Source organism: Miscanthus floridulus, chromosome 4, assembly GCF_019320115.1.
Source record: "Miscanthus floridulus cultivar M001 chromosome 4, ASM1932011v1, whole genome shotgun sequence".
Classification (NCBI taxonomy): domain Eukaryota; kingdom Viridiplantae; phylum Streptophyta; class Magnoliopsida; order Poales; family Poaceae; genus Miscanthus; species Miscanthus floridulus.
This window is the reverse complement of record NC_089583.1, coordinates 115,045,848-115,164,954: the sequence shown is the minus strand read 5'-3', so window position 1 is coordinate 115,164,954 and position 119,107 is coordinate 115,045,848. Positions and strand designations below refer to the sequence as shown.

The 119,107-nt window shown below is 47.7% G+C and overlaps 8 protein-coding genes, 1 long non-coding RNA gene and 1 pseudogene across 15 annotated transcripts; 8 read left to right on the top strand and 2 right to left on the bottom strand.

The window, feature by feature from the left end:
- Positions 1–6,807: 6,807 nt before the first annotated feature.
- On the top strand, positions 6,808–9,732 carry LOC136552744 (uncharacterized). The gene is made up of 4 exons (XM_066544310.1): positions 6,808–7,135; positions 7,250–8,204; positions 8,297–8,392; positions 9,031–9,732. Exons 1-4 carry the CDS (start codon positions 6,936–6,938, stop codon positions 9,370–9,372), a joined length of 1,593 nt encoding a protein of 530 aa, XP_066400407.1. The 5' UTR covers positions 6,808–6,935; the 3' UTR covers positions 9,373–9,732.
- A 1,989-nt stretch (positions 9,733–11,721) lies between these two features.
- Positions 11,722–29,146, top strand: LOC136552743 (pentatricopeptide repeat-containing protein At1g63070, mitochondrial-like). Of its 3 annotated transcripts, XM_066544308.1 has the most exons (5): positions 11,722–14,614; positions 15,424–15,627; positions 27,319–27,568; positions 27,981–28,133; positions 28,669–29,146. In XM_066544308.1, exon 1 carries the CDS (start codon positions 12,234–12,236, stop codon positions 14,415–14,417), a length of 2,184 nt encoding a protein of 727 aa, XP_066400405.1. In that variant the 5' UTR covers positions 11,722–12,233; the 3' UTR covers positions 14,418–14,614; positions 15,424–15,627; positions 27,319–27,568; positions 27,981–28,133; positions 28,669–29,146. The 3 variants fall into 3 exon arrangements, with proteins under 3 accessions (XP_066400405.1, XP_066400406.1, XP_066400404.1); XM_066544309.1 differs by lacking the exon at positions 15,424–15,627 and having other exon boundaries at positions 27,319–27,436; XM_066544307.1 differs by lacking the exon at positions 15,424–15,627.
- A 7,253-nt stretch (positions 29,147–36,399) lies between these two features.
- On the top strand, positions 36,400–38,800 carry LOC136552741 (protein TIFY 10b-like). The gene is made up of 5 exons (XM_066544305.1): positions 36,400–36,771; positions 37,009–37,150; positions 37,733–37,992; positions 38,102–38,159; positions 38,250–38,800. The coding sequence occupies exons 1-5, from the start codon at positions 36,651–36,653 to the stop codon at positions 38,374–38,376; spliced, it is 708 nt and encodes a 235-aa protein (XP_066400402.1). The 5' UTR covers positions 36,400–36,650; the 3' UTR covers positions 38,377–38,800.
- Positions 38,801–39,781: 981 nt separating this feature from the next.
- On the top strand, positions 39,782–40,379 carry LOC136552742 (uncharacterized). Its single transcript, XR_010782876.1, has 2 exons — positions 39,782–40,248; positions 40,333–40,379. It is a non-coding gene; the product is annotated as an uncharacterized lncRNA (long non-coding RNA).
- Positions 40,380–45,993: 5,614 nt separating this feature from the next.
- Positions 45,994–51,224, bottom strand: LOC136550427 (DNA-directed RNA polymerases II, IV and V subunit 9A-like). 3 transcript variants are annotated; one of them, XM_066541997.1, is made up of 4 exons: positions 51,090–51,224; positions 50,905–50,980; positions 49,624–49,782; positions 45,994–46,486 (listed from the first exon to the last, which is right to left on the bottom strand). In XM_066541997.1, exons 1-4 carry the CDS (start codon positions 51,116–51,118, stop codon positions 46,412–46,414), a joined length of 339 nt encoding a protein of 112 aa, XP_066398094.1. In that variant the 5' UTR covers positions 51,119–51,224; the 3' UTR covers positions 45,994–46,411. The 3 variants fall into 3 exon arrangements, with proteins under 3 accessions (XP_066398094.1, XP_066398093.1, XP_066398095.1); XM_066541996.1 differs by lacking the exon at positions 45,994–46,486 and adding an exon at positions 49,291–49,455; XM_066541998.1 differs by lacking the exon at positions 45,994–46,486 and adding an exon at positions 49,441–49,470.
- Positions 51,225–51,330: 106 nt separating this feature from the next.
- Positions 51,331–55,632, top strand: LOC136550426 (protein FAR1-RELATED SEQUENCE 5-like). 2 transcript variants are annotated; one of them, XM_066541995.1, is made up of 6 exons: positions 51,331–51,501; positions 51,598–51,737; positions 51,983–52,085; positions 52,843–54,696; positions 54,778–54,833; positions 55,306–55,632. In XM_066541995.1, exons 2-5 carry the CDS (start codon positions 51,610–51,612, stop codon positions 54,802–54,804), a joined length of 2,112 nt encoding a protein of 703 aa, XP_066398092.1. In that variant the 5' UTR covers positions 51,331–51,501; positions 51,598–51,609; the 3' UTR covers positions 54,805–54,833; positions 55,306–55,632. The 2 variants fall into 2 exon arrangements, with proteins under 2 accessions (XP_066398092.1, XP_066398090.1); XM_066541993.1 differs by lacking the exon at positions 51,331–51,501 and having other exon boundaries at positions 51,577–51,737.
- An 11,059-nt stretch (positions 55,633–66,691) lies between these two features.
- LOC136550425 (COP1-interacting protein 7-like) lies at positions 66,692–75,005 on the top strand. The gene is made up of 10 exons (XM_066541992.1): positions 66,692–67,083; positions 67,171–67,350; positions 67,443–67,545; positions 67,639–67,669; positions 68,152–68,206; positions 68,433–68,585; positions 69,638–71,642; positions 71,954–73,262; positions 74,274–74,357; positions 74,527–75,005. Exons 1-10 carry the CDS (start codon positions 67,025–67,027, stop codon positions 74,589–74,591), a joined length of 4,044 nt encoding a protein of 1,347 aa, XP_066398089.1. The 5' UTR covers positions 66,692–67,024; the 3' UTR covers positions 74,592–75,005.
- A 3,200-nt stretch (positions 75,006–78,205) lies between these two features.
- Positions 78,206–80,551, top strand: LOC136549144 (uncharacterized; annotated as a pseudogene).
- A 5,871-nt stretch (positions 80,552–86,422) lies between these two features.
- Positions 86,423–91,061, bottom strand: LOC136550424 (3-oxoacyl-[acyl-carrier-protein] synthase II, chloroplastic-like). Of its 2 annotated transcripts, XR_010782277.1 has the most exons (14): positions 90,502–91,061; positions 89,710–89,915; positions 89,393–89,596; positions 89,169–89,279; positions 88,989–89,084; positions 88,878–88,923; positions 88,705–88,784; positions 88,475–88,543; positions 88,268–88,352; positions 88,012–88,166; positions 87,838–87,918; positions 87,085–87,144; positions 86,748–86,953; positions 86,423–86,708 (listed from the first exon to the last, which is right to left on the bottom strand). XR_010782277.1 is itself a non-coding variant. In XM_066541991.1 (13 exons), the coding sequence occupies exons 1-13, from the start codon at positions 90,680–90,682 to the stop codon at positions 86,837–86,839; spliced, it is 1,491 nt and encodes a 496-aa protein (XP_066398088.1). In that variant the 5' UTR covers positions 90,683–91,061; the 3' UTR covers positions 86,423–86,836. The 2 variants fall into 2 exon arrangements, 1 of the variants encoding a protein (XP_066398088.1); XM_066541991.1 differs by having other exon boundaries at positions 86,423–86,953.
- Positions 91,062–105,711: 14,650 nt separating this feature from the next.
- Positions 105,712–106,335, top strand: LOC136549143 (uncharacterized mitochondrial protein AtMg00810-like). Its single transcript, XM_066540428.1, has one exon. It carries the CDS (start codon positions 105,712–105,714, stop codon positions 106,333–106,335), a length of 624 nt encoding a protein of 207 aa, XP_066396525.1.
- Positions 106,336–119,107: the final 12,772 nt, after the last annotated feature.

Genomic DNA, 119,107 nt, shown 5'->3' with positions numbered 1-119,107 from the left:
CCGGCCGTTTTGGTGCCTCGCCGTCTTAGCCTAGGACAGGCATTCAATTGGGCTTGTTTGACCGATAATGTGTTGGAGTGTATGTGTACGTCGCCTTGGATAAAAACGAGATTATCCATCTCATTATATCCACTGGCCTATTATTTGTTTATAAGCATGTATATCAACTATTGTTTGGTGCTGGTCTTGTTTTGGTTGTAATTTTTTTTCTGCATCTACCATTACTCTTATTGTCGGTCTGTCATTTGTTGCGTCACATCGTCGATTTTTGCAACATCAAGAGTAAGTCACCTTTGAGCGAATAGCAAACTTGTATCATTTTACTAAAATGTCCTTGTAATCAAGAACAAAATAAGTGTGTGGGCAGCTTTAAGTTTTAACGAGATGTTTGGTTAAGCATGTATATTGTTTGGTGCAGGTCGGTTAAGGCATATCTTTGCATTTCTATAGGCGTCGTCAGTGAGTCAGCTATTGCATTATCGATTCTTGTATTGTCGAGAAAACCGTGAGCAAAACACACACTTTTATTGTTTACCACAAGGTCTTTCTTTGTAACTAATCAAGCGCAACGTCAGGTCTTCCATGAGATGCTTTAAGGCACAGAGGTAGGTGCTTATTTATTTTGGTATCTTCATATTTACTTTGCATTTTGAAAGTTGCTTGTCATTTAGCATAGTTGACTTATATCTTTGTTTTGGCAAAACAAGAAAAAATAGCCTCCAACAGTTTGGCAAAACAACTTGGCATCAATAGCAACTTGGCAAATCTTCCCTCCGCGCGCGCAAATATACGCGCGCGTATACGGCTTGGCATCCGGGGCTCTTTGTTTTTTAGCGGGACTCTTCGTTCGTTTAGCGGGCCTCTTCGTTTTGTTAACGGGGTTTTTTATTTTACCAAGTCAAAAATGCCAAACTCTTGAAGATGGATTGTTTTTTTACTCGGCATATAGTTTTGGAAGTTGGCAAATCACAAGATTTGCCAAGTAAAATTTGACAAACTCTTGGAGATGCTCTAAATAGGAGAACCCCTTTTGCTAGCTTCTCCTGCAGCCACGTCATCATCGATCACAGGACAAAAATCGTCTGCAATCAGTTGCGGTTTCTCCTTCGCCGCATGAGCATGCTTGCCGTTTCTTCTTCCCACTTGCATGCACTAAATCCCTACGCTGAAACACTCCCCACTAAATCCCCATCCATTAATTATCAACCAATTTATAAGGACCAGCGACGAGGGTGGATGCCTAGAGCCGTGCGAAGTCCATGAAGTGGGTAACACCAAGAGCACCAGCGAGCAGCACTGGTGCCATGGCTCCGAGCGCGGCTGCAGGGGAAGGCAGCGCCGCCGCAACGAGCAACAACGACATCGTGGCCCCCAGTGCGGCTGCAAGGGAAGACAGCGCCGCCGCCACGAGCAGCACCAACGCCGTGGCACCGGCGTCCTGCACTACCGGAAACGGCTTATTTGCCGACAGCCGGGAGGTTTGCCGATGGCCAGAGAATAAGCCATCGGCAGACCACAGGATTTGCCGATGGCAAAGCAGAGCCATCGGCAAAGATATTTTGCCGACGGTCCAGACATCGGCAAAGACAGGCCATCGCCAAAGCCGATCTTTGCCGACGGCAAAGCCATCGGCAAACCCGAGCCATCGGCAAATACTAATCTTTGCCGACGGCCAGGCCATCGGCAACGTCCGACCATCGGCAAAATTGGCCCAGGGCAGACGCCGGCCGACGCCGTGCCCTTTGCCGATGGCCTTGCCGTCAGGCCGTCGGCAAAAGGGAAGGCTATGCCGACGCCCGCGGCCATCGGCATAGACAGGCCATGTGGCCGCCTCAGGAGCTGCCGGGCCCACCGTCTATGCCGATGGCTGGCCATCGGCAAACCTACTTTGCCGACGGCCTTAACATGCCGTCGGCATAGTTTGAATTTTTTTTTTGTTTTTTTAGCCCATTTTTTCCTGGTGCCTTCCTACATCAAATATAACCCAACTTCAAAAGTTGGGACAATTTTGAGTTTTTTAGCTATATTTCGTTAATTATTTCTGTTTCTTTGCATTTTTCCGGCGACTCCAAATTTGAACTGCAGGTACATGAAATAATGGGATTTTTTTGATTCGAAAGATGGTATTCATGATTCTAGGAGTATGCTGAGTTTGTATCCAGGAGCTCGCATGAAATGACGACCATGTTGACGTCGTAACATGGGGAGTTACGTGCGTGGAAAGTGTTTTTAAATTATATAAAATCCATACGAAGTCCGAAAATGACGAAACTTGACGAGTTGTGTTGTTATGGCATGTGGAGGCCGTGGTAAAAATTTCAAAAAGTTTCGAGCAAGTGGTGACGTTGGATGGCCAAAACCCATACATCTCCACAACTCGTCAAGTTTCGTACTTGTGAAGATGTATGGGTTTTGGCCATCCGACGTCACCACTTGCTCGAAACTTTTTGAAATTTTTACCACGGCCTCCACATGCCATGACAACACAACTCGTCAAGTTTCGTCAATTTCGGACTTCGTATGGATTTTATATAATTTAAAAACACTTTCCACGCACGTAACTCCCCATGTTACGACGCCAACATGGTCGTCATTTCATGCGAGCTCCTGGATACAGACTCAGCATACTCCTAGAATCATGAATACCATCTTTCGAATCAAAAAATCTCATTATTTCATGTAGCTGCAGTTCAAATTTGGAGTCGCCGGAAAAATGCAAAGAAACAGAAATAATTAATGAAATATAGCTAAAAAACTCAAAATTGTCCCAACTTTTGAAGTTGGGTTATATTTGATGTAGGCAGGCACCAGGAAAAAAATGGGCTGAAAAAAACAAAAAAAAAATTCAAACTTTGCCGACGGCATGTGAAGGCCGTCGGCAAAGTTTCTTTGCCGATGGTCGGGCCCAGGTAGCCATCGGCAAGGTGGAGGCCCAGGACGGCCCCTGAGGCCGCCACGTGATGGTTCTTTGCCGATGGCCATGGCCGTGGCCGTCGGCAAACACATTTTTTTTTTAAAAAAAATTAAAAGGCAGAGGCCCAGCCAGCCCATCCCAACCCTAACCCCATCCCCATCGCGCCCGACCCTAACCCCATCCGCCACGTCTCCATTGCGCCGCCGCCACCACAGCTCCGCCACGCCGCCGCATCTCCGCCGGCCCGCCGCAGCTCCCTGCTCCCCGCCGCAGTGTCGCCAGCCCGCCGTGTCCCCGCCGCCCCGCCCGACCGGTGAGGAGCTTGGGGCTCCTCTCCCCGCCGAGCTCCCCCCTCTGTCCCCGCCGAGCTCCCTCTCCCCCCCAACCCAACCGGCCCGCCGTGTCCCCGCCGACCCGCCGCGGCCCCGCCCCCCCGCCGTGGCTCGACCGACCGGCGAGGACTGCCGCCGCCACGCCCGACCGGTGAGGAGCTCGGGGCTCCTCTCCCCGCCGAGCTCCCTCTCCCCCCCAACCCAACCGGCCACAGGAAGAAGAGGAAGAACAAGGAGGAGAAAGAAAAAGGAAGAAGGAACAAGGAGAAAGAGAAAGAGGAAGAAGGAGAAGGGAGGAAGGAGGAAGAAGGGAGGAAGAAAAAGAAGGGGAGGAGAAAAGAAGGGAAAAGGAAGAAGAAGAAGAAGGAGAAGGAAGGAAGGAAGGAGGAAGAAGAAGAGGAGGAGGAGGGAGGAGGAGGAAGAACCTCGGACCGACGACCTTCCGTACCGTTCGTCCACGCCGTCATCCTTGCGCGTCGCCGACGAAGAAGGTAAAGCCCCAGGGTTATCGGCCTTCGTGTCGATGTGTCGTTGATGGCCTTCGTGCCGGATTATGGTTGTGTGAGCCATCGTGCTCGAAATGTGGACGTCGACCATCGTGCCGGCTTTTTCTTGCAGGTTTTGGAAACCTCCCCGCACAGGTAAGTGGAGTTTCATTCGTCGTTCACTCGTTTCACGCATGATGTACCTTGCCTTCAAATACCATCAACCATTCTGGTGTAATATTGTAGGCCACGGTCCAAGAGCTGCAGGCGGCCCAGGCAGCCCAGGCGGCTATCCAGGCACAGCGGGATGCGGCCCATCAGGAGCAGCTGCTGGCACTTACGCAGCACTACCAGAGATAGTTGGCGGACCTATCCCTACACTTCCGGGCCTAGATCCCGGGAATGCAGGAGCCTCCTGCCTCGATCTTCGCTCCACCACCGGTAGTTCCACTGCCTGTTCCTGTACCTGGTCAGGTGAGTATAATGATTGTCGCTTTAGCTTGTGCGGCCAGCCTACAGGTACTAATTACATCACTTGGTCTTTGTGCAGGCACCGTCGGCGGGTTCGAACCTGACTCCAAGTGGTAGCCCTCCACTGGGTCCTTCTCCACCGCACGGCTGGGCACCTTACCAGAGCTTCCCCACGCAGCCGTACGTCTAGCCTCCTCCACAGTCGCAGGGGTACTCCTCCTGGCCACAGCAGGGGCACTACGGGCCTCTAGGCGTCTGTCCACAGTAGCTAGGGCAGTACTGGCAGTACGGTTCGGCCCCACAGTCGGGTTGGTCGCAGCGGGAGCAAGGTGGGGGCACGACTCCGAGTTGGTCTCCGTGGGAGCAAGGTGGTGGGGGCTCTGGGACCCCTAGGGACGGCGCCTCGAGCTAGGTACTACACTTGTCGCTTTTGGACCTTGTATGGATGACTATGTATGGATGACGATCGACATTTGTCGCTTGTGTATGGATGACTTGGAGGATATGTGGGTACCATGCTATGTATGTGATGTGCGGATGAAAATGGTATTTTGTTGCTATATATGTGGGTCATATGCTATATATGTGATGTATGTGTTGAAATGTCGTGGAAATGCAAGCAAAACATAAAAGGAAAGAAAAAAAATTCCTAGGTTTGCCGATGGCCAGCCGTCGGCAAACCTGAGATTACTTGTCAGCAAATCCCAGGTTTGCCGACGGCTTCCTAGGCCGTCGGCAAAATGACCATAACTTTGCCGATGGCCGGCCGTCGCAAAAATAGTTTGCCGACGACCGTGGCCGTCGCCATAGAAATTCCGAAAAAAAATAAAAAATGCTTTGCCGATGGCCGTGCCGCGTCAGCCGTCGGCAAAGCCGCCGTCAGCCTGACGGCGCGTCGGCTGACGTGGCGCCTTTGCCGATTGCTGATGTGGCCATCGGCAAAGCTTTGTCGATGGCCTGACAGTTGGCCGTCGACAAACCTCCCTTTGCCGAAGAAATGTCTGCCGATGGCTCTTTGCCGACGGCCACGTCGGATTGCCATCGGCAAAGCCTTTGCCGATGGCAATCCAGACTTCGCCGATGGCTGCGGGCCATCGGCAAACAAGCCGGATCCGGTAGTAGCGGCCTCCAGCGCGGCTGCAGGGAAGGGCAGCGCCGCCGCCGTCAGCAGCACCGGCGCCAGGGGAACGAAGCACAGCGGCGAGGCGTCGCGATACGGGAGTGGCGCCCAAGGAGAGGGAAGTGAGCAGCACATGGATAACCACGCGGAGAGATTATGTTTTTTTTTTTAAAAAAAAAAGAGACATTGTGTTGAAGAGGACGGAAAGAGAGAGGAACGGGGGCTGCGAGGCGAATGAGTCGCGAGAAACTTGCGGTCAACGAATCAGGAATTCAGCATGCACTGCTTTGGTTTGTTATTATCTTCCTGTACGCATCATTCCTATGCTTAAATCTATTGTTAGTTTCCCATACAAATGCATGGTAACTTCACAGTTCACTCTGCATATATGCACAACATTGGTTTTACTTTATTTACTATATTAAATCCTGCAGTAATAACTCTACTTTTTAACATGATATTACATGAATTTCATCAATTATTTTGGGTTATTGGCCCTATTCGCTTGTCTTATAATTCGTACTTTTTAACTTGTTTTTTCAGCTGAAACAATGTTTTTCTCTCGCAACAAATCAACTGGAACATTGTTTTGGTTTTTTTTTTCCAGCAAAGCGAACAGGACCATTAGTATATAAAATCATACGTGCTCTCGAAATGTATAGGCCATTTCATAAGTGATAGGTTAGAGTTCCTGCAGCAACGCGCGTTGTACCATCTAGTTATTCAAAACAAATATGACCAGCCGGTGGCCTCGTCATTTATTAGTTTCCTTTTGTGATTATTACGCGTGAAATGAACGGGATAGATATCTTTCTCCCATATCTCTATTGGCAATCCTATTCCTACTAGTATAAGGTATGCATATCTTAGATGTTCAATTTATTTGTGCATTTACTCTAATACTCTCTAAATAATTTCTTTGCACGATCTTGGAAGATTTATTCGTGGAACCTAATAATTTACTCCATAAACAAAACCCATAGTTAGGTTGTCTCTTGCATGAATAGTCACCATGTACTTAGTCCTAAGGCGGGGATGAGCTCATTGTAAACCAGTTGTCCCGCCTAGTGCGCCCAATCGACACATCGATGTAAAAAACAACCAATTTTTTTATCCTAATACAATGATGTGCAAATCTTTTGCGTATTTGAGAAAAAAAAAAACTCCGTAAACAAAACCCATAATGCCTAACGAAGTAGTGAAAATGAAACCAACAGTGAGGATAGATACTCTCAAGGCAAAACCTCGCATGCCGGTCAGAATGGGCTAATCTCGCTTGTCCTATTTGCTTTTGTTTTCTCATCATCAACACATTTCTGCCTGATTTTCATCGTCCTGGCGAGTAATCGTGGCACTGTTCCCTTGTTGCGTTCCTCTGTTCCCGTGGGCTGTGGCAATGGCCAATGGCAACGGCTTGGGCGTGGACCTAACAATTCGTTCCTTCTCCACGTCAAAGTCTCCGCTTCCGTTCTTCTTCCACTCGACTCCACTCCTCTTCTCCTTGGGATCCCAATCCCGCTTATCCTGCTCAACTCAACGCGGATGCTCCAGTCAAGTGCCAGTGCACCACGAGCACGCGCAGGAAGGCAGGAAGCCCGCCGCTCTCCCCTCGTATGATGCCAATGGCCTCCTCTAGCCTCGCCCGCCTCCTGGTGGCCGTGGTCTTGCTGTTCACGTCGTCCGCCCTCCTCTGCGCCGACGCGTCGGTGCACGAGTGCGCCGGTGAACGGTTCGCGGCCGACGGTAACGCCTTCGTCCTCCACGGCGGCAGCGAGGGCGTGTACGCCTCCGCTAAGGCCGCCGCGTTCATCCGGTACGTACGTATGAAACCGCGTCAGAGGATCAATTCATCGCTTCATTGCTTTCATCGAGGGGATGTGGCTGCGAAGCTGACGCGGTGTGTTTGTTTCTTGGTCGGGGCGCGCAGCTTCGAGAAGGTCGCGTTCAGAAGGACGCCCGAGTCGGCCGCTGCGGCCGAGGAGGACGGCAACCGCACGGCCACGGTCACGGCTGTCATCTTCGAGGCCGGTGACCGCGACGCCGTCGGGGGCGCGGACGTCTCCGTCTCCGGCGGTCGCGCGCTCTGCTGCACGCCGGACATGGCGAGGATCGGGGCGTGCACCGAGGGGTCGGCGACGTACCGCGCGCTGAACGGCACCGGCTGGCCCAGGGTGTTCGCGGCCTCCTTCCTCCCGGGCAGCCTCGAGGCGGCGTTCCCGGACGAGACCGTCGCCATGGCGCGCACCGGCATGTACACCCTCCTGTTCGTCCACTGCGACGCCTCGCTCGCCGGCGGGCAGGTGGCCGCGCGGGGCAAGACCATCTGGAAGAACAGCCGCGGATACCTCCCGGGGCGGATGGCGCCGCTTCTGCCCTTCTACGGCGCCATGTCGCTGGCGTTCGCGGCGCTGGCGGCGTACTGGTTCGCGCAGTGCGCGCGGTTCTGGCGGGAGGTGGTGCCGCTCCAGAGCTGCGCCACGCTGGTGATCGCGCTGGGGATGCTGGAGGCCGCCACCTGGTACTTCGACCTCGCCGAGTTCAACGAGTCCGGCGTCCGCCCCCGCGGCGCCACGTTCTGGGCGGCCACGTCCGGCGCGCTCCGCGGCGCGGCGGCGCGCGTGCTGGTGCTGGCCGTGGCCATGGGCCACGGCGTGGTGCGGCCAGCGCTGTCGTGGCTCAAGAGCGCCAGGGTGGCCGGACTCGGCGCCGCGTTCTTCGCCGCTGCGGAGGCGCTCGAGGTCAGCGAGAACGTCGGCACCGTGAGCGACCACTCGCCGTCGCCCACGAGGAGGCTGTTCCTGCTGCTCCCTGTGGCAGCCCTCAACGCGGTGTTCGTGTACTGGATATTCAGCTCACTGTCGAAGACGCTGAACAAACTTAAGGTGAGGAGCAACACTGTTCCGGCTGACCATTTCAGTTTTTTTTTCCAGAATTCTTCAACATCATAAACACAGGAACTTTTCAACATTTGCAGGCGAAACGAATGACGGCGAAGCTGGAGATGTACCGGAGGTTGAACAACGCCTTGATCATCGCGGTGGCCGTGTCACTCGGCTGGATCACATTTGAGGTAAACTCTAGTATCAAACAAAACAACCCCATCTTTTTTTTGTGTAAGCAGGAGCCTGAATTCATTCAACTACTCTTGCTGTCCAGTCTCTCGCTGCTCCAGAATTGTACCTTTCAGCATCTGAGCTTAGTGAACACGTCCCATTTTGAGTTGAGCATTGCACAGCCTTAGCCTGACCCATCCTATTGAACAATCAACATTGCTACTTTTTCTTTGGATCTTAGCCCATGTTCAGTCCAAGATCGATAGCGAAAGAATCCTCTTCTTGTGACTTTTATCGATCAACCTGTTGCGGCCAATGTGCTGGTAAATATTTTTTGGGGTGCATGATGGATAGGGAAAGAGCCATCTTTTGTGACTGATACAATCCTGATGCTTATGGTCTAGTCTAGGTTAGTGATCAGACGATACCCTGCACTCAGGGTAACAGGTTGGTCCCGTACCTCCAAAATGCCCATCTTATTCAGTACAAAAGCCCTTGAGATTTCTTAACAAGCCTGAATGTGAATGATGTGCAACTGAAAGAAAGAACTCTTGTACATTACCCTGCACTCCGTCTTTCCTGGACAGCGACAAAACTTGCGGTCACCAAACATCCTGCCTGACCATCTACAAATTGCTATGCGCTTCGCTTGCAGATCCACTTCAAGTCGACGGACGAGTACAACGAGCGGTGGCGCGCGGCGTGGGTGATCCCGGCGGTGTGGCAGCTCATCTCCTTCTCGCTGCTGTGCGCCGTCTGCCTCATGTGGGCGCCCTCGCAGAGCTCGACGAGGTACGCCTACCTGGAAGACGAGGAGGAGGAGGGCGAGGACGAGGACCGCGACGTGGAGGACACGCGGCCGCTGATCCGGCCCGGCCCGCTGTCGTACGTGGACAACTGGGCCATCTCCGTGTCCAAGGACGCCACCACCATCATTCTGAGAACCGACTCCGGCGTGTACGCGAAAGCCGCCGGCGATGGAGGCAAGCGGGTGTAGCAGTGTAGCACCAGCGACGAGAGGTTGACGATACGGGTACGAGAGCAAGAAACGCTTTGCGTCAGCAAGAAAGAAGAAAAGCCTCTCCAGAGATGTCGTAGATACAGAGAGTAGCAGCTGTCTGTACGCTCGTTTGCGGTATTGCTCGTTTCTTGGATATATAATCTCAAGGCTATTATTTGCCTAGGATATTTAGCTGATTTTGCATAGGTAGAAACATGCTGCGTTTAGAAAAGAAAGAAAAAACTTCTCGAACGAAAAAACTTCTCCCAAACTGTAACTGTAATCGTACAAATTTGGAGCTAAGCTTGGGTTTTCAAAGCTGAAGCTAAGGCTGATTTTGCATGAGTAAGTAGAAACATGCTGCGTCAGAGAAGAACGAAAAAACTTCACCCAAACTGTAACCTGTAATGATCATACAAATTTGGAGCTAAGGTTGGGCCTTCAAAGTTGGGCCAGTAATCATGCAAATTTGGAGCTAATGGCCCAGTTCGGCTTACCCCATATGCGGCATGTTCGACTTCTTTTTTCAGTTGAAACAATATTTTTCTCTCACACCAATTCAGCCAGAACAGTGTTTTTCAGCCAGTTTCAACCAAGTTTCAGACCAGCGAACGGGGCCAATGTTTTCTTTTCTTTTGGTAAATACAGCACGGTCACAGGGCCCAAAAGTATGTTTTATTTCGTTATCAATGGGACCATAGGGCCCAAATATGGTGCCCAAGACTATAAACTAAATTAGGGCCTTGCTATATTCAAAGCCCATCTAAGCTTCAAATCTATTAAGGCCACTAGAGCTAACAAAAGCTTTAATTGAGAATTGGTTAGGGTGCGCCAGGCCCGGTCTATAGTGCAACGCCCGAGCGACACGGGAGGGCCCCAGTGGCAAGCCACTGTGCTGAAGCGTCCCCACAATAAAAAAAATTATCAAAATGAGCACATGGCCCACATGTCAGATATTAATATTAGAGTGAAATACACTGGCGGCCCTTTAACTTGTCGGCCTGTGCCAGTCCGGTCCACGAACTTGCAAACGCGGAAAATGGACCCCTGAACTTGTCAAGTTGTTCACCGCAGATCCATTTCCCATCCGGCGCGGCCTTCAGGTGACGTGGCAGCGCTAGCGTGGCTGTCGAAGCACGTGAGCCGCACATTTCAATGTAGGCCCCTCACATCAGGGTCGCCCCCTACCTCCCGCTCCGCACGGGACGAACGCCGTCGCCGGCAGCGCTTGGACCACGCCTGGCCGCGCCCTTCTCTCGCGTCCCCTGCACGACCGAGCACCCTGCGCGGACCCTTTCTACGCGTCGTAGCCCCTCGCCCCAAGCCGCTCGTCCCACAGCGCCGAGTCAGAGATCCGCCATTGTCGGCATGGAGCCGAGCTCCTTGACCGGCCTTTTCTCTCCTCCCGCGGTCTCTCTTTCCCTCAAAAATGGTGCCCAGAGTGTCGCGTGAGCACTCCGCACTCACTCCACTTCTCCTCGTGCTCCCTCTCTCGCTCTATAGGCGCCGCCGCCTCATCCCGAGCTAGCAGCGCCGCCGCCGCAGCCGATCTCCTCCTCTGCCGCTTTTCCAGCAGGCGCGAGCTTGTCGATGAGCTTCGGGGCATGCTAAGGCACCCTCCAGTGCTCCCGTGCTCTTCATCTCCCTCTCTGCACGTCACTCTGGCTCGCGCGGAGCTGCGCCGCCGCCGCCGAGCCGCCTTGCCGCACGTACCGCCGCCTCCGAACGTCCTCCGCCACGGGGAATGTCCTAGGCGAGTTCGCCCCGTCGCGCTCTCCACCCTCGTGTAACCCCGCACAGGCGCTAGCGCTCCACAGCGCCACCCCGCCGAGCTCGCCGTTGCCGGCCATGGGCGCCGCCGCGTCTCGCACCTCCTGTTCCACCAAACAGTGTGGACGCAGCGCCACCCCGCCACGTTCGATATTGAAACGTGCGGCTCACGTGCTTCGTTCGCCACGCTGGCGCTGCCACGTCACCTAGAGGCCGCGCCGGATGGAAAATATACCTGCGGTGAACAACTTGACAAGTTCAGGGGCCCATTTTCTACGTTTGCAAGTTCGTAGACTGGACTGGCAAAAGCCAAAAGTAAAAGGGCCGCCAGTATATTTCACTCTTAATATTAAACTGATAAACACTCGATCTTCTCTTCTTAGCCAAAAAGCCGCCGAGTTGGGACAAAACTGAAGCACAGCGCAGCGCGTGCCCTTGCTATTTCTCTGTTTGGTCACTTGGGCCTTTTGGGCTCGCAATTTGGCAATGTTGCTCGTGGCCCGGTCCTTCCTGCTCTCGTCCGACGAACGGATCGTGCCCGCGGCAGAGACTCATCCCACTTCTCATTCTCACCGGCTCACTTCTTTTCCTAAAAAAAAAACAAGTTCCCAAGCAGGCCATAGCAGCGGAGCTATTCACCCGCGTCGCCGCCGCCGTAGTTCCACGCCGTCCTCCCCTCTAGTCCCCTTCCGTGCACATCGTGGCTGAAGGGCATCCAGAGCGGAAGTTCGCCCGCGCCAAGTCCGCCTCACCTCGCTCCGCCTCTTGCGTCTTCGCCTCCATCTCTCGCTGCCTGCCGCGGCGGGCGAGGAGCAGGGGACCGGGGCCGTGCAGCTGGCCACTGAAGCTGCCCGGGGCGCGGGGCGGCGGCCCGGAGACCACTGGGGCCACCAGCCTCCAGTTCGAGCCAAGCCTCGGCGCCGTCGATTCCTTTGCGGCTGCCGGGGTTACCGGACTTGATGTTGCCTCAGCGGTCCTTTTCGTCGACTTGTCAAGTAATATTGGTCCATGAAGTGTAGTTCGTGCACAGCTCATCCCTGCTTCTGCTGGTACTGTCAATGTAAGGAGGGGATCAGCATCCCTTGTCTATGCGTTGGGTGGTCCCATTGTTTCTGCGCCGAGCCCTTGTCATCAGGAGCTATCCCCCAGTGTCGCGCCTTTCCTCTCAGGCTTGTTGGTTGAATAGCTCTGATAACGAAGAGCCCAGTCAGAGTTCTGCTTATGGTGACTACAGAAGTCGTCGTCTGCTTCCCTTGATCACACTAGCAGTGCGGGCTTCGAACTGGGATGCTGCCAGAAATATAAGCTTCAGGGAGTGCGTGAGGTTATACGGGCCATCTCAGTCAGTTGGTTTGTTTGCTTTGATTGTGCAGGCGTTCTTGCCGCGGAGAATCAGAGAGGTCCGACGCTTGATTCAGAGCATTGTTGATTACTGTGGAAATGCTGGGTCAGAGTTGTTTGAGTTGGCTCCTATGTTGGTCAGCAATTTGGGTCAGTCAATGACGCTGTTACAAGTTTATGCTGTAGTCATCCGTATTTTTGTAGAGTCGTCGATGTTTGAGGATGCTCTTCTCACTTATGTTGAGGCCAAGAATGTTGGTGTTGACAGACGTTTGTGCAATTTCTTGCTGAAGTGTTTAGTCGAGGGGAATCAGATCATGTATGCGAGGAGTTTATTTGATGACATGAAAAGTTGTGGTCCTTCACCCAATGTCTGCTCTTATTCAATTTTGATGAGTATGTACACACATGGAGAGAGGTTATGCTTAAATGAAGCTTTTGACCTTCTTTGTGAAATGGAATCGAATGGTGTGAGACTGAACGCTACAACATATGGAACTTACCTCTATGGGCTTTGCCGTTCCAGACAGGTAACATCTGCATGGGACTTTCTTCAAACTCTTTCTCAGAGTGGAGGCCCTTGCAGCAATTATTGTTTCAATGCTGTGATTCATGGTTTCTGTAGCGAGGGTCAGGTTGACAAAGCCATAGAAGTGTTTCATGGGATGAAGAAATGTGGGTTTGTCCCAGATGTCCACAGCTACAGCATATTAGTTGATGGGTTTTGCAAACATGGGGATTTATTGAAAGGTTATGACATGCTTGATGAAATGGCAAGAAATGGAATATGTCCTAATCAAGTGAGTTACAGTTCACTTCTGCATGGCCTTTGCAAAACTGGACAGGTTGCATTGGCATTAAAGATTTTCAAGAACCTCCAAGACCATGGTTTTGAGCATGACCAGATAAATTACAGCATCATTCTTCATGGCTGTTGCCAACATTTAGATCTCAAGGCCATCTCTGACCTTTGGTTTGACATGATTCATCATGATATCGCTCCAGATGTTTACAATTATACTAGTCTGATTTACGCATTATGTAGACATAGAAACCTTCAAGATGCATTGGGAGTGTTTGAGCTCATGCTTGAAAATGGGTTGAGTCCCAACATTGTGACATGCACAATCCTAGTTGACAGCTTTAGCAAAGAAGGGCTAGTTGGTGAAGCCTTCCTATTCCTGGATAGAATACATCGGTCATTGGGAATCGTCCCAAACCTTTGCATGTACAGAGTTATTATCAATGGCCTTTGCAAGACCAACAAATATAGTGATGTGTGGAAATTTTTAGCAGACATGATAAAGAGGGGCTATGTTCCTGATGTTGTCCTTTACAGTATTATTATTGATGGCTTCGTGAAAGCTCTGAAGTTGCAGGAGGCCTTAAGGTTGTACCGTAAGATGTTGGATGAAGGCGTAAAACCTAACACATTTACATATTCTAGCCTCATAAATGAGCTGTGTAATGATGATAGACTTCCTGAAGCTATGGGATTGATTAGGGATATGATTGGGGAAGACCTGTTACTTGACAATGTTTTGTACACATCTATCATTGCTTGCTATTGTAGGCGTTTAAATATGAAGGCTGCTAATGAATGGCTCAGACAAATGGAAAGAAGTGGTGTGTTCCCAGATGCTTTTGTATATACTTGTATGATTGATGGTTATAGTAAAGTGCTTGAAATGGATGGTGCACGCTTGATGATGGAAGAAATGGAAAAAAGAAAGCTTAAACCTACTGTAGTAACCTACACAACTCTCATTATTGGATACCTTAAAACGGGGGATGAGAAGGAAGCTTGTATGATGTATGAGAGTATGCGTCATGCAGGCATTTCTCCAGATGTCAAGCTGCGTTGCATTTTGGGCATTGGCAATGACAGGGGTGATTGTGATGATTCTCAGAAAGCGAATGGTGTAACATAATTTTCACATAGAGATTTATTAACTTGATGAAGGGACTTCGCTATGATGGCTCTGAGCTCGCCTAGTGCAGGACACTGTTGGCTCCATTTGTTTCCTCCACTTCCACACTGCCATTCTATGGACAAGGAATGGAAAGCAGTAACCTGAAAAGTGTCAGTTAAATCCATGGACAACAGCTGAGGGTGTAATCGATACAGGTTAGCCCTTGCCTTATGCAAATAATAAGATAAGATATTAATCTGCATTTAAAAAATGCTCCTTTTGTTTAAAGTGTTACATTAACAGTTTTAACTTCAGGTTACTTGAGCTATACCATCACACTGAAATTTTCCCTGCTTTCCAAGTTTCATGTTTAGAAAGGTTTTCTCCATTTGTTTCTACGATACATTCAACCATGCTGTTATTTCTAGATTGTTTTCCTGTAGAATCTTTTTTACCATATGTAGCACTTGTAAAGCTATGAGTTTGACAGAACTGAAAGATCACAGCAATTCATGAAAGCAATCAAATGACTGTGTTCCACACCTGCAGTCAATGTCATGCCATTAATAAGTTGATTGGTGCTTAATGGACCACCTTCCCTGCCTTTTCATCCTCGTCAAAGAGAACAAAACCTCATTTAATCCATCTTGTATCTAAGAAATATCCTCTCCTGTGTGGCTCATAGGGAGTTTGGGTCCTTCTCTAGACTGATGTATGAGCCGCCTCGCTGTAAGACACTGCACTCTGACTGAAGCCACCACATGGCTTAAGAGGCAAGACACTCCAGGCCACCATGCCACCGCTCTGTTTTGAAATCCCTCGAACAAATTATTGTTTGGTAGAAAGCGATTAGGTTTGCTATGGTGCCCATAAATCAAATTGTATGAAAAGGCAATGATATTATTCTGCATTTGTAGAAAGTACGCTATGTCTGAAGTCTAGGAATCAAAATGTTCTTTCTGTGGAAAGTTTACTTCTTATGATATTTTCCAAATATATTTTAATATTTTTCATAACTTCACAGCTTGGGCTTTTGAGAAGCATGGTTGGTACTCTGTTCGATTGGCCTGTTGGCTCTGGCTGCAGAGCAATGGCAACAATAGCCTAGGGATGAGTTATCCCTTCCTTGACTGACCATCAACCAATGTGAAAGAAGTAGAAGCTCCCGATGGAGTTAGCCTTTAGCACCAAAGACGTGTCTTTGTTGGCATAGATCACCAGATCACAGGTAATTGAGAGGATAACTTGGCCTGTGGCCTTCTATTGAATTGCAAAATACAAGATAGTTGAATTGTACAAGTGGTCCCCCTCCCCCCCATGTGCTCTTATAGGCCAGGGGTTTATCCCAGGGAATATTCTAACTACCTAATGGTAGATGCTTTAGGAAACTTGGCTGCCAAGGTGTTTATCAACTTCACCACCAAGGCAAGCCCTACCAACCACGTTAGGACTGAAATGTAAATGCTGGAAAACATGAACACTAGGCTAACTACTGACAATTCTCCCCTTTAGCCTTGTGGTCCTTGGAAGTGATCTGCTTGAGCCCAATTCTTCCCCTCATCTCTTCAAATTTTGATCTTCCAAGAGACTTGGTTATAATGTCAGCCAGCTGATCAGTGGTGGATATGTGATCAGCCCTGATACTTCCATCTTCCAAGCAGTTTCTGATGAAGTGATACTTGATTCTGATGTGCTTACTGCGCTCATGAAAGACTGGATTCTTGGCTAGAGCAAGTGCAGACTTGCTATCAACTTTCAGTTCAACCACTTCCACATTCCTTCCAAGGAGGTCTGCCAGCAGCCTGGATAGCCAAATAGCTTGTGTTGCAGCTGTGGTAGTGGCAATGTACTCAGCTTCACAACTAGATAGAGCCACCACCTTCTGCTTCACTGACTGCCAGCACACAAGATTGCTTCCCAGAAAGAACAGGGTGCCACTAGTGCTCTTGTTGGTGTCAATGTCCCCAGCCAAGTCACTGTCGCAGTACCCAACAAACCTTGTTCTCCCTGGAGCCTTAGTGTAGTGCAGGCCAAACTCCAGAGTACCAGCCACATATCTCAGGATGCGCTTGATGGCAGCTTGGTGCTCTGCAGTCGGCCTCTCCATGAATCGACTGACAAAACCTACTGAGAAGGCTAAGTCAGGTCTTGTGTGGACCAAGTAGCGCAAGCTGCCCACCAATCTTCTGTATTGGGTAGAATCAACTTCTGCAGCCGTGCTCTGCCTGCTCAACCTCAGCCGCTCCTCCATTGGTGTATGGGCGGGGTTGCAGGCATCCATACCTCCTAGCTCAAGGATCCTCTTGGCATAATGGGTTTGCCTCAGAGTGATCCCAGCTGGATCTTGGTGTACTTCGACCCCCAGGTAGAAGGACAGGAGGCCGAGGTCGCTCATGTCGAAAACCTTCTTCATCTGAGCCTTGAAACCTTCTATGGCTTGAGCGCTGGCACCGGTGATGATCAAGTCGTCAACATAGACGCTGATCAGCAGCAGCTCCTCCCCTGTTCCTCACCTGTACATCGTGGCTTCATGGTCGCTTTGTTGGAAACCTATCTCCTTGAGGGTGGCGTCCAGCTTGGCGTTCCAAGCTCGCGGAGCCTGTCGTAGGCCATACAAAGCCTTGCGCAGACGGTACACCAACTTCTCCTTCCCGGCGACGGTGAAGCCAGGCGGCTGCTTCACGTACACCTCCTCCTTGAGGTTGCCGTTGAGGAAGGCCGATTTAACGTCCATGTGGTGGACACGCCATCCTTCTTGGGCCGCCAGCGCGAGGAGGACTCGGACGGATTCCATGCGCGCCACGGGAGCAAACGCGTCGTTGAAGTCGATCCCTTCCTGCTGGACGAAACCCCGCGCCACCAAGCGCGCCTTGTACTTGGTCACCGCGCCCTGCTCGTCCTTCTTGAGCTTGTAGACCCACTTCAGGGTGATGGGCCGGTGACCGAGAGGAAGCTCCACAAGCTCCCACGTGCGGTTCTGCTCGACCGCCTTGATTTCCTGCTCCATGGCGGCCTGCCAGGCAGGATCGCCTTCAGCCTCCGCGAAGTTGGCCGGCTCGCCGGCGTGCGTGAGGTGAAGCTCGGCGAAGAGACGTGAAGCCGGCGGCGGTGTGGGCGCGTCCCCGATGATGTTGGGCATGGTACGGTACCGCAGCTGCTCGCCGTCGTAGAAAGCGTCAAGGCGATCATCGTCGTCCTCGAGCGGTGACGCGAACTCAACTGGGTCCGCCTGCTCGGTCTCCGCTGCTGGTGAAGCAGAGGAGGCCGGTGGATCGTGCTTCCCTGGAGCTGGTGACGGCGTGCGCGGCGGAGCTCCGTCTGCGTCGACTCCCCAGAACTCGATGTCGAAGTCGCTGGAGGCGGAAGCAGACGTCCTGGCGGCCGAATTGGACCAATCCCAGCCGCGCCCTTCATCAAACACCACGTCGCGGCTCACCTTGACGCGTCCTGTCGCCGGATCGAGGAACCGGTAGGCCTTGGCGCCCTCGGCGTAGCCGATGAGGACCCCAGCCTTGCCGCGGTCGTCGAGCTTGCGCAGCTGCCCGAGCTCCCTTGTGTAGGCGACGCAGCCGAATGTACGCAGATAGCTCACCGCCGGTGCTTGTCCGTGCGAGGCCTCATAGGGGGTCTTGCCTTCCAAGCTTCTTGTCGGCGCGCGGTTGAGCAGATGCACCGCCGTCATCACCGCCTCCCCCCCAGAATTTGGCCGGCATGGACCTCTGCTTCAGGAGCGCGCGTGCGGTCGCCACGACCGTCTGATTGCGCCGCTCCACCACACCGTTCTGCTACGGTGAGTGTGGTGCAGAGTAGTGCCGCTTGACTCCTTCGGCGGCGAAGTACTGCGCCAGCTCACCGACGGTGAACTCTCCTCCATTGTCGGTCCGCAGCACCTTGAGCTCACGGCCGGTCTCCTTCTCTGCTTCGGCCTTCACCCGCTTCACGGCATCCGCAGCAGCATCCTTGGTCGGCAGAAGCACCGCCCACATGAAGCGGGTGGCGTCGTCCACCATCAGCAAGAAGTAGCGACGCCCTCCTGGCGTCGCCGGCGTCACCGGCCTGCACAAGTCGCCGTGGACGAGGTCCAGGGGCGCCTGCGCGCGGTACTGCGCCTGCTGCGGAAACGGCTTGCGGCGGAGCTTGGTGGTGACGCAGGTGTCGCAGACTTGCTCTGCATGCTTGATCACCGGCATCCCCCTCACCATCTCCTGCTTGCCGAGCTGGTGCAGCGCCTCGAAGCTGAGATGCCCGTAGCGCTCATGCCACCTCCACGACTCGTCCTCCTTCCTGGCGGCAAGACACACCGGCAGCGCGGCCTCCAAGTGCAGGATGTACAGCCGACTGGGCCCGCGATGTACCTTGGCGAGAAGACGACCACGCCGGTCCTAGATACGGAGCACTCCATGATCAATCTCCACCCTGGAGCCTCCTTCGTCGAGCTGCCCCAAACTCATAATCGAGTTCCGGAGCGCTGGGATGTAGAAGACGCCATGGAGGACGCGCTGCTCCCCGTTCTTGGCCTAGAAGACGATGGAGCCGGTCCCCTTGATCTCCACTCGAGACGAGTCGCCGAAACGCACCGTGCCGCGCGCCGTGGTGTCGAGCTCGGCGAAGAGCTCCCGGCGGCCGGTCATGTGATGCGTGGCCCCGCTGTCGAGCGCCTCCTCATTGGCGCTGGTGTTAAGACACGCGCGCGTGGCTCGTTGATGTCGAGGGAAGCCGTGGCCTTGGAGCAGACGGCTTCGGCCTTCTCGTCGAGCTCGAGGAAGCCGTGGGCGAGGAACAGAGCACCGTCATCGTCCTCCGCCTCTGCGACGTGCGCAGCACCGCCACGCCCACCACCGCGCCGTCCGCCTCGATCACCTCCAACGCGGTTGCCTCCTCCACGGTCACCACCACCGCGATCACCTCCAACGCAGTTCCTCCTCTGCCTTGGTTGCCACCGCCGCCGCCGCGGTCACCACCACCATGGCGCCCCTGGCGGCAGTCGCGCGCCCAGTGGCCTCGATCACCACAGTTGAGGCAGGTGTCGTCGTCCGCCCCGCGATCGTCGCCACCGCCTCTGTCTCCTCCGCCGCGATTGCCCTTCCCGCGCTGCTTCTTGCCGCCGTGTGGACGACATCGCGGTTCCTTGCCTGACGCGGAAGCGGCAGCCTCCTCCTTCTCCTTGGCACGCCACTGCTCCCTTGTTAGCAGCAGACCGCCGATGGCGGCCGGTTCCGCGGCCAGCGCCTCCATGTCGTCCACCGTCTTCAAACGCCCAGACACCTCCTCGATGGTGAGGTCCTGGAAGTCGAGAAGCGTCTCGATGACGATCCGGAGCTGGGCGTACTTCGGCGACACGGCGCGTAGGAGCCTCTCCACCGCGCGCTCTTCATCGATGTCGTTGTCACCGTGGAGAAGGAGCTGGGCGTACTTCAAGCGAAGAGTGAAGTCCTCGATCTGCTCACCCGGACGGAAGGCGAGCTTCTCCCAGTCGCTGCAGAGTCGCTGGAGCGTGGCGCGGCGCACCCGATCGACGCCGATCCGCGCGGCGGCGATGGAGTCCCAGGCCTCCTTGGCCGATCCCTTCTCGGACAGCGGCATCTGCATCTCCTGCGGCACGGCGGCGATGATCGCCTCCACCGTGCTCCTGTCCTCATGGTACGGCAGGTCCTGGTACTCGATCGCGTCCCAGAGTTGCCGCGCCTGGAGCTTCAGCTTCATGATCGAGGCCCACTCATGGTAATTTGACTTGGTGAGCATCGGCCAGGTGGAGCTTGAGCCAGAATCCTTGTATACGGTCTGGATCACCGGCGAGCGGCCCCTGGCCCGTCCGCGGCGGCGATCCTGATCCCGATTGGGCGACCGCGTCTGCCTGCGCTCGCGCTCCGAGCTCCTCCGCGGAAGCGGGCGGCGATCGCTCAGCGGATCCTCCTCCACCAACTCTCGACGCAGAGCCCCGTGGCGGCCGCGTTCCGAGCTGCTGCTGCTGCGGCCTCCACGGCCTGCTGCGCCTGCGTGGCTGTGGCCTCTACCGCGGCCAGACGCTGCGCACGCTGCTCGGCGGCGGTGGCGGCTGCTGCTGCTCTCTCTGCGGAGGTGGCTATGCCTCTCCCTTTCTCTCAACCCCGAGCTCTGATACCAATTGTTGGCATAGATCACCAGATCACAGGTAATTGAGAGGATAACTTGGCCTATGGCCTTCTATTGAATTGCAAAATACAAGACAGTTGAATTGTACAAGTGGTTCCCCCCCATGTGCTCTTATAGGCCAGGGGTTTATCCCAGGGAATATTCTAACTACCTAATGGTAGATGCTTTAGGAAACTTGGCTGCCAAGGTGTTTATCAACTTCACCACCAAGGCAAGCCCTACCAACCACATTAGGACTGAAATGTAAATGCTGGAAAACATGAACACTAGGCTAACTACTGACAGTCTTTACTTGAGATGGCTACATGGTTTCTAGCCAATTAAGCACACTTTACATAAGTGGCATATACAGATCCTGGGCCCTGTGGAATAAAAGGGCGTACCCAGTCTAGAGAGCTCCCGCTCTGTGCGGGGTCTGGGGAATGGTGTCAGTGGCAAGCCTTACCCTCGCCTGTGCAATGCGAGAAGACCGCGACTCGAACCCAGGACCTTCCGGTCACAGGCGGTAAGACTCTACCGCTTGCACCAGAATATAATACATAATTTAGCATTTATACCCACACCCAAGAACTCGCTTGAATTATTATTTCATTTCAGTGGCACATATTACCCTTGGAGCAATGCCAAGAATAGACAGATGCAGCGATGCACTGTCCTGAAATCAAACATGCATTTTTATCTGGAATTCGGGGTTCATGAGATGCCTTTTCTGAAGTAGTGAGTACACTGCACAACAATGTTGAACATAGGTTTGCTGGTTGTCCACTCCAATCTGTTGGTTTTTATCCACTAATTGGCCTCTTGCTAGCTGAACCTTTGCCTGGTATGCAGGTTGTCCACTCCAGCCTGTTGGTTTTTATCCAGTAATTGGCCTGTTGCTAGCTGAACGTTGCCTGGTGCTTGTTGCCATTTTGCATGGCTGTTCCTATTTTCTATATGTATGTTGCAAAAATAGTAGTTGTATGCCATCAACAATCCTGTCACTGTAACTCGGTTTATTGATTAGATTCTGGTGCTGGTTGTGTTCAGATAATCATTGTCGATTACAAGCTCTGAGAGAAGAGGTGGCTCGGGAAAACTCAGTAGATTGATGATGGAGGTACCCAATGAATACAATATATATAGGCAAGGATTGTCAAGGGTTTATAAAAACACTCAAATCAACGGTGATCCTTGCCTAAACCAAGATCATCTACCATAAAACCCCAAGGGGTGCCTACAGGCGCACTCAGCCCAAGCCCAGGGCGTTACAGCCCATATAGCAATGCTAATGACTCAAGATACAGCCCATAATATGGCAGTCTAACACGCTCTCGCAGTCTGATCCTCGCCACCGCGCACGTTCAGGCTAGACCTGAACTCTATGAAGACCGAAGATGGAAGACCTTTGGTGAAGATGTCCGTATATTGGGATGAAGTTGGCACATGCAGGGCATGAACATTACCAGTAGCAACCTTCTCCCGAACGAAATGGAGGTCAATCTCGATGTGTTTGGTGCGCTGATGCTGAACCGGGTTGGAAGACATGTAGACGGCGCTAATGTTGTCACAATAGACCAAAGTAGCGCGCCGAAGAGGGGCATGGAGCTGGAGCAAGAGCTGACGCAGCCAAGAGGCCTCAGCAACACCGTTGGCCACTGCGCGGTACTCAGCTTCAGCACTGGATCTGGAGACTGTATTCTGACGCTTGGAGGACCAGGAGACGAGATTATCACCGAGGAACACAGCGTAGCCCGAGGTGGACTTGCGCGTGTCTAGGCAACCAGCCCAATCAGCGCCAGTGTAGACCACAAGATCAGTGGCAAGAGATGGTCGCAGCAGTAGACCCAAGTGGAGAGTGCCCCGAACATAGCGAAGGATGCGCTTGAGTGCTGCCAAGTGTGGTTCCCGTGGGTCATGCATGTGAAGGCAGACTTGCTGGACAACATAGGCGATGTCAGGCCGTGTGAAGGTCAGATACTGTAATGCGCCAGCAAGACTTCGATAATCTGTTGCATCAGCCACAGGAGGACCATCAGCAGCTGCAACCTTGGGGTTTGTGTCTACTGGAGTAGAACACGGCTTACACTCAGCCATCCCAGCACGGTCCAAGATATCCAGCATGTACTGCCGCTGCGAAAGGAAGAGACCGTCACCACACTGCTGAACATGCATACCGAGAAGTTGATGCACTTTGCCAAGATCCTTCATTGAGAACTCCTGTTGGAGGGCCGAAATGATCCGCCGAATGAGACCCGGGGAGGAGGCTATGAGGACGATGTCATCCACATACAGGAGGAGATAGGCAATATCTGAGCCGCGCCTATAGATGAAGAGCGAGGTGTCTGACTTGGCTTCGACAACCCGGAGAGACAACAGAAAAGTGGCGAACCGACTCTACCAAGCGCGAGGAGCTTGCTTCAACCCATACAAGGACTTGTTGAGCTGACACACGAAGTCCAGGTGGGTGGGATCCTCAAAACCAGATGGCTGTACACAATACACTGTCTCTGACAAGGTGCCATGTAGGGAGGCATTCTTCACATCGAGCTGGTGCACGGGCCACTGGTGAGAAAGGGCTAGAGAAAGCACGGTGCGAACTGTGGCAGGCTTCACAACTGGACTGAAAGTCTCTGAAAAATCCACGCCAGGCCGCTAAGTGAAGCCGCGAAGGACCCAGCGTGCCTTGTACCGCTCAAGTGACCCGTCCGCGTTGAACTTGTGCTTGAAAATCCACTTCCCGGTGACCACATTAGCCCGAGGGGGGTGGGGGACAAGATCCCATGTGTGGTTCTGGAGAAGAGCAGCATGTTCTTCCTCCATAGCAGCACGCCAATTCGGATCGGCGAGTGCGCTGCGGAAGGTCTTGGACACTGGAGACAGCGGCGTAGCATGATAGAGAGCAGGAATCCGGAAACCGGCCTTCGCGCGTGTGGCCATGGGGTGCTGGTTGGTCACTGGGGGGACAACAACATCACCCTTAGGCAGCGGCGCAGGGGCAGCAGCTGGCCAGACAACAGCTAGGCTCTCCTGGCGCGGCGTAGGGGCAGCAGCTGGCTGGATAGCAGCTGGGCGCTCCCGGCGTGTGTAGACGTGACGGACTGCGGGCACCGGGAAGACGGGCCGGGCGGAGGTCCGCGCGGCTCGGCCAAAGCTGCAGGTGACTGCGAGGTCGAAGAAGTCGGTGCCGCACGTGGCCGTGCAGGCGATGGTGACATCGTGGCCGCACGTGGCTGTGCGGGCGAGGGTGCAGGCGCAACTGGTGGACCTGCTGGGAGCGCATCAAGCGCTGTTGAACCAGCCAGGTCATCATCGGTGTCAGCCGCAGCCGCACGTGGCTGTGCGAGTGTCAAAGTACCAGTACCTGCAGAGAGAAACTTATGTGCTGGTTCGATGGGAGCCGACAGATAGTCAGTAATGTCCAAAAAATCAAAGTCTGCCGGGGATGGAGTGGAGGCAAGCTCAGCATAGGGTAATGCTGACTCGTCAAAGACGACGTGACGAGAGATGATAACTCTATTGGAAGAGAGATCAAGGCAGCGGTATCCTTTATGATGAGCTGAATATCCCAGGAAGACACAAGGTGGATCGAGGGAAAAGTTTGTGGGGAGCTGTGGCGGACAAGTTGGGATAACAAGTGCAGCCAAAAACGCGTAGGTGATCGTAGGAGGGTGCTGTGCCGAAGAGGGCGAAGTGCGGGGTGGACGAGCTCAGCGTTTTGGTGGGCAAGATGTTAATGAGATATGTGGCTGTCTGCATAGCTTCGACCCAGAATGAGGGTGGTAGGGAAGCCTGGAACAATAGGGAGCGAATCACATTGTTAATGGAACAAATGATACGCTCGGCCTTACCGTTCTGGGCGGAAGTGTATGAGCACGACATGCGGAGGCGAACACCATGGGTAAGGAAGAACGTGCGAGAGCTGGAGTTGTCAAACTAACGACCGTTGTCGCACTGAACTGCCTTGATGGTGGTGCCGAACTGAGTGGACACAAGGGCAAAAAAGTGAGCGAGTGTCGGAAAAGCGTCAGATTTCAACTTTAGAGGAAACGTCCATAAATAATGTGAACAATCATCAAGAATGACCAAGTAATATTTATAGCCCGAGACACTAAGAACAGGTGATGTCCACAGATCACAATGTATCAGATCAAAGTTATTGGGCGCTCGAGAAGTTGACAAATGAAATGGAAGGCGCACATGACGACCTAATTGACACGCATGACAAACAGTAGTAGTATCATGACGATAAGTAGGAAGACTCGACACAAGCTTGGAGAGGGCCTCGTGTCCAGGATGACCGAGGCGGCGATGCCAAAGTGAAGACTCAGTGGCGGCGACCAAGGAGTGAGCAGCTGGCAGCCGGAGAGGGTACAATGGTTCGGAACTATTGCACCTGGCAATCACGTTTCGAGACAGAAGATCCATCACAGAACACCCAGTCGGGTCAAACTCAACAGAACAATTGTTATCGATAGTGAACTGGCAAACAGAAATTAGGTTCTTAATAAGTTGTGGGGAAACCAGCACATTATTAAGACGTAAAGACGGTGAAATAACTGTAGAGCCAGTGGATGTAACGGGGAGTAAGGATCCGTTACCGACAACAATGGACGATGGAGTAGGATACCGCGAAGAAGTAGTATGTGAAAGTGAATCGGAATGTGAGGACATGTGAGAGGTTGCACCTGAATCGAAGTATCAGTCATTGTTGTTTTGTGGTTGCTGCAGCGTCATGGTGCTGAATGTCGAGGCCAGAGATGGCTGATCCCATGTAGGAAGCCCGGCGAGCGGTTGGTAGTAGCCGGGGGGTGGTGCAGTCCAGGACCCGGTGTTCTCCATAACCAGGGCAGGCACAGCATGCTGTTGAAGAGTCTGCTGGGCCAGCAGAGCGCGCTGAGGGGTGCCGGGCAGTGGCGCAAGTGGAGGTCGCTGCCCAGGCGGTGGTCCAGGCCACATTTGGATGGCCCCGGCCCACGGGCGGTAGAAGGAGGGCCATGGCGCGCCCCCGGAGCCGGAGCTGCCAGGCTTAAACTGTCCACCAGAGGGCACGCTGGACTGGGCACTTGGCTGCGTACCAGTGGGCGCCGGGTTGACACCAGCGCCGTCGCGCCGGCCGTCGCGTTTTCCGCGGCGGTTCTTGGATGGAGCAGAGCCGCCCCCGGAGCCTGCGCTGGAGGCTGCTGGCTGCTGAACAGCAGGAGGGCGCGACGGGGTTGACGTAGTGGTGGAAGCGGCGAGCGTTGTCGATTGAGACGACGACGTGTTCTCCATCGTCAGCTCCTCCAGGAGGTCGGCCGTTCGTGTCCAGGAACGTGGGGAAGGGGCGCCCTCGCTGGAGATGCATGCCGACGGTCTTGAAGCGCTCATTCAGACCGCGAATGAGGTTGAGGACGAGGGTGCGGTCGGTGACGACTTCACCTAAGTCACCAAGCGTGTCCGCCATGCGCTTGAGCTCCTTGCAGTAATCGGTGATGGACAGATCACCTTGAACAAAGTTGCGGAGCTTGGCGTCGAGGACGAGGGCGCGTGTCTCGCGGTTGTTGAAGAACTGGGACTCCACGGTGCGCCAAGTGTCGCGGGCAGTGGAGTTGTGCGCTGAGATCGTCGCGGCGAGGTCGTCGGAGATGGTGTAGAGGATCCATGACTTGACAACGCAATCCATGCGCTGCCAGTCAGGGAAACCAGGCGCCGGTAAGTCCTGCAGGACATGATGTTGAAGAGAATACTTCCCAATGATGAGGAGGAACTGATCGCGCCACCGATTGAAGTTGCCGGCGTTGAGGTTGAGAACAACCGTGACAAGGTTGCGGATGTTCTGGACCGCTACTGCCTGGGAGTGGAGGTTGGCGATTGCAGCAGCCTCGTGCAGAAGGAGGGTTTGATGCAGATCGGTGTTGTCGTTGTGGTCGGAGGCGTGATCGGAGAGGGCGTCCTCATTGTCCCCGTCCGCGGGCTGTACGGCGCGGAGTAGTGGCGTTGAATGCCCTTATAAGCGCAGTACGACGCGAATTCAGTCGCTCAGCTTGCGGCCGCACTCCGCCTCCGCAGCACCCTGCGCGCGCCTGATGGCGTCCGCAGCCTCTCCCTTGCTGCCGAGGACCATCACCCACATGTAGCGGGAGAGGTCGTTGACGAACAGCTGGAAGTAGCGTCGTCCTCCCGGTGTGGCCGGTGTCACCGGGCCACACAAGTCCCCGTGCACAAGCTCGAGCCTCTCCTTGGCTTGAAAGCTTGCCCGCTGGGGAAAGGGGAGTCGCATCTGCTTCGTGAACACGCAGACGTCGCAGAACTGCTCCACATGATAGACCGTTCTGATCCGTTTATTGAAGCTCCTTTTGTAGTGATATATGATATATAGCATTCTGAAGGTGTCACCGAAAGCGTGTGGACTGAACATAGACAAAGAAGGAAGGTTATCTCAAGGGAGAAAGCGATTATGCACATATAAATGCTGCTGGTGGCAGCCAGGAGATAGTTTCTTGTGGCTTTCAACTCTATATAGCTCTATCAATGATCCATTGTGTTGCTCGGCACAGCTACAGCATGATCCAGACATACAACACTAGATTAATTACAATGCTGAACCTGAACACGTGAAGAGATACTCCTTTACTGACATGCAGGTTGATTGTATACCCTGCCCTATTGTTCATCGTTATATTCTTTGTACAGATACACATTATTTGTACTCTTCATCATTTCATCATTCACTTTATTTTTTGGAACAATTTATCATTATCATTCTTGGCCCAAATGTTCGTTGCTTTTTGCTGACATGTTTGTGACATCATTTTTATTTGTGCAGGTCGCCCTGTTAGTATTGGAAGATCAGAATTTGTAACCGAAGTCTCATCACTTCCATGATCTTGTATCGTACTTAACCACACCTTCCAAAACAATCATGTTCCGCTTGAGAATGAGAAGTATGTAGGACGCTTGATTCAACATTTGGTGAACAATTGTATCGAAATCAGTTTGCCTTTTTGATTGGGCTTTTCAAGATGAACCATACATGTGAGAAGTTTGTCTATGTGGCGTGATACATCGCTTAACAAGTAAATCGTGGATCCTCAATGTTTTTGAAAATACTTGTTTCCTTCAACTTGAACTACATAGTTGAATCATGTATTTTGGTGTTCTTTGTTTATGCTTGCTTAGGCAATGTATCTCAGTGTGGCAGAAATTAGCACGTCTTTGAAGTGTTTGGTGATCTTAGTGTAGAAAGAAATTAGCGATGTATCTCCGCTTAGGAATATAAGTTTCTAGGATTACAGGTATGTCCTAGCAAAAGCAAAAGTTCAAATCAAGCTGACACTTAAGGCATGTAGATTTGCAGAACATTTAGTCTGTTTCTTTGGAAAGTAGGGTGGAGCATTGCGTTAATTTTTTTTGAGAAATCACTTGGTGTAGGATTAGGATGATAACCAGTGAACCTCATACATATATTTTCATTTTGGTTATTTTCAGTGTATGATCATGCAAGGATCTGCTGACAGAAAACAGTTGGCGATGAAGCAACTGTTGTAAGAAGTCGTCAGGATCCATATGGCGTTGGATTGGCCAGCCGTCTGCCATGGCACCATCATGAGCGTGAGCGGGTACTCTTCAGACTGTTGCCAGGTGAGCATGACACTTGGACTGCAAATGCATCGCATCTTTGTGCCAATGCTGTGACCATAGTTTTAGTCCCAAGATTGATGTGCCTGGTTATCCATAGTATTAAGTAATCCTTGCATGTATCTATGCTTCCCTCTTGCCACAACCACAACTTCAGTGTTTTATTTTATATATTCCTGTGTCATGCCTTCCTTGACAGAGTTATCAGGAATTAGGCATAACTTGTTTCCATACTGGTATTGTATTGTATCATTATGGGCGCGTTTGGATCGCGTCCGCAGTTTGCCACAATGTGCCACAGTTTCCGTGCCGAAGTTTCACGGGCGTTTGGTGCATGGCCGGACTTGCGGCATGCCACACCTCTTGCCACAAGCACTCAGTTGATTTTTGATGCCGTAATCATGCGGCGGACAAATCAGCTGCCGAACTTTTGGCGTGGCCGCATGTGTGGCGTGGCAAACTGTGGACGCGATCCAAACGCGCCCAAATGTTTTGGTTCATTTCGTTCCATAAAATAATTTTCTCATACTACATGCAGCGCCAGGGATCTCTATCAGCACAAGATGTCACTGCTAGCTGCTATCTCCACAGTCCACAGTCCACACGATGGCAGGACCTCAGACAGTCCTTTGTTTGTACGCAGAGCACGGCAGCAGGCTTGGAAGAGTCAAGAGTGCCCACGATGGCGATGAACATGCGTTCTCAGTTTGTATGAGCCACGGCAGGCCGGAGGTCAGCGTCGACGAGGGCTGGGAGCAGCAGGGTCTCGTCTCGCGCAACCAACGGTTGGCCTGCACGCCACAATTGACTTGAGGGGTTTGGCCATCGTGAGCGGCGTGCTTGCGGCTCCGGGACCGGGGACGACGTATCCAAGCTCCATGTGGCCGTCTCCATCGGCAAGATATCGCCTGTCCCCCCTGGCCTCGTGCTTTCCATCTTCCCATCATGAGCTGTCACAAGTGACTGCATCAAATCACACGATGGCAACTGCAAAATCTTGAGATACTTGTAAAGTATATTTGCAGGTAGTCTGGTTTGCACTTGATCATCATCAATCATCGCTGGTATTGGCCGCGAAGCATCCATACGGCTCCAGGACGGCGATTGTCTCCTCATGCGTTAATTCGTCCTTCATTATCCATGCGTGATCTTTCTTTTTTAAACTCATAATTCAGATGTCCATCTTGGACACGGCGATATGCTAATAATTCAGATCTGGATGGAGCGAGGGCAGGTGCAACACGTTTCCTGCCGACCTACTCGCAAGTTCCTTTCTTTCTCTTCTGGTGTGTACTAAAGAACAAGATTAGCAGCGATTCGAGCAGCTTTAGCCGGCTTATCAGCCAGAATCTACAGTATTTTTTTTTCTATAACAAATTAGCTTCAGTCGACTTTAATACCAGCTAAACAGTTTGGCTGTTTCGTATACTGGCTGTTTACTTCAGCCATTACTTTTTGAAAACTGTTTCCTACCAGTAGTACTATCTACTGGAGTAGTATCTCCTGATAACACAGTCGGTGTCGCTTTGGCCTGATTTCAATATGGTGACGGCTCATGGAGACGTTCGCTTGAGTTATAAGTCGTATTTTTTTCAGTTAATGAATAATATTTTTCTCTCACAACGAATTAGTCGAAACGAACAGGCAATTGCATGATCTCACAGTGATGTGACGTAATGGAGCTACTACGTACTACTCCTGCCTACTGCACCGCTGCGTTGACCATGGACCTGTACCTCTGCTGGTTGGCAGCGAAGAAGGCGACGAGCTGGTCCCTGCCGGCAGGGACCGCCTGACGACCGCGTGGGAGGTGTACTGCTCGGCCCACCGGCGCAGAGCCGGGTACTCTCCCTCCGCCACGAGGCGCACCCCGGCCACCTCCTCCAGCACGCCGAGCCAGTGCGCCAGCGTGCAGGCGGCGAGGTCGTCGCCGCCGAAGAACCTCTTCCCATGGCCTTGGAGCTCCGCGTCCAGCACCGCCAGGCTCGCCTTCGTCTCCGCCACCAACCGCACCCGCGCCTCGCCGTCGTCCGCCTACATCGACAATTCGACAGCCACAGCGGCTTCAGGCACTTGGTGGCGACGAAGCCGGCCCAGAAGCGGACGTAGGGCTCGGCCGGCAGGATCCTCGGCGTGGCGTCGTCGCCGTGGGAGGCGAAGGCCTCGAGACTCGCAGACGGCGCGGCCGCCATGGAGGAGGACCGGGACGGAGCGGTTGATGGGCCAACAGAAATATCGGTTCCCCGGAGGCCGATAGGTACCCGTCGGTAATCCGATGGCCGACAGGTCCCCTTCAATGAGCCAGGTCGGCCCAGTATTCATATCGGCTCCCCGAAGGCCCACAAGTCCCCCGCCGACAGGCCCCACCTCATGCGCTCCCTCTGACCGCTCTCTGTCACCGTCGCCACCGCTCGCCACCCCGCGGTGTGGGCGGCCTCTCCTCGTCGGCGTCCGCCGGATTCGACAGAGGGCGCTGCGCCACCGCCCCCGCCTGGTGCTCCAGCGACGTCGGCGCTCGGCTGCTATAGGTACGTGTGTTTTTGTTAGTTTAATTTTTTTTTGTTAGTTTAATTAGATTACTTAGGTTGTGTTTTGACGTAGCACGAGTACCTGACAGACTGCACAATAGCCATTCCGTACGCTCTGTTGATTCGCACGTGTTTCATCGGCCCCTCCCGCTAGTCGCACGCTCGCCAGCGTGGGGGACTCGTACAGTCGTACCCGACACTACTACCCGTACGTACACCACCAATGGCCACATTGTTCACTGTTCGGCGCCCAGTGCACGCCACAGTTGCCGTTGCCGAGCACGAGCAGCCCGACTCCGCTCCACGGAACACGAACCAACGGGCACGGGCAGCCGATAGTGAGGACTCTCTCCCTGACCGACTGACTGACCTGACCTGACCTGACCCGCCGCTGCAGCGGAGCGGAGGGCGGCCAGCGAGATCGGGCGCCGATTTTCCACCGGCCATGGACCCACCGGCCAGCCAGCGGCGCGGGTCAGCAGGTCAGCGTGGTGCACTGGCACTGACACGGACCGTCAATTTATGGACCAACTGCTGCGACGCAGACTGGGTGGAGAGATTTTTCAGGACCTAGCAGTCGAGTCGAGTCGAGCACAGGCACAGTACTACGAGGCGCATCCGCGCGCAGGGCAGCGTCATGGGCGCGTTGGTGCCAACCAGCGCCCGGTGAACACGTACGTATTACGTCCTTCGCAGATCACAGCACAGGCCGCGGTGGATGGGCTTTGCGTCAGCAGGAGGCCGCTCTTGGCGGATAGGTCCTCCACCAGCTGCTCGTCTCAACATGCATATCGGCTCCCCGGAGGCCGATATGTACCTGTCGGCATCCGATGGCCGATACGCCCCCCTCAATGGGCCAGGCCGGCCCAGTATTCATATCGCAACCAAAGTCACCGGCCGCGCCAGCTAGTTCAGATTCATTCCCGCCGGTAACGTTCGCAGGTCAATTTCATTTACGTTTGTGTTTCCATTGGCACACCCAAACAGCTCGTTAGTGTTAGGACGACTGACCGGGTCTATGTATACATACATATATAACAGATTGCCGCCAGTTTTCAAGAACGAGTCAAGTACGTGGGTGTGCAGGTCTTTGTACCCACCAACACTCCAGGTCTCCAGCTCAACGCAACCACCCGGCCCATGCATACGCTCGGGTCACTGCCATGGAATAGCCATGCCTGCATGCACTGCTAGTCTGCTACTGGACTATTCCCTGGACTACTGGTACGACCTCTCCGTGTTTTGCATTGACAATGCACCATCATATGCGCTTGGAGTTGAATTGAACGTCGACTAGCGGTCCTAGCTAGCACCAACTCCTAAAGAAACTTAGTACTTCTAGACCCGGCAACTTTTCTGTAGTGCTCAAGAAATACATATACATCACGAACACTATAATCTCCCAAGAATTTTGTTGGAAAGCCCAGCCAGTCACCACATGAACAACAGACTCTAATGAGTAAATATAATGACCATTCATTCGATGTGGGGGAAAAAGACCACACGTCTTTGAAGTCTGCAATAATGCACCTGTATGCCTAATCACCATATATACTAGTCTGAACTCTGAACAGCAAGTTGTTGATTTGGGAACAGGTGAGAACGGTCAGACTTCAGAGCGAGAACAGTCGGATGTGAACCAGACACTTGTGCAAGACAGCAAGAGGCTAGGTAGTGAGCCGGCCGGGACAGTAATTAATCAACAAATTAGTGGTGGTTTCTTGCAGACAATGAAGACCGATGTTACCTAGAGGTCATTATCTACAATCAACTTGTTTATGACTAACGGCAAAAGATAACCATATATATATAATCATTGTGCATATAAAAAATGCATCTGCGTGGTGCACGTACTAATCAACGATTAGTAGAGAGATAGACGATAGATGAGACGCTTGGGTCCAACAAATCCATCTGTTGTTTTTACTCCTTTTAAGGAAGCAAGTGTGCTTCCTTTGGCTTATAAGATACTAATTGCATCGTCTACGTCAAAGCAGCTGTCGGCCTTCTCGCCTCACCTAAGAGGGAGAAAGATGCTGCAATTTGCCATATAAAAGTAGATATAGCTGTGATTTTGGCTTGGTTCGAGACTTCAAGTATATGCGTGCAAAACGAGCTCGTCTTTTATATACGTGGAGGCCAATGTATGTTATCGTGTGGCACTGAAAAGTTCTTCGGTGTTAGTTCCACGGCCCATTATAAATTTTGGTTTCCTGCGGTTTGCACTGCCCCGGCAGTCTGCTGGTGTGCGATGCTGATCAAGTCTTAAGTTTATTCTTTCACGCATGCATCTTATGTCATTTAGCCATTATTTCTTATCATTTTTAAATCTTGTAGTAGTACTGTACTATAGTGCAAAACTTTGTCCACGAACACCGTTCTTCTGTGGTATTGGTTGGTCTACACTCTACACCGTCAATGTTCAAATTTGCCCAACAATATTAAGGAAAGCATGTATCTTTATCATTGGACACCGCAACCACTAAAATATTTATTTCTTAGTGTGGGAGAGAGAAAGACGGATGAATACAACAAATTGCTTCTGGGCTCAGTTACATGGTGTGAGTGAATCCACTTTAATAGGACCTTAATAATATTCAAGGTGTCACTCTAGGACCTTGTCCTCTTCCTCCTTCGGGCTCCATCCATCTCCCTCCTCTCAACCTCCATTTGCCAACACCTCATTGCTTGCTTGCTCGCCGCCTCAGTTCACTCCTCTCCCTCTCTATCAGAATGGGAAATAGAGGTTGAAGGGGGGAGGAGGAGGAGGATTACCGATAGGTTTTTTTGACAACAGATTACCGAATAGGTTAGGTCCGTCTTGTTGATGTGGCTTCAGTCAGGGGCAATTTGGTTTATTCACACACTTTGCTCTCTCCCATTACTAAAGAAATGAACATTTTAATAGTTGCGATAACCAATGACAAAGGTACATGCTTTCGCTTCAGTCGGAATATGCAGTTGAGCCAGGTGTCAGGGGCAATTTGGTTTATTCACACACTTTGCTCTCTCCCATTACTAAAGAAATGAACATTTTAATAGTTACGACAACCAATGACAAAGGTACATCCTTTCATAATGGAACCAAGTGTTGGCGGTGTGTATTAGCTAATAACATACAAAAACTGTGTTTTATGAGCAAAATTCGCCTACTATTGTTATTAGGGTATTATTAAATAAATTTTCAATATATATACTATAGTTTTTTTTATCTCCCATGCATAAAGACATGTACGAGAACCTATGTGAGCCTTGGATTAAAACTTTTACAGTGATTAGCATTACAACGGCTACTTGGAAATCCTAAATCCTCGGTAATTTTTGAAACCAGGAGCACACAAACCAGAGTGGAGGCTTTGGAGCATCACTCTCGAACACTCGTACTTCGCTTTCCTTTTAGCACAATTTATATACGGAGATGACAGCTGCTTGTGGAATAGCAGTCGCGCAAAAGGAGCCAAAGAAAGCAACACAAACCAGTAACATCTACCCTCTCGTCTGCTTGTACGTAGATCAATCAACGGTCAATACAGACATGCTACATGATCCCACAAGCAGAAACCACCGGACGTTACGAAGGAATGCTTGCAAGAACTGGCTAAATAGCCTTTTCAAATCTCACAGGACGGTATTGTACGGTACATACTGCATGAGCACACTGGATGACAGATGATACAGTACATAAGCTTGGTCGACTTGCAACCTGTAAATTTTTCCTCTGCAACTGCAATCTATTTAAGCACCTTTAATAAAGAGATATAGCATTTAAAGAAGAGGAAAATCACGCTGGGACAGATGCATACGAATTTCACCAGACAGAGACAAAGATAGGGTGAAAAAGGATGGTGGCTAGGAAGAGAGCAGGAAGTTTCATGGTGGGAGCGACCTTTACCTTATTTTATTTTTGTGCCACGACCGTGGTGACCTACTAACCTAGCTATAGTGCTATACCGTCCAAAATGTTGCTTCGGCCCCGTTCACCTTCCTGCTCCTCCGGATGTGTTAGCTAGGGTTGCTTTATTTATTTTTTTCCATTTAGTAAGAATATATAAATATCTCAAGGACTTAGAGTCAAGTCCGTCCCCTTATGCCAAACTAAAGCAGACCCTCTAGGTAACACCATTTATAATTACAAAATTTTAATTTTATACACAAATTATTTTGATAGTTTATGTGGAAAAAATATGCACCTACTAATGTGATACAATGTATGGCATAAATGAAGGGAATAGATAATGCTCTCAGCAAGCACAATTTAACCTTTGCTTTGAGTCTGAGTACTGTCTCGTTGTCTAAAATTGCCAAAGTTAGGCAAAAAGTTGACTAATGACAAATTACTTGACGTATGGTTATTGTAGTAGCACCTTTAACTTTTTTTCTCAGATCTGGTAATACAAGTTGCAGTATCTAAACGTACAATCAAACACGCGCACACACATACTCGACACACATCAAACACACGCCACTATGATGTACCATCCATATATGCCAACAAGATGTTTGCGAAGACAACTTCGCTAGCGTGACGGGCGCGTCGCCTCCCCATATAGTCCATAGGCGCCTGAGCTCCCTGCACCTGCACCAAGAAAGTAAGGGGGAAACCCCGATGGAAAACCGGTGCCGAGTAAGACTTAACACTGACCGATACGAAGGCAGCCACCGGCCTCTGCCAACTGCGCTGCTAAGGTTCCCGGTCACACCTTTGACTTGATTGAAGAAGTCGAACGCACACATGTTTGAACCCCATGTAATCTGCCAATACTAGATAAAGACGTTCCATAAAAAGAATTGGTCTAAAAAAACGCACGGTTAATTTCACCTGGTCCTGTCACAGATTTTTTTTTTCAGAAGGTCCTGCCACAGTACGTCCTGTTTATCAGCACTTCAGCCGTATTTTTCCGTGGATGAGCAGTGTAGCACCCTACGTCCTGATCGTTTAGACTTATTTAGCTGATAAACTAGGACTAAAAATACTATTGACTATTTTCGTGAGGTTGAGAAATACTATTTATTAACTGATAAGTCAAATAAGGCCTAGTTTAGTTCCGAAATTTTTTGCAAAATGCAACTGTAGCGTTTTTCGTTGTTATTTAGCAATTAGTGTCCAATCATAGTCTAATTAGGCTTAAAAGATTCGTCTCGTGGATTTCGTCTAAATTGTGTAATTAGTTTTATTTTTTATTTATATTTAATGCTTCATGCATGTGTCTAAAGATTCGATGTAACAAAAAATCTTAAAAAATTTAATAAAATGAAGTAGAACTAAACAGGGCCTAAGATCAAATGAATAGGCTGCTGCTGGGCCTAACCTGTCCCATCAAACAGCAACACACGACACCCAAAGGGTCTAGTCAAAGCGAGCGAGCCCGGCCCAACCCTGACCCAGCACCAGCAGCAACTCGTGTTACCCAGCAGTCCAATCGACCCCGCTCAGTGCGGCCCACCCGCGAACACGAGGCCACCACCGCGCGCGCGCGCACGCACGAGAGGCGCGCACATGGGCGCACGGGCCCCATCCGTCCCGTCGGAAACGAGCGCTCGGCGGACGCAACGTCCCAAAAGGAAAACCTTTTTTCCTCTCCACCTCCACCCCTCTCCTGTCCTGTCCCTTCCCCACACGAAGCACGTGCGCGTTTCTCTCTCGAAGCATTAATGGCGGGCCCCATCGGCATTAAAATAAATTAAATTACTCCCCCTCCCTCCGCCAGCGAAAACGAGGATAAACAATTTCGAGCAATCGATTCCCGTGGGCTTTTAATCGCGGGATTTGGGTGGAAACCGCGGGGTCCTTTATAAGCGCGTGGGGGCGCGGCGTGCTCACACGAGGCCCGCGCTCACGAGCCAGAGAGAGAAGGGAGGCTAACCACCGCTGCAGCTGCGACCTGCGAGTGCGAGGAGCAGCGCACGACGTCCTGGGCGGAGGAGTTGGAGCCGGCGGCGCGGAGATTTGTGCTTGACCGGCTGGGGTTGGGGGTGAGAGAGACAACCGGCGATGGCGGCGTCCGCGAGACCAGGGGAGAGGGCGACCAGCTTCGCCGTCGCGTGCGGCCTCCTCAGCCGCTTCGTCCGCCAGAACGGCGCCGCGGCCGCCGAGCTAGGCCTCGGGATCAAAGGTGAGCACCGGAATCCGGCGGCGTCGGCGGGCCGGGTCTGCCCTGTTGTGAGACCTGGCTCCTCCTGTATTGTTCTGGGTGTGGGGGGAGATGTCGAAATCTGGGGGGTCCAGTTTCGATTCCTGTGGGGGGCGTGTGGTGAGATCTGGGCGGGGCCTTGGTTATCCGGTTTGGAAACCTCGTTTTCGGGCTTCGAATTTCGCACTACCTTATCCGGTTGTTTTTTTTTCTTCTCAGGCGAGGTCGAGCAGCAGAGGACGCCAGCGACAATTAACTTGCTCCCCGGAGCGGAGGGCGAGGAGGCCGAGAGGAGGAAGGAGACCATGGAGCTGTTCCCGCAGAGCGCTGGGTTCGGCGTCAAGGATGCTGCTGCCCCTAGGTGCGTACTGCTGCTTTACATCATTTATAAATCCACTTCGATTCTGGTTTGCCCAACAGTTGTTTGGTGGTAGTAGAACTTGAACCTAGCTGTCTTAGGTCTCATGGACAAAAGGCCAAGCAATTTGACTTTGGAAACATAGTAATCTGAGTTTAATGAGTGTTCATAGGTGAAACATGTTACAAGGTGGTCTGAAATCTAGTTGACCCGGATGGTAAATGACAGACCCGTGTGTATAGCATCCTTGTAGTTCGGTTTCTGTGATATTCCCTGGTCAAAACTGTATCTTTGTAGGAGTCTTCTTTTAAGTGTCTTCTGCAAGAAGCAACACGACGTTTCCTTTTATCAGGCAAATCAACCAACATGCTCAGAGTTGTTTAGATTGTACCTAATGTTTATTCATGAACTACCTTGCTGGTAACAACATAGGAGGGGTTAATCTTCTGAGATGGAACCCTGTCCATGTGAGATAAGGTCTTTTAACCAAGAAAGGAAAAGAGAGTAGACAATCGATTTGCTAAGCTGAAGTAGTGTTGTACAAGCACCGCTGTTCTCAGTGTTGTTCTTTGTAATATTTGTCAGGGAGCAAGAAAATAAAGAGAAGCCTAAGCAGCTCACCATCTTCTATGGCGGGAAGGTGCTGGTGTTTGACGATTTCCCTGCCGACAAAGCAAAGAACCTGATGCAGCTTGCCAGCAAGGGCAGCCCTGTGGTACAAAACGTTGTTTTGCCTCAACCTGCTGCACCTGCTGCTGTCACCGACAAGGCTGTGCCGGCCCCGGTCATCAGCTTGTCTGCTGCTCAGGCTGATGCTAAGAAGCCTGCTCGCACAAATGCTTCTGGTAAATGTTTTTCCCTCTGTTTCTGTTCTTACTTAGTTGAAGTTTTAAAATATGACTGGTGAACTTTGTTATGCAGATTATTGATCGAAACATGTCTTTTCTTTTGTAGATATGCCTATTATGAGGAAGGCCTCCCTTCACCGCTTCCTTGAGAAGAGAAAGGATCGGTAAGTTGTGATTGTTTTTTCAGTATGGCCATTTCTTTTTTTCAGTGTTGTATTTGGAACTAATTTGTGCCCTTTTGTTCTCTTCTTCAGTCTCAATGCAAAGACACCGTATCAAATTTCTCCTTCAGATGCAGCACCAGTCAAGAAGGAGCCCGAGAGCCAGGCATGGCTTGGATTAGGACCGAATGCCGTGAAGCCCAACCTGAGCCTGAGCTAGTACACAACAACACAGCCAAATAAGACGGCACAGCAACCTCACCAAGCCTTTTGCAGAATTATCTGAAATTTGCTTTGCCGCTAGATCGAGTACCGAAACCATAAATATTCTCTCGTTGTCGTGTTTTAGTGTTTTGTTTAGGTTGTGGTTCTACGCCTTCTTGTCACATAGTTCTGGATGTAAAGAAAAGTAGCCAGCCAGTCATGACCATCACCGGGAGTCCGAGAGAAGTTTTTGGGGGGTGTTTAACACACGCGACTCTGAATTGGCCATGCTAAGGAAAATGATAGCGCAAAGAGAGTATATGTATTTTCTAAAAGCCAGATCGTTTGGCTCTAGCCTTGATGTATGCAGAACAAGTGATTGTAATGGATCCTGAGTATCCTCATTGTATTGTTGTTTTCTGATCACATGGCTTCGCAAACCCAGGTTTGTTTGGATTCTTGTTATGTTCCTGCTGCTGCAAATCTTTGGTAGTTTATGGTAATAACTGGAGCAATCTAGGCTGTAAAACTACAACCAATTCATGAGAGTCTGTCTCTGTTTCTTGCTTGCGCCTCCAACTATACAGTTTGCTGCCAAAAAAAAGAACATATTACCCACACAATCTTGATATGACCTATGAGACAGTTTTACCATCTTGATTCACCTAATAATCATGCAGATAGATACAGCCATGGAAGGCAGCACATGAGTCAGAGAGGCGGTAGGTTGAGCGACGTTGTCCGGTTGAAGATTAGGGCCATAGCTGACTGCTGAGGAGGGTAGGGGGGAGGAAGATGCACACACGGGCATGACTTGTCCCTGATGCCGGATTCTTTAATCAAAAGGCAGGGGCACCGATGGAGATGGAGCACATGTGAGAAATAGGGAGGACGGATTCTTCCTCTTCCTCTTCCTGACAGCTAACGCAACGCGTTGGAACAATATAAGAACACTCCAAGTCTCCAATACAATACTCTACGGAAGAAGAAGAAAAGGCAGCGGCAAGTTGTTTGTAAACTGCGTGGGGGGACGAAAAAGAACCGGGGACGGACACGCGACCCCACCTCGCCGGCGCAACTTGCTGCTGCCACTGCCAGCCATCGACTTGTTCGTTCCTAGTAGCAGGACTCCAGAGTTCAGAGCCCTTTTGCTCGCTGCTGCTGTTGGTTTTTCAAACCTTTTTCTCCAGCTTTTGATTGTTTCTTGTGGAAAGTTTCTGCTCCTTTGATCATTGGTTCTTTGACTGAATGTCGTCAAAAAAAGGTTCCGCGAGTGAGCTGACATCTAAACCAGTGAATCTAAAACCATTGCATATAATAGTTCAGGGATTCAGACAAGTGCAGTAAACAACTCCTGCTGCTCGCAATCGCAAGCGTGCATGCGTTGTGTTGGGGGTTGGGTTGGCTTGTGTGTCACTCGTTTATTCGCGTGACGCGCATGACCAACCAAAACCAAACCAAGCATGCAATGCAAAGTCGTCGAGAAAGGAAGAGCCATGTGCGGGTTTGTCCATAAGCCAAACTTTTTTCTAATTTCTTTGTGGAAAAAAAACGCGTACCGTCCGCTGGTCCAGGGAACATGGTGCCCTGGTTTTCAGGATGGGATGGGAGCGTTCTTGGTCGCACTGAGCAGTAGTGGCCCCGCCCATCCAATAGCAAGCAATAGCAATCTGAGTACTCCCTCTGTCCCGCTTTGACTGACGTTTCTGCATGCCTCCACTGCATCGCTTTGCATGGACCTGGACCAGTACTGCTGCGAGTGAGCCATCCGATCCCATCTTTGGTCCCCGAAACCTACCGAACGAACTGGCACCGAACATGCACGCCTCTCATTGCCTCGTAATCAACACAAGTTGTGGCCAAGTTGTGCAGTACGTACTCCGTATAGGTAACCTCACTGTTCCATGGCAAATTCTCTGAACAGATTCAAATTCGTAGTTTCATTTTCATATGCGTTGTAAGTTTGTAACAGAGGTTCTGCTAGGCAAAAAGTCGCTCATGGACCGTGGACGAGGACGGGGACGGAAGCTTTTGACGCCGAGGGAGGCGCGCCAAATTTAAAATTTTTGACATGTCCCGTGGTCAATGGACATAGAGTCGTCGGACATTGGGTTGTAAACAACTGCTCCAGTGAAGAATTCTCGGTAGTGGTGGTGTTAGCTTGGGACTGGAGCATGGGGGCACGACGCCACGACCGCAGCGCACGATGGGTAACCAACATGCGTGCATGGGCAGCACGCAGGAATATCTCGGTTTCTTGGCACCGGCCGGCCGCCCGGCATCTTTCCAGTTCGCTGCTACTACTATATAGATATCTATCGTCCCTTTTCTTGTTCAGGTTCAGGTTCATTTCATCACATGGCGATTGTTTAAACAAACGGCCTATTCGCCCTAGTCGATTTCTGAGTTGATAAGCTCGGTTAGTGCTAATTTATTATTAGAGAAAAACACTATTGATTGGCTGATAAGCTCTGGCTAAAATCAGCTAGCGAACGGGGTGAAAGAGAGGAGTAGTACGGGTTCATGCTGCTGCCGGCGAGTGGCGACCTTCTGATACACAGCTTCAACTTTCGATGGAGTCTGGCATGCGCCAACAACAGCTCCACTACTCGATAGTCTACTTCGTATATTCTTTTACGTCAATTACGTATCAAGGACGAGACGCATCCCAGCCCATTGTAAATGTGTTCTCTATATTAATATATTATGCCAGAGCTGTGCTGCAATGCAACGTGGGGGATTGCTTGATGAGCAATATATATAACATAATACAAAATTCCTTTTAAATTATAGTTCGTTTGATTTTTTTTAATTCCAAATTTAATCACTCGTTTTATTCAAAAATTTATGCTAAATATCACTTTTTTTTGTTGTTGTTGTGGCTTATTTTATTAACAAAAGTTATTCAAGAATGACTTAAATTTGACTATATTTACATAAATTTTTTAAATAAAATGAGGTATCAAATTTGAGGAAAAAAGTCAAACGAATTAAATTCAGAAACGGAGGAAGTATTATATAGGAGTAGTACGGAGTAGCATATAGTGCAAGTTCAGTACAATGTCACTGTGTGGGCACGGGGGTGCATGCACTTGCACGCACTGTGGTCTGCCGTGTGCGGTGCAGACAGGGACAAGCTAGCGCGGCACATGGCGGGCATTCAGCTCAAGCGTCCGCGCGCCGTCGTCGTCGTCGTGGGCCGCCACCGTTCGTGACGGAACTGTGCTTCCGGACGTACTCCATCCGGAGATCGAACCGGCTCCCGGAGCGTCCAGCAAAAGATACGGAGTACTCCACGTGCTCTAGCAAGCATGCATGGAAATTTCTGGGTGAAGCAAAGAAAAAAAAATAGACTTTGACATTGTGCTTACATTTTTATTAGTAGATTTAATTTTGTTAACAAAGATGCATGTACTTTCACTGTACATGGCGTGTGGTTTCGAATCGACGACCGAGAAGGCACACATGTCTATCCATTCCAATTCCAATCCATGCTGTCGCCGTGGTCCAACCAACCGTTCCAACTTTAACGTGCGCTGGCGTCGATCGAGGGTCCCAACTCATTTCGTTCTAAATTGTAAACTATTTTGATTTTGTGTAAATACGTATTTTTTTATTACACTATATATATGCTCGTACGTTGCACGAGGTAACAAATTTGTATCAATGTGTACAATGATATACGTGTCTTATGGTTTAGATGAACATATTAACAATTTTTTATCCATGTCTACGACGATGCACATAGCTTGCGATTTAGATAAACATATTAAGAAATATACAAATTTGATTACATAGAGCATATTTTATGATCTTTATGACCTATATTGCGTGGATTTGGTTTTTAGAAACCTAATATTCATTTTTTTTAATTATTATTTGTGTGTTTTATTATTTTATATTTCAAAAAATAATAAAAAATCTAATAAATACTTTTGTATTTGGAACCCTAAACTATTTCTAAAATTTTCAGTTTTCCTTCTTCTACGTGGACGTGATAGACTAATGGGCCACATTGTTACATGCGGGCATGTAGCTAATCATCACGCAAGAGACTCGTCTATTACGTGCGGCAAGGAGGTCCGTCCGTTCGTCTCAGGGCACGTTGTTCCTTTGTTCCTGCTCTCGCAAGAGGGCAAGCGGGGTGCAGAAGGCGAACACGCGCGCATGAGGCGAGCGGGGTGCAGACGCACGGGCACACGTGCACGGGCATGTGTTGACGGGCGAGCGTTTGCAGGAGCCCGCCGCCGCTGGCACAGGCTAGAGCTAGGGCGCGCGCAGGCGAGGGAAGCGGAGCACAGGGCCAACACGTCGTAGAGCGTGGCGAGCACCGTAGCTGCCGCCAGCACGTACTGGCATCGCATGGCCCGTGTCCATGGCGAGACGCGTGCTGCCGCGCATGCGGGACTACGCACGGCAGCAGGTCGCAGTTGCGCGCCGTCGTCAGTGCAGGCTGGAGGTAGGTCGCGCGCGGATAGATTTGATTGTTTTCTTTTGCCGTATATATTTTTTTGGAAACTTTTTTTTGTCGTATTTGTTTTTTTTTTCAGAAACGGGGATGTGAAATTTTTTGTTTCTAAACGGTTTTTTTGCCACACAAGAGACTCGTCTGTTACGTGCGGCAAGGAGGTCCGTCCATTCGTCCCACGACATGTCGTTTCTTCGTTCATGCTCTCGCAAGGACGGCAAGCGGGGTGTAGACGGCGGCCACACGCGCACGAGGCTAGCGGGCGCAGACACGCGGGCACACGCACACGTGCATGCGGTGACGGGCGAGCGTTTGCAGGTGCCCGCCGCCGCCGGCACAGGCTGGAGCTAGGGCACGCGCGGGCGGGCGACGCGGAGCACACGACCAACATGTCGTAGAGCGTGGTGAGCACCGCGGCCGCCGCCAGCACGTACTGGCATCACATCGCCACGTCCATGGCGAGAGGCGCGCTGCGATGTTTGCGGGACTACGCACGACAGCAGGTCGCAGTTGCTCGCCGTCGGCGGCGCAGGCTGAATCTATGTTGCGCGCGCATAGATTTTATTGATGTTTTTTTGTTGTATATATTTGTCGGTGTTTCAGATCATCGGCTAGTAAATTTGTATCTGCACGTCTGGCCCCTGATGGTGTGCTCGGAGGATATAAGGATTTATACTGGTTCGGACGGAATGTCTCTACGTCCAGTTTGCTGCTGCTGCTCGTATTACTGGCACTAGTTTATAGTAGGAGTTACAAACAGACGAGAGAGGGAGAAGTTCCCAAGTCCTTGGTGAAGAGATCGAATGGAGTTGAGTCTAGTTGAGCTCGTCAACCGTGTGCCCGTTCGCCATTCTTGGGGTGTCCTACTTCCCCTTTTATAGGTGAAGGGGAAGGTGCAGGTTATAGAGAGAAAGAAGGAGAAAAGCAAGGAAGAAGACCTCCAGGGCCGCCGGGTCCTTCTTTTCCTTCATGCGGGTCCCGCCGACGCTACAGATGGTGACGGGGATGGCTCTGCGTCGAGCCCCTGTTCACCACTGGTGCCATGCATCGACGTCATGAGCTGGTCGTAGCGTCCCATCCCATCCCAGCGGACGGCATGGTGAACCGTCATGCCTGTCAGCGGCCGTACGGGGAGTAGGCAGCACAACGACCACGCATCCGTCTCTGTTGGCGATGTGACCCCCCAGGCGTGGCCTGAGTGGCCACGAGTCACATTGAGACGTGCCTGCTTCCCGCCTGGTGTCAGAAGTTTGACCCCGGGGTCATACCTTCTGACCCGTAGTGGTTGGAGACAGTATGGGTTCCTGTCGGGCGAGACGGATCCCGCGCCCTAGGAGTCGGGCGGGACGGAGCCCGTGCCCTCAAGGTCGGGCGAGACGGCTCTTGTACCCTTGGGTTCAGGCGACACGGGGCCCGTGCCCCGAGGGGTCGAGCGAGACGGAGCCCGTGCCCTCCGGGTCGGGCGAGATGGCTCCCGTACCCTCGGGGTCGGGCGACATGGGGCCGTGCCCTCAAGGTCAGGCGAGACAGAGACAGTCCCTTTGGGGTCGGTCGAAGCTGAAATACGTCCTTGATTATCTAGGCGAGTTTGTCGTCCACGGTCCTCAGATCCCTTCTTCGTGTATTCCTAATACCGATACCCGACAATATTTTTTTGAAAACATTTTTTTGTCGTATTTGTTTTTTTATAAATGGGGATGCAGAAGAGTTTGTTTCTGAAACAGTTTTTTTGCCGTATATGTTTTTTTTCGGAAACGGTGTTTTAATCAAGTTGTTGTTTTGTTAGAAAAAAAAAAAGAAAAAAGGGGGCCAGGCCACGGCTCGGCCTAGTCTACTGGCGCAAAAGGCTGAGACACAACGTGGGTTGAACATTTACATCAGGAATCCCCGAGTTTCTTGAATTCAATTTAGATTCTTTCACATTTTCTTTCTCTCTTGCACTTTTTCACGTGGAACCCTTCTTTCTCTTCTATTTTGCTTGGCAACAAAAATTAGGGGCTTGAGGCAGTCCTTTTTTTTTTAACGCGGGCGCCGGGTGGAGCGGAGGCGCGGGGACGCTGACGATTACTTTAGCCCTTGTTTAGTTACCCTATAATCCAAATTTTGGCACTATGCAAAAAAAAATTCCCCGTCACATCAAACTTGCGGTACATGCATGGAGTACTAAATGTTGACGAAATCAAAAACTAATTGCACAGTTTAGTTGTACTTTGCGAGACGAACGTTTTGAGCCTAATTAGTCAACGATTGGACAATTGTTACCAAATACAAACGAACACTACAGTGCACTACAGTACCTTAAATTTTTAACGGCGTCAACTTTGAGGGCAAACTAAACGCGCCCTTAGTTATTTTTTAGGTGGTAGCAGATAACTAGACATAGTATAGATTTATAACATAAACTAAAATAACCTATAGTTTAGAAGGGAGGAATTACGTTGTCGCGACTTTCCTGCACGCCCGCACTTGCATTGGCGTCCTTCAGGCTCGTACAAGATAATCGTGCGCGTGGTTTGCTGCAGCAGCCACAGGTGTCGTCGTGTAACAACGCCGGCGGCCCTGAGAACGCTCCGTGTACCGTGGATACGGTTCCCCAGCTGAGCGAGAGCTGGGACCGTGCAGTGGGACGTCGTTCGGGACCGCCACCGGCCACGCACTTCCACGGCAGCACGCGCCTCGCTCCTGTCCAGTGTCCACGGGGCCTTTGTTTGCGCGGTCGGGCCTGGATCTGGACTGGCCCGCCAAACTGTAAGAGTATGGCCCAGCAGACGGGTGTTTATTTTCCTTCTTTTCTTTTTCGTTTGTTTTTTTCTTCCTTTGTTGGTCAAACGCACGCACGCAGGGCACATGTAACTGTGTGAGTGTTTTTCTGCCTTGGGTGGTAGCTAGAGAACCCCATCACTTCCGAAACGGACGAGGCTCCTCTCATCTTGCATTCTTTGACTTTTTTTGGGACACAAATTAAAATCAAAGGTTAACATCAGTGAACAATGCTGAACTATGAGTTGCTATTGTGGGTTTGAGGCACCTGAACCAAAAATGACCAAAACCCGCTAAAAACATCTGCAAATTCTTGGTAATAATATTTCTTCCATGATACAACTGTGCGTGGCATATTTCTGTACGCAAGAAATCTGCTAAGCAACAGGATCAATCACTAATTTTCTTTTTCTCAAGACGGATTGCCGATGAAGGAACTGGAAACCATTTGCAACAACTTGCAGGATCCTAATAACGATTAGCTCCGATTATTTTCTAAGACTGATATCATCTGAACATATATGCACGTCGAGTACAAGTAGGTGTTCCTGACGAACACACCATATCTAAACTGCCACAAAACAAATCATATCTTCTTTACTTGGCATAGATAACCCAAATTCTTGCAGATCAGCAAGGTGCCGAGCAGGAAGAGGATGCCCATGAAGCTCTGAGCCTCGGCCTTTCTGCATCTTGTCATGCAGTGTTGCCTTGTTGGCCCCTTCTAGACCTCCCTGGGTGCTTCTACACCTTCTGTGCCTTTTTTTCCGATTACAAGGATGATGCATGCATACCCATAGGCTCATGCCCGTGGGTGCATCTTCTATTCCACACATCTTGTGTGTTTTTCTCCGTAAATAACCAAGCTTTCTCGACACAATGGCGTTGCTAGAGAAACCTGAACAGGATACATATATAGGTTCTCGTTAGCCTTGAGATGCACATACGTATCTACAACTCTTCTTGACCAGATAAAAAAACTAGAATCAAAATATATAGGAGGCCAATATCGCGCGACTGGTCGCGTGTTCCGGGAGAACGCGAACGTCTTCTCAGCCACGACGCCCCGCCCCCTCGTCTTCTTCTCCCTCCCTGGCACCCCTCCTCCGCTGCCCCTCCCCCACCCTCCACCACTGGCCGCTGTCGCCTCCCACCGCCCACCTCCCACCCTCACCCTCCCCAAAAAGCTCCGCTGTGACACCTTTGCCGGCGTCATCCTCGCCCCCGCCCCCACCACACCTCCCGCCCCGGACCGTCGACCCCGCCCTCCCTAATCCCAGGGCAGGTCGCCGATGACCTCCGCCGCGACGCCCCCGCTGCCAGCCCTGCTCAACCGCCTTCTCCCGCCGCCCCGCCTGCCTCCCCCTCCGTGTTGCGCCCCCCCCCCCCCCCCCCCCCCCCCCAAACCCCCCTTCTAAGACCGCCGGGGAATAGATCTCCATACCTAACGCCGGTGAACTCCTCGCTGGAACCCTAGCCGCCGCCGTCTTCTTCTACATCTCCAGTGGCGCGCAGTCGTAGGTGCGAGCGCGACCAGTCACGTAGTAAACTTTGCAGAATATATATGTACCTCTTGTGGAGATCTACCCTCCACGCCAAATCGGTAGCTCCTCCTCGACTCCAAGGAGCAATACTTCCGGTGGCTAATCTAATCTGACAATGTGAACTACTCTGGTTTGAGGAATCGATACATCTGCTTTATAGGCGGGCAGCACAACAACTCTTTCCTTATATTCACCGTAGTCCCTAGCTTTACTAACACTTACAATATATGAAGAAACACAACACACATTATCAAACCCGCGAGGGCCTTTTTTTAAAATATGTGTGGGTTAAGTGACGTGACGTACGCTTACCAATTACATACTCCCTTTGTCCCCATTTATGTGTCGGTCTGGCTATGTTTCTAGGTGTCTACATTCAAAACATCTTCTATGTATCTAGACATCATGTATGTCCAAATTCAGAGAATCTTTCATGTATCTAGTAGAAGGCCAGAACAACACATAAATAGGGATAGCGAACCAGGGAAAAGACCAAGACCGGATGACCAAACTAGGGGAAAGAGCAAGGCCAAACAGTCGTAGCGCATGATGGCTCCGCACCAAACCGAGTGCTACGAGGATGGTTTGGTTTTACATGCGAGTTTTGATTTCCTGTAAAGTTTTGGCACAAACAATACAGAATGTGTATTTGGCCAAACAAACTCTGTCTCGAGTTTTGCCCCTTTTGTTAGCTTTTTTTGGTAGGTGAACACTGATCATTGATGTTGAGTGTAGCAGAATATGCGCATGGTAAGGAATGTGTAAGGGTTGTTCGGAGGAATTGAGAAGTGGGATAAGACGGTGATGTTGGATATTCTCAAAGAGGAAGAACATAGTTGAGTTTGGTTACAATTCATTTTTTTTAAATTTTGGTTACAATCCACTAGACTTCCTACCCTCAGCTATTCCCTATGGACGGCGTTAACATGCGATGGGTCATCGTCTACCTCGTGTCCGCCTCCTCCCCGGCCCTTTCTCCCTCCTCGCGCCCCTCCCTTGCCGTCGTCCTCGTCCCTGCTGTGGCGCCCCCGCCATGACCTGGCCTAGCCACCTCCACCGCCACCAGGGCCCCTGACCGCCTGGCCGGCCTGCCTCCCAAGAGCCCCTTCTCTTCTAAGCCCGCCGGAGTTGGGGAAGATCGCCGCCGCCGTCATCGGAACCCTAGCCGCTTCTTCGTCGTCATCTCCGGTAACCCTAGCCGCGTGCGTGGGAGCGGGCGCTAGGTTGCGTGGGCACGCGTGTGTGGCCCGGCCCACGTTAGAGTTTGTGATTCCCTATTCCCTATTACATAATATTGGCGCACAGCTCGCACATCTTGCTGGACCAGTCTGGGCCGAATACATCTGAGTTCTTGGATCGCCTGCGTCAGCTTCTCCTGGGCTTTACTTGTTCTGTGGGCTGGGCCGCCGGATGAGGTGTGGTAGAAAGTGGTAGAACGGATCCACGAGCTCAACTACAGAGAAGAGCTCATGTGGAGACAACGTTCTTGTGTGATGTGGCTTGCAGCGGGTGATAGGAACACTCGTTTCTTTCACCTCAGGGCGAGCAAGAGGTGGAAACAAAATAGGATTACAAGGTTGAAGAAATTGGATGGGCAGTTCACCGAGAGGATGAAAGTGAGCTGAAATCTATTGTTTCTCAGTTCTATGAGAATTTATATACATCAGAGGGCACAGAGGATATGGACAGGGTGCTATCTACTGTACCATCGAAGGTGGCGGCAGAGATGAACAGTAAACTGCTTGATCGGCAAGGTAAAGGAGGCATTATTTCAAATGTTTCTGACGAAGGCACCGGGACCTGATGGTTTTCCGGCACACTTTTTTCAGAGTGAGAGCTCTGTGGTAAGGAACAGATTTTGATGTAAGAAAGAATGAGGGCCTAGAGGAACAGATTTTGAGGTAAGAAAGAAGAGGGCCTAGACGGATAGGTTCACAGCATCAATAATGTCTTCCGTGACAGAATGCTATTCTATTTTGAGGTAACAGTTCATTCTTTCAGAAGTATTCTTCGTGACCGACAAACGTCAGGAACAGATTTTGTCTCCAGCCTAACCTCGTAACAAAACAATCCCTGTTCGCTAGATCGTTTCTGTGACTTCAGCTGATACGATCAAGCGAATATCAGCCATGCTACAGTATTTTTCTCTCGCAACAAAACAGCATCAGCCGGCTTATAAGCCACAAAAATGATCTAAGCGAACAGGGTTATGATTCCAAGGAAATGGAAATTTTGTGGAATACTGATTTGGTTCCATCTGGACAGGTTGATTCGAGCTTTTATTCTCATCCAATTTGGCTTTGGCTGCAGATGCAAACCCTCCCTAGACACAATAATTCTGAATAAATCATGCAACAGCACGCACTATTATTATGAATATCAGTGTGCTAACAAACTCCAACATGCTTTTCGCATTAGCTGTATAGATGACATAACACAACCATCACCTTTAACGACAACAAAAGCACATAAAAAACATCTGGATACAAACCTGAAAAAAGGCAGCTTCTGGATGGTTGCAGTTGTAACATCTAACACTTCTGGTGCAAGGCAGACTAGGATCAGTTGCTGCATCCTTCAGGACATCTTTGGGTTCACCAACAGGCTTACGGATAACCCTTTTGTATACACAAGTATCAGTGGCAATCTCCTGTTCACATCAATGATTTACAAACGGAACGGTCAGCGAAACTACGAGCAAGCTTGTTAATTGAATGTAAAATTTGGATGAAAATTGTATGTTAAAATAAACAATGAGAAAAGCTCACACTTCACTGCACACAAAAGAAAGAGCATCTAGGGAAATAAGAAAACCTTAAAAACTATCTACTTCATATGTTCTGTAAACTTCAAAAGACAAGGGCAATACATGACTTCATTTAAAAACCATTCAGTTTCAAGCTGGGCTCTCCTTCACCTTCATCCAGGGGCAAATACACCCCCTCAATCAAAAATATAAAAAATCATGACTTTGGCTAAAATTTCACCATATATGCGCCTTCTATGCCAAAACAATGAGTAGGTCTATGCACCCACAAGGCAAAAGCCACCACGCCCCCCCTATACATGCACAGGTCACAGAGTTAGGTTGGTAAGGCGAGACGTGGCAAATAAAGCATCAGAATTGATCGGGATACTACTTTCTTGGCATGAAATTCTTCTTGGTCAAGGAACCTGGAACCCTCAAGCATCTCAGAACCTTGCAAACTCATTTTCTCACTACTTAACTAAGTCTACAACAAACAATTTTATAGATATTTCAGCTTCATTTTGACTAAGGGGTATTTCTTGAACATGGGTTAGGCTCGTATCACAGACACTGGTCACGTTGTTAGGAGACCACAAACCAGAAAGGCTGTAAATACAGCAGTATTTTGAGCCGAACTGAACTTTTTTAGGTAACAGTTAAAGCAACAATGAGTCATCTGTGTAAGCTCAAGAAAGAAAGCACCAGCACTCCCAGCAGAACCAAAGGAGGTACCATCACAAACCAAAATTCAGGTGCAGAAAAGGCAATAGCGTGATTGCCAGCCTAAAGCATTCACCGTGAATGAAGAAATCCCAGAAACAATGTACCACCAGACCATATCCGCATCCATCCTTACACAACAGATAACTAAACCCAGCCTAAACCCACATGCTAAACGGGAAACTGTATGCTGTTCAAATAACCAACCTGACCCCCGCTCCCTAGGGGAACCTAGGGTTTCCCGAATCAATAATAAAATCTGGAAAAAGAATGGATAAATCTGAGGACGAACAAGGGATCCACCTCATGCTCGCAAGATTGGCATGCGTAGAGGACGGTGCGCGTCTCCTTGTCCTCCCGCGGGTACAGCATGTTGTTGCTGCGGCGAAAACAGAGCAAAGACAATGAAAATATGAGCCAAACCACGACGATTCCTATACCGAAGAGCAGACAGTGGACACGAATGCCAAAAATTTCGTCGCTTTTACCATTCGCGGCAGAACTTGAGAGTGCTCATGGTGGCCTCATCGCGCTCGCGCCCGCGCCCCGACTCTCTCGCCTTCCGCTGCTTGACCGCTTGTCCCCTTTCTCGGCTACTCCGTTCTGCTCCTTTTCACTCAGCGGCTCCTGGCAGGTGGGCCACGTTGACCCCACATGCCAGTGAGACATGGAACAACGAGTCTGGCCCCCATCTGAGGCCGGACGAGTACACGCGTCGGATGTTGGACGCTGCCGCACGAGGGCCACCTACCCCGTTGCCGCACCGGATCCCGCTGACCCCTCCGCTCCTACTCCCCTGCGTCTGCTCGTCGTCTCCCCGCTCCAAACCCTAACTCCAATCCGGAACAGCCGAAAAAATTCGCGAAAATCGCTCACAATTTCTCTACAGACTACCTCCCGGTACCTCCTCCAGTCCGAATCCAACTCGTTCGCTATTTTTTTCGATTTTTTTATATTTTTGGAGGATTTTCTTTTATGCGGATTTGGCCATGGCAGGGCGGTGATGCAATGATGCACATGCTAGTGGCCCCGGATGGGGGCGGAGGGGAGCTGCAGCCGTACGGCGCGCCGCCGGCGGAGCAGGAGCTGGAGCTCCTCCGCGATAACGCCGATGACGGCCTCGAGGGCCACGTGCGGTACGTGGCCGCGCCCAAGAGCTGCTCAGTTGCTGTGCTTGTTGCAAATCACTGCTGTGCTTCGCCCTCGATGGTGCTGGCCGAAGGAATGGTCTCGCCTCTTGGCGTTCCTTGCTTGCTTTCTGGGGAGCAGTGACAGTCCGCTCCACTTTGGACTTCTTATTTTTATGCTTCTCGTATTTCAGAAATGGTTGTGTTAAATCCCGTTGTTTGATTCTCTCATTCCTTTACTGTGATTCCATCAGGTGCCTGCGGTGCGGAATATCCGGCAATGCAACGCCCCATATGCGGCGTGGGCCTGATGGCCCAAGAACTCTTTGCAATGCGTGTGGCATTGCTTACAGGAAGGTAAAGCCATGCTCTTTTGTTCAGAAGCAGTCATGACAGAGTTGTTTTTATATGTTGCTTGCTCGGCCACACTTGTTTTGCAATTGAATGTTGTGGGGCTCTCTTTATCAACTATTGGAGATGTTATAGCTTCACATAGAGTTAACTTTATGATTCACAAGCACTATCTTTTCAATACTACTGTTGGTGCCTTAATTTGCACTAAATGTCATGCACTGTAAGGACTATTTTATCCCGTATCAGCTGGAGGTTATGTATTGTCGTTTTTCTTGCGATCACAGGTTGCAACCATAGCACTTCTAATGCAGAATGCCGGGTCATACATTTTTGGCTGCAGTGGTACAACTTCCTTCCAAAAGGAACTATTGACCCGTTATCTTTGACAATCATGAAATAATTGAATTACGTGTCAAATGTTCTGACTGTTGGCCTCCTTGATCTGCATAGTGCAGTGTTTTAGTCACTTTATACCCCTCCCCCCACCCCCCCCCCCCCCCCCCCCCTGAAAACTGGGAAATCATTTTTATTTCTGTCTTTGAGTAACTTTGATCTAGCATGTTAGGATCGAAGACCATATGGCACATGCTACTTAAAGCAACCATAAGAGACATCACACATATGTTTCTTCCATTATGGCTAACATTGCTGTTCTAATGGTCATTTTCCTCCCATTTTGGCATGTTGAGTAAAATCTGCAATGAAATATGCCTCATTGTGCCCTTACCTACTGCTAAAACATTTTATGATTCGTTTCCAGGGGAAAATGAGAAGAATGATAGAAGCTGAACCACCCATAGATGAGGCTTCACTTGCGAAGCTGGTTCCAGAGGTAGGCATGGAATTTGTGAGTGAGGAAAAGGCATACGAATTCTACAACAAATATGCTGGGCATGTTGGCTTTAGCGTTAGGAAAAGTACATCACACAAATCTTCGGAAAATATTACCAAAGTAAGAACTTTTGTGTGCTCAAGAGAAGGCTACAACAGGGATAAAAAATCACTGGAAGCAAAGAAGCCAAGATTGGATACACGAATCGGTTGCCCGGCGAGATTGATTATAAAAGTCACACCAGAGTGCAAGTATAGAGTAACTGATTTTAAAGCAGACCACAATCATCAGCTAGCCCCTCCTTCAACGATGCATATGTTAAGGTCGCAGAGGATACTGACAGAACTTCAGTCTGGAGAAGCAGAACTATCAGATGATTCTGTAGTAACACCAACAACAAAAGCAACCGGTGATCTTGTTGTGAGACAAGTCAGTTTCCTTCGGAGTATCTCTCTCCTCCCAGCTGATTACAAGAATTATCTCCGTTCGAAGCGTATGAAGGCCATGCAACCTGGTGATGGTGGAGCAATATTGAAATATTTACAGACGATGCAAATGGACAACCCCTCGTTCTTTTACACTATGCAAATCGATGAGGATGACAAACTGACTAACTTCTTTTGGGCAGACCAAAAATCTAGAGATGACTTCAACTATTTCAGTGATGTGCTCTGCTTAGACACAACATACAAAATAAATGGATATGGCAGACCACTTGCATTATTCCTTGGTGTGAATCACCATAAACAAACAATTATTTTTGGTGCAGCTATGCTTTATGATGAATCATTTGAATCATACAAGTGGCTTTTTGAGAGTTTTAAGATCGCTATGCATGGAAAACAGCCTGCAGTAGCTTTGATAGATCAATCTATTCCATTAAGTAGTGCAATGGCAGCCGCCTGGCCAAGTACCACTCAACGAATTTGTGCTTGGCATGTGTATCAGAATTCTCTTAAGCACCTCAATCATGTTTTCCAAGGTTCGAAGACATTTGCAAAGGACTTTAGCAAATGTGTCTTTGGCTATGAGGACGAAGATGAATTCGTGTTTTCATGGAGAAGTATGTTGGAAAAGTATGATCTTAGACATAATGAATGGTTGTCTAAAGTGTTTGCTGAGAAGGAACAATGGGCCTTGGCATATGATAGACATATATTTTGTGCTGACATCATAAGTGCACTTCAAGCCGAGAGTTTCAGTAGTATTTTGAAGAAATTCTTGAGTCCTCAACTGGAGCTGCTGTCCTTCTTCAAGCACTATGAAAGAGCAGTGGATGAACATCGCTATGCTGAGCTTCAAGCTGACTTCCAAGCTAGTCAGAGCTATCCAAGAATACCCCCAGCCAAGATGTTAAAGCAAACTTCTCATACATATACCCCAGTGGTGTTTGAGATCTTTCGTAAAGAGTTTGAGCTATTCATGGACTCTGTGTTATTCAGTTGTGGGGAGGCTGGGTCGAGATCTGAGTACAAGGTTGCTTCATCTGAGAAACCCAAGGAACACTTTGTTCGATTCGATTCAAGTGATTGCTCCTGTCTGTGCACTTGTAGGAAATTTGAGTTTATGGGTATCCCATGCTGTCACATGTTGAAGGTGCTAGATTACAGAAATATCAAAGAGCTGCCTCAAAAATATATGTTGAAGCGATGGAGAAGGACTGCCAAATCTGCAAATGATGACAATGAAGGCAATGCAACAAATGCTAATGGGTCATCATTGAATGTCCCTGCTCCTCCTGCAAATCACCATGGGCTTCAGAGCTTCAGTGCAATGATTCAAGTAAGTAGTAGCTTCCTATACTTGTCTGTACAAAGTGTTTTTCCCTGTATTTATTCTGGCTGATGTCTTCTTTTAATGCAGGATGCTTCTGTTTCTAATATGCATTAGAATTCATCTCGTAGAATCTCTTAATGCAGGTATTACAACTCGTTTCATTAATTTCCTATCTTTTATGCTTAAGATGAATCTCCGTATGCCATGTACCTCTTTTTTCAATTAATTTTATTATCTGGGTTAGTTCTCGACCCATCTGGTTTTATTGGTTCATCTTAGAACATGGAATGAATCTGCTACAATTTGGATAGTTGACGAGTCCAAAACAAACATGTCATATCCTAACAAATCCAAACTTTCCATCCATGCCAACAAGAAATCATCTTTGAGCTCCATCCATTTGGACTTTTGACATCTTTGCTTAAGGACTTGAATGGCCTTTCGGATTTCCTAACTGGGTGGGCCTGTGCCTGTGCCTGTGCCTGTTGAATTTTCTGTGCATTGTTGCCCATATGAGAGACCTTGACGTTCTCCTAGAAAGACAGAATAAACATTTTGATAAAACAGCTTCATATGCTTTCGAATCTGACTCAAATTGCTTGAATTGTGATGCAGCAAGACTCCACAACGTTGGCCATTGAAGCATTGGACCGGCCATCATCAAGCACCCATGTGTTTACCTTGTAAGACTCCGCATTGTTGGCCATCGAAGCATTGGTTAGGCCGCCATCAACCGCCCCTGAATAAAGTTGGGCAACCTGTACATTGTTCAGCCGTAGGAGATTTCAGTTACTGAGGCACCGATCCTTAGTGTAGTCTGTAGAGTATATTTTTAATTTTAAAAGCACAATGCTTGTATTGCGCTGCAAATAATTCAGAAATTTTGTGCGTGTCTAATAAATGCTAGCCCATTTATTAGTTGCAAAAAATGCAATTCAGGCACTTCCACAGACCGTTGTACTATGCTTAGGGATGAAAACGGTACAGATATTTTCCGATCGTATTTGAAACCGAATCTGTTTAGAGGGGTTGAGATCTATCCGTATCCGAGTCCGGATATCCAACATCTGATACCGTATCCATATCCGAATACTCAAATCGCATATTTATGATGTCGATATCCAATCGTATCCTATCCGACATAGTTGACACTATCCGTATTCGAATTCGAATCCAGACAGAAATATGAAAACAAATGTAATATCGGTGATATCCGTCCGTATTCGATCCGTTTTCATCCCTAACTATGCTCGAGAAGAGGCGTCTGAAACCTGTGCGCAGGCAGCCTGACCTTGTGGCCGGCCTGTGCCGAGCAAGTAGACCCCTCCTCCTCATGATACCGGAGTTGAGTACAGTTTCAGTTAGATTCAGATCTGGGGGCTTCATTTCGCCTGCAGCTGAGCTGGACGGCTCGTGCATTGAAGCGTTGGGGGCAAGCCAGAGCAGCCTTGGCGCGCCTGCGGACCAGCGATGCTCAGCCTGTTCGTTTGGCTGTGGCTTGTCGTAAATGATCGTAAATTTCTAGTCGGAACAATATTTTTCTCTCACACAAACCAACCAGCAGTACTTCTTCACGAACCAGCAACGATACGAACCAGCCAACCGAACAGGCTGGCCTGGTGGTATGCTTGCTATATCTGGTTCGTAATGTGGTGTTCTTGTCCCATGGTTCATGACTATGTACACCATATTTGCAATAGAACAGCTTGCAGATGCCATCCGTATCTCGGATCATTATCTCAGGTTCCATGATGTCAGCGGCATGTGTCCCCCATGAAATAGCCAATCAAAGAGCTCTTGTCATCTTTTTTTTTTTTGAAACAAAGAAAAGATCTCTTGTTATTACCCCCTTGTGTGCTGAACAAGAACCCCTTCTGTGACTGTGAGGCACCAACGCAACGGCCATGAACATCTTTGAGAATGCATGTGATCCATGGTACAGTCACATACTTTGGCAGGTCGCCAACTGGTGGCTGGGGCTGGCCGGCCAATGATGCAGCACCTCTGTAGTGTGGTTCAGTGATCTCCCTCCCAGGCTAATCTAATGAATCATTAGGATGGTCCTGCCTGTCCTGCGACGGTGTCCGTATCCGTAGATGGTGAGAGAGCGACCGTTAGGACTGTTCCATTGGCGTGGCGCTGGCAAAGCTCCCCGCGCGCGGCCCCGTCTGAGCATCATCAGAGGCTCAGAGAGAGCATGCGGCCAGCGACCGGGACGTCGCAGCCTCCGACTGGACTGATGCGCGAGCGATGTGGCAAGGTGACGAGCGAGTGAGACCCTGCGGTGCAGGCACTGGCCTGTGCTTGTCCTCGGTTGGAGCACAGCAGCGTGCGTGCTGGGCGCCAAGAATTCACCAATCAGGAACAAAAGATGCTTGGGTGGGCTGGTGGTCCATGCCTGATGCAGTGATGCTTATTCGTGCTTCCAGGGTGATGGCTTGCGTCCTGCCTAATTCTCTTTTGATTTGATTTTATTTGAAGATGATGGATGGATGCTAAAGAGGAGACAGTGACAAGTGCGTGCATGCCCTCTCGCCCCGTCGCTGAATCCCTCGTCTCAGTCCAGTCCTACCCTATCCCTCGCCGCGTGTAATCAGGCCGCCCTTTGGAAGATCGATGGCCACACGATGGGGCGACGCCTAGCGCCGATCGATCGCCACAGATTAGGCGGGAGCCGGGAGGGTGGCTGCTGACGCCCGGGGACATGTTTAGACGGCCTCGGTGAGTCGGTGGCCAACCTTTGAAAAGGTGCCAAAAACGTATGAGGCTGTTTGGTACTAGAGCTCGTCCTGTTTTTTTTCTGATTCTGCGTGGGAGGCAATTTTTCGGGAGAAGTGGTTGGTTTTTCCGCTCTAGAAACGATGGACCGCGGGCGCACTCCCCAGACCTCGTGCAGTGCAGTGTTGCAAGCCACCGACAACGCTGCGCCTGCACCGGGCGGCCAGTGCACCGGAGGCCGGAGCTCAGCTCACAGCACAGAGCCACAGATTGCCCTGCGCCCACGCTACGCTCCGGACACGGCGCATGTGACGCCAACCTGCGCGGCTGCCCCCGGCCTCGGCTTTTCACCGCCACTGCCTGGAGTCACTGCCCTGTACTGTACAGTCCTTGTGGTGCTGGAGCGGGCACGGGCCGTTGGACCCGTCCATATGCTGTGGCCTGTGGGGGCTAGCTCGGCGTCAGCAGCAGCCACCTTTGCGGCGCCCGGCGTGCGTACGTGCCTCGGAAGCTAGCCTCCGACATGTCCGTCCAAAGCTCCATGATTTCCTCCCCCCGCTCTGTTTGGCCTTTCTTCCGTAGTAATAAAAAGCTGTTACGAATGACCACACTCTGTGCATTATTAGCAGCACTCCTAGTAGGAAGAACTCGCTAGTGTTAAGCTCACTTGAACGAGTACATCGGTACCAGTAGAAACTAATGGTGCCAAAGCCACATTCGATCTAGGGGGAGAGAAAAGATTCATGCTGTTCCAGTCAGTCACATGCTCAAGCCTTTCCGTTCCTCTATCAACAAGGGACCAGAAGGTGCCTGCCCTGTCTCGCACCTTCAGGTTCAGCTTCACAACGAGTCATCAGCCACCACCACTGCACTGATTCGCAGATGAAGCAGGCTGCAGGCACCTTTAATCGTACGCGCATCCATTTCTGACGGGAATCACTTGGCACTGTCTCTGTACTGCAAACGTAGTGGGAAAAAACCAGGGTCAAGAAAGAAAGAAAAAAAGGGCCGTCGTTGCCAACGTCCCGGTAGTTGCTCAGTCCTCGTCGCCGGCGATTGAAAACAAGCGCCGGGTCTCGTCACCGGCTCCGGCTCACCCGTTTTGCTCCTTCTCGCTGCCTTTTGCCATCCTGCAGCTCCATTCAGAGAAAAAGGCTGGTACCTGACGCAATTTCATATTCAGTGGCTCCATACCATGACCTACTAATTGCGCTTTGCTTTTTCTTTGTGAGCAGACAAATATAAACGTCGAGATATATAATCAGCTGCCGGGCCTGCAAATATCGGCTCGTCTCTTTCGTCTTTCGTGCGAAGAAGCGGCCAAAGAGATGGATGGAGCAAAGCAACGCGGTTGCTGTTGCTAGCCTTGTCTGCATTCTCTGATGAATCTCTGACGAAGCTTAAAGTCAGGCGCGCCATTAATTCGGACTTGGCTCCAAAGCAACCTCACGGGGACGACGAGACGACGTCTGATGACTGATAATACGTGATTACTTCGCGTCTGCGTCTGCGGGTGCGGGAGATAAGCATGCATTGCATGCTCCTCCTTGCCTTGCCGTAATCACTAACCACTACATTGTGATGTGTCAGGAAACCATTTTCAGCGTTTCATCATGCATGCCTGCCTGCGATCGCAAGGCTCCGTTTTTCCCGGGCCCGGCGATTCTGCGACGGGTTACCTTAATTTATTTATTTTTGAAAATCAAAGGGGGGAGGGAATCCCCACCTGAATATGCATTAATTTTGCTCAGAGCCGAATGGCTACAAGTTTGCCAAATTACATCATTGTGGACATTTTTTTTTTCTATGCACCTATTACATAGCATTTGTGAAAACACCGGCCTAAATTTCTGCAGTCGCAGCATCTTTCTTTGGCAGCCTTATCTTCCATAGCTGCGCGTCTGCCGCACATGCTGCCAGAACCTGCCTACTAGTTCTCAGCCGATTTTCGAAGGAATATTTATTCGAAAACATAAAAAGACCTAATACAGTGTACAGACGAGTTTTGGATCCAAATCATTCTCGCAGTATAAAAAAAAATCTAAAGACCTGTTGGAGTAGCTCGATCGATCATTCAACCAAAAACTGTTGCTTTATCATTGCTTTTCTATTATCAGCATGTAGATATAGAAAAGTGATAAAGCTCGTTTTATAATAAGAAGAAAAAGATTTGCTAATTTGTACTAGCCACTAGGCTAGCTCGAGATTATCCAGAAAGAGGGTCTCATTATGCACTAGATGGCCCCAATTTTCCCGTGGAGCAACACGTATGCCTCCACTGTCATCTCTGACAGAGAAACGATAGCATGATTGAGTGACACTTAACAGAGATCCTCTGACGGGTGGAAATCTCGAGGCTAAGCTCGGGCAGGTTAATCAATCAATTCCTAGTTCCTACTAGCTCATTTTTTTTAAAAAAAGTATATTAATCAATCGATCAATCAAATCTCAGGAGGGGAAAGGAAAGGAAAAGGGAGACCAGACAAATGGGCTCATGTTTTGCAGTGCAGGAGTGCAAAGCAAGACACTTCGGAGACCTGTCCACCAGCAACTTCCCTATTAAAGAAACCGTGTAAAATGAGCACTCTGGTCGCCCTCCATCTTGTCCGAGTGTCGGCTGGTTAATCCGTCAGCTTAGGAAAAGGAATCACAGTTGCAAAAGATGATGCCAAACAAATCACAAGTATTCATCAGATTTGAGGCGCCTAGATGTAAATATGCGTGTATTTTTCTAGGGTACAGAAAGTCAAATACCAGAGGTAGCTGTCCAGTAGAATCAGAGTATATACAGATGCAGCAGGGTTATGTTATGTGACAGGAGTGGGGATTAAACTATTTGAGAAGCTGCCAATCAGAAAGGCCAGACTGACTTGGAAGCAGACTGCTCTGCTGTACTAAAGGATGTCTTAGCCCTTCATATTCAACCTGTTCGCTGTGTCGTATTTGACTTATAAATCATAGCTTATTAGCCAACGAACAGTATTTTTCTCTCACACCAAATCGGCCAGCAGTACTTTTAGCCATGACTTATAAGCTAAACCAGCCCAAACGAACAGGACGATTGTATCATTAGCAGTGATGCATGTCAAAGTACATACTATAGTACGTTGCTTGTCCTGTTGACCTTTTTACTATGGGCTGTGGTGTGCTCAACTCCAACAGGCGATGTGTATTTTGTAACACTCCGGTGTTATGCCAGCATTTAGGCACTGCAAATCATGCATCATAAAGCATCCTAATCATACATGCCTAATCATGTAAATAACAACTGAAACACTGCTTCGAAACATATGAAACATGTTCGTGAAACGTCAATGTTGCATACACCTGTTTAAGGTTATTTTGCCCTGATTATGTTTGCTAGGCTAGTAAAACATGTTTGGCTATCATGGTAAATCATCTAGAACTGTTTAGCACAATTTTTGGAGCAAGGTTTGTATTTGAATTATTGCCAAATTTTGCTTTTAAAAATAATTCTCCAAAATTAGGATTTTGAGTTAAAATTGACTTTAATTTTAGAATTCAAAATCTATCAAGAATTTGGCTTTGGTCATAAAAGCAAAGTTGTAGAGAATTACATTCTAATCAATTTTCATTTTTGGTACATTTTCAAAAGATGTCATTTTCTTGCTCAAAATGATATTTGAAAGCTGGCATTTAAAAATTTCTTGAAAATATAAATTGAAAAAGGCTTCCCTCATTTCGCGGGCCGCCGCCTCGTTTCCGGCCCACGGCCGAAGCCGGCCCGGCCTGCAGCAGCGAGCCTCCCGCGCCAGCGCCGCGCGCCTCGCCTTGGCCCAGCCCAGCCCAGCGCCGCGCCTGGCCTGCCTCCGCGCTCGCCCGCTCGCTGACATGCTACGCCGCGTCCCGACCACGGCAGAACATGCCCACCGCGTGGCGGCCATGCGCCGTCGACGCCGCCGCGCATCACAGCCGGCCTGCGCCCGCTCCCACGCGCCCGCCTACATCTGCTGAAGCCGCTGCGCTCGCCTTCGCTCTCCCGCGCTGCCTCTCTTCTCCGCCCGCGCCGAGCTCGCTCTCTCCCCCTCGCCGCGGCCACCGTAGCCCGCCGGGCAAATTCGCCGCCTCTCCTCCACCCCGGCCAGCAATCGAGCGCCAGCAGCTCCGCCTCGCTCTCCGGCACTTGGTGCTCGCGCTTGTGCCGACTGTTGAGCCCAGGTAGCGCCTTCTCGCGCCTCGCCACCATCGGCCATGGCGCCACCGTGCTCGGCCGCCGTGGAAGGCACTCTTCCTCCCTTTCTCCTCCCTGCCTAGCTACCTGCCCGCGTTCGCCAGCTTCTCGCGAACCACATGCGCTTGCTCGCTTGCTCTGGCATGGCCGGTAATGGCCGCCGGCCTCGTTGGCCGAGCCGCGCCGCCGCGACGTCACGGCCCCGGCGTGGCCTTCGCCTCGGCCGAGCTGGGCCGAGAGGCCATGGGCCGACGCCCGGCTAGGCCGCCTCCCTTTCCCGTCGCACGGGCCGCGCAGGCCAGCTACCCTACTATAAAACCTTCATAATCCTTGGTGTCACTTATTTTCGGTTATGTCGGGTAAGTCTAGCTGAGTACCTTCTCGTACTCAGGGTTTTATTCCCACTTGTTGCAGATGGGCAGATGTATTACGGCTACTGTATCAACTGCCTTTATCCTGCGATGGGTGATGATTAGGACCATGGGCATGGTCATTCCTTACGTCTCGTCTGATGCTTTTGTTGGAGATGATCATTCGCTGGCACTATATTTGAACTCCGTGTGAGTGGGTGTGGTTTGAACAAATGGCTTCCGCTACTTTTATTCGAACTTGTTTTGTAATAACTATGTTTAAACTCTGATGTATCTGAGATGCAAACTTTTATGTAATATGTGATGGTGACCGCTAAACTTATTACGATCTTGGCTGGAATGGAAGTTGGTTTGAAATCCTTCGTGATTTCACGGACTACCGGGTTATACGGGCTTAAGTTTGCTAAATCGGCTGCTCTGACGGATAATTTTCTTACTTAATTTCGTATAATTAGTCGGTTCTGTTACATATTTATTTGTTTGTTATTTTTATTTATTTGGTTGCTTGGAATCATCTGCCAATGCTATGTGGAGAGGGGTGCCACCTCATTTTAAATGGCGAGAGATGTACTAATGTTTGGGTCCTTTGTTCTTGAGAAACTTAACCTCGTGAAGAACACCATGACCCCTATTTTAATCATGGAAGAAATAAGGTTAAAATATTAGTCTTCCACTAGGTTAAATAATTTCGGACTTTGTCCTCTGTGCTGTGCAGGAGGACACATATTCAATCTATGGCATTTAGTTTGAACTTTGAAGGGATTTTGTTACCACAGATGAATTTTAAGAGCAAAACCTGATTCATTTTCGGAACAAATAAATGTGCATTATTATAACTTATGAGTAATCGATCTATATGTGTGTTTAGCAAGTTCGGTAAACTATATAGTAGTAATATCAGTTGATACATAAGCATATACAATTTAGGAGAAAATAAAAACTCTAATTTGTACCATCATGAGTTCATAATTGCACTTTTGTTCGATTTGGTTTTGTTGACCCGTACACGAGTAATGAGTTCATCATTGCAGTTAAACAATGCTAACAAGACGCCAAGTTCTAGTACTCGGCAGGTGATCAACCCAAATCCTGGTGTTCACCTACTCTGCAAGAAGAAGAAAAAACAATATGAAAAGGTGGTGGAACATTGCAATCTCATGAGCACAAAACTAGCACCTAGACCAAGCCGCACTTGCACTGTTTTATGGAATTGTGGTGCAGTACTGGCGCCTTTACGCATCACATCGGTACAAATCATTGTGGCGCCAACACAGCACTGTACAAATGTCGGTTTCCAGACCCCATCTTTGAGAGCGTGTTTAGTTCAAGTAAGTTGGAATTTTGGGTCACTGTAGCACTTTCATTTTTATTTGGCAATTAGTATTCAAACATGGACTAATTAGGCTCAAAACATTCGTCTCGTAATTTCCCACCAAACTGTGCAATTAGTTTTTTTTCATCTACATTTAATGTTCCATGCACGGACCGCAAACATTCGATGTGATAGGTACTGTAGCACTTTTTGGGATTTTGGGGTGGTATTGGACTTCTGTTCCTACATCAGCAACGAATAAAATTTAAGAAACTAAAATTCCACAAATCATAACAGAAACCACTTAATGTGAATACGTGTCAGGATTCAATGGATTACAGAAGGATGTGATATGTAATTAGATCACATAAATTAACTAAACAAAATAGCCACCGCTACGTGGGACGGTCTGCCCCTAGTTGCATCGTGCAGGTTACTTCGATAACACACTTATGTTGGTCATCTCCTTCGACGCAAAAAGGTCTTTTGTTCAGCGGAGGCCCTATGTGACACTTTTGCTATCTTTGATCAGGTGGATGGGTTGCCACGAGCTATGGTGTATGCGAGCGAATCATGGTGGATGTAATCGGCATGGCGACGCCTAGAAAGCAGCTCCTCACGTTTCAGTTTGGCGGCTAGCCTTGCATGAAAGGGCCTAGTGCGATGTAAGACATTATATCGAGAGTCCATGCAGATAGATCTTATGGTGTTACAACTACATAGTTTATAGCGAATTGGCAATGACTAACTTACTATGGGACAGTTGACTTACCAGCTTTATTGTCCGGTTATAAAGATGGTGGGCGGTGTTACAACCAGCTAGTTGTGGTGTGGAGCTTGTGTAGTAGTTGATCAGTGATGTATAACATACAAGGGTGGTGAGTATAAGACAATGTTGTGGGACGCGTGTTGAATTTCCATTTTAGGGAGCCGGTGCCATTAGTTGGTTTAATTATTTCGGTTGTTCCTTACCTTTGTTATTGTTGCTGCTTCTTAACTCTCTGGGGCTATTGATTTGTTGTATTGCTTTGTTTGGGCCTTTTCTTATTTTCAATACAATCGACATCTCTTATGTCTGATTTGTTTTAAAGAAATCATTAAACAAAACTAAAGTAATGGATAAATCAGAGTTTGTTAGAAATCTTGAGGCAGAGTCTAGTGACTCGAGGTGAAAGAGACTGCGTTGGGTGATCTGTGAGCTTAATGTGCCAACTACCCCGCGTCATCTTCTTCAGCTAGTACCACTATTACCCTGTCTCAGCTTTTCCGTTTCCCAACCTGTTCATATGATTCCAAACAGTACATACAAAAGTAAAAATTGCCGAGCACATGCTAGTGGAGGTAAGATTAGTTAACAGTTATTGAGTGAACTAGAGCTTTGGATTCGTGCTGTTTTTTTTTTCTAGGTGTGACATGAACACGTACGTTGCCATTGGACACCACTGCTTGGATTGCATTTCACAGTTGTTTAAGTTGTTTTCACCGACAAGGAAGATGGGAAATTGGCATCGGAGTTGCGTCACCATGATTCGATATTCACTGGTTTCCTCATACTGTTTTTAAGCATCCGTACGACTTGTACATGCAATTATATATCTTTTTCCTTTCCTTGGTCCACTCGTTTTCTCCCGAACAGTCAGTCAACAGCAAGGCTTAGATTTTTGGGAATTTGTTTATAAAAAACTAGGAAAGGACTATGAGAGAAGATACTATAAAAGAAGTTTGGTGAAAAAGCATTTATTCTTCAACTATTAATACTATCAGTTAAGCAAGAATAGGTTAGTCTAAGCTATATTTGGAAGGGGGAAGGGGTGTATCACTGTTCAACTCTTTGGGCCCCAGTCTGTTTCTAGAACAATCATTGGCATGGCAAATTTCATGTTAGATGGCTTGTTTTACATGCAACGGCAAAAAAAGGGAATTAAACATAATAAAAAAGGGACGATAAAGTAATTTAATCCTTGTGAACCGAGCATGCCTTAGTGGCTTAGTTAGCTAGGTTTTTCGGTTGAGTGCTATTTCTTTAGTGGTAGTCGAGAAGTCCATATAAAACAACTATACGGCGACTTCATTATTTTCAAAATCTATCGGCTTATTCTCTTTGTGATGTTTATAGGGACGAGTGTGCATACGTTTACGTGAGCATCTGCGCATGTGTAGTATTTTCAGGAGAAAAGTAACTTAACTATTTTTACACCTTAAAAAAACCGCACCATTGTTCATTGTATATTGTACATATGTTATATTTTTTTCAGAATGTTGTCAATTTGTTTTCCTGTTTTGGTGCCCTATTAGCTTGAACTACTTCAGGAATACTTTTCAGCGAACGAACAATGTTTTTTCTCACAACAAATCCGCATAAGCATCATGTTTTCGTTTCGCTGAAATTTGGCTTATACAAGGGGTGTACTCAGAAAGGCAAAAACTACAGAATTTGCGAGCTCATGCTTGAGGCTAGTATTTTCCATAGGCTAAGAAAAAAGTTATCGTGGGTATCAAATCAATTTAACAGCCTAGTAGTCCTACTATAAAATCTTAAGATAACTCTCATGAAATCACATAGTAGTACTATAAAAGCTTATGGCCAAAGCATAATTAATGTACCATAAACTACCAATGCTTCCAGTTCACTCGCTGCACGGCACACTTCATTACTGATGCATCATGTTCGATAGAGATGTTAAGCAAAAGTGGAATTTGCTAATTTAAAATTTGGTGACCTAACATTTCTTGACCAATTAAACACAAATTTACACATTTATAGCTCCAAGTAAAAAAATTACAATATTTATTTAACCATAGTAATAATATATGTACCACCAGATGGTTCTTGTTAATTTCTTTATATCATCAAATGTGGTCCTTCTGAGACAAAAATCCCTCCAACAAACTTCAAAAAGCCAGGCCTACATCTTCTCCTGGAGCTGGAGGGGCAAAATGGTAAGCGCTGCAGTCCTCTTGATGCCGTTGCCGTTATATCCTCCAAGAGAACCAAAAGTCGCTGCCCTTCAGCTCCACCTACGTTCTTTTGTCCGTATTCCAGTCACAAAAAAGAGCTTACGCCTCGTTTAGTTCGATCCTAAATTCCCTAAAAGTGCTATAGTATCTATCATATTGAATGTTTGTGGCTCGTGCATGGAGCATTAAATGTAGACAAAAAAAAAAAACTAATTGCACAGTTTGATGGAAAATTACGAGACGAACGTTTTGAGCCTAATTAGTCCATAATTGAACACTAATTGCCAAATAAAAACGAAAGTGCTACAGTCGCCCCAAATTCCAAGTTCCTGAAACTAAACACACGCTTAACGTATAATCACACACGCACTTTAACCAAACCTCCAAAATCAAGCCAGTAATCTCTCTCAAATACCCCCAATTTTTTTCTTTATTTTAGCTTCTCCATTCCTCTGCAGCAGCCACCAGTGAGCCGAGAAGAGTCCACCAACACCAAACACGCAGTGGTGCTCTCTAGTCCTCTCTTCTTCCACTCCGCTCTTCCACCGTCGCACGCGCGCTCATCGGATTCGGCCGCGTGTCGGCGAGATCCGGGCCGCCGCAGCACGGTCCGGCAAACGCCGCCGACGCCGCAAGCCGCGATCTTGTCGCCGTGGGAGCTGCATTGACGCCCCACGCGGCCGTTCCGGCGTTTCTTGTGGGGTTGCGGCGCGGGGTGGAGCTCGTGTCCGGGATCCGCCAGATCCGAGCTCGCCGCCGGCGGCAGCAGTGGTGGGGGCCGCCATGGAGGCCGACGCGCCGCTCGACTTCGCGCTCTTCCAGCTCTCCCCACGGCGTCAGCGGTGAGAAAGGGAGAGGATGGGAAGGAAAATTCCATCCATTTGATGCTTTCGTGTGGCTCTTGTGCGCTAAATGCGGTCCCTGCGCAGGTGCGAGCTGGTGGTGTGTGGCAATGGGCGGACGGAGAAGATCGCGTCAGGGTCGGTGAAGCCGTTCGTGGCGCACCTGCGGGCTGCGGAGGAGCAGGCGTCGGCGCGGCCACCGCCGCCGGCCATCCGGTTGCAGCTGGAGCGGCCCTCCCCGTGGTTTAGCAAGGGCACCCTTGAGAGGTCCGCTGATTGTGGCTTATCCGGCGGTTCATGGGTTGGCGGTGCCGAAAAGATTGGATTTTGATGGATGTTTGGTTGGCCTGTGCCTCCAGGTTCGTGCGCTTCGTGAGCACACCGGAGGTGCTGGAGTTGGCGAACACCTATGATCTGGAGATGTCGCAGCTGGAAGGGGCCAGGAAGATTTATGCGCAGGGAGTAAGTGCCAAGCAATTGTTTCAGATGCTGGAGTGTTTTTCGCCTTCTGTTTCTTGATGCAGCTGTTGCTTAAAATTTCTGTACCTTGTTCAGGGCACTGGAGATGCTACCTCAGGTGGAGCTGGTATGTTCAGGGCACTGTAGGATGATTATGTTTTGTGTTTGGATTGCCTTTCCGTTATCAATTGGGGTTTGGATATTGTTAGCTTAGTTCATCTATGTTCATACCTGATAATGTTTCTCTGCATTTTTTTTTTATTTTGGGAATTGAGTCCATGTTAGCTTGAGTGACACTGGAATTTCAAATATCAAATTGATGGTAAAAATAAGAAGCAAAGAAGGAAAATATAGATGGGAACACAACTGGATAATTGATCCCCATGGAGTTTTAGGAGCTTTTGACTATGAAAGAATGCATCGGATAGCACCAGCTTTGCATTGGAAGCAGTCTATATCTAATTCAGGAAAGACATAAATACTGTAATTAATTGCTAACTGTTTGTGGTGTTAATGAATATTGATATAATGTTGCATTGTTAGTACGATCTTGCATATCTTCTGTTTCTGAATCTAGTTTATGTAATCTCTGGCTATGCTTATTGGCAGCTGAAAATGTTACAGCCGCAGCAGCGGCGGCGGCGGCGGCAGCAGATATTACAAAGTAAGCCCCTTTGTCATGTCTGTTCTTATTCAGTTGTTTCTTCTTTTCCACATAACTTGATCTATCTGAGTCAAGCATGACCTATCGAATCAGTTTGTTGTTACATCATAAGACATGCTGTGTGCTTTTCTTGTTAGGTCTGCTGCCCATTTATGGCTGTTGGCTGTTGCACTCTTGTGTTTTGTAATTTAATAGTTGCCAATTTACAAGTTCAATTCTTGTGCAGGAAAGAACTTCTTAGGGCAATTGATGTGCGTCTAAGCGCCCTTAAACAAGATCTGGCCGCAGCTTGTTCTCGAGCATCCTCTGCTGGGTTCAATCCTATCAGTGTATCTGAGCTGCTTCTTTTTGCTAACCATTTTGGTGCCAGTCGGCTGAGGTAATGCTTAAAACCTGCCGGTCTCATAATGCTGGTATATAGTTATAGCTTAATGTTGTTGCTCATAAGTATTTTTGTACCCGAACGAAATTAATAATCATATACGAAACTAATCCTGTAATGCAACGCAACACCACATTTTGGTTCCTCTTAAGAGTTGATAGACTGTTAAAGCAGCTGCAGTTTTTTCATAATTTATATCCTGTAACATAAGCGGTAATATTGTGTACAAGTTAGGGGGTGTTTGGTTTCCTGGACTAAATTTTAGTCCATGTCACATCGGACGTTCGGATGCTATTTAGGAGAATTAAATATGAGTTAATTATAAAACTAATTACATAGATGGAGGCTAATTTACGAGACGAATTTATTAAGCCTAATTAATCCGCCATTAGCACATATTTACTGTAGCACAACATTGTCAAATCATGGACTAATTAGGCTTAAAAAATTCGTCTCGCAAATTAGCCACAATCTGTGCAATTAGTTATTTTTTTCATCTATATTTAATACTTCATGCATGTGTCCAAACATCCGATGAGACAAGGACTAAAATTTTCCTGTAGAAACCAAACACCCCCTTACTCATTTTCTAGGTTATGTGAAGCAGGGAAGTCTCATTTAGGATATGTACAACCTCTAGTTGCATAGCAAAGGATAATTTAGTTTTACAACTTCCTTTTATTTAGAAATTTGAAAGCCATTACATTGCGTGGTAAATTTTACATGATTAGTTTATAAACAGTATGACATAATTAAGAAAGTAACAGTCTAGATTTGGGGAGATGTAAAGCGTAAAGTTAGAAAATTTACAATTGAATTTCGGGAAAGTGGGGAAGTTTGCATGGAGAGGAGGTTCTTTTAATTGGGATTACCAATCTGCTGTGAAATCTGTTGAATCTCTGTAGGCCCTCAATCCATTGTTACACTGCTGATTGCGATGGCAACACTGAAGTTATTCAGTGCCCACTCTGCTTTATATTTTCCCTTTATTGTCTTTCCTGTTGAGTAATATTTGGACATGTATAACAACATAAATTTGTTATGTTCAGCGAAGCATGCACGAAATTCATGTCACTTTGCCAGCGGCGTCCTGACATCAGTCCTCAAACTGGACAGCCAGCAGTTTCATCACACTGGAAGGTCTTTGACGATGGGAATGTCCGTGGTTCTTCCAGTTCAGACATGTCTATAGATGAGCCACAAGTTGATCTCGGTGAATCCAACAACAAATCTACAGTCAGTGGAAGTGGCTCTCAGGTCCACAGACTAAGCAACAGCCAAGGTTTAGAAGCCGCTGCAGAACAGCAACCCAAGCCAACCATCCAACAGGTAGTAGATAAACAAGAAGCAGAAACAGATGCGTCTCCTGCACCTGCCGTAGGAGGGCTTTCAAGGCGGCTGAGTGTGAAGGACAGGATAAACATGTTTGAGAGCCAGAAAAAGGAGCAGACTCCAAGTTCTGGTAACAGCAACTCAGCAGGTACTGGTAGGGTGGTTCCAGGTAAAGGTGAGCACCGCAGGGTTCCTTCTGGCGCCTCCATGGAGAAGTTAGTTAGAAGGTGGAGCAGTGTTAGTGACATGAGTATTGATCTCAGCAACAATGAGAGCAGTAACTTAAATGACAAAAAGGATAATGGAACTCCTGTCGGGACTCCAACGTCTACTGATTTGGAGGCCAATTCTAAAGTAAGAGCTAACGAGGACTCTAATGGACAGAAGGATTCAGTCACATCACACTCTTGGCCTTGTCAAAAGGATAATGTACCAATGGATCCAGCCACCACAGATTTGTGCCCACCCTCAACTTTATGTAATACACTTGCTCCTCAGAAAGAGAGTATATATGGTGATGGTGCAGAAAACGACATGGTTCTAAACTCTAGCATTGAGAGTGAGTCATCCTTTGGGAAAGAACCGGGGGTTATTCAAGGACACACAAGGATGACAAATCATGCTACTTCAAATGTTTCCACTCGAAACCGTCTAAAATCTTCTGCAAAGCCAGTTGAGGAAGCCTTGCTGAAAAATAAGGATATTTTAACTAGCGCAACGTCAGAGGAGCATGTCCGCATGATAGATAAGGAAATCACAGCTGTTGCTCATGAAGTACCAGTTGCAAGTGAACAGATTCCCCAGAATGATATTAGAGGTCTCCATACAAAAGATATTCACACTGAAGCAGAAGTGACTCGAAGGAAGGATCATCCTTTGCGATCATTTGGAAAGGTATCTGGTGGTGTTAATCCTAAACCAAAAGCCTCATCCAATTCCCGATCTAATGTTAAAGGCTCATCTGGTAGGGATGATATTACCTCTACAGAAACTGAGTTCCGTGACGCTAGTTTGCAGCGGAATCGTCTACCACGGAAGGCAGAGGATGTAGGGAGAAAGGTTACAGCTGGTTCTGATTCAGATTGTTCTGCTCGTCAGGGAACAAATTTGAGCAGGCAATCATCCATTACCGATCAGGAACTAAACTTGCAGGCTAGAGTGATGAGACCAGGAAAAGGGAACCAAGATCGGCATGGCGAATTACATATGAAGGCAAATGAGTTGGAGAAATTATTTGCTGAACACAAGTTAACATCCTCCCGACGAGGCAAACCTACAGATGTGCAGGTTGATAGCACACCTATGGTGAGTGAGGTAAAGCAGACAACGGTTCTTCATGAGACAATTCATACAAAACAAGTTGTAAAGGAGAGTATAACAACCAATGATTTTGATGCCGATGAGCTTCTGAAGATGGTGAATAATCAAGGATTTAACATTAGCACACCACAAAAACTTGGCATTCTAAGTTTAGAAGAGTCGAGAGGGAAGTTTTATGACCATTATATGCAGAAGAGGGATGCAAAACTGAAGGAAGACTGGAAACTGCAGAGAGAGGAGAAGGAAGCAATGTTAAAGGCTATGCATGAGAGTCTAGAACGGAGCAAGGCCGAGTTGCTAGCTAAATTCTCTCGGTCTGCAGATGTCCCTGACTCAACTTATGTTTCTCATTCTTCTCAGAAGATTCCTCCTTCGCGATCAGCAAGAAAAAATAAGGATCAGGTATTGAATTATATTTAACTTAATACACTTAAAAAGCAACTAAAGATTTTTTTGGTAACTGAATTGGTAACTGAAAATGCTTAACATGCACCTTGTGTGCATAACTGTGGGATTTTCACTTTAACTCATACGTTGCTTTGAAGTTCTTTGATCTAGAAAAGTAATGCCTTACAAAGTATTCATTCAAATTTTCACTATTTAAGTGCAATATGCAAATCTTAGAATCTTATAGTTGCATACAATGTTGTGGAGTACTGGAATAATGCAGAATATGGACTTTACATGCATTTAATTTCCTTTGCCATTTGCAGGTGGTTGACTCATTCTTTGTTGAAGAGGAACTGAATAGTGACTACCTATCTGGTGACGGTTCTTCCAGGAGTGCTGATTCCAGGAAGCATTTTTCAAATAAAGTTGCTTCCACCCAAAAGGTATCTGCTGGTCCTATCCATAAGCGTTCATCAAGGACTGCAAGCTCCGGTTATGCTAATCGCAGGAATCCACCAGAAAATCCTCTTGCACAGTCTGTCCCAAGTTTCTCTGACTTAAGAAAAGAAAATACAAAGCCTTCACCTGGACTCAGTAGAGCGACTGCAAGAGTTCAGCAAAAGTCTTTTGCCCGTAGCAAGAGCATTATTGAAGAGTCAAAGAGTATATTGAAAGAAGATCAATCGAGGAGGTCACAATCTTTGAGGAAGAGCCAAATTCCTGATGAGTTGAAGGACATTTCATCAGGGAATGAGGATATTTACAATTGGGCTCCCTCAAGAATTTCCAAGAACCAATCAGAGGGAGCTTTTGCTTACAGTGCCCGCAGAACGGGTCCACCAAAGCCTTTTCTTAGGAAAGGCAATGGGACTCACCCTGCAGCTGCCATGATGGCAAATGCCCTCCAGCATGGTGACAGTGGTGATTTTGAAGATCAGCAAGAGGATTCCCCTGATGATGCCAAAGAAGAGGAAGAATATGAAAGCATTGAAGAAAACCTTAGAGAAAGTGACTTTCCTGCTGATTCTGACAGTGAGAACCCAAGAGTGAGTCATGAATTTGGAAATTCAGATGACGCAGGGTCAGAAAATGGCGATGCTGATTTTCCAAGTGAAGCATCCGCGATTGGCGGTACTAAATTCACTGCTTTTACAGGAAATGTTCACAATCCAGCTGGTGATGTTCCAGCACCCTGGAGTTCTCGTCTTCCGCAGCTGTTCCCCTACACGAATGATAATTCAGATGGTGACGCTTTCGCTGATTCACCGTCGGGAAGTCCATCACCATGGAATTCTCATTCACTTGATGAAATAACAGATGCTGATGTATCTCGGATGCGGAAAAAGTGGGGCAGTGCACAGATGCCTTTTGCTGGTGTCAATGCATCTCAACAGCCACGCAAAGATGTTTCCAAAGGGTTGAAGAAACTGTGGAAATTTGGTAGGAAGACTAGAGGCGGTGATGGTTTAGTAAATGATTGGGTATCTGCTTCCACTGCCTCAGAATGTGATGATGACATGGAAGATGGGCGGGATCTGGTAGTAGGATCTTCTGATGATTTCAGAAAGTCTCGAATGGGCTATCTTGCTTCATATGACGGTTTTGTTGAGAACGAGGTTTTTGCTGAACAAGGTATTTGACTTTCTAATTTTCTGTAAAAGGTCTTTTCGTTGTCATTCAATTAGTTAGTATGCTTCTCAGAATACTATTCCCACAATTTATTTGCACTAGATAAAATTTAAAGAAATGGGTCCTTTCTAATATGATCATCATAGTCCTAAATTTTGAAAAAAGTACCTGAAGGTTCCAACCATATGTCTACGAGTTGGCAAACAATTATCTTATATTTATCTGATAACTTTAGATTTCTGTTCTCCATGTACCCGAACAAAATTGTAACTGTTGAAAAAACTATTCTGAGCATTACTCATATTCTTGCTGAGGTATATATACCTAGGATAACCTATTATTCTTGGCTCATGTTGTGCACACTAACCCTGGGCGCATTGGTTCTGCCTTATGGTTTGAGTAGTTCATTATATTGTCCACCCTTCAATTTGTTGAGAGTGAGTGACCTGGTAGACGTTCCTCTGTTAATGCACTTGTCTGCATTAATAATGCACATGTTATCTCGCTCCCTAGATCATGTTAGTGGATCCACACCCCATTTCGAATGTGTGAATTTTTAAAAAGAAAGGGAAAGAGGTGCTAGAGCTGTAATTTTTCCTATGCAGTTCCTGCACAATGCTATTCGAAAGGATCCAATAACTTCTTTTTGTGAGGCTGCCCTGCAATGGCTCGCGAGGAGTAAGATGGAACCTTTGAAACTGTTGACCCTAGTAGCCAGGCCCAAATGTCAAAATTGTTATCCCCCAGAAGCAGTAACTTCTGTGGATCATGATTGTATTGATGCCCAATGGCGACTATATATATAGAGACACAGGAGGGAAACCCTAAACTAGGGATTACACTAATACCCCTGGCTATTATTACCGTAACAGCACACTCACAGGGCTTTATTAGCTCATGGACTTCTGAATCTTAATGCACCTGTATATCCTTTGGTTACTGTCCAATCTTAGCTCTTGCCACACATTTTCCTTATTAAAGCACAAAAGCTTGACGAAGATTCTTAATTTGCAGAACAATCACTACGCAGCTCCATTCCAAACCCACCTGCAAATTTCAGATTGAGGGAGGATCAACTGACTGGAAGTTCTCTTAAAGGTATAAAACTTCTAAACATGTATATGCTTATGTTAAGTTGCTCATTAAATGCATATAATATGAAGATCTTGGTTCTTCATACTTATTCTCATGTATTTCCCACAAATTTATTACTTATTATTCTCGAAGTCGCAATCTTCTCTAAAATGTGTTATCCCCAAAAATGCAGCGCCACGTTCTTTCTTCTCCCTATCAACATTCCGAAGCAAGGGAGGTGATGCCAGACTCAGGTGATCCTCAAAGGACACCAGAGGTCGAGTGTATAAAACATCTTCCGAAGTTAGGTATGAGTATCAAATTTTCAGGGTGGTATGCGGACGCTGCTAGCTTGTGATTATATATATTGTGTATCTATGGCAATTCATATAAGCTGCCAGTTGAGCTCTCCATTGTTGCTGTTTGATTATTCTTTTTCCTAATATTCTTTACCTCCTGTGTAGAGTTGGACTTAAAGATCTATTGCAATCTGTTCTTTCAACTGGCCTAGAACTCCTGTATTTTTTCATTGTTTTTGTGATATATCTGTATCTCTCTCTCAACTTGTTTCTTGGTTCACATATATCACAAATTCAAGATATATGGTAATTTTGCCAATTAGAGCATGGAAACTGGACTTATTCAAGATATATGGTAATTCTGATGCAAGTATGCAATGGATGTTCAGTTTCTCTGATTCTATAGATGGACAGAATGCCTTCAAAGATCTGAAAAGGCTTGCCAAATTGCTTCCGGCTGATTGTTTTGCTTGCCCATTGAGAATCATATTCCATTCAAATCTTCATTGAGCCCTGGCGGTACAGCATCTGAAATTCGTGGGAGAGCATTGCATTCATCCAGGGTAACTGTCTCACTGAGCATATGGTTGTGTTGGTGCTACATGCTGCAGGCTTGTATCCTGTAGCTGCATGCATTGGGCAGTGGCTACAGCTACTGTGGGCCTGTTTGGTTGGGTCCCAACCCTTGGCCTGACCTGCTGGAGCCAACTTAGGCTTGTGTTGGTTGCCTGTAGTTGGGCTTTAGCCAGGCTAAAGTTAGCCGCCGTACGCCCCATAGTCAGGCTCCCAAAGAACGAAATCCCGATCCGTTTTCCTGGAGCCAGGCTTGGCCAGGCGCAGGTTCCACTCCCATCACCTCCTTTCGCGTCCTCTTCACTTCCTCCGGTGCCGTGCCTTCTCCACCGTCGGCAACGAGCGCTGCCCTACCCCGCCGTCGTGAGCACCTTGCTCCACCTCTAGCCCTCTGCGCCCACCGCTGACCCTCGCGAGTCGTGCCCCCGAGTGCCCTGCCCCGCCGCCGCGAACACGGCCCTCCCCAACGGTGGCCGCGAGCGCGAACCATCCCCAACGCCGCACCCATGCACGTCCGCGCCGCCTCCGGTGGTCCCGCGCATGGTCGCGCCGCCCCCGGCAACCTCGCCGATGGATCTCGCGGATCCTGGAGGCTGGGATCGGTGCCGGTGTCAGGAGCGGCATTGCCGGGGGAGGGGTCGCGGGGCCTTGGGCGCCTGCACGTGGCAGCCACGGCGAGGAGGGCGTCCATTGCCGTGCTGCTGCCGACGACGGCCATGGCGGCAACCGGCACTGAGGACGATTTCGGCGGCTATAGGCGACGCGAGCAGGCCAGGGTTGTGCGCAAGGGCGAGGCGAAGTTGCGTGCAAGAGGAATAGGGCAGAGGTGGCGTTGCGACGACGAATTTCTCCGGCGCGTGGAGATTGCCGGCGGTGAAGCAGAAGATGCTACTTTAGCGACTGACAGCACATCTTCCTCTCTCTCTCTCTCTCTCTCTCTCTCTCTCGTTCTCTCGCGATTCTACAAAACAACTTGATCGTCTTTAAGCAAAGTTGTTCATCGATCTGAGATCTCTAACATTGATTAAAGGACCAACATAAAAAAACTTATTGGTTTCAAACATTTGAAGTTTTGAAAACAGGAAAAACATAACTGAAAACTAAATTCAGACTTGATAGAATGTGCTATAGGGGGTGAAGTTACCAGAAAGTAGATAAGGTGATTCTATCCAAGCCAAGTCAGGGAATCAAACACACCAATTCTAAACTAAGCTTAGGTAGTCCATGCAACCAAACAAGCGCATGTTGGTTTGATGGGACCAGAGCAAGCCTACCTAGGCTCCAATCCTAGTCAGGCTTCAGTGGAGACTGGGAACCAAACAGGCCCTGTGAACAAGAACAATAGCCTGCCTGGCTGCCATCCTCTCTGATCCATGCAGGTAGGTGTCCTAGGTTGCCCCAACCCAACCCAGTGGAGGCTACTGGCTAGGCCCTATCGTAGGCTCTGTAGATTGATCATGCTGCTCCTTGCCACCGTCCATTCGAACCAATCACATTGCTCTGTCCCTCTCCCAGTTTGGCCTTTGTATTGGAGATGAATTTACTCGCCCTTCTCGTCACTGGATTGGCATGTTTCAAGATCGCTGTCAATGCTTTCCGTCACTGGTTGACCTAGCACCGTACACCCACATATATACGGCCTTTCTTACGGCTTGCAAGCTGTTTATAATCAAAACAAACTAAAGTTATAAGCTAAATGACATGTTTCTCTGCAATTTTTTTAGCAACACTAGCTTCTCTCCGCTGCCTTTATTTGTACTAAAACGCAGAACTAGGTCCGACCTATCGTGTGTTCACCATCATGGTCGTTTGGATCCTCGTATTCGGGCTGAAGATATGAATAGATCGTTTGCCTGTCCTGTCTTTGCCAGCCTAAGCTTCAAAAACTCATGGTTAATGTGGCCTTTGTCTTTTGCTTGTTCAGCTCTGAAATCTGAATGAATGTAATGGGGCGCATAGGTATAGCTCTGAACATTGCAATTGCAACTTGCAAACAGGGGCGGAGCTATGTATACAGTTGTGGGTCCAGACACACCCACGGGGAAAGAAATAAAAAACAGTGATTATATTCAATTTTTATCATATAGCACGTACAGTTGTGGGTCCTGAAGTGTTTTTCAAGGTACCTATGTAAATTGATTTTGGTTGATGTATGAGATAACGCGACTTGTTTGATATGGCTCCTCAAGTGCTCCTCCGGACGAGTCAGTGCACTTGAGGATTGAGGAGCGTGCGTTCCTCCTTCAGACCCAACGACTCCGACTCTTCTACTATTTATTAGAAAACGGCTTTTCCCTCTAAAAGTGTTTTGTATAGCTCCTCTGTAGAAGTGGTTGTTGAAGCTGAAGCCATGACAAACAGACTCTATGACTCTAATTATTGTATGATGTTGTGATAAAATGTTGCATGAGATTGGCCAACTCATTGGGACTCTCAGACTCTCAGTGCAGTTTCATTCTCTCAGAAATAGTGGCAGCCGAGTTTTACAGTTTTACTAGGACGAAACTCACTCTCTCTCTCATCTTTAAAATTTTCTTTGCCGCCTCGTCCTTGACGTGTCAGTATGAAACATCCACTGGGACGGTTCTAGTTCCGACGCACTCATCATATAGCCTTACCGTTATAGTGCATAGCTGAGGCCCGACTCCTGAGGAGACGAAGGTCTTTAGATTGGGGTTAGGAATTAGTATTTGACATGGTAGTATTTTTATTTGTATTTGACAATTATTGTTCAATTATGGTCTAATTAGGCTCAAAAGATTCGTCTCGTAATTTACAATCAAACTATGTAATTAGTTATTTTTTTATCTACATTTAATACTCCATGTATGTGTTTAAAGATTTGATGTGATGAAGAGAGAGTGAAAAAACTTGCAATCTAAACAAGGCTGAAGCCTGATCAGTGATCACAGCGCTTACGATGACAAGCTACTCATCCAGGCACAGACTAGACTAGCCGCAACTCCTTGCCCTGCTTTCTCCTCCTCTTTCAGGAACAACAGCACAAACCAAGAAGAACAACCACACCTCTCAGCTGGGGCTTGGCTTACATTAGCAGCCTTGTGAAGCATCTGAGCTCCTCATCATCATCCACAGCAAGATCTATCCCAAGATCATCACCGATCAACACCATGACCAATAATACCATACCACACGATCATCGTCGTCGTCGTCGTCGGCTGCGGCCGCATCATCAGGAGATGGATCGGCTGCAAGGCTTGGCTGTGAAGCCGCAGCCGAAGAGGCAGGCGAGGAGGAGGACGCACACGAGCCGGCTGCAGGGTTTACAATTTCGGTGAAATATCGCCTTTTTCACTGAGGTCCGAATTTTTTTTTATCGGTCAAAATTTTTCGGTTAAATTCATCTTTCACTCTAAAATTACACCAAACCATACTAAAATGACCCTCCATATCATCTAGTCTTATCAAAGCCCTAAATTTCTTCAAATTTATTTAATTTTCTCACTCACACATTGGACGCCATTAGTATATGCAGCTCGCCCATCATCAGCACACTGTATTACCGCGGCTCTACTTCTGTGATATATTATGTTATTTCGTCGATGTTATATAAATTTATGATGGATGATGGATTATAGAGTTTTTCTAGTGAAATGATGCCAAATTTGTTTAAAACTCAATTTAAATTTATTTAAATTTGAACCGATATTTCCGAAATTTCGTATTTATCGCTGGGACCGAATTTTTTTTCTTACCGATATTGTAAACCGCCCGGCCGTACCAGGAGAGGCTGCTCAACATGGCGGAGGCGCGGCGGGAGATCGTCACCGCCCTCAAGATCCACCGGGCCAGCAGCACGAGGCAGCAGCAGCAATCCACGTACCAGCATCATCACGAGCCGCCGCCGCCGCTGCGTCAAGCACTGTTGCAGCAGCTCCAACAACAACAACAACAACAGCAAGAAGAGCAGCAGCAGGTGCAAGTAGTGGCGTTTCAGGATCGAAGCCAAGCGGCGGCTGACGAAGAAGCATATCTGGCGCATACGACGATGAGCTACGCCGCCGCCTCCTTCGCCAATCCGTTGTGCAACTCTCCACTTGCGCACTGGATTGCTGCCGCCAGTAGCTACTGCTCACCACCCGTTCTTCCTTGTGATCTCACGCCACCTGAACTGCCACTACCCACTGCCGCCATGGGGGGATTGGTGGAGTTGGAGCACTACCACCAATACCAAGGCGGCTTGGAGCGTTTGGTTCACAGCTTGCTGTCAGGAACCCTCAGGAAATATTATGAGTTGGGCCGATCAAGGAGCGTGAACTGGACCTGGGCCAAGTGAAGGCAACGACTGGGCTTGTCAGCAGGCCAAGGAGCAAAGCAACTCTTCATAAAAGGATGGCCATCAGCATGGAGAAGGGCATCAAGGAACCAGACGGCCAACCGGCGGCGAGCTCACGCTCGAGGCGAGCTTAGGCTAGATTGCTACCCTTTATCCTTATCCATCTTCCATGTACTGGTTCTCTGTACCTAGGCTCTTCTAGAACCTTCTATTGTACTGTGATTTTGAGTTGTGAGATCTACTCGAGTTGAGGTTCGTGACACTTGCCTGCACAGCCGCTAGGACTGAACCTTAGCTTCCAAGGTTTTGGTGTCTCTGTGGACGATGGTGCCAAGGACGACTGTGAAGATCTGCTTGGCCTTCCATTGACCCAACCATCACCGGCAGCCTCGTACTCGTACTCACCTCCGGCAATAGAGACGGCGACCACCCATGCCTGAGGTCATGGATCACCGTCACCGGCGCTCAGTGCAACAGATGCAGAGAACGAGAAGCACTCGGTGATCGACGCGCCAGCAGCAGCGGCGTTGGTCCCGGTGCTGCTGGACGGCGGGGAGATGATGGCGCAGCAGGCATCGACCGGCGGCGAGATTCAGGGCGTGGAATGCAGCGAGGCGGCGGCCGCGGACGTGGCCGCGTGGTGGAGCAAGATCTTCGAGAGCGGGCAACGCGCGCCCCCAAACGCGGAGGACGTGGCGGCGGCCACGGCGGCCGGTTTGCCGGCGGATTGGCGGTGGCTTTGTGGCGACGATGATGTCGGTGCCGCCGAGCAAGGAGCGGTCACGGGGGGCATCCTGGCGACGATGATGCATGTCGACGACGGCGACTACTACAGCTGCTGCTACGAGGGGGATCGCAGTCGCAGCGACGGCGGCGAAGACGTCACCTTGACGTGGTAAGAGTAAGACCACGTGAGTTCATTCCTATGATATGATGATGAATTGCGACATGCATTTCATCTGCTTGTTCTTTGAAAAAAAAAAATCAGCATGGACGGCATCGGCGACGACGTTGAAGGGTGGGATGGAGAATGGTTCTCATGCTCTTGATTAACTGCACGATCGATCATGTCTACGTCGACGACCGTGCATTTCTGTACACCCAACTCGAGGTGTTTATGTATGTGATTTGATTTCGATATAAAAACGTGATGCTCAAATGAATTAGATTGCTCGTAATTGGCATATGAACTAGCGGGAGCCAATTCCATCGTGCTGTATCCTTTGTGTGACTTGTTCTTCACCTTGTTCATCATATGTGCAAGAAATAAGCCTACACTGTTTACACATGGCACAGCCCAAATAAGCAAAAAAAAAAAAAAAGACAAAAAGACAAAAACAAAGCCCAGAATTGTCAATTTTCGGCAGCAAGGGCAGGAAATCAGGAATCAAATACCAGATTCAACTAGAGTGATGCTACGCTTTTATCAATCTTTTTTTTTGAATAATCAGGCAAACTTTATTGATTCGATAAAATAGTTGCATCGTTTACAAGCAATTGTAGGATAGAATTAGGGGGTCATCTACCCATACAAAAGAACTCTTATCTAACAAAGCTTGCCTTGCTAATTCATGAGCTCATCGTTTACAAGCAATTGTAGGATAGAATTAGGGGGTCATCTACCCATACAAAAGAACTCTTATCTAACAAAGCTTGCCTTGCTAATTCATGAGCTACTAAATTGCAATCCCTATTACAATGACTAATAGATATAGCAGAAAAATCCATCCAGTGTTGGCAACATTCATCATAGATAGGGGCTGCTGCCGTGGCTGAGAAACCTCCTTCATTCATCGTGGTCACAACTTCCATGCAATCAACTTGTATTTCCGCTCAGTTGCAACCAATCTCTTGAGCCAGCAAGAGACCATCCCTCAGGGCAAATGCTTCTGCCATAGCCGCATCCACCACATGCGGGATGTAGCTATGTGCCGCAGCAATAAATCCCCCCCCCCCCCCGCGCATCTCTAATTACTGCACCCGTGCTTCCTACCCCCACTGCTGCATCATAGGAAGCATCAACATTGATCATTAGAAAACCTTATGCAGGTTTCTTCCTGTTGTTGTTCATCACCGCTGATTTCTTTGATGCTAGAGCATAGTTTGTAGAGATAGCAACAATTGAAACGGCCGACCTTGGCGGGTTCTGAATTTCCTCTCCATGAACGACTTGTCTTCGCTGCCACCAAATGTACCAACATCATGTAAGTATAAGTTCTACAACACCAACATTTGATAGTCCCGTGGGCAAACCCCGCCTGCCAATAATATCTTGGATCAGCACTGAACCTGATCTATCAACTGATAGCAGTTTTTCAATCACATCCCATATACCAAGGGCGCCCCATACTTCCCTCGCTCGGTTACATGAGAACAAAGCATGTTTTATATCCTCTGCACCCGTCTGACACATTGGACAATTTCCAGTGTTGGATATATGCTTGTTCGCCAGGATCATCAAACATGGAATGCATCCATGAAGCACTCGCCAAGCAAATATTTTGATCTTGCTCGGTATTGACAATTTCCAAAGCTCTTTCCATACTGAGCTTGAGCTTGTGCCACCTGAAACAACAGCAATATTTCTATCACCGTACTTCTGGTTCCACTGGCAATGGTAGGTCGATTTAACGGAAAACAATCCATTCCGATTATGATGCTAGGCTACCACATCCTCACGCCCATTATAGATCGGGATTTGGAGGATACGATGAACATCAACCGACCAAAATAAAGAACTAATCAGGTGTATATCCCATCGTCTATCAATTGGACTAATTAGCTCGTCAACCATGGATACCAGAATATTACCTCTTGGTGTGAGCACCTTCATATTGTGGCTACTGGGAATCCAATGATCATTCCAAATATTAATTTGTGAGCCATCCCCGACATGCCAAATATAGCCCTGTTTAAAACATTCTAGGCCCGCCATCACACTTTGCCAAGTGTATGAGCTGCCACTTTTCATTCTCGCTTGGAGGAGTTTTCCATCTGGATAATACTTCGCCCTCAACACTCTTGCACATAACGAGTCAGGCTCACTGAGAAGCCTCCAGACCTGTTTTGCAATCTTATTTTTACTATTACAAATTAAAAGCCTAGACGTAGCCTCCATGTTATAATTGTCATCAGGCACGCAAGAAAAAAAGATAAATAATAGAAATTCTTATAATAATCAGAAACATCTGTTTTTTATTTGGTAGACTTTAATCATCGTTGCCAACAATAACAATTGAATCTATTGTATTTTATAAAAAATATGCACCTCTACATTATGAAAAAATATAAAATAACTCCCTATATTTATCCACCAGTGTCATTATAAAAGATAATTTAAAAAAATCCCTATTTACATCTAAATCCATCTTTACTGTTATGAAAGATAATACAAAATAACTCCATACTTTTTTATATAAATTACTTGTTATTAAATATAATTTAAAATAACCAACAAAATCTGCATTTAAATTAATATAATTAAAAATAACCACCCAAATTACACACATATACCACTATGAAGGATAATGAAAAAATAATCCTCAGTTTAGATCTAATTTACGCACATACATCATTATGGAATATAATTTGAAGTAATATCTTCAATTTGTATCTAAGTTTTCCATCTACGCCGTCATAAAAACTGCCTAAAATACTCCTGAAATATACTTATAAAGACTAATACAAGCTATATGTAAAATATTACTGTATATGCAACTTAATTTGTATAAAGTAAATTGTCTGCCTTTCCATCAACTTAGGGCATGTTTGGTTCTGAACCAAGCAACCTTGACTAGCACAGGCACTCATCTCAGGGGACCGATTTTGAGCACCTGGGGCTGAAATTGATGCTTGAAGATGAATCTGTCTGGGAGGCTCTAAACCAAACAGGCCCTTAAATTTAAGGTTGAATTGATCTGTGTATGCAACTCAATACACAGAACACCCAAAATAGTCACAGAATGTCGAGTTCCCTCTGTGCCACTCAAAATAGTCCTCCTCAAGGGACTATTCACCATACAATACCTCTTCATTGACACCAATAATGATCAAACATTGGAAATGGAGCTTGCTCAAAATTAGATAAGTTTAACTTGGGACATATAAAGTAACCTAACGATTTTGAAGATTAAGTAACTTAATGATTTGATACGGAATGAACAACTTAGAATGTACTTGATGGAGATAATACATGGACTGTATGTTGAAGCACAAAAATTACAAGATGTCTTCTCTTCTCTTGCAGTGAACTCCAATAGAATAGTTACTCAGGCAATACATAGCAGGCAGGTAGAACAGTCTCTTGGAAACAAAGCACCAAAGATTATTCAGAACACATTACGGATGATAGTACCATTGCACACGTGATATATATCTCGACTTGTGCGTCTTCATTTGAAGTTTAACTTCACCATTTCTGCTGCCACTGTAATTGCCACCATGCATAGCTGGTGTTAGTGTTACCTCCGATGTCCGATCCATGGCTGACAGTTATATCATCGTCGTCCATGGCAATAGTTTCCAAGAACCTTGCAACACAGAAACTGCCGGAGCCAAGGTTGACAAGTTTGAGGGTATCCGCATTCCAGCCACCCCCTCGGGCGGCCGCGGGTCAAATTACTTGCAGTCCCCTACAAGCTGTGGTGAGGATACTTCATCTTCGTGTGAATTGAGAATTGAGATTCATGGTTGAACTTTGAATTGTTTTGTTAACTGAATAATGCAGTTGGTTATCGGTAGGCGTGTACAGTGTACTTTCCATAATAATAATAACACGCGCGATATGCTTCTGAATCTTATTTGTTTGCAGGCAGAAATATGTAGTCAGTGGAATTGAAGCATGCATATAAGATGAATCAAGCATGCATCGCCTTTATTATCCACCATGGACGGCATGGACAGGATGGTAAGCAGCTCCATCAAATCTCGAATGCATCTTTTCCAGTCCAGTTTGTCTAAAAAAGAACAGTTCGTCCCCTAGTCGCCATCAACGCCCATGAGCATATCTGAAGAGATGGATCATGGGCTCATGGCCTTTATTATCCACCATGGAGAGCCAGGCATGTAGCTACCACGATTTGTTTCAGAAAACAGAAATCCCCCCCCCCCCCCCCCCCCCCCCCCCCCCCCCCCCCCACCCCACAAATGCCATGCGATTCGTAAGCTCTGTAGAGTGTAGACTATCAAGTACCACAGCACTGATGCACAAATTCTCCTTATCATCCGACTTGCCTGGGTGGACTAGGCGTAATTGATCTGCGTTTCTTTGGGTATGCCCTCCGTCTACGTTGGGAGTGGCTGCGCAGAGCAGAGCCTGAACGCTGCAGGGTCAAGCTCCCGGCCCGCCTTGAGAAGCCGGTCGCTGCCATGGCCTCGATCAGTATGGCAGTCGTTCATGGCGATGGCGATGGCGGGGCGGCGCTGTTCTGGACGGACAATTGGTTGTCGGTTGGGCCTCTATGCCGTTTCGTTCCTCAGCTGTTCGCAGCAATGTCCAGGGTGGGTCGCAGAAGGACGATCAAGGAAGCAATGGACCAAAACCGGTGGGCACGGGACTTTGCCGGTGCGCTCACAACTCAGGTCCTCTGCCAGTACCTCCAGGTCTGGGAACTCACCCGGGGAGTAACACTGAACCCGCTGCAATCGGATCGCTTTGTTTGGAAGTGGTCCAACGATGGAAGGTACTCGGCCTCGTCGACATACATAGCATTCTTTGCCGTCTCCAGATCGCTGCTCGGGGCAAAGGAGCTCTGGAGAACTAAGGCGCCGCCGCGAGTGAAGTTCTTCTGCTGGCTTGCGCTGCACAATCGCTTATGGACTGCAGAGAGGCCGAAGAGACATGGACTGCAAGACGGCGATGAATGCGCTCTTTGCGCTCAAGCTACAGAAACTGTGGGTCATCTTCTCCTGGGTTGCGTTGTCGCAAGGGAGCTTTGGGTCTCCTTGCTGTTGCCGATCGGCTTGGCGTCGCTCGTACCTGAACACGACGAGCCAATCGCTGAGTGGTGGTTGCGCCAGCGTGAGCGTGTTGACTCCGCTGCCCGCCCGATGTTTGATTCCATGTTCCTGCTTATCGCCTGGAGCTTATGGAAAGAGAGGAACAGTGTGACCTTTGGGAGGGCACCGGCCAGGAACACCACGGAACTGCGGCAAGCGGTTGCAAGCGAAGCTGAAGATTGGAGGGTCGCGGCCGGTTTCTCGCCGCTCGCTGTGCCTTCGGCACTTGGTCGCCTCTTTCAGGTGTAATGTAATTACAACGCTCGTGTATCCAGTAGATAGGTGCTTGGTGTTCGGTATTGGCCACTCGCCACTACCGCGAAGAACTCTGCAACATTTGGTTACTTCCCTCTTATAATGAAAAACGGGTTGAACACCCGATCTAGAAAAAAAAAATCTCCTTATCATGGTTCATGAAAGCAATTAAGCTCACTGGCATAGCATTATTGAATTGTCTTCAAGTTCCTTTGGAACATTTCATCACCTTTTTTTGTGCTAAAGTGAATTCGCGTTTTCACAACGACTTCAACTTGCCCGTTATCCACCTCTCCTGTAAAAGGTAGATTCTATTTTTTTTTTTTTTTTTTTTTTGCGAGAGTAAAAGGTAGATTCTAGATTACCTTACTTTAGTCCCTACCATTTATATGGGATTTTGATCATACGTTCCCTAAATTATATATTTGTCGTCAGCCTAAGTGCCCAGCCTTCTAGGCAGCTGCTCAGCTCAGCAACAATAAACTCACTACGCGTACTGCCAGGCTAGCTGGCCTTACTTGCTGGTTGCTGCTCCCTGGGGGCAAGCTCATCCGCTCGTGGTACACAGATGACTAAAGGCCGAACAGCGTGGCCATTTACAAATCTTTAATAACTCAGTTAGGAACAGCAGAAAAGCAAAGCAACCAAAGTGAAAACGTCCAGCGATGTTTACGGTGGAACCAGCAATTCATGGCTAATAACGATATTGTTGACAACATCAATTACAACATAAAATCCCATCACCTCCACAGGGAAGAGGATTAGCTACGGGGCTACTCCAAATCTAGGAAATAGTACTGACAATGGGCAGGTATGGTGAAGGCGAAAACACTGGCCCAGACACGGTAAGTTCTTTGATAGTTACCATATATTTGCAACTTTGTGATATAGATGAAACATGTAGGGGGGCTGATGTTTTGTTCGCTCAAATGTGTGTGCCATAGTATTATACCCTCAGTTTGGACCTCCATGTAATATGTGTGGTGCGGAGGAAGTTGCAGAGTCCACTTGTCTTCTATGTGGAGTTCCAGATATATGAAGCCATTTGGACGATGAGAAAGCTGGCAGTTCGTCGGTCATGTTCACTTAAAGGGGGCAAAGAGAATTGATGAGTTGTGCCCACCAAATCCGAATGAGTTGGATAACGCCACCTTCACTTCACATCTCTCCTTCTGTGATCCTACCAAGACGCCCACATCCTGTATCAAGATCAGCATTAAAACACCATTCAACTTATAGATTTTGCTCTTTCATTCATATCTAGCTTATTTAGTAGAAGTAGAAAGAAGGTAAAAATGGAATTGGATCATGCATCACAAAAGGAACTTACCACAGTGTCCTCAGGATTTTCTAAATTCAAATTTGGATGGACCCAACCAGTTCTTATAGCCTGCAATGAACAACAAAGAAGAATTTCCCATGATGAGCCGGTTTTGCATTGAAACCGATAGCAAAACACATGCTCTGGTAACAACAAAGAATGAGATAGTTCACGGCTACATGAGAATGAAACCCAAATGCCAATGTTCATTGCGAAAGAATAACTGCTTCAATATCATATTGAGTATACTTGGTCTAGGATAATTGGAGTTATATCCAAACAAAAAGTGCCTAATCTTCCAGGAAACTGGGTGGTGCAAAATCTGTTGCTTGAAGATAAATAAATGAAAGAAAGATAAAGATACATGTATCTGTACATAATTTCAGCCAGAGGACCACAACATAATCTAGAAAAAAGGCAGATGTAGCTAAATTTCATTATAGAATAACTTAGCTTCAGTGCCACTATGTTCAATAAATATTTCATTGAGACATTGGAGGGTAATACTGTGTGATGTGATTACTTTTCAAAAGAAAAGTAATAGGGTATGTGCTGAATTTTTCAGTTACAGAGTTCATGTCTTCCAATAAATTACTAATTGCACTGGAAATTCACTATATTGGACATACAGAAAGATACAATGAACATGGACAATTCAATGCCATAAATGCATAGTTCATATTCAGTGAAGTAAATTTTGTATTGTTAATAGAATAATGCCAAGTAAATATGTTCCCTGTAAGAGTACTAAGAATTCCTTACTTGTACAGAAGCAACTGCTTCTATTCCACCAGCTGCTCCTATAAGATGCCCAGTCATTGATTTGGTCGAGTTCACCCTCAGCTTCATAACAGAAAAAAGGGATTTAGATGGTTCACAATATGATGGTTTGCAATATAAATTTTGATGTAGAATTGCTTGCATCAGGTGGCATACTTGAGGGTTCTGGCGAAAACAGCGCACGATAGCCTCATACTCCTTCAAGTCACCTGCTTGTGTAGACGTTGCATGGGCATTCACGTAGTTGATTTCTTCCCTTGCTACCCCTGCATCAGCTAGTGCCTTTTCGATGCAGAGAGTAATCCCTCTTCCTGATAATTAATTAGTGAAAAGGCTACATCAGACGGCCTCAATAGATTTAGGTAGGAAAAGAACAGGAAAGGGCATGGCGGAATCAAGATATACACTTCACCTTCAGGATGTGGCTCAGTCATGTGGTAAGCATCACATGTGAAGCTTCCACCAAGAAATTCAGCATATATTGTTGCACCTCTTTCCTGGAGAAGGTGCACAGATCTCAGGAGGCAGTAATGTTTGAACATAATCACAAGCCATTGAACTGGAAACAAGCAGCTGAAAGATCTATAAAGAGGGGCAACTGAAATTGCATGTTTAAAACCTTGGCGTGCTCAAGTTCTTCCAATACGAGGACACCAGCCCCTTCCCCCATAACAAAACCATCACGGCCCTGTAACATAAAGATCAAATATCTCACTCTAGTACAACAAATGGACCAAGCTGGTAAGTTAATTAAACCAACAAGGTGCTGATGTGCTTGTACTAGATGATGATAATTACTTATCCAGCAAAATGTTGTCATAATAGGGTTGCACAATAAAAGATACTAACCGTGTCCCATGGTCGAGAAGCTTTCGTTGGGTCACTGTTCCTCTGTGAAAGTGCTCTGCAGGCCACAAAACCTCCCAATCCTGCATGTCATAGTCAAAACACTTGAAACTGCAAAGAAGAAGACAAACTGTGGAAAACTGGAGGCAGAAGAACGAGGAATTGGGGCCACAAACCGATTGGGATAAGAGGTGCATCAGAACCACCACAGAGCATAACGTCCTGAAAGATGGTCGTAAATAAAAGGTTACTTTTCAAAGAGAACATGGAAGGTTGAAGTTACTTACAGCTTCGCCTCTTCGGATGTGGTTTGCTGCATTAAGGATACAGAAGTTACTGGTAGCACAAGCTGTGGAAATAGAATAGTTTGGTCCCATCCATCCCTGTAAGTCACAGAAAGTATGAGCTGTGGTAGTCACTGTTATCTAAATAGAAAATTATAAAAAAAGAATCAGATCATGTCACACCAGATCCATTGCAAGGATTGCAGAGCCCATATTCGTAGTTGCAAAAGGAACACAAAATGGGTTCATTTTCTTGTAAGACACCCTCAGTGCTTCAATTGCATCATTAAAAACCTGCTTGACAGTCCATCATAAGCTTGTATTAGGACATAGGAAACATGTTCCATGGATAGTTGGAATCCATAGAGATATACAACTAAATATTAATATACTGTGAGAATACAAACCTTCATGCCGCCCATTGCAGAACCAATGAGAACCCCACACCTGGTTTTGTCCAACTCATTCCTCAGTTCTTCGGTGAGTCCACCATTTTCTAATGCCTTCTTTCCAGCAGTTATCAGATATAGCATAAACTTGTCCATCCGCTTTGCAAGTTTAGGTGCAACCCAACCATCAGTAGAAAAGGATTTTATCTCTCCTGCAATTCTCTGTATTAAAGTCCAAATATCAATCACTGCATGGTAACATTTGACCAAATTGCAAAACCAGCCTGAGCACCACTTCCAAAAAGATTGAAGGTAAATCATGTGCTCTGTATTACCGTGGGGAAGTTGGAACAGTCAAACCTCTCAATCTCACTTATTCCGCTAACACCATCAAGAAGATTGTTGTAAAACACGTCAGGATCATGGCCCAATGGTGTCACTACACCCATGCCAGTGACAACCACCCTCCTTTGTTTGATATCGGGTTTCTTCTTTTCAATGACAGTTCTTTCAGCTTGTAAGGCAACAGCCATAGCCATTCCTGCAAACCACAACCAATTTGTTGAGACCCTTGTCAGCTTGAGTGACAAACAAAATGCAGCCTGAAGAGGGTGAACAAACATGCACACTGGACAAAACTAGATAAATTGTTTGCTTGATGCAAGATGGGCCATGGCAAATGTGACCCCTAACTCTTTGATTTATTTTCAGCGTTTTGGAGTCTTCCAAACGCACCTTTAATATTTTATATTAGCAATGAGAAAAACCGATTCTATCTGGATTCTCAAGTCAAACTTGAAAGAAAATGATGTTGAAGACACAAGTTCAGCAGCAGCCACAAGCGAATGCATCCCAAGCAGAAGCAGGGGAACCTAAAACCCACGCAGACTAAACTACTACTAGTCACTACACAAGATCCTCAGGACAATCCAGAGAATAATCGTCGTCCTGCAGACGCATTACGCAGCGTATGACGCCCGAAACAGGATAAAAATCGCACATTTACCCTGGGCGATACTACCGATGCTGAGAAACTACACTAGGATTCGTACGTATGTGCATGCAAGGATCCAACAAAGCGAACAAAGGACATGAGACAACCAAATGCTGAGTGTATCTCGTCTCACCAGAGCGCGCCAAGCCGCGGCGCCGCGCGCCGAGGCGGCGGCGATGGCCGAGCATGACGCCGCCCCCAGCGCCGCTTCCGGCGGGGCAGCAATGCTTCTGCTTGTACTCTTCGGCGTCGCATGCCGCAGACAAGCACGCGGCGACGAGCCACGTGCAGAGTGGGCCTGCCACGGCCGCCATTGCCCGTCCCCGCGGTTGTGTGGACGCCGCCCCTCCCGCTCACCGCCTGATGGATCTCTCCCACCGTACGGAGCCGCACGAGGGAGTCGGATTTCGCGGAGTGGGCACCGGGGGCGCGCCCCTGTCCAAGAACGGCGGAGGCCAAGGACCTGGGATGGGAGCACGACGAGATGCGGGAGGCGGCCGCGCGATGGCTGGCTCGGGGCCGAAGAAACGAACGAGGAGCGGGAATGGAGCACGAGAGGAGGAGGCGCGTCGATCTCACGAGGAAAGGAGGTGGCTTGCGCGCATCGAAGGGGTGTGGGCGGGAGCCGCCATTGGCAGTGCCAAGTGCTCGACGGGAGGAGTGGAGGGACGGGGACGACTGGAGGAGGAGGGGGTTGGGGAGTTTAATATAGTAGGAGGAGAAAATTGGGAAATTTTTGGTGGATTTTAAAAATCTACGGAGTATTTTGTTGTAAATCCTTTTCCACTGTTCCTCTCAACATTTTTGTCCCTTTTGAGCCCTATAGTTTTTTTATACCTAAGATGGGGCCCATTTGATTTGGTTTTGAGGTGTTTAGATTTAGAATCAGAGAGACCAGTTACTCAACCCAAGCTAGTGGGGATGATGGGCTCATAAAAATGGAATAATGGGGTTTCGTAGAGGGGCAGGGGCTTGAGGGTTTGTTTTCTCTTGACTAAATTTTTTATTCCATTGTCTTTGGTTTAGGTTTGGTTGGTGAGACTAGAGAGAGAATGTGGAGTTGTTGGCGTGCATGTGTAGGAGAGAGATGGGAACCTTTTTGTTTTCTTTTGTTTTATTTAAGTATTCATTTTGGAGGGAGGGTGAATGAATGAAACCAAAGCATTTTGGCTAGTCTCGCACAAGAGATTTGTGGTGAGAAGAGATTGGAGTTCGAGGCAAGGAAAGTAGAAGGGCACCAAAATATGCTTGGGTCACCCGGTGGGACCGCCAAAATAATATATAGTATTTGTTTTTTTGGACACCACTTTTGTGTGAAAAAATTTGAGGTCCATGTATATACCTGTGCATGTCCATGTCTGCACCAAATAAAGCCTTTTTTTTTACCTTTATACCTTTGCCCAATTTGATTCAAACGTCCAAACTGTACCTGAGGTTGGTTTATACGCGTGCTGACGTGCACGCATGTTTCCCTTTCGTTCATCCTGCGTACAGTGGTCGGACACGTTAAAAGCACTGTATGGCCTAGGCGCCTGCTTGCTTTGAGAAGAATTTAGGGGATGTTGGTCGCTCCTAAAATTCATGTCACATCGAATATTTAGATACTAATAAGGAGCATTAAATATAAATTAATTATAAAATCAATTACATAAATAGAGGCTAACTTGTGAGACGATTTTTTTAAGCATAATTAATCTGTCATTAGCGCATGTTTACCGTAGCACCATGTTGTCAAATTATGGACTAATTAGGCTTAAAAGATTCGTCTCGCAAATTAGTCGCAAGTTATGCAATTAGTCTATATTTAATACTCCATGCATGTGTTCGAACATTCGATGTGACAGGAATTTTAGAAGACACTGCAGGAACCAAACAGGACCTTATTTGTATATACTGGAAAATTATAGACTGCAGGTGTACTTCCAAACTTGTGTAGTTTTTTTTTAACCAAGGCTGTGTTTAGTTCCCAAAAAGTGCTACAATAGCTATCACATTGAATCTTGCGATACGTGCATGGAGCATTAAATGTAGACGAAAAAAACTAATTGCACAGTTTGGTTGGAAATCGCGAGACGAACATTTTGAGCCTAATTAGTCCATGATTGAATACTAATTGTCCAAATAAAAAAGAAAGTGCTATCCGTAACCAAATTCTCAAATTTCTCGATCTAAACACGTACCAACTGCACGAGACTTGCGTAAAAGTTTCATTGATAGAGAAGGGCCAGACTTGTATAGATTTCATAATAAAGCAGCAATTGGGAGAAACAAAAAGTGAGGATCTTTTGGGAACTGATAAATCATACAACAAACAGAATCTGTCTGATTCCGTTGAAGTGCCCAGTCATCGTTGCCAAACCCAAGCTGGCAAACTGTTACCGGGGACGGTGATATAAAATTAATACACACGATTGTTTTGCTCCGTAGCAGCCAGGTGGTACATTGAGAGTCAGACACGTTCAAAGTCTAGGCTACGCTACGTACGGTACTTGTCCGTTTGCTGACGGGCTGGACGGCTTGCTAAAGTCGTTGCTGCTCTGTCGGTCTGTCATGTTTTCAATGACATTTGCACTGCGAACGGTGCTTGCCAGAACGTGTGGCGGCTTGCTCATCAGCCCTGCGCTGTCACGGCTGTTGCGCCTGCTGCTGTGAGGAGAAATCAGTGTAGAATAGCTGCCTCAGACTGTCTTCGATTAAAAAGATCTAAACCCAAAATAGGTAGCTAAGAGATTCAAAATCAGTCTTCAACTAAAGTACTTATACAGGAGAACGCCTGAGAGACGCAAGTCAAATATGAGTATCCTCTCTACTGAAAACCCTATTTACAGAAAGAATTCTCTTTTAGATCTTGTGATGTTGCCTATAATACTACCCAAATGACGAATAGAAAGATTCTCACAGCGCTGTAATATCCTGCCAAGTTCGATCTCCACTGGTTGATGGCAGAATAATCGAGGTTGCCATCAATGATCAATCAACCGATAGTCCGATACGAGCTAGGCGGCCTCCGTCAGGGGCGCCCCGGCGTTCAAGTCGTCTCCCTATCGCTCGGCACGGGCCTCGGCTTTCTTTCCGGCCTGTGTTGGCCTGTTGGTGAGCCGTCCGCGGTTCGGACCGCGAACGCGTACGAGGGCCAGTCGCAGGTATCAATCCCGCACGTCAGCACCGGCACGGAGCCGAGGACCTTCGTTGACGTTAGTCCAAGGACAATAATATCCACATTGGATTGATCTTTCTTCCTCCGAGGAAAATGTCCTCAGGGAGTCAGGGATGAGAGCGAGACGTGTAGTATTTATTTTTTGAAATGAACGGGTCACTACTCACTAGCCACTATTACTCCAGACTCCAATAGTCATCGTAGCAAAATCAACAGGGAAGTTCGGTGAACAGTGCTCTAACTCCAAAACGTACCTTATCTTAAAAAAAAGCTCTTGCATGCATACTCACCACCATGAACGCACGGCATGCAAATCATACCATATGAGCATCCTTGAAGACTGGACAATCCTAAAAAATTTCGCTCCGACGGGGAGTTGAATCTAAGATCTTATGTGCTACTGAGACTCTTGTAACCACTAGGGCTATAAGCCCCTTCGCGTGCATTTTTCGTTCCTAGCTACGAGATACTCCCTCCGTATCTTTATATTTGTCACTGGGGTATTAAAATTTTGTCTCTAAATAATTGTCAGTTCCATATGGGTCCACACGTAGCTGTACAATTCTACAACAAACGCCTGTCATCCTGTCCAACAAGCGGCTTTCTCCCTTTGCTATCGTCTTGTAGGTTTGTTCGTTTAAACTTGCAGCTGTTGAATGATTGTTTTATAAGGGTGTTTAGATCTTTTGGTATCATTTTTGGTAACTGGATACAAACCTATAACGACTGATATAAAGGGATAGATGGAGTAAATAACAAGCGTATCACAAAGTGATTTACTGTGAAAATATTGTTGGACTCTTAACTGGCACGTTGTATGTGCATATGGCTTTTTTTTCTAACTTCTTGTTCTTTTTTTTGTTGATCTCTTCACCATCGCCTCTACCTCCGCCTAGCCTCTGTCGTTGCCCTTGATCAATGATGCCGCCATCACTACCATCAACACCCACTCCATTAATCGTTGTCCCCTAACCCGTATAAAAGGAGTCAACTCCGCCACCCCACCGTCGTTGACCTTGCCCACCACCCTAGTCAGTGGCGCCTCACTATACCGGTCATGCCACTTGCTAGTTGCCACCCACCCTCTCCCTCCCTTAACCGGAGTCAACTCCGCTACCCCACTGTCGTTAATCTTGCCCACCACCCCTAGTCAGTAACGCCTCGCTACCGGCCAGTGCCGCTTGCCAGTTCGCACCCACCCTCGCCCTCCCTTAACCCCTACTCGATAGCTGCTGACTTCGCCCACTGCTCCTACTCGACGATGGTGCCTCCGTTGCCTCGCTGATTGCCCATTGAACCATCATAACTATCAGGCCTACAGTCGTCGTCGGACCTCCTTCTAAGATTGGAGATGCTCCCTCCCTCCCCTAGCGATGGAGCGTCGCCGCAGGATGTCCTAGGCATGTTGTCTACTTCCTCCAATCTCATGTCGAAGCATGTCCCGAGCGCCAACATCAGTCACGGCCCATGCACAGCTGAATACAACTCGTGTATTAAGCTGAGTTGCCACTGCCACGTGAATGTGTGGAGCGACTGCCATGATATTTTGTATGATTAAATATTTTCACTGAGGCCGAGAAGATGCTTTAACGAGAGTTTCAAGTACAAAAGGTGCAATGTTTGACACTCTTCATGTGCAACATAACAAACTCCCTACCGGCTACCGTACCAGAGCATGTACATGCACCAGGGTACACATCAAAGATATTTCATGGACATACTATTGAGAATTTTAATGTATTTAGTACTTTGATTTGACAAATAATTCTCAGTGTTTTACAGTAACAGTGGCAAGTATGACCTTCAACAATTCACATATTTTTTTTCCTTTTCCAGTATCATATTTTTCCCTTTTCACAGTATCATATTTTTCATTTTTCATACTTTTCAAAGCTACACTAATTTCTTAACTACCTCACTCACAACTAAACAACTTTTATCTCGGTTACGGGTTTGAGTTGGCAAAACTCTATGGGTTTGTGGCCGTTGCCATCTCTATATAGCTAAGTTTCTTTTCCGGATAATGGTTAATATACATGTTCCGATCGGTATCAATGGTAGATGTGCTGGAGTTAACAGCGTGTCAATTTGATGTAGTATAATGTATGCGTTGGAATCCGTCGTTGATGGTTTGGTTTAGTGTACTCTAAAAGTGATAATATGTCGTGAACTCGCGATGTCGCTAATTAACCTAAGTCGCAGGACTTGCCCCAGTCTGGCTTGAGCTCGTTGCTGCACAGCAGATCGAAAGAACAACTAACTAAACCAAACTCCTTACAGCCGCTGTACGTCAACCATCAATCCCAAATATTATCAATCCCAACCATCAATCCCACTACATAAATGCGAGAAAAGTCACAAACTTGCAGCCTGTTCGGCTGGCTGGGCTGGATCGTGGATTATTTACTGCTGGCTGGTTTGGCTGGTTTGGTGTCGAGAGAAAAATACTGTTCCAGCTTATAATCCACAATCGTATACTGATCGTTTATGGCCTACTGAACAGGCTGTTGATCATGGGCAGGTTTTCTCCATAGACCTTAGGTTACAGTACCACAACCAAATCGACAGGACGGAAAATGGATCATGTAAGCCAAATAAATCCCACAACCAAATCTGATAGAGCGGAAAATGTATCATGCAAGCCAAATAAATCCCACGGAAAACAGAATTACAGATACCAAATATAGTTGGCATTTTGTTATTGCTACTGGCTACTCTAGTAAGTAGTAGGAGTAGTATCTATATGCCATCACAAGTTCACAACTCACATGGGGTACGGTGGTGGTCAACAAAGTTACCGAATATAGCTGGTATAATTTGCTATTCGATCGTATTGGCAAATGAATTATGGCAGCAGCAGCAGCCAGTACTGTTGATTCTTCCAAAAGAAAGCAGCAATGTGCACTGCACTGCATGTTGTGCCTACCTGGCTACCTGTATGGACCATAGATACCTAACCAAGCATTAAGCATAGCTTGTTTGCACAAGCAGCATTGATCGAGTGTGTGCACCGGCCCATTCAAGGACCAAGCACTACAGTGCTCGAAAGATGGCAACAGCCATATACAAGAGGGCTAGCTTTGGGCTTGTACTGAGGGCACAAGGCTGTGTGCCACACAGCCATAGTAATTGCTACGCATGAATGGCAATCGACATCCTCTCGCTTGCAACAGACTCCAAGCAGGCCACATGCTCCTACGATGCAACGGTACCATCGCCATTGATGTGCGCCCGCCATATAACTGGGGCTGCCCTCGTCAATGCGAGCACAGAAATCGCGTCGAATCGTCGATCGATATCCATCCATGAGGGTGTTTCTGATGGCGATGGGCTGTTTGTAGTGCTGTAGGAGTATTTGTATCCATCCATGCATCGATTAGATGTTGGATCGGATCAAACATGCTTACTTCTTGATCATTTGATGTTAAGCGTTGCGCACATGCATGAGAGAACAATCAAAGAGACCAAGCGGGGAGTTAATGCAGTGTACTAGAACCCTGATTTGTTTGGTGTGTGACAGACTGTCTATATATGTTGTCCTTGTTGTTACTGAGCATAAGCCTAAGAGCGAACTCATCTGATAATTGAGGGCCTGTTTAGTTTCCAAAAAATTTTGCACAGTATCTATCACATCGAATCTTGCGGCATATGCATGAAGTACTAAATGTAGATGAAAAAACAAAAAAAAACTAATTGCACAGTTGGGTGAGAAATCGCGAGACAAAACTTTCGAACCTAATTAGTCCATAATTAGACACTAATTGCCAAATACAAACGAAACTACTACAGTAGCTAAAACCCAAAAATTTTTGCATCTAAACGCGCCGTGAGTTGATGTATACAAGCATGACGAGTAATTGGTCTAATAATATGTACTCGTGTAGGTGTTGATGTATAGATGGTGTCAATGTCCTCATCAACATTATTCCCAAGCGGCTGAATCTCTGGTTTGGTTGTAAGAAGTGCTAGGCTGTCACTAGTACAGAGAGTACTTTCATAGATGATTAGAGACAGGAGTTTTCAACTTTTAGAGATGGACACGTCAACCGCCTCTAACAAATGGTCTTTATTAATGGTCATTTACAGAGGAGGTTGGCATATGCGGCTCTATAAATTGATAAACTGAGGCAGGTATCTAGTAGGGTTCAAACCTAGGACCTTCACTATACATTTATTTGTGAGTAAGTATAGAACAATATATTTTTTATTAACATTTCGTATTGAATACTTCAGCCCCTAAATGATTTTAAATGAAAATTTTCAACTGCAAAATTTTAGATCTTGTCGAGCTCTTTTTCTAACGCAATGGCAGGAGCTCCGTCTCTCAATTAAGTAGAATGGAATTGACCTAGTTTATGAGGGAAAATGGGCTTGAAAACCATACAGACATGCGGTTTATTAGATGGAAAAACCAGCAAAAACCTAACCACGACAGCCCCGACGACAAACGCCTTGTCGAGCTCTCAACTTTGATAAATGGTATGTCTCCATCCAAGATTGTTTGAAAATTTCAATATCAAAATATGTAAATTTAAGACAAATATTTGAGATTCGAAACAACTTCAAATAAAAACTTACCAACAACAAACTTATATATTGGGTCGGCCACTACAACTTTAGTATTAACCACGTGAACATTCGAGAGGTGGTTTAGAAATTCTGAATTTGAATTTTAAAACCTAATAACTTAAAACATATATTTGATACTCTAAACAACTTAAAATAAAAACATTTCAACTACAAAATTGTATTGAGAACTACAACTTTGATATATACCATGGCAACATTTGTGGTTGTTTGAAATTTGTAAATTTTAAATTTCAAAATCTAAGAACTTAAAACAACATTTTGATACTCTAATCTAAACAGTTTAAAATAAAAAAACTTCTCGACGACAAAGATGTAGATTGGTAGGGAGGTGCCTCTCTAGTTCAGTGGGGCCCACCTAGAATAACACAAATTTCTTCGGAGATACTTTTAGAAGGGTTACAAAAGCTAAGGTTTGAAACGCAATATGAAAAGTAGATATAGATTGATTTTGATTGATCAGGTGCCCTCAGTCAATCATGACCCTTTATATTTATTGGGTAGGGTAGTCTTATCTCGTTAGGAATCGTTTACAACTTGAACTCTACACGGTAACTAAATTATTACAACTTGTACCGGGCAAAACTGGCCTGTCCAATTTCACCAAAAACCTCACAGCAAGCCCAAAAACGGCTCTCAATATGAAGGAAGCTAGAGAGCTTGATGGACCATGATAGTGCTACAAAACATCATCCAATGGCAAGTAGTAGCTTTATCAGAAAAAAAGAATATTTTCTGGACTTTTCTTAGATCTGTACAAGTTCAGCTAGTATGTCTCAGGGTCTGTTTGGTTGGACTTTTGGCTTTAGCTTTTGACTCTAAAAGTCAAAAGCCCAATCAAAGAGGCTGCTTTTCCATGCGGCTTTTTTTTAGAAGCAACAACTTTTTCGTAGTACATTTTTGAAAGCTGGTTTGACTCTGCTTTTGGCTTTTGGCTTTCTGCTTTTCGAAATTGGTGGAATAAAAAAGCTCTTCCATAGTTGTTTCAAGATAGGTAAAGATAGAAGATATATTTTATACTTGTTTAACCTAAACAGCTTTCAGCTTTTCTATAGCTCACAGCCCACAGCAGCTTTCCCACAGCTCACAGTCCTACAGCAGCTTTTTTCCCATAGCCACAAGCTCAACCAAACACATCCTCAACTCTGAGTTTCCAAGGTAGTTTGGTTTCCGTCGCATGTCAATTTTTTGCTGGACCGCGCAGATCCGGCCGCGTTTAGTTCGGCCACCGAATCGGCGCCCCCAAATTTGCTGAGCTACTGTAGGTACAGTGCCGTTTGTTTTTATTTGGTAATAATTGTCCAATCGTTGACTAATTAGGCTCAAAACGTTCGTCTAGTAAAGTACAACTAAACTGTGCAATTAGTTTTTGATTTCGTTAACGTATAGTACTCCATGCATGTACCACTAAGTTTGATTGTGACGAAAATCTTCTTTTTACGTAGTGCCAAATTCTGAAATTTGGGACAACTAAACATGACCCAATACTGGCCTACAGTACTTCACTCTGCACTATGCAGTCCCATAACAGGAAGATAATTTGTCAATGATAGGCACGTAGCTGATAGGAGTACAATCTGAATAGGAAAGGACAACGGTGTTTTAATGCACTGCGGTTTAGTAATTCCGTCTGTTCAAAGGACACATGTGAAGTCGGGCCTTGTTTAGATGGTAAGAGCCCGTTTGGCACGGCTCCAGTCAGCTTTGGCTCCCGCTTGTAATTTCACTGTTTATTCACTATAGCAAGAGCCGGTTTTCTCTCTCCTTTCCTCTCCCTCTCACAGATAGTCACAGCCAGCGGCTTTACTGGCGAAGCTCGAAATTTTGGCTCCGCTGGCTCCGTAAACAGTACCCGAGCTACAGTGAGAGAAGACAGCAGGAGAGAGAAAACCGGCTCCGAGCTACAGTGTTTCTACAGTATCTTACAGGTGGGAGCCAGAGCCGTCCGGATCTGTACCAAACGGGGCCTAAGTTTTTTCACTCTCTTTCCATCACATCAAATCTTTGGATATATGCATGGAGTATTAAATATAGATAAAAAAATAAATAATTACACAATTTGATTGTAAGTTACGAGACGAATCTTTTGAGCCTAGTTAAGTCATGATTGGACAATAATTGTCAAATACAAACGAAAATACTACAGTGCCAAATACTAATTCTTAACCTCAATCTAAACAAGGCCTAAGGCATAGTTTCACAAGAATTTTGTCAACTAAACAAAATGTATTTATACTTCTATAGCTCCTTGTGTTGTTTCTTATCTAATGACATATTATCTATTAATAATTACACACAATCTAGCCCATTGAAATTGATGGTTGTTCAGCTAAACATGATTCTATAAGACATAATCTGTTGCTCCCTATTTGAACTAGTCGGCTAAGCTGTCCACTCCCAGATTAGGAGTTGGAATTAGTCGGCTCAGTTGTCCAGTCCCTCTTGCTGTTGCAGTAAGGGAGTAGGAATGACTTACTTCAGCCATGTAGTGTATAGATGGCTGAGCTAAGCCTTGTACCTTAGGAGTAGGTAGTTGGTGTACCTTAGGAGTAGTTAGTTGTTGTATTGATGTACTCATCAACAACTACATATCTGGTAGAGGTACCAAACACCTGTATATATGCTATGCCAAGGCAATACAACAAATAAGTTTAGTTTGCCACATTCAAAAGCAGAGCTTTCGGCCAGCGCTAAGCTTGCGCTGTGTATGTGAGTTGTTCTCAATATCTTCTTCTACCTCTAGCCATAGTGAGTGAGAGTGCTGATAAGCTTACTGCTTACCTGTGCAAGGCAACCGAGGGACCAACAAGTGGTATCGAAGCCATACAAGCGTCGTCGCCGGACTAACCGCTGACGATGACGGACGATTTAGAGATGGGCGATAGCAACGGTGCTGCTATGGCTGCCCAGCCACAATAGGAGGTCGTCGTGCGTATGGTGCGGGAGGTTAGCGACACCAGTTGACTGACGCTGGCTCGCACCAACTATGGCGAGTGGGCGGTGACCGTGAAGGTCAAGCTCAGAGCCCGATGGCTCTAGAATGCCATTAATAAGGGCACCGACAACGAAGAAAATGATATGTCAGCGTTGGAGGCTATCATTGTTGTTGTGCCAGCAGAGTACAGGGAGCCATTGGGGGGCGAAGAACTCTGCTAAGGAGGCGTGGGAGATTATTGCAGCGATGTGTGTTGGCTCCGACCACGCAAAGAAGGCGACGACCCAGCTGTTGAAGCAGGAAGTACGCCACCCTCAAGTTCAAGGATGGTGAGTCAGGTGGAGGACTTATCCCTCCGCCTATAGTCGCTTATCAGCAAGTTGAGGAGCCACGACGTCACCATCAACGAAGAGAGAGGCAGTCTCCAAGTACATCCACTCCGTGCCGGTGAAGTATATCTAGATCGCTCTCTCTATAGAGACGATGCTAGACTTATCCTACCTCACTATTGAGGATGTGATAGGCTGCCTGCAGATGATGGACGAGCGCATGGAGCAGGCCACAGCAACGATAGACAACGGCAAGCTGTTGCTGACAGAGGAGGAGTGGGCTGCCTAGGATGAAGAAGTTCAGGAAAGCCTCCTCCAGCCTACAGGTGGTGATGGCAAGCGCCACGACAAGGATTCTTTCAGAGAAGAAGAAGGTCGACCTCAATGCCTACCGACGCTGCGGAAAGATAGGCCATTGGGCAAAGGAGTCCCCAAATTGCAAGTAGGAGAAGAAGGCTGAGGCTCAGTTTAGCGTAGGCTGATGAGGATGATGAGGACACTCTCCTGAATGATGACATCACACTGCAGGCGAGCTGTGTGACAGCTCCCTAGCATGGGAAGCAGAGGAGGATGTCCGTTCCCTAAAGGCGTCCAAGTATCGCGCGGTGGACGCTCTCGAGCTCATCCACGGTGATCTCTACAGGCTAATCACGCCAAGCACAAACAGGTGGTTGGTGGTACTTCCTCATGCTCGTGGATGATTGCAATCGCTATATGTGGCGCAACTCCTAATGAGAAAGGACGAGGCGACAGAGGCAATCAAGAGGTTTAAGGCACGTGTGGAGGTCAAGAGCGAGAATAATCTACGTGTGCTAAGGATGGATTGTGGCGGTGAGTTCACCTTGGTGGAGTTCACCACATACTGCGTGGATCAATGGGTGGTGCGTCACCACACCGCGCCGTACATACCGCAGCAGAATGGCATAGTGGAGCGATGGAACCAGACGGTGGTCGGCATGGCGGGGTCGATGATGAAGGCCAAAAGCTTGATGACAAAGTTTTGGGGAGAGGCGGTGACCATAGCGGTGTTCATCCTCAACCGTGCACCCACCAAAGCTCTGAAGGGCAAGACGCCATTCGAGGCTTGGCATGGACACAAGCCGAATGTGTCCTTCCTCAGGATATTTGGCTACGTCGGCCATGTGAAGAACGCCAAGCCTCACCTCGGTAAGCTAGAAGACAGGAGAACGCCAATGGTGCTCCTGGGCTACGAGAAGGGCATCAAGGCGTATCGACTCTATGATCCCAAGAGAGGCAAGGTGGTGATCTCTAGAGATGTGGATGTTCGATGAGATGGCGGCCTAAGACTAGGAGGGTCCGAACACTAGGAAAGCTAGCAGCTTGAACAACACCTTCATCGTCGAACACTTAGTCATCCATGGTGGTGGAGACGCTAGAGAAGAGGTGTCGATCACTCCAGGAGTGATGCCGAGCGGTCCAGCAGCAATGCTGACCACTCTAGAGGGGGTGCCGAGCACTTCAGCAGCAGTGCTGAGCCCTCTAGCAGTGGAGCCGACCACTCCAGGAGTGGTGCCGACCGCTCTAGCAGTAGATCCAACCACTCCAGAAGTGGTGCCGAGTGGTCCAGCAGTGATGCCAACCACTCCGGTGGTGGTGCCGAGCGGTCTAGCAGCGATGCCGACCACTCCAGTAGAACAGGAAGACTGGGAACCACCGATCGAGTTCACCTCCCCTCCAAGCGACATCAGTGAGTTCGTGGATGCCTTCCACGATGGCGAGGAGGTGCGTTTCCATAGGCTAGACAACATCGTCGGCAATATAGGGGCCACAAGCCTAGCGAGTTGGCTGCTCAACGATCTAGAGCTGCTCCTTGTTAGTGTCGAGGAGCCACCGACATTTGTAGTGGTTGAACGCGACGCTAATAGGCGACGAGTGATGTTGGAAGAGATGAAGGCCATTGAGGACAATGGCACATGGGAGCTGGTAGATCTATCGGTGGGCTGCAAGTCGATCGGCTTGAAGTGGGTCTATAAGGTGAAGCGAGAAGAGCACGACGCCATTGTCAAGTATAAGGCTCGGCTCGTTGCCCGCGACTTCGTGCAGCATGAGGGCATCAACTTCGAGGAAGTCTTTGCTTTGGTGGCGCAAATCGAGTCCATTCGTCTTCTGTTGGCCATGGCAGTAGCGAAGGATTGGCACATCCACCACCTCGATGTTAAGTCTACGTTCCTCAACGGCGAGCTCGCAGAGACGGTCTTTGTCAAGCAAGCTCCGGGCTTCACCGTCAAGGGCGTTGAGCACAAGGTGCTCAAGCTGTGCAAGTGAAAGCTCTAGTTTGGTTTTGGTGAATTGATGAAACTCTAAGTGCTAACCTAGTTTATCAAAGTGTTCATAAGATAGGTAGCACATTCTAAGTGGCAAAGCAAATGAAGATCATAACATGATGATGGTGATGATCAAGTGCTTGGACTTAAAAAGAAGAAAGAGAAAAACAAAAGGCTCAAGACAAATGTATAAATTTTAGGAGCCATTTTATTTCGGTGATCAAGACGCTTAGCGAGTGTGATCATATTTAGGTTCGATAGCTGTACTATTAAAAGGGATGGAACTCATATCAAAATGCAGTTATCAAAGTGCCACTAGATGCTCTAACTCATTGCATATGCATTTAGGATCTAGTGGAATGCTAACACCCTTAAAAATATTTGTGAAAATATGCTAACACACATGTGCACAAGGTGATACACTTAGTGGATGACATATTTGAGCAAGGGTAAGAAACTTCACCGGTGGAGTGTCTGCCCGTGTAGAAAAGATAGGATTTCACAGAGTGCATCAGAGGCTGGTCTCAATTGGACCAGAGCGTCTGATCAGTGGAAGCAGTGAAGACGCTGGCGTCGGATCTTCGACCGGACTGCTAGGTCACTTCATGACCAGACGCTGGCTGGCTAGTGTTCAGTCCTGCTGATATGGCAGTGCATAGAGGAAACGATAAGTGATCAGGACGCTGGGTGAGTCCGATCGGGCATGACCGGATGCGTTCGGTCACGAGTGGAGTGTTACTAGAAATGACCGGACGCTGGGGTCCTACGTCCGATTCATGATCAAACTGACGCGATAGGTCATAGCTGGAACCTTACTAGGAAGTGACCTAGACCGTTGGGGTCCTACGTTCGGTCATGGCACTATGTTGCGTCCTGTCATCACTTGATCATTGGGATCGGGTGCTCAGTATTTGAAGAGAGGGATGACGTGGCAGCCATCCGTTGACCGGACGCTGGCAGGGTACGTCCGATCACCCCGAGCAATGCCTAGTGAAGAAGTATAATGACTCTATTTCGTGGAGCTTCTATTTAAACCTCATGGTCGGCTCAAGCTCACTCTCTTGACCATTTGCATTGACATAGCAACCTTGTGAGCTTAGCCAAAGCCCTCTAACTCATTTTCATCATAGATTCAACATCTTTATGAAATTGAGAGTGAATCCAAGTGTATTGCTTGAGTGTTTGCATCTAGAGGCACTTGGTGTTCATGTTTTCGCTGTGGGATTCACTTGGTACTCTTGGTGGTTGCTGCCACCTAGATGACTTAGAGTAGCGAGGATCGTCGAGCGGAGGTTGATGATTGTCTTCGGCTTCGATCTTGGTGATTGTGAGGGGTTCTTTACCTTTCCTCGGTGGAGAGGTAAAAAATACTCTAGTGAATTGCTCATGGCTTATGTGATCCTCATCTTGTGTTGGTTGTGTGGCACCCTATTGAGGGTTTGGCGTGTGATGCCAATTAGCGCATGAACCTCCAAGTGAGTGAATCGCCACAACAAGGACCATCTTGTCGGCAAGCAAGTGAACATCGGTAAAAAAATTATTATGTCATCATTTGATTCTGAGGTAACTGGTCTTTATTGATATTGATTCTTGTGATTGATTGGTTCATTTCTAGACTCGACGGTATAACCATCTTGCTCTCTCTCTTTACATTATCGTAAACTAATTATCAAGCTCTTTAATATAGCTAGTTGTGAGAGCTTGTTAGTTTGGTTAGTGTGGCTCTTTAGTTAACCTTTGAGAGCACACTAACTTAGTGTAGTGACATAGCTAATGTGTGGTTAGAAACTATAGCAGCTAGAATTATGGTAGGTGGCTTACATTTTTAGTAGGCTAGCGCAACACGTGCTTCGCCTCATAATTGTTTAACCGGTTTGTTAAGTGTTGTTGTAGAAATTCTTAATAGGCTATTCACCCCCTCTAGCCATTAGGACCTTTTAGCAAGACGCTCTATGGGCTGTGGCAGGGCCCTCGGGCGTGGAACGCTAAGCTCAACGCCACTTTGGACGAGCTTGGGTTCATTCACTGCGCTACGCAGCACGCGCTCTACATGCGGCGATGGGGGAAGAAGGAGCTCGTTGTCGACGTGTATGAGGATGACTTTATCGTCACTGGAGCGTGGGCGAAGGACATTGACGACTTCAAGCGCGAGATGGCTGCTCGTTTAAAAATAAACAATCTCGACATGCTCTCCTACTACCTCGGTATTAAGGTGAGGCAGGGGAAGGAGCACATCTCCCTGAGCCAGCGTGTCTATGCGGAGAAGCTACTGGAGCGCAGCAACATGACGAAGTGCAAGTCGTGCGCAACTTCAATGAAGGAGCGGTTGAAGCTGTCCAAGCACAGCACGGCGGCGAATGTGGACGCGATGCGCTACCGGAGCATCGTCGGCAGGCTACGTTACCTCACGCATACTTGGTCGGACATCGCGTTCGCGGTCGGGTACGTTAGCCATTTCATGGAGGACCCACGAGAGGATCACTTATCGACAGTGAAGAGGTTACTGTGCTATGCCAAGAGAACGTTCGATCAAGCGATCATCTTCCTCAAAAGTGACAGCAATGGTGGGCTGCGGCTCACGGTCTTCAGTGAGGCACCCCTCAAGGCAAAGGAAGGTGAGCCAGAGCTCACTATCTTCAGTGATACGGATATGACGGGCGACATTAATGGGTGACAGAGCACCTCCGGCATGCGCGTCTTCCTTGGAGCGGCCCCCCATTGCTTGGCAGTCACTGAAGCAAAAGATCGTGGCGCTGACGACATGTGAGACGGAGTACGTCGCAGCAGCCATGGCGGCGTGCCAGGCTGTCTGGTTTGCGCCGGCTGCTGGGCGAGTTAACCAATGAGGAAGCTCACCTGCCAGTTCTAATGGTGGACAACCAGCCCGCCATTGCCCTCGCCAAGAATCATGTCCTCCACGATCGGAGCAAGCACAATTGACATCAAGTTCCACTTTTTTCGGGACTGCATCGATAGAGGGCAGATCGTCAACGAGTTCGTCGAGACCGACAGACAGGTTCGCTGACATCCTCACCAAGTCACTCGGACGCCTGCAGTTTATGGAGCTGAGGAAGATGATTGTCATGGTTGAGGTCAATACATCAGGTTAGCAAGTAGGATTAGGAAAAAACTGTAAGACATAATCTGCTGCTCCCCATTTGAATCGGTCGGCTTAGTTGTCCAGTCCCTGTTGCTAGTTGCAATAAGGGAGTAGGAATGATTTATTTCAGCCATGTAGTATAGAGATGGCTGAGCTAAGCTTGCTACTTTAGGAGTAGGTAGTTGGTATACTTTAGAAGCAGGTAATTAGTTTACCTTAGAGTAGATAGTTGATGTACTCACCAACAATTACGTAATTGGTAGAAGTATCAAGCACCTGTATATATACTATGCCAAGGCAATATAACAAATTAGTTCACTTTGCCACATCTAGAAGTAGAGCTTTCGGCCACCGTTGAACTTATGCTATGTGTAAGCTGTTTTCAATATCTTCTTCTACTCTTAGACATAGTGAGTGAGTGTGCTACTGCTTACTTTTGCAGGGAAGCCGAGGGACCAGCAGACTCAGAGTTAAAAAAAATAACAGGCAACTTGGACATAACAAAACCAGGCACGGTACCTAAAAAATGAGGACTTTGGACGAACAAGTAGGAGATTTATTATTTTGATGTCCTGTTAGGGAAAAGGGTAGAGTGGTAGGTGAAGCATTGCTGTCACTTTTGATTCTGGGTGCAGGATCAGGATGTGGCCACCACTGGCCTTGTCCTCTACCTGAGTTTCTGAAGCTGCTGCCTTTCACTCATCTTTCTGCCATCCTTGACTGCGGTCCTTCCTCCCCCAAGTCCCTAGAGGTATGGCGCTGCGGCTGACTATTCCTTCTTCAATTCACTCATGTAGTCATGTATGAGGAATTTTCTCTCAGTTTTGTGTTCCGACCATGTGGCGAAAGCCTGTGTGCATCTTCTTGATTTCCGCCGAACCCTAGGTGGATGGCCATGTTAGATGCTGCTGCAAATCTTGAATGCTCCCCAACTGTAAGCAATAAAAGGGATTGCCATACTAGACGGCCTGCCAATTTTGTACAATCCGCGTCTATATCCGGCATTCCCCCAGATATGGGGGCTGTCTTGAATTCAGTGGGGCACCCGTTCGGTTGTGATTTCTTCAGAAAAATATCTTTCAGTTGTGTTGGTCTTCTAATAAGCGCTACATCACTCATTCAGCCTGTTCGTTTGGCTGTGACTTGTCGTAAACGATCAGTAAATTTTTCAGTCGGAACAGTATTTTTCTCTCACACAAACTAGCTAGCAGTACTTCTTCATGAATCAGCAACTGATACGAACCAGTCAACCGAACAGGCTGATGAGTGCTCAAGTAAGACAATCTGTTGTAATAGGAGCTGCTCTTCTTTTTCGGTGTTAGGTGTTGGGTCGGTGGTAATCGTGGGATTACTATTGGCCAGGTTGTGTACTTCAAACTCTACTTCCTCTCAATGAAATACGTGTCCTAACCGAAGAAGGTAGGACAATCTAGACTTCCCTGTACTTTTTAGTCCTGCAGATTCTTAGTATTCTGACTATCTCAGTTTATTTAACCTTTGCAGCAGAAGATAGCAGTATGTTTGGTCCTAACTTAGATATATGTATCTGAAAGCTTAAGTGTTTTTTGAAGAGAAGAATGTCTGGAAACTTCAGTGACGGCATGGGTTTCAGCTATAGCAGTCTTACTCGTCCTTAAAGACAGAGAAGAGATTAATTCAAAGTTTAGAAAGAATAGGTGCTATGGGCGCATCTTAGATTAATTCAAAGTTATCATTTATGCCATCGTCGGTCCTCGCTCCCCGCCGTCCTCCGTTCTTCTGTCACAGAGCGTCGCCGGGATCCGACGCCGCCCTCCCCTAGAACCTCACTGCATGGTCCTCCCTTCCCTGTAGGCGTCGAGCTTCATGGTTGGGCCTCCACGGTCGGCCATCTCGTCCTCTGTAGCCAAGGTAAGAAACCCTAGCATGTGCATCTCTGTATTTGGTACAAATTGCAATCCATGTTTTAATCTTGTGTGGTCTGGAAATTTTAATTTATTTGCTAAGCGATTGTGTTGATGCAAAAGTGATCTGCAAACACAAAGGGCTAATACCCGAATCGATATCCAAAGCGTGCCAGTCGATTTGACCTGTTAATCGACAAGGATGAAGATACGAACACTTTGGTCCTGACAACAGCGATACGCCCGGAAGTCACGGCCAAGAGGTGCTCACGCGGAACTCGAGAATCGCCGAAGGTCGCACTGAAGCGATGCAGCTCGCCGAATCGATGAGAACTCGTAAAAAGGAAAAATATGCAAATTGACGAAGTCGCCGAAAAGTAAGTAGATGCAAATAGGAGTAAAAGTTGGTTTTGATATTGATTGATATTGTCTATTACATTGCCCCTTACTCCATATTTATACCCTGATCTAAAGAGACACAACCAAACACAACTAGGACACCAATCCCATATCTAAGGAAACACGTGACTCTTACACGAATCATAACCTAACAAATACAGAAAAGGAAATCAACTCCTATCTATTTCCCTGTCCGCCTCAATTACGATGGAAATCTCACTGTCCTCCTTCCCATCGGCATACTCCCTGCTTCATCGGCAGTAGTCTTCAAGTCTTCCTTCATCGGCATACTCCCTGTTTCATCGGCAGTAGTCTTCAAGTCTTCCTTTATCGGCATACTCCCTGTTTCATCGGCAGTAATCTTCAAGCCTCCTTTCATTGGCATCGACAATAACTCCTCCAACCTCATCGGCAACGCCCGAGTCCAAATCAACCTTTCCATCGATCATCACCAGCTATCGGCAACCATTTTTACAAACTGGCTTTCATTGGCTATCAAAGTATTCAATAACTTTCCCCTTGCCGATTAGTCCACTCCGATTATTTTGACACGTGCAAAAAACGGTGTCAACACATGCCCCCCAATTTCGGAGTATAAAACCATTAATGCTCCGAAATTTACTCCAGATAACGCTTGCCTTTGCCCAATTACCGTAACTCATTCTCCAAGCCAAAACTTGATTTGTTATCAAATCCAATCAAATCTAATCTTGATTCACGCACTTCAGTAAATATCGCACAATCGCCAACCACTCTTGCCTTGATTATGATTGAGATACCAAAACAATAACCCATCGGCAAGATCTTAACATGATAATGCTGCCATTTTCAGAATTAAAATATCATGTATCGATATCCCTTCCAAGTCATGATTACTTGTTATCAACTCATCTGTACAATCCCCTGATTATCGCGTGAATAGTTACCATATCCCTCTGCACCGCCTTGACCTATATGCGCGCGTCATAGAGATAAGTCCAAAATACCCTTATTCTGGGCGGCTTATAAATAGATTTCTCCGGAACCCTCATTTTCTATCTTCAGCCTCCAATCCTTGGCATTCTCTCTCTCCGGCGGCGACTCCGACGAACAACCGCGCGACCTCAACCAACAAGAACCCTTCTCCGGCGCTAACTTCAAGTTCCCGGCTCGTATCTCCACCTTCCTCAAGACAATGGCCATCAACTTCGACGTTCCCGCGGTTCGCTCTACTTCCATTACCTTTTACTTTGATCTTTTTGCAAATTTATTCAGTTGGTGATTTTTCCTTTCTTCTGTCTTCTGGATTCCATAACCTTAGGAACTGCGCAACAAATTAATTATCCCAACCGATCAGCCGCACGTCCAATGCCTTGGACCAATGGGCAACCCAGATCCAACCGATCTGATCAACGCAGAGGTTAACAGAATCCCCTTTAGAGCCCAAAATTTCTCTCTGAATTTGTGGAAAGACACATTCCGATCTTGGCCCAAAACCACCAAAGGGTGGAAAGATTGGTATTTGAGGGTTAATAGATCGATGCAAGTATACTGGGCAGAACGAAGGTTAGACCAATGTATCAGGCTCTCTATTGCCGATATGCAGAAAAATGAATCAATGATAATTGCAGCTGCTTATTTCTGGTCAGATACGACCAATACTTTTATGTTTGGACATGGCCCAGCTACTCCTACCCTTGCCGATGTCCACATGCTTACTGGCTTGGACATCTCAACTGCCGATGAAGGCTCCATCTATGGTAGAAAACCTGAATATAGAGTGAATACCCGTAACATCGGCGGTTGGACAGGATATATTCAAGAATACCAGAAAACCGGGACACCTAGCCAGAGGGAACATGCCACATTCCTGAATATGTGGTTAGAAAAATTTATCTTCTGCGGTCGATCAGTAGGACCAACCAACGCCTTCCTCCTTGCAGCTGAACTTTTGGCTAATGGCGTAAGGTTTCCTCTTGGCCGATACCTTCTGAGCTCCACCTATCATCTTCTTCACCAAGTGTCTCAGAAACTTTTGCTTGGCGAACCCATCGGCAACCTGGGAGGCCCGTGGTGGTTTATCAACATGTGGCTGAATGCCCACATGCACAAACGTTTGCAATGGGACTTTTTTGCTCAACAATTCCCACGAGAAATTGCTGAAGATTATGTGCTCGGGGATGATGAATCGGCAACACGCTCACCCCTCAATTTTGGTGAAGCCATAATTGTTCTTCCTGGAACAGAAGCCAATGAAGACCAAATCGGCAGATTCTTTCAAAGCTTCTATAATGGTCTTTCTCGTGATCATAGGGCCTGGGTGCCTTATATCGACGAAGAAAACAGATTCCCCCTTCTTTTCAACTTTGCCGATGACACTCTGAATCAAGATAATGAGCTCATGATGGCTATCATCACTCCTAGGGCAATTCCAGTAAACACATTCGGCAGCGGGAAAAACACCAACATTACATATGAATTTTACAACCCATCGGCAGTATCCCGCCAATTGGCTTTTGGGCAACTGCCAATCAAACTCTGCTTTGCCGATGTGATCAAACCCAGGGAAACAATCACCTGCGGAACAGACTGGAACAAGGTAGTACAACTTTCTCCTGATGCCGATACTACAGATGTTGATATATCCACCTGGACACCAATATCTTTCATCACCGAGTCATACAAGCAATGGTGGCGAGAGTGGAAAGAGCAACTGTTCGCAACTTCTGCTCACACATATCGGCACATGATCGACCCTGAATATGCCATCCCTGACGACGCGGTAAGTTTCCTTTAACTCCCTTCTGCTTTTCCCTTCATTTATCAGTAACTGATTCCCTTGTAACAGGTTAACAACCCAGCACCATCGGTGAGCAAAAGTGGGAAACCCTTCAACCTCTGGCCTGTTTCCCCAACATCGCCGATCGGCTACAACGCTCCCACCTTAGCCGCTTTGACCCACCAGAAGATTCGTACCAAGACCATCACTTCTAAGTCCAAATTGGCTACATCCAGGGCTACTCCATCGGCCACTGCTACAACCTTGGTCAAAGCCTTTAAGGTAACAACCTTGTTTATTTTCACTTATGCCGATCACAAACTATATTAACCTTAATCATCAGGGGGTAAGAGCTGCTACTGGATCGTCATCGGCAATTCCGCCGATATCAAGCACCACTCCTTCAGAGGTAGCTTCTTGACTTTACATTTTATCTGTTAAATACCATATCTTACACTTGTTTTGCAGCAACAATTGGGTACATCGGCAAACGTACCAGATGCCCAAGCTTTACAACCAACAAGTGTCGATGCCCCCTAGCCAATCGTTGCCGATGTCCAAGCAAAGCGCAAAGCTTCAACAGATACTGAAGCACAGCCAAAACGACAAAGGTCTATGCCAATCCCTACATCTGCCCCAATGTCATCGGTCATCATACCTCAAGAGCCCACCACCGATGAAGTCACAGAGGATATCCCATCGGCAAGCTCAGCCGATCCACACGACATACTCCAGGTTGCTTCCTCCAGTCAAGCACAGGAAATTGCCTTGAAATAGGTAAACCGATCAACCTATCTGATTTTACAATACTCATACTTACCCCTGACTGATCTCCTTGTCTTTCTCTCAGGAACAAGATTCCCCGAACAGCCTATTTTCCTTTGCCATCGACATTTCTGACGACGATGGAGAGGAAACAAGTTCTTCCCTTGCACTGGGAACAATATCGGCAGAGACTAAATCCAAGTTGGAAACCCTCCTGAACTTGCTACAGCAAGGTACCGCCCAACTGGTAGATGACTCGGACCCCGCAAAGGCAATTTTCAAAACAATTCGTGGCCAGGGTCCCTGCCGATGTCGAAGAAATACTCTTCCCAGCAGCTCACTTAAAAAGCCGTCAACTGCAATATCAACGGGCTGCTCAGCGCATTGCCGATAGAGCAGCTCAAGCTCAACTTAAAGAAGAGATGCTACAACTGAAACAAATCGCTGATGAGAAGCACAAGGGCATCGTCAACTTGCAGACTTCGGGTGCTGCACTTAAGCAGAAAATCTTGGATCTATCAGCAAGGAAGGCAGCTCTATTGGCTGAATTGAAAGAAATCGATGCAGCCTTAACTCATGCTCAACAAGAAGAAAGCCAGCTACCCAATGCCGTCAAAGCCCTTCAGCAAGAAAGAGATATCCAAGCTCGCAAAGCTTTAGCTATGAAGAAGAAACTCAAGCCTGTGGAGGGTGCTGCCGATGACGATATCAAAGAAATGGAAGAAGCCGACCAGATTCGCCTGCGTGCGATATTAGCTATCCAATCCTTGCTGAACGTGTAATCTTATTTATTGTATCGGCACTTTATGAGACATTGATACCCTTGCATAATTCTAGCCGATAGTACTGTTATCGGCACTTATACTTTTATGCATCTGTCCAGATACTAGGGTAATATTTCTTTAAATATTTTCCATTTAACGCTCTGGGAAACACAACCCCTTCGAGGGTTTCTAAAATATATGCATTACCAGGAATAGACTGATTTATCCGATATGGACCTTCCCAATTAGGAGACCACTTTCCAAACTTTGAACTTTTAGTCCCAATCGGTAAAATCAATTTCCAGACCAGATCTCCATCGGCAAACTCTTTTACTTTCACCTTCTTGTCATACCATCTAGCTACTCTTTTCTTATTTTCTTCAATACTAACTAAAGCCCTTAACCGATGACCCGCCACATCTTCCAACTCATCCTTCATAAGAGTATTTGTCGGTGTTTTGGAACCGGGGGTCCCTCAACCAACGAGTGAATTTGTACTGCGTGTCCCTAATCCCGGATGGTGATGCAAAGAGACACAAGGTTTATACTGGTTCGGGCAGTCGAGGCCCTACGTCCAGTCTGAGAGATTGATCTTGTATTCCTTGCACCGGAGTGCTCGTGGTAGGGGGTTACAAGCTGAGTGAGAGAGGGAGCTAGCCCCAGGTCTCGGCGAGGGTGGTGCGAACTGCTTGGGACGTTGCTCCCAAGCAGCGTGGAAGTGCGTGATTCTATCGGTGTGTTTGTCCTTCTGCCCCCCCCAGAAATGGCCCTGGCTACCTCCTTTTATAGTTACAAGGAGGAAGCGAGAGGTACATGAGAAGGCTACTATTTGCTGACGTATTCCGCTCCCTGAAGCAGTATGACGTCGTGGGAGTTCCCGTCGATGTCTAGTCGGTATGGTCTTCAAGACTGACGACATGCTGCGCTCTTGTACTTTTGTTGACTTGGTGAAGTGCCGAGGCCTGGGGGCTGCTGTAGTAGGCTGTGTCGAGACCTATCGCGCTGAGGCCGAGACCCACTATGCTGAGGCCTGCTGTGCCGAGGCCTTTAGCGGGTGGCAATGTGAGGTCTGGGCGGCCATCGTCGATAGTTGATTTAGGCGGAACAGTGCCGAACATGCGTCTACAGGACACGGTGCCCTGTATCGTCAGTAAGGGATGGTAAGAAGGCGATTTGACCGTTGTCCTGTCGCGGCATACTGCCGATCGTGGCTTACGCAGTGAGGGCAGCTGGGTGCATTAATTGGATGCGATGGCCTGCCAGAGTGACTTTTGAGGCGGAGGTGACGAGATTGCGGGACGAGCCCAGCCTCGGGCGAGGCGGAGCATGGCCAGTTCACCCGAGGCCCTACCGGGAGTCTCGGGCGAGGCGGAACTCGGTTAGTTCGTCCGAGGCTCATCGGGGGTCTCGAGCGGGGCGGAGCGGTCGGTTCGCTGGTCCCGAGGTCACAGGAACCCGGTTCTGACTCCCCACGTCGTGTCCGTCCTTGGTGCAGGAGTTTAGGCAGCACAGTAGCCGGTAACCCTTGCACAGTCCCGTCGTGGATGGCAGGGTGCTGACGTGACGGACGTCTGGTCTGCCACGTCGCTGCACTGCGCCATCGTGTGATTTGTCGGAGTGGTTGAGCGCCTCGATGGGACGTGCGGAAGTGACATGCTGGTCGTACTCGGTCTTGTGCGTCGTGGGGCTCCAGTACGGCTTGATGCAGGACATGGCGGGCGACGTGCGGGTTGCCGTGTAATGACGTCGTAGGGGGCTGCGGCTCTGCAGATGCCGAGGCCGAGCCATCGTGGGGGGCTCGGTGGTCATGGACCCTCAGGCTGCCGAGCCCGGGAAGCAAACTGTCGAGGCCTTGGGGGGAGTTATTGGCCTTGGGTACTGATTCCGAGGCTACAGTAGCTCAGATGTGGCTCCCCACGCTGCATTGTTCTCGGTGCAGGAGTTGGCAGCATAGTGAGGCATGGGCGTCACGGTGGTTAGTACAGTGGCGGGTAACCCCTGCCTAGTCCTGCCTCCTGTCCCATCGGCCATTCTGCTGTACTGTGCCGGGCGTGCGGCTGTTGTCAGGGGCAGCAGTTGGCTGAGTTGACGTGACACGACGTTTTGCCAGAGGGACGGGAGAAGGAAGAGGTGGCGGAGTGCTGCCGAGTCCGCCTTGCGCGAGACAGAGGGTCGGTGGCCCGGCCGAGGCCTTTGACGGGGAATCGGCCGAGGCCCGTGGTGGGGGGCCTCGGTCGAGGCGGAGAATCGGCCGAGGCCCGTGGCGATGGGGCCTCGGGCGAGTTGGAGAATCGGCCGAGGCCCGCGGCGATGGGGCCTCGGGCGAGTCAGAGGATCGGCCGAGGCCAGCAGCGTTTGGCTGGTTTTGATCTTTACGAAATCTAAGCAGTCGTTTTTTGGATCTTGCTTAGGGTACCCCTTCTCACGGTATCCGACAGTATTATACTCATCGGCTGTCAGCTGATTTTGAGAACGTATTCGTCTAGAGCCAACCTTAATTTCCCAAGGCAACACTGCATCGTGTCCATATACTAACTGATAAGGCGTTACTTTGGTTGCACCATGGCATGACATCCGATATGACCACAAGGCCTCATTTAATACTGTATGCCACCTCCTAGGATTTTCTTCAATTTTGCGCTTAATGAGTTTGATGATCCCTTTGTTAGAAGCCTCAGCTTGACCATTAGCTTGAGCATAATATGGAGAAGAATTTAAAATTTTAATTCCCATACCTACAGCAAACTCATCAAATTCTCCTGATGTAAACATAGTACCCTGATCGGTAGTGATAGTCTGAGGAATACCAAATCGGTAAACAATATGCTCTTTCACAAAATCAATCATATTGACCGATGTCACCTTTTTTAAAGGAATTGCCTCAACCCACTTTGTGAAATAATCGGTAGCAACCAGAATAAATTTATGTCCTTTACTCGATGGCGGATAAATCTGACCAATGAGATCAATAGCCCATCCCCGGAACGGCCATGGTTTGATTATAGGATTCATAGCCGATGCAGGCACTCTTTGAATATTACCAAACTTCTGACACCCCTGGCATCCCTTAAAATATTTAAAACAATCTTCAAGAATAGTCGGCCAATAGTACCCATTCCTTCTGATCATCCATTTCATCTTGAAAGCCGATTGATGTGCCCCACATACTCCTTCATGAATTTCACCCATCAAGCTTTTCGATTCATCATTGCTAACACATCTGAGTAAAACTCCATCTATAGTTCGATAATATAATTCATCATCGAGGAGCACATATTTGGTAGCTTGGAACCTTATACGTCTCTCAACCTTTCTACATGGATCTTTTAAATAATCGACAATCTCTTTCCTCCAGTCATCGGTATCAACTGCCGATGTTAGCACTTCCTGAATAGGCTGATACCCTGAAGCATGCTGAGCTAGTCGATTAGCTTCCTCATTATGCAATCGAGAGATATGTTCAAGACGAAAATCTCTAAATCCTTTCAATAATTGCAAACACCTTTCATAATACGAAATCAAAGCTTCACTTCGGCATTCATAAATTCCAGCCAATTGATTTATAACTAGCATAGAATCACCAAAGATTTCAACAACATCAGCACGTATCTCCTTCAGCAATTCTAACCCCTTTATCAAGGCTTGGTATTCAGCTTGATTATTTGTCGCTGTAGCAACAATCGGCAATGAAAACTCATACTTCTTTCCTTGAGGTGAAATTAACACAATGCCGATACCTGCTCCTTCACCACATGTGGACCCATCGAAGAAAAGTGTCCAGGGAGCAATCCCCAGAGAATCCACCGTGTTACAATGCTGAGTGACAAAATCAGCCATCACTTGCCCTTTAACTGCCTTAGTTGATTTGTAGCGTAGTTCAAATTCTGATAATGCTAAAATCCACTTGCCGATTCTACCACTTAATATCGGCATCGATAGCATATACTTGACCACATCGTCTTTGCATATGACCGTACATTCGGCAGATAACAAATAATGCCTTAATTTGATACAAGAAAAGTATAAGCACAGACACAATTTCTCGATAGCCGAATACCTCGTCTCAGCATCCACTAATCTTCTGCTCAAATAATAAATAACACGTTCTTTCCCTTCAAATTCTTGAATAAGAGCTGAACCGATAACTGCATCATCAGCTGACAAATATAACCTGAAAGGCTTCCCATGTTGAGGTGGAACTAGCACTGGAGGATTTGATAAATATTTCTTAATTTCATCAAGGGCTAATTGCTGTTCAACTCCCCATACAAATTCCTGATCAGCTTTCAATTTAAGTAGTGGGCTGAAAGCCTTGATCTTACCCGATAGATTAGATATGAATCTTCTAATGAAATTAATCTTACCGATCAAAGATTGCAATTCAGTCTTATTGGCAGGAGCAATCACCTTGTTAATTGCATCAATAGACTTCCTACTGATTTCAATGCCCCGCTGATGCACCATAAAACCCAAGAATTGTCCTGCCGATACACCGAATGCACATTTATTAGGATTCATCTTCAATCCATGCTTCCTTGTGCACTCCAGTATCTTTCGCAGATCGGCTAAATGTGCTGTGATATCTCCAGACTTAATCACTACGTCATCAATGTAGATCTCCACTAATGTGCCGATGTACTCATGAAAAATAAAGTTCATAGCCCTCTGATAAGTAGCACCGGCATTTTTCAAACCAAACGTCATGACTATCCACTCGAACAACCCCACATGTCCTGGACATCTGAAAGCAGTCTTGGGAATATCTTCCTCAGCCATGAATATTTGATTGTAACCTGCATTACCATCCATGAAGCTGATAATTTGATGTCCAGTCGCAGCATCAATCAACAAATCAGCAATCGGCATTGGATAGCCATCCATCGGTGTGGCTTTGTTGAGATTCCTGAAATCAATACAAACACGAAGTTTTCCATTTTTCTTATAAACAGGAACCACATTAGAGATCCACTCTGCGTATCGACATTGCCGAATAAACTTTGCTTCAATTAATTTAGTTATTTCAGCCTTAATGTCAGGAAGTACATTAGGGTTGCATCAGCGCGCTGGCTGCTGATGTGGCCGAAATCCAGATTTGATAGGTAACCGATGTTCAACTATCGATCGGTCTAATCCAGGCATCTCAGTATAATCCCAAGCAAAACAATCTTTATATTCTTTTAACAAATCTGTTATTCGCTGCTTACACTTGGAATCTAACTTAGCACTAATAAAAGTAGGCCTCGACCTATCACCATCACCGATATCTACTTCTACTAAATCATCTGCCGATGTGAACCCTTGACCTAATTTTCCATCATCGGCAAACCTATCCATTAAAACTCCTCTTCAGAACCGTCTGCTTGGATCGGTGGAATTTCATAATCAGCAACTCTAAGGAACTCTTTTTCCCAAGCTTCTCCTGATATGCATTTAGTTCGCTCATAAGTATCTGATTCTGCCGATGCGATGATATAAGAAGAATCACCAGGGACGACCTCAATCTTATCCCCAATCCACTGTACGAGGCATTGATGCATTGTAGAAGGAACACAACAATTAGCATGAATCCAATCCCTCCCTAGAAGCAGATTATATGCACCCTTGCCGTTGATAACAAAGAACGTCGTTGGCAAGGTTTTGCTGCCGATGGTCAATTCAACGCACACTGCCCCTTTAGCCGGTGACACATTGCCTTCAAAATCTTTCAACATCATATCGGTTTTGGTCAAGTCTTGATCTCCCTTACCAAGTTTCCGATACATCACGTAAGGCATAAT

Bases quoted from the DNA above. Each gene is read 5' to 3' on its own strand.
- LOC136552744 (XM_066544310.1), top strand. From the start codon at position 6,936: ATGATGCCAATGGCCTCCTCTAGCCTCGCCCGCCTCCTGGTGGCCGTG. The intron at 7,136-7,249 runs GTACGTACGTAT...CGGGGCGCGCAG, and splicing joins AAGGCCGCCGCGTTCATCCG to CTTCGAGAAGGTCGCGTTCA. The intron at 8,205-8,296 runs GTGAGGAGCAAC...CAACATTTGCAG, and splicing joins AGACGCTGAACAAACTTAAG to GCGAAACGAATGACGGCGAA.
- LOC136549143 (XM_066540428.1), top strand. From the start codon at position 105,712: ATGCGGCGATGGGGGAAGAAGGAGCTCGTTGTCGACGTGTATGAGGAT.
- LOC136550425 (XM_066541992.1), top strand. From the start codon at position 67,025: ATGGAGGCCGACGCGCCGCTCGACTTCGCGCTCTTCCAGCTCTCCCCA. The intron at 68,586-69,637 runs GTAATGCTTAAA...TGTTATGTTCAG, and splicing joins TTTGGTGCCAGTCGGCTGAG to CGAAGCATGCACGAAATTCA. The intron at 74,358-74,526 runs GTATAAAACTTC...CCAAAAATGCAG, and splicing joins GACTGGAAGTTCTCTTAAAG to CGCCACGTTCTTTCTTCTCC.
- LOC136550424 (XM_066541991.1), bottom strand. From the start codon at position 90,682: ATGGCGGCCGTGGCAGGCCCACTCTGCACGTGGCTCGTCGCCGCGTGC. The intron at 88,785-88,877 runs GTTTGTGGCCCC...TATGACATGCAG, and splicing joins TGCACCTCTTATCCCAATCG to GATTGGGAGGTTTTGTGGCC. The intron at 88,544-88,704 runs GTTAGTATCTTT...TTTATGTTACAG, and splicing joins CTTCTCGACCATGGGACACG to GGCCGTGATGGTTTTGTTAT.
- LOC136552743 (XM_066544309.1), top strand. From the start codon at position 12,234: ATGCGTTGGGTGGTCCCATTGTTTCTGCGCCGAGCCCTTGTCATCAGG.
- LOC136552741 (XM_066544305.1), top strand. From the start codon at position 36,651: ATGGCGGCGTCCGCGAGACCAGGGGAGAGGGCGACCAGCTTCGCCGTC. The intron at 36,772-37,008 runs GTGAGCACCGGA...TTTTCTTCTCAG, and splicing joins GCTAGGCCTCGGGATCAAAG to GCGAGGTCGAGCAGCAGAGG. The intron at 37,993-38,101 runs GTAAATGTTTTT...TTTCTTTTGTAG, and splicing joins TGCTCGCACAAATGCTTCTG to ATATGCCTATTATGAGGAAG.
- LOC136550427 (XM_066541996.1), bottom strand. From the start codon at position 51,118: ATGAGCACTCTCAAGTTCTGCCGCGAATG. The intron at 50,981-51,089 runs GTAAAAGCGACG...TTTTCGCCGCAG, and splicing joins CTCAAGTTCTGCCGCGAATG to CAACAACATGCTGTACCCGC. The intron at 49,456-49,623 runs GTTTGTATCCAG...TATTGTGTCTAG, and splicing joins CAGAAGCTGCCTTTTTTCAG to GGAGGGTTTGCATCTGCAGC.
- LOC136550426 (XM_066541993.1), top strand. From the start codon at position 51,577: ATGCGGATTTGGCCATGGCAGGGCGGTGATGCAATGATGCACATGCTA. The intron at 51,738-51,982 runs GTACGTGGCCGC...TGATTCCATCAG, and splicing joins GGCCTCGAGGGCCACGTGCG to GTGCCTGCGGTGCGGAATAT. The intron at 52,086-52,842 runs GTAAAGCCATGC...ATTCGTTTCCAG, and splicing joins GTGGCATTGCTTACAGGAAG to GGGAAAATGAGAAGAATGAT.